General features: G+C 43.1%; 2 protein-coding genes across 2 annotated transcripts; both read right to left on the bottom strand.

The window, feature by feature from the left end:
* Window positions 1–66696: 66696 nt before the first annotated feature.
* LOC148526468 (olfactory receptor 6F1-like) lies at window positions 66697–67674 on the bottom strand. Its single transcript, XM_088470128.1, has one exon. It carries the CDS (start codon window positions 67672–67674, stop codon window positions 66697–66699), a length of 978 nt encoding a protein of 325 aa, XP_088326254.1.
* A 3266-nt stretch (window positions 67675–70940) lies between these two features.
* PLA2G4C (phospholipase A2 group IVC) lies at window positions 70941–139986 on the bottom strand. The gene is made up of 15 exons (XM_088469893.1): window positions 139784–139986; window positions 118489–118552; window positions 116769–116809; window positions 106466–106580; window positions 100735–100880; window positions 97259–97457; window positions 95493–95601; window positions 92578–92718; window positions 91007–91060; window positions 88658–88705; window positions 80794–80913; window positions 79291–79398; window positions 77894–78045; window positions 75262–75436; window positions 70941–71208 (listed from the first exon to the last, which is right to left on the bottom strand). Exons 2-15 carry the CDS (start codon window positions 118501–118503, stop codon window positions 71054–71056), a joined length of 1578 nt encoding a protein of 525 aa, XP_088326019.1. The 5' UTR covers window positions 118504–118552; window positions 139784–139986; the 3' UTR covers window positions 70941–71053.
* Window positions 139987–144179: the final 4193 nt, after the last annotated feature.

Genomic DNA, 144179 nt, shown 5'->3' with positions numbered 1-144179 from the left:
ATAGTGATCACAGTGGATTAGCATATGATCGCAGTGAAACTGTGTGCGTAATCGCTATTGCAATCGCAGTTGCGATCCTTGCTGAATCAAGCCCTATATTCTCTGTCTCTTCCGAATCCTTGCCCCCTCCATTCCAGGCAACGATGAAGGACATTACAAAAATCCTGAGCGACAACAGCATCTGATACAGATGGGGTTTCCCTTTTAGTCTTTAGGTCCACTCAAATAGCAAGGTCTGCTAAGGCACCAGACGAAACCTTCCACCAGCTCCCTCATCTGAATATCTCTGGTCCTCAGGCCTTCTCCCATGGATTTTCCACCCCCTTTCTCTCCAGAGCTCCAACTGCTTCCTGGACCACTGTTACCTCTGGATCCCAATCTCCATCAGGCACCTTATTTTCTATGTCTTACTTAGGTATGTTTAGCTGCCGGATCAAATACTGATAGCAGCAGCCTGATGGGTCGCACTCCCGACTGCATCAGGTAAGTAGTCTAACCCTTCCCCTAACCCTAGCTCTCCCTTAGGAGTGCCTAATCCTAACCTCCCCCCCTTAGTGCCTAACCCTCACCTCCCCCCATTAGTGCATAAACCTAACCCCCCCTCCCCGCACCCTAAATCTAACCCTCCCTGGGGGGTGCCTAATCCTAACCCCCCTAGTGGTGTCTAACCCCTCCTTTCCCTTCCCTAACCCCCCCAGGGGGGTGCCTAACCCTAAGTCCCCCCAGGGGTCCCTAACACTACCCCCCATCTATCATGTCTCGATGTGGCTGTCATGATATCGGCAGGGGGATAGCTTTATGTGAATAAAGGTATATGCAAGGCACTCTTTAAAGTAAAAAGTATGTTAGTTTTGGAAATATCCCTTTTGTTGTATATAAGAGCACCCTGCTCTAAGTGGTCTAGAGGACTGCCATTTAAAAAAATCAAACATTACTGATTTTGGTTTGGTGCATAAGTATCTACTATGGTGCAAGTTTAATAATTTAGTTTGCCAATTAAGATTAAATATCATCCTTCTTTGTCTAAGTGCTATTCAGCTAAGTCAAGAGTGAAGTGGCAGACACACATGGTCACCATCCATGTTTTCAATGGTTTATTGCAGGCATTAAATTCCTTCCTATTGGTTCTAGACCAGTGGTTCACAAACTTGGTCCTCGGGACCCAAAACGGTTCACGTTTTCCAGGTGACCCAGCAGGTGTATTCATTACTCACTGACACATTTTGAAAGATTCACAGGTGAGGCTAATTATCTCACTTGTGATTCTGTGAGGAGACCTGTTTGGGGTCCTGAGGATCGAGTTTGAGAACCGGTGCTCTAGACCATAATTCATGATCAAGGCTATGTATAAAATGGATTCCATGAAATGAAAATAAGATCTTCTCTATGCAAAAAGCCTACTAGTTTCATACTGAATGATAGGATGCTAAGGGCCAAGATCTAGGAGGAAGTGGTTCTTCAGAGCCATTGGGGAGATTTGTTTGAACAATTGTTTCATATACAGTTATAAGTGGCTAACACACTAAACAGATATATCTGCAGATTGAGTGATCTGCAGATATATCTGCAAATGATGGTTGTTCATACACACTGACCAACCATCATCTGTGTTCTGTGTGTTGGAAAGGGATGGGTCCCGCTGGCCGGAGGCATGTCACTCCCCCCTCCCCGTGACAGCCGCTGCAAGTAAACGGGCGGTCGGCTGACCGCCTGTGCACACAGCACGATGCTCCAATATATCTGCAGATATATTGGGCATTGGCTGTGCAGCACAGCTGATGCGATATGTCTGTGAAAGACGTCATTCACATACATATCGCTGTTAAACATTGGCTGACAGGCACCCGATATATTGGCCGATCAATTGATTGGCCAATATATCTGCCAGTGTGTACCCATCTTAACTCCTCCATGATCCCTTTTATTTGTAGATTGTGTCTCTTTGCCCTATTATCGTGATCCTCCCCACCTTTCTGCAACTGAACCATGACAGTTTGACTCTTTTGTTCGCTTGCAAGTGATTATCTCTTCTGAACATTGTTTCAGTTTGTCTGCTTATTGTCCCAATCTGGAAATTGCAGTTCTTGGAGATTGAAAGACTTTTGACCTCATTCCCATATTGTTATGGGAATGAGGTCATCCTCATCTATGTTAAAGTCTGATTGGATTAAGTCAGGGTTATTGTTTGCTTGTTTGTTTTTTCTTGGCATCATTGGTTTATTAAAATGTCAGGCAAATCACTTCCTGAGGATGTCTGTCTCTTATTAATAAAATAGTAGAATCAGAGAAAGGACTTCATTGGAGAAATACTAGGAATTATTCCTGTTATACAACATTAGCTTTACAGATATAAATAGTGTAGCATTCTTTCAAGATAGGCTTTTATAAATTAGAAGAACATGATGTGTTGAAAAAACATACTCCTGTCTGACTGCTGATTGTAATAACAGAAGAGGGAAGACTCATCAGCTACAGAGTATGTTACCTGGATGGAAACCAAGTATGAACGACTTCTGCTTTCACTGCTGGAAAATAAGACAGCATCTGGTCTAAAATGTGGCTGCTGTCTAATGAATATAGCCTGCCAACCAGATGCATTAGGTTTATCATATCCAAATTAATAGAATTAAGAGAAGAGGTGGATTTACTGTGTAACTAAAGAAGCTTAAGCTACAGGGCCCCTGTCATCCTCTCATGCCAACAGCAAAGCATCCTGAGACTATTCATGCGTGGCAGTGGCAAACGCAGGATTTTGAAAGGGGGGTTTCCAAATAATCGCCCGTCCACCCCCCCCCCCCAGCAGTAGAATAATATGGCACCTGGCTGCATTAAAAAAAAAAATACAGGGACTCCCAGCCCCCATCACCTTACCTACCCCCCCCAGCAGTAGAATAATATGGCACCTGGCTGCAGTCACAAAAATAAAAAAATACTGGGACTCCCAGCCCACCCCTCACACCCGCACAGCAGCAGAATAGCAGTAGCAGTAGAATATAAGTAGAATATAATAAGAGGGGGGGGTGGGCGGGCGGCAGGGTCAGGGAGTCTGAGTATTTTTTTTTTTTGAATGGTGCCGCACCATTCAAAAAAAAAAAATACTGGGACTCCCAGCCCCCATCACCTTACCTACCCCCCCCCCAGCAGTAGAATAATATGGCACCTGGCTGCAGTCACAAAAAAAACAAATACTGGGACTCCCAGCCCACCCCCCACACCCCTCCCACAGCAGCAGAATAGCAGTAGCAGCAGAATATAAGTAGAATATAATAAGAGGGGGGGGTGGGCGGGCGGTTGGGGCAGGGAGTCTGAGTATTTTTTTTTTTTTGAATGGTGCCACACCATTCAAAAAAATAAAATACTCGGACTCCCAGCCCCCGCCGCCGGCCCGCCTGCAAGATCCCCGGCGCTCCCCCGACACTTACTGGCAGCTTCAACAATTCAGCGGCCACTTACATCTTGCGGCCGCCCGGCGCCGAACTCAACAGCTCCGGAGACGCGGCAGTCCACAGAGCGCCGCTGACAGCTGAGAGGCACTGATGTCACGGTGCCTACCTGGGAACTGGCTGGGAGGGGCTTGCGCGCTGCAGCTCCCCCTACAGCCAGCCCAGGCAGTGTCACAGTATTTCTTAAAAAAATTAATAAATTATTAAGCAGCGCTGCTCGCCGGGTCGAACAGGGGGGGTTTCCAGGGACTCGGAAACCCCCCCTGCGTGCGCGGGTGCGTGGGGTTGCTTCTCAGCCAAGGGAGTGGGCTTACTCACAATTTTACCTAAGAACACAGCCATGAATAAAGAATGGAATCAAAACATCCTCCAAGAGCAACTTCTCCAAACCATGCAAGAACAGTTTGGTGATGAACAATGACTTTTCCAGCATGATGGAGCACCTTGCCATAAGTCAGAAGTTATAATTAAGTGGCTCGGGGAACAAAACATTGAAATTTTGGGTCCATGGCCAGGAAACTCCCCAGGCCTTAATCCCATTGAAAACTTGTGGTTAATCCTCAAGAGGCAGGTGGACAAACAAAAACCCACAAATTTTGACAAAATCCAAGCATTGATTAGGCAAGAATGAGTGGCTATCAGTCAGTATGTGGCCAAGAAGTTGATTGACAGCATGCCAGGGCAAATTGCAGAGGTCTTGAAAAAGAAGTTTCAACACTGCAAATATTGACTCTTTGCATAAATTTAATGTAATTGTCAATAAAAGAGCTTTGACACTTATGAAATGTTTGTAATTTTACTTCAGTATACCATAGTGACATCTGGCAAAAAGGTCTAAAACCACTGAAGCAGCAAACTTTGTGAAAACTAATATTTTTGTCAATCTCAAAACTTTTGGCCATGGCTGTACATCTATTTACTGTATCTACAGTGTCTCACTCTCTGCTGGGTTTCTACATCTATCTATCTATCTATCTATCTATCTATCTATATATCTATCATCTATCTATCTACAGTGTCTAACTCTCTGAGGGATTTACTGTATACATCTATATATATACAGTCTCACTCTCTGGGGGGTTTCTACATCTATCTATCTATCTATCTTTCTATCTATCTACAGTATCTACAGTGTCTCACTCTCTGGGGGGGTCTCTACATTTATCTATCAATCTACAGAGTCTCATTCTCTGGGGGGTTTCTACGTCAATCTATCAACAGTCTAACTTTCTGGGGGGGGGTTTCTACATCTCCACAATTTGGGCCTCAATGTCCTTGTAAGAACAGCAGGGGCCCCCATAATAGTTCAAGCTTCAAGGCCCCAAAAGTGTAGATCTGCCACTGCTTAAGAGTGCTGTGTAAGTCACAGCTAGTGAGCCCCTTGTGCTGTGATTTGTGGCACTTATGTGTAGCAGCTCCATCAATGTAACTATACAAAACAAGAACACTGTTATTGTCAGCACTTTTCCTCACTTTTGATCAAAATATGTAAGCTTGCATCCTACAGTATGTCACAGGTTCTCAAATTCTTGCAAGTCCTACACTAACATCATGCTTTGAGTAACAAGGAATTACACTTAAATTCAAGTGGATGAACAGGTATTGTCATGCCCCTCTCAAGATGTAGCTAATGGTCACAGTGATCACTTCTCATCATGACACAATAACAAGGATGGGGGCTTCAAAATACTCAGTAGAACCTGTTGCTGCATGACTGGTTAATGTATTCCTCATAGTAGTGCTTTAGATCACATTATGCCACACAGTGCCCCAGTTCATAGTATATCACAATGTAGTTCACCCAGTTCACATTATTCCACATTGTAGTGACCCGCATTCACATTATGCCATATTATAATGTCCCCAGTTCACATTATGCCACAGTGCCTGCAGTTCACATTATATCACAGTGACATAATTCCTTTAATGCAACATTGTTGTGCCCCAGATCAAGCTACTCCACATTACAGTGCACCTGGTCACATTGTGATCCACAGTTTCCATGTTCATTACATTGTAGTTCCTCCAGTTCACATTATTAAACAGTGCCTCAGTTCATATTAACCACATGACAGCATCCTTAATTCACATCATGCTACACAGTACCCCAGGTTTATTTTGTTCGACACAGTGCCCACAGTGCACAGTTATGCCACATTGTAAATCCTCAGTTCATATTATGCCACACATTGTCCCCAGTTCACATTATGCCATAGAGCACCAAAGGTCTGCAGAGGAAACATTTACAGGGAGCATTCCCTGATTTCTCCATGCAAAAACCACCTCTAAGGTGGTTTTTGCCTGGATAAAATATATTTTCTAGTCTGATTTTTCAGTCTATCCAAAGTTTAATAATTTACTATGAATTTTTTAAACTTTTAAATGGTTTGTCCAAACAATTTGAAGCAATTTTTAGCTCTCCTTTCCAAGCAAGTTTAACTTCATTGCAGTGAATATTTTTCATTATTGCTAACAGTGTACTGAATTTAAAATGCAATCAATATACATACAGGTTGAGTCTCCCATATCCAAATATTCCGAAATACAGAATATTCCGAATTACGGAATAATTTTGGCATGACTGAGATAATAAAACCTTTGATTTTTGATGGTTCAATGTACACAAACTTTGTCTAAGGCACAAATTATTAAAAATATGGTATAAAATTACCTTCAGGCTGTGTGTATAGGGTGTAAATGAAACATAAATTTATTTCATGTATGTACACAAACTTTGCTTGAGCCACAAAATTATTGAAAATATTGTATAAAATGAGCTGCAGGCTATGTGTATAAGGTGCATATAACACATATATGCATTCTGTGTGTATATTGGGGTCCCATTCCCAAGATATTTCATTATGATATGCAATTATTCCAAAATCCGGAATATTCCATTATCCAAAATACCCCTGGTCCCAAGCATTTTGGATATGGGAGACTCAACCTGTATTATAGTGTTATTATGATTAACATTTTATTTATATATTTCATAACTATTCTTTATTGTGACACTTCTTGTCACATTTACCTAAATTACTTTTTTTGCTTCTTAGAAAAAGAATATTGGTTTTCTTAAAAGCAAATACAGTGTACATTCCTAGGTGTGGTTCAATTATTAAAAGTTGATTAGGGGCTTATTGTAAATAATGTTGGTTTTTTTTCAGAAGTGATCTCATTATAAACTGAAATCATAATTTCAATACAAAGGAACAGGGCTCAAGGGTAATTATAGCTATATAATTAAATGTTTGCAACAGAATGCATTTTATGCCTTTAGTTGAAAAGCACAATCCTTGGTACATTGTAAGCAATGTTATAAAATGTTACACACACACACACGTGACACAGAAGGCAAAAAAATCAGATTCTACTCACTCTTTGTGCAGGTAACTCAGAAACGAACCACTGTACTTTAGTACAAACAGCATTCATTTTTATATGCTTGCACTTTAATGTTCTTGTTAATGAGTGTGCTATTTCTGCTCTTATATCAATGAGGGTCTAAAGCTAGGTACACACTATACAATTATTGGGCCGATTTGTCAATAATCAGGTGATCGGCCTCATTTATTGTATAGTGTGTATGAACGATCATTTTAGCGTTTTTACCAATAAAACTGTTAGAAAACATCCAGAAACGCATTCTTTCAATTATCCTATCTGTCCATCAATACCGAAAATCTTGGCCTCAATTTTGCAATATCATGCAGTGTGTGTGCATTCTCAATAATCTCATATATGCAAATATGGTAAACAATCAGAGAGAATCTGTCATATGAATGTAAACAAACACAATTATCAATCACAATTTATTGAAACCTGATAAATTAAGATATTCAATGATATAACAGTAATATGATAAAAGTATAAAATATAATAAATAATTAATGATAGCAATTAGCAATACAATAGTATGATTTTAGGCACATATGTGTTAATCAGAATAGATAGGGAAAAGGATGGGTCACAAGAGGGTAGGAAGTGGAAGGGTGAGGGTAAGCATTAAATTCTTGGAAATTCCAATATAGCATTGTCTATTGATGGCAAAAATGAGTGATTTGCATAAAAAATTAATTCTTATGCTGTTAATTCATGGCTGTACTGTACTGCTGGCCCCATTACTTATCACGGCTACTGCAGAGCTGTGAATTAACAGCATAAGTACAACCTTAGTGTGAGAAGGACTTACCTGGCTTGACTACACAAGAATTTATTTTTTCATGCAAACCACTCGTTTTTTTACCTTTAATAGATATTGCTATTTTGAAGTTTGCAAGTGAGCCTTCACATAGCACCTTCTCAAAGCTCTGCCTACCGGAAGTACTTCTGTCAGCACAATTAAAGGTGAACAATGGTACTCATAAAGCTTAGAGATAAAGGGCCATGGCATGATGGGGAAGGGTCAGGGAAGAGATAGGGCTACTCCTGGGGTAGCCAGGAGATGCTGGGGATAAAAGAAGAGGAAGCTACAAGTGAGAATCATAATAAACAGGAAAATTGACAGGCCCAAACAGCTCCCTCTGCCCTGCCGTGCCCTGTGCCATGGCACAGGTGAGACTACCCTAGTTACGGCCCTGGCATTTATATTGCTTTCCCATACCATTAAACCGTTTTTCATAAATATTTTTTGCAGAATTTACAAACTATTTCTACATTTCCTACCTATATTGCTTAAGTTTGGGTTTATAGTATGTTATTTTTAAGGCTTTACAGAAAAAGTGCATAGCTTACAGTGCATCCAGGTGAACATGCATGTAGATTCAGCAAACTTTGATTGCTTATAGTGGATTATTGGAATATAGGATACATAATTTCTGTTATCATACACAGGGCCACCATCAGGGGGGGACTGTGGGGACTGGAGTCCCAAGCCCGAACACTCGGGAGGCCTGCTCGACATCTGCTGCTGCCCGCGTGCCCGCCTGCCACTATCCCCCTGCAGTGAAAGGCCCGGAGGGGGAGATCCAGGCCACTCCTACCAGTTCCAGTACCCACCGCTATCCCCCGGCTGGGCCTCTCCACTGCTGCACAATACAGCTAGTGATTAAGTGACTCATTGTGAGTCACTTCTCACCCAGCCGCGCCGCCCTCTCGCATTGGCCGCTATGCCCACTACCTTGCCCCAATAAAGTTTTTTTTATTTTACAGTGAAGCAAGAGCGGCGTGAAATCATGCCGCACTGCTAAATGAGAGAGAGGAGCTGCGATGGGTGGGTAGTATGAGGAGCCAGCGTCCGGTGCATAGAGGCTGAGACAAAAGAAGGAGCGAGATATGTAAGTTAAGTGTATGGGTGTGTGTCTGTGTCCTTTCTCCCAGACCCAGGCCAGGCCATTTTGATGGATGTGTAGTCCATTTCAGACAATGGATACAGTTGATGGGACTGAGGGAGAAGGGGTGGGGGCCCTGCCTTTTTTGTCAGTCTCGGGCCCCATCATTTCTGATGGCAGCCCTGTCATACATTCAAAATTCTCCTTTTGGTACATAACTGTACCAACTTGAATATAGAGAATATGGAAAAAAATGTCTTCAATTTAATATCAACAATGTATTTGCAGGGGCAGAGGACTACTGAAATAGTCCAACCAGGTTATGGGGTCTGAGGATTAATTTACTTTTATATTTAATGATAAAAAAGTGATTACTGTATAAAAAAAGTTAAACTGGTTGCTTTTAGGAAAACCTTTATTAAAATCAATAAATAGCTGGGTACATGTTATACTCAACAAATCCATAAATCGCTAATGAAAAGTGTTACAAATCAAAAAAATCTTTTAAATTGGTTGATTTTTATTTGAAATGCTTTGTGAATGTCCTCATTTTTCAAAGTATATATTATGGGACTAATCAATGGAATAATAAAAAAATTCATTAATGAAAAACCTTTGTTGACTTCAGGTGTAGTTGCTCTGCTAGGTAGCATGTACACACTGAGAATTAGGCCATATGCAATAGTAACCACAAAGAGATGAGAGCTGCAAGTGGAGAAGGCTTTCCTTCGGCCTGAAACTGTTGGTATTTTAAGAGTAGCATATATGATGAAAATATAGCTAAACAAGACAAAAAGGAGAGATACTAAAAGTATTACACTGCTGAACAATGCTGTGACTAGGAGAAGAAGTCTTGTGTCAGAGGAAGCAAGTTCCACCATAGGATTTAAGTCACAATGTAAATGATCAATTGCATTACCATCACAAAATACCAACTGACTCAGAAAGAAAGAGATTATAATTGCAAATGTAAAAGATGTCACCCAAAATGAAACAACCCAGCGAAAGCAAAACCTTATGTTAATGACTGAAGAATAACGCAGTGGGTTAGAAATTGCTGTATATCTGTCATAAGACATTAGTGCGTAGTGCAACGATATTGTGTATCCTGTCGTGGAATATATTTGTAGCTGTATAATGCATCCAAGAATAGAGATAGTGGCCTGTTTTGATATAAGGTCATGCAGCATTTTGGGAACCAAATTTGTGACATAGATTAGATCACATGCGGACAGACTCTTGAGCATAAAGTACATGGGTGTTTGGAGGCAAGTGCTGATGGACACCAACAAAATAATCAGTATGTTCTCGAAGCAAATAATAATATAGATGAACAAGAGAAGAATAAATAATATAATTTTGAAGTCTTGATGATTGTTAAATCCAAGGATGTGGAAATTGGAGGAAGCTGTGCAATTCTCAAAATGTTTCATCTATAGATTAAGGGGTAAAATTATTTTCTATTCTATTACATAGGCTGCTAAACATCACCACATACCAGGAAACTTATGTTTACAATTGAAAATTACCTACAGTATATTCCAGTTACTTCATTGAATGAGAACACAGGCATAGTGTAAACAGTATGCACATACACTATGGATTTATCTATGTGTTTAAACTGAGTTTAGTATAATATGCATTTATAAAGAATCTACATTAATCTGTGATAGTAAATCACAAAAAGTAATAATTAACACATAAAATACACATTACACTCACCACCATTACGCTCACTAAACCAGAAAAACAGGCTACTGTACAGTAAGTATCAGTTAATTAAACAATTTGCTCCATTTGTCATGCTCGGATTTTTATTCATGTGTTAACATATTAATGATCATTTCCATTTATATAGTGTTTATGTTACCATGTTCTATAAATATGATATCCCTATGGCCTTGTTTATGTCTCAAAACAGATCATTAATATTACTGTGACCAGCTAATTGGGAAAAAGATTTCTTCTGAGCACACTATGTATGTATCCTTAAACATTTAATATATGGAATATTTTATAATGATTGTATATTGATGACAATTAGCAAAATGACAGTATGAGTTAACATTCACTGACATTACTACCTGAATATTATACTAGATGGGATACCCGTTGAAAACTGGACCTTGAAGTACACCTGCAGCCTTTATTTGTTTACATTGTCTTTGCTTATCACATTCCATTGAACCTGAAAAGGACCCCACTGTTTGCTAACATGCATGCAGACAGTGGTTTAACTGCCGTAGGTGCAAGGGGTGTGGCTTCTATGGTGCCCGAGCTGCCTCTGTGATCCACCACCCCCCCTGCAACCAGTCATGCACACAAGGTGGGCCGTTCCAGTCAGGGCCGCTGATGGGGGCCCAGGTGGAAGCGGTGATGATTTGGTGCCGGCTTGCCAGCTGATTACAGCTGATGCACTGGCAGGCATATATGGAGGTTGCAAGACAATTAGAATTCATGGACTGGCAGCCAATCAGCAGTGGTTGCTCCTAACTGGCTGCCAGTCCACGAGCTTGGTTCATGACTGGCGCCAGATTCAAATTGCACAGGCACTGTCTGTCCTGTCTACCACTGCCTGCCGATGCCCAGCTGTAATTATCTGGCAGCCCAACTCCAAATCCACACCTGCTGGCTGCTGATGGTACACAGGGGGAGGCGAGAAGCTGCCGGAGGGACACGGGGAGATGATCTGCTGTGGGTGGGCATAATGTGTAAGGGGCATTACTGTGTGGCATAATGTTATAAGGGGCATTACTGTGTGGCATAATATGTAAGGGCCACTACTATTGTGTGAAATAATATGTTATAGGGGGCAATACTACTATTTTGCATAATCTGTAAGGGGCATTACTGTGTGTTAGAATGTGTAAGGGGCATTACTGTGGAGTGGAAGGGGCATTACTGTGTGGCATAATGTATAATGGGCACTACTAGTGCATGGCATAATGTGTATAAGGGATACTACTTTGTGGCATAATCTGAATGGGCTCTGAGTAGCATAACATGAATTGGCTCTGTGTGGGGACAAATGTATGTGTTTTTTTACCTCTGGGGGGCCCTTTTAAGATCTTGCTATGTGGCTCCCAAAGTTCTAGTTATGTCCTTGCATGCAAACTAGAGGGCTGACTAATATATATGGTTAAACAATATAAACAAAATGGTAGAGGGTTTAAGCTGCGCACACAAGCGGCAGCAGTTGCGGAGTACTAAAATAGGAGATCATCCACCTCCAGATTATAGAATACCACACAAAGATTAAAGTACTCCTGTACCTGTGCACAGCTGGAAAACTAATCAATAAAAATGCAGTATAAAACACAATATAAAACACAGTGTCATAAATCAAAAATAGGAATAAAAAATGTCACTTATTTTAGTTCAATCCCAGTAGAAATTCAATCCTATGGGTGGTCTTGATTTTTGAATACCGGTTTACATATAAAGTTGTCCTCAGGAAAAGGAAAAAAGAAAAACAAAGAAAAAAACAATAGTGTAGTATGTCTGAGTAATCCTCTAAGAAATTGTCATCTCCTTTAAATCCTCATTATACAATTGACATACCATACTCACGTATAAAACGGAGTATGTAACACCAAAAAAGGTTTCTTTATCCTCTATGTGACTGATTATAGAAGTGGAATTCTTAATACAGTGGTTCTCAAACTCGGTCCTCAGGACCCCACACAGGTCACGTTTTCCAGGTCACCCAGCAGGTGCACAGGTGTGTTCATTACTCACTGACACATTTTAAAAGATCCACAGGTGGAGCTAATTTCACTTGTGATTCTGTCAGGAGACCTGCAAAACATGCACCGTTTGGGGTCCCGAGGACCGAGTTTGAGAACCTGTGTCTTAATATATCCAGAAATGTTGTCAATAACAAAGGAAAAGATGGTGGGCATACCCAAACTCACAGTCAGGCAAGTTAAGATTGACGTATCAGGGTTTCTTTATAGAACCAATACGTGCGCAGGTACGGGAGTACTTTAATCTTTTTGTAATATATATGGTTATTTTAAAAAGGACTAACTCTGGATTTAATATGACTTGCATGAGTCATAAAGTGTGACACTTGCTCAGACTGTGGGGTTCAAAGGATACTTTTGTAGCTATCACACAGGTTTTTGGCAGACTGCCAATTTCCACTTGAGCCAGCCCCGGAACCTGTGTAATTTAAGAGTGTTCGTATTTTTAGGGATTGTGTGACAGTGTGTGGTCCTGACAAAGCTCAACCCTAAGCAAAAATCTAATCCTGGTCAAACTACACCACCCTGCCAAATTTGGTGAAGCTAGGTCCATAACTCTGGCCATGCATAAACAGACAAACACATTTTCTCGCTTATTATTTAGATTAAGATAAATTTGAAATGTTCATTGTCAAAACCTGACATAAATGCATAAATTGTCATTGCCATCCCTTACCAACAAAATATAATTGTTGTATATCCTCCACAGAACAATATGTGAAATGATACACAACAGGGGAACATTTTTACTAATGTTTTCAAACAGGAGACCTTTGGTATACCTTTAATTGAATTGGGCTAACTAGGTGGAAGAGGCAAATAAATAATAATGTCTGCATATTTAGATTATTTAACTACTTTGCACATCTATATATAAAAAAGTACCAAGCTACTTTACACACCTATATTATATAAAAAAGTACCAAGCTACTTTACACACCTATATATAAACAAGCTCTCATGTATGTATACATATATGGACAGCACAGTGGTACAGTCATGGTAGCACATTGGTTAGCATTGCTTCCTCCCAGAGTACTGGGATAATCTATTTGATTTCAACCAGACTCTCCATGTGTGCAGTTTGTATGTCCTCACAATTCAATGACATACTAGTAGGTTTATTAGCATCTGATTAAATTAATCCTAGTATGTGTGTCTATGTGAAAGGGAATATAGGACCTGATTCAGAGCCGAACGCTCTGACCAGAGCGCTCGCTCTGAATCAGGGCCCTCCTACCTGAAAATGGAGCGGCCTCCTGGCCGCTCGTACAGCTGTGGGTGACCACCCACAGCTATAGCGAGCGGCTATGATGATGGTCGCGATGGTCAAGACCATCGCGACCATCGGGCTTGCGACGAGACCCTGCGGTAGGGTCTCGCTGCCGCAAGCCCAGGAGTGATTTTGGCTCTATCAGAGCCAAAATCACTCCCACTGACATCATTCATGATGTCAGTGGGGCAGGACTCAAGCAGCCAAGCCCCCGGCACGCCCACCAAAGGGGGCATGCTGTCAGTCACCATCGACAGCACGCCCCCTTTGGTGCGAGACCCACAACGACGGCTTTGCCGTCGTTATTCGGGTCTCGCGCATGCGCCCAACATCGACCCGCTTGCGAGCGTCCTTCACTCGCGAGCGGGTCTGAATGACCCCCATAGATTTAACATGCTTGCTACTTTAAAAATAGGGGAATACTCACATGTATTCCCGCAGTAGTGCCAATTCGCACTCTATATCATTTAGCCCCATCTGTGTGGTGTTAGCAAAAGATATTAAGTTGCTTGTACAAATTGCAACTGAGTTTCCCTTATAAAGTGTACATGTACAATAATTGCAAGAGCCAACTCTTAGCAATACAATCAGAGTAATTCTATCATCATCCTCCAAATTTACATCAGCACCTATTATCACATATCTCTGCATATATCTAATGCCTAATCTGTCTTCAAATATATTTAAGTGTATCAAGACAGGCAATAATAATTGACATTATACTCAGTTGCCTATGCCTGAGATATTTAACCCTGGAACACTAACCATGGGTCTGTCACACCTAAACATTTTTCACCTTTGTAAATAGAACAATTCTTTTTAAAAATCTGATATCTTCAGTACCTGACTATAATCTAATACCTATATAATAATACCTGACTATGATCTATATCAGCCATAATACGATGCTGGTAATTTTGCTGTTTAGAGAATTCAGGTCTCTCAGACCCATTGTTAGCGACAGTGTGGTAACATTTTAAATGCAAAAACCTATTACCTTGTGAATGGCGACCCATACATGTGTAAAGGGACAGATACATCAGGAATTCCTTATGGCAAATTCTATGTCAAGACACTGATGACACCTTTCCATGGAAGCAATCGCAATGTGATGATGGACAATTGGTTCACTTTGATTCCATTGGCAAAAACCCTACTTCAGGACCCATACAACCTAACAGTGGTCGGCACAGTAAAGAAAAACAAGCCTGAAATCCCACTCACATTGCTACAGAAGAAAAACAGACCAGATGGTACGTCTGTATTCTGCTCTGACAACAAACTAACCCAGTTTCTTGCTATCCAAAGCGACCAAAGTTTGTTGTTTTGCTATCTACAGTACAATGCACTCTGGAAAAGACATCACTCCTTCAACTGAGATACCCAATATAACAACAACAACATATAACAACACCAAAGGTGAAGTGGACACATTTACCAGTTGTGCTCTATTGCCTCTTGCAGCCAAAAAACCGAACGATGGCCCTTATGTATATTTTACGTACTCAATGCTGTGGGAATAAATGCCTGCATGATCTCCAGTGAGAAAAACATCAAACAAAATAAAACTTTATTGGCAAGGCGTCTGTTTCTTCAACAGCTGGCTTACAGTCTGATGGCTCGGTGGTTGGAGCACCATTTGGAGCGACAAACTTTACCTCGTGAAACCCGGGCATTATTGCAGAATGTCCTTCAAATAAACTCGGTTCCAGGACAATCCACCCAAAGACTGCAATCTCGCCAAAGATGTGTTTTTTGTCCCTCGTCAAAGGACCTGAAGACATCGTTCAAGTGTACAGGCTGTGAAACGCCTATGTGCCTGGCTCGCCGTGCAATGTTGTGTTCCGACTATCTGCAATTTTTTTACTATTGCCTCTTGAGTTCTATAACATGTATACGTTATTAGTATAAATATTCATTGATTAGTGTCTGAACAGTTATTTTTTTTTTAGGTTAGTGTTCCAGGGTTAAATGATAATCTAAATGAAAACTCAGACTGCGCTAATTATGATCCTATTGTGAAATAGCAGAATCCACTCATATGTCAAAATCAGTCATGGCTCCAACAGTAATTATATAATATATAAAAAATTATTTTCTTTATTCTATAGAAAATTCATATATCAAGTAAAAAACATTTTACCCACAATTGCAAAGTAAATGAATAAATAAATGAAATAAATTGGAAAATAGGTAAACAATTGTGTAATACTCTTGAAAACAATAATATCCTAGTGTGTATTGTTATCTACATTGAAACAATGTTCATAGATTAGACACATTCGAATATAGTTAACGAATAGAGTCAATTAGAAACCCTTTTACACCCAGTCCTAGGTGTCGTTCCAATTAGGATTCCCAGTTAATATCCAGACAGGTAATGTCACGTCTATATTATACGGCCAGATATATGGCTGTTTGTGATAGAGAGTACCTGTCCTTAGCCGTGTGTAGCGGTGATGAATCGGCTTAATTGAAACCAACTTTCCAAATGTGACAAACGGTCGTCGGAGCTGGGCTGTCTGTGACTGTGGGAAGCAGCGCACACTGGGGCGTCCAGTCAGTGATGGCTTCCCAGGTAAGTAAGACGGCTGCTGGGACTGGACTGATGTTACTCCAGCAAGCACATATGTCTCCCATTGATGTCCACTAGTCTGCCGTCCACACTACACTCCAGCGTATGGATAGCCACCTCCGTGATTACCGCTATGCAATCGAGCGGTCAATTTGTATAGGAATGATGGTATCCAATTTTGAATTGTCCATATGAATGGTGCCGTACAGTTTGGCTTAGTCCTCTAATGCGTTTCGCCCCTCAAAATCGGGGCTTCTCAAAGAAAATTGACCACTCCATTGCATAGTGGTAATATAGACGTGACATTACCTGTCTGGATATTAACTGGGAATCCTAATTGGAACGACACCCAGGACTGGGTGTAAAAGGGTTTCTAATTGACTCTGGGGGTCATTCAGACTCGCTCGCGAGCAAAGGATGCTCGCAAGCGGGTCGATGTTTGCCTAATGCGTATGCGCACGACGGAGGGAGCTCTGTCGTGCGCATGCGTGAGACCCGGTTGAGCGACAAGGAATACGTCGCTCTGGGTCTCGCACCAAAGGGGGCGTGCTGTCGATGGTGAGTGACAGGGACCGCCTACCGTCTGAGTCCGGCCCCTGTCTCTGATTGAGCCAAAATCACTCCTGGGCTTGCGGCAGCGAGACCCTATGGCAGGATCTCGTCTCAAGCCCGATGGTCGCGATGGTCAAAGACCATCGCGACCATCATCATGGCCGCTCGCTATAGCTGTGGGTGGTCACCCACAGCTATACGAGCGGCCAGGAGGCCGCTCCATTTTTAGGGAGGAGGGCCCTAATTCAGAGCGAGCGCTCTGGTCAGAGCGTTCAGCTCTGAATCAGGCCCTCTATTCGTTCACTATATTCGAATGTGTCTAATCTATGAACACTGGGCCTGATTCAGAGCCGCTCATAAGCGGGCGTTCGCTCGTTCGGAGCGATGTTTTCACATCTGCGCATGCGTACAGATTTTAATACGCATGCGCGAACCAGTCAGTGCGGCCAGAAATCATTTGTTCACTATATAGCGAGTGCCTGCTATTTTGAGTGACAGGATGAGGCGTTAGTGGGTGGTAACAGGGGAAGGTGCTTGAAAACGGGGAGAGGAGAGCAGTTCATACGCTGTTCGATGTACTAGATTCATCTATTAAATAGCGGACATGACGTATGATGCGAGCGGCCAGGGGGCGTTTTTACAAAATAGCGGCCGCAGGTTTTGTTCTCTCGTTCAGACATGGAGGCGTCAACAGACCGCAAAGAGCGAACGGTTCATTTGTATAGCCACACCCTTTTCCTGAACGAACGTCCGCAAATTGCGAACGGCTCTGAATCAGGCCCATTGTTTCAATGTAGATAACAATACACACTAGGATATTATTGTTTTCAAGAGTATTATACAATTTTTTACCTATTTTCCAATTTATTTCATTTATTTATTCATTTACTTTGCAATTGTGGGTAAAATGTTTTTTACTTGATATATGAATTTTCTATAGAATAAAGAATTTTTTTTTATATATATTATATAATTACTATTGGAGCCATGACTGATTTTTACATATGAGTGGATTCTGCTATTTCACAATAGGAGCATAATTAGCGCAGTCTGAGTTTTCATTTATTATTGTTCGTTTATGGGTATTCACAAATCCCAATTTTAAAGACTTGCTGCTCTATACTAATTAGCTGAAGGGAATTGCACATTCTATTTTAATTCATGGTAAATTAGCGCCAGGATCATTATTTAATCTGTTAAATGATAATCTGACTAAACACTAACTGACAATATCATTTTCAATTACATACATCTGCAGGATGTGCCATTACATGGTGTGCTGACAAAGATTTTCAATTGTACTGTATCTAATGTCAATAGCTACAATTAATCTTACTTGTAACAAGAAATGTATCAATTTGAACATTAAAGTTGCTAGTTCCAGACTATGGATCTGATTCAGACCTGCTCGCTAGCAAGCGGCCCCTCGTTGCAGACTATGTTCGCTAATGTGCGCATGCGTGTAGTTCGCAGTGCGCGTGCACAAACTAGTACGAGCGATCGGAATGTGCTCACTCGCACTGCAAAGACAGTCCAGTGGAATGAGTGACGGGAGAAGCTATTTGTGGGTGGTAACAGGGGCAGGGCAGTAGTAACGGGGGAGTGGAGTTGCGGATGCAGGTGTGCCAGAGTGTTTTCCCGCCGTTTCTGAGCCGTGCATAATTTACCGGCAGTGTCATAGAACACGTCACCTGGTTGAATTTTACACTGAAAGTGCTGGAAGTACTTGCGGCAGGGTACAGTCAACCACAAGCGCTGCGGTCAGATCCGATGTGACCCGATGTACCGATGGTTGTATATACTTCCTGGAGATGACGTACGCAAGTGGGCCGCTGAAGACAGGCTGGTGGGCGTCTGTAAGCACAAAGTGATCATTCGCCAAGACATAGTGGGCGTGCTTATGCCTTACCGTGTGAGCACCTGCCCTGACGTCACTTAGCTGAATTTTCATACACTTGGAGCGAGTGGCCGCATCTAGCGAGCGGGTCTGAATTAGGCCCCATGTGTGTAGGGCCTGCAAAAGATTTTAAGTCGCATTTAGAACAGACAACTGTATCTGTGTCCTAATCAGGGCTGGTGCTATGTTTCTAGGCACCCTAGGCAAAGCTTCACTCAACTGCCCCTGCTTTCCTGAGCGCATGTACTGTAGTCGCGTGCCCCCCACAAACATAAATCATATTTTTCATGTTTTTTTATTTATTACATACTTACACATACATATATATTTATAACTACATACGTACACAAATACAGATACACATTTACATACAGTAGGTATAGATATATACGTACACACATGCAAATACCAGATACATAAGTACATATATACGCACCCATGTACAGATACCAGACACACATTTATAAAGGTACATACATGATACATACAGTACACGCATACAAATTCTAGATACTTAAGTACATACATACACACTGATATACAGATACTAGATGCACATATACATAGGTACATACATGCATTCACACACATATACAGATACTAGATGCACATATACATAGGTACATACATACATACACACTGATATACAGATACTAGATACACATATACATAGGTACATACATACATACACACTGATATACAGATACTAGATACACATAGGTACATACCACAGCTGCACAATGCATACTTTTAACTCTCAGCCCAGGCCTGATAGCTGTCTCTTCATCAGATAGGTTTCCCCTAAGGAAGAGGGGAGGAAGAGAGAGAAGGGGAGGAGCAGGACACAGGCGCATGCCCTGGTATCACAGCGGACATCAGTGCTGTGACTGGCAGGCTGTCAAAGAAAAAGACTGACCTGGAACAGTCAGTGTTGGTCGGGTGATGTTTCATAGTGGGGCCATGGATAGTGCTAGCTGAGAGGATGGCGGCTGTTGCGGAAGACCCGGAGAAGGACGTTTGGGCTGATTTCACAGCGGAAGTCAGCAGATGACATCAGCACTGTTAGGGCGCACATCCACTTGCCGATTTCTATGAGCAATTGAACGATATCGTTATCGTTCAATCACTCATGAATCGTGCATGAATAGGGCACATTAATGTCGGAAACGACCAGCGATGCACGCTCCCGCTGGTCGTTTCCAACATCAATCATTGCCCGAACGTGCTGTACAACCTGACGATACCGTCAGGTTGAGCATGTTAGGGGATGATTTATGTGCCTACACTGAACAACTGAACGTTCAGTGTAGGCACAGCACAGACTGTCAAACGACTGCATGATTACAATGTCATAATCGTGCAGTTGTTTTTTGGTCTTACAGCCCAGCCGTGAGTATGGACAGACCAGTATGGCTTACAGTGGAGTCCGGCATAGTGGCGGCTGTGGGCAGCTGATAGGACCTGCAGCCGCTGTCAATGAAATTAAAATAATATTATTTTTTTTTGCTGAGGGGATTATACAGTGCCCCCTGGTCCTAATTAGTATGTCCACTGATGCTCATTATTTTCTACATGTCAAGGATTTACCAATATACTGTATTGTAGGATAAGCCTGTAATTAATCTCTGATTTTCATACTAGTGTCTACTGTGGATAACCTTATTCAGGTTGGTACGCATGGCAGCATTCGCACGCAGCCGGTCGATGTTTGTGCTCTGTGCATGCATATGCATCGCAGTGTGAGAACAGGCTGCTGCAATTGGAAAGCGATCACAGCGAGCACGCTGTCCCATCTCATAGTGATTGACATGAAGTGACCATTGGGGGGTGGAGAGGGGTGGTAGTCGGCGGAACGCAGGCGTGCCTGTGCTTTCGAATGCCGTTAGAGGGGTATGCAATTTTAAGCCCCTGCAATTGCATACGCTGGCAAAGGTCTAGATGGCGACAGGAAGTTTGGCAGTTTGTGATGTAGAGTTAGGTCAACCACAACTGTGCGAATGGTTCTGATGTTACTGATGTTTTCACTGACTTGCAGATGCATGTCATGGGAAGTGAGCGGCTGTATACAGTGATGGGCGTCTTGGTATAGTGCTGCGGTTGCCATGCGAATGCATTCATTAGCATATTTTTGCAGCTAGCGGCTGCATGCAAATGCAGCCTTGCGAACCAACCTGAATAAGACCTATAATCAACTACCTACCTCCACACTATCATTTACCTGATCCATTAAGCAAGCATTTTAGCTGTAAATATTAGCAGTTTCTTTATACAACTACAGCATTCTGCCAAGCCAATATTATGGTCCATTGGTAAACTCTATCAGTGTGTCTCTCTCAACTATTTTAGTATCTTTTTTTTCTTTATCCTACACCTTTTTAATATGTAGCTTTTTTAGTGTGTGCCAATATTATTTTAATATTATTTTAAACATAATTTCTCAAGTCTGATAAACCCTTCAAGGTAACCACTGTTTTCTTCCTTTGCATCTCTACAACAGAGATGAGAAAAAACAAGACCAAGGAGTGATTGTTAATGTGGCCTCTCTCAATGGCCTTTGCATTGGGAGAGGTCAAATGAGGAGGAGTGTGAGAGAAGCTTGGGAGTAGCAGGGTTGGAGAGAGATTTAATCTGGATGTTAATGTCCCCAAGGATGAAGGCGGAAAGTTCAAAGAAGAGAAACTGGGGGAGCCAGATGGAGAAGTTATCTAGAATTGGGAGAATGGACTAAGGGGATTATAAATGGTGGCAATGCAAAGGTGGGTTGGACGTAAGAGTTAAGTGAAGTGGCCATCATGGAGGAGAATGAGAGAGATGCTTTCAAGGAGTGACACAGATGGTGTTATTGGTGGATAGGAGGGCCCCGACATCTCCACCATGCCTATTAGATCTAGAGGTGAGAGAGAAGGAGAAGCCCACACAGAATTGGGCAGCTAGAGAGGTGTTGTCAGTAGGAGATAACCATGTTTTTGCAACAATGAGGATTTTGTGCAGTGATATTTGATCAGATGAGGCAGGTGAGGCATAGCCTTTCCAGTTATACTTCGGTAAACTCCATTGTTTTAACTATACAAAATATAAGTAAAATGTAAAGAAAGTATTATAAATATCTTCTTTGTATTATTCTAATCATTTTTATAGTCAAACCTCTGGAGTACAAAGTGTATGGCAGGTGAGGCATTGCCTCCCCTGTCTACCGGTTTTCCACACATCCCTAATTAAAACACACCAAATACCCAGCATAATATACTGCTACACCTTTGTATAATGCCCACATGAACCCTCTGGTTCCTATATGTATCTGTAAATCTGACTCTGATACTAGCCAGTGCCTCCCCAGCCATTTACCTCACCGCATGTCACTGATTTTGAGGTAGATAGATATGAAGTGGTCATGGTTGGGGTCAGCTTGTTGTGAGAGAGAGAGGTCTAGTCAAGAGAGGGCAAGTCATGGTAAGACAGTAAAAGCACCATCAGGTAGTACCTTGGCAGCATTACACAGTAGATATGATGGAATAGATATGTCAGTTCCAGAATTATTATGTTTACAATCAGGAGAAAGGCAGAACTATGTTGGTGGCACTATGCAAACAGGTTAAAATGCAAATTTAAAATATTTAATAGTTTCAGCAGAAGTAACTGTAAACATTGTAAATCAGATTATTTACATTTATACTGCAGACACCATTAAAATACACTAACTTGCATTTTAACCTTGTCAGCATAGTGCCACAGGCATAATTCCGACTTTATACTGATAATCCACATAATGATTGTCAGATGCAGAACGCCTCCAGTTATCACAGTAATTGTAGAAAGACTAAAAGAATCAATAGATAACATAGTATGTGATTGATGTAGAGATAAGAAGGGTAGCAGCATTGAGAGACAGAAGCATGAATTGAACAATAGAAAGTGCAGTAGATGTGAGGGAATTATGGAGTATGGAGTGATAGGCTAGTGACAATAAAGAAATGAGTAGGGGGGAGACAGTGAGTGAGCAGATATGTGGGGGGAGATACAAGAGAGATAGGGAATCCTAACCAGTAGTGGTGCCTACTGTACAATATTGTATTGTATAGAATTGTCAGTAATAACAGTAGAAACACTGAGGGTGGAAGATATAGAAATCATTATATTCACAATATATTGATGAAAAGAAAAATCAGTGTTTAAGTGCAGAAAGCAAAATGCTAATTACAGATGTGTCCTCATACACTGAGCATTGTTATGCCATACAACGTAAGATGCCTGGTGTGACTGAGGTTCTCAGAGACGAGTAATGTTCCTTATTTTTTTCTTGCATCTCAGTCGTATCACAGATGCATGGAAAAGCCACTGGCAGTGCACTACAGATGCTAAGCTGTGACTTTAACTAGAGGAACTGGTATAACACACAGAGAGATGCAGATGGAGCAGAACGGAGCTTGGAGTGAGGAAAAGCCGCGGCCGCTCGCATCGGAGCACATTTTACACAGACTCAGTCACACACATATGCATATGTACAAATACCGCAAGCCTCAGTGGTCAGTGTATGCTAACATTGTCATTTTTCGTTTCTCATTGTTTTAATTATGCTAATAAGTTGCATATATTGAGTGGAAAAAGAGGCTCGACGTGACTGCGTCGCAGGTGACCTGGAACGTCGATAATGGGCTACTTGAAGCAACTTGAGCCACAGTGTAAAAGGACACATCTGTAGATGAGAGTAGCAGTACTGCAATATCTGAGCAAGGAGTTCAGTAAGGAGTGTCCAGGCTGTGTACAAAGCAGCTGCTTGAGGTGGAGGGTAACCGAACTCACAGAAGTGTGTTGAATTTAGTTCTCCATTAGCCGTGATTTCATGTAGAATATTCTTCTTCTGTTCACCTCCTGTATAACTCTGAGTTATGCCATATAATAACAACAATAACACACTTGTAGTAGACTGCACTTAGAGCAGGCAATAACAGCTAAGCAGCCACACTGACTATGCAGTTATTACACACTGATTAAATATGATATCAGAAACATGTGACCAGTGACATGAATTAACCCCCGAAAACCTCCCACAACAGGCTAGCAATAAAATCCAAAACACAGTGCTGAAGCGGCATACTATATATTATTTAATAGAATTTTCTCAATGCAGCTCAGATTATTGAACTGGTACATACAAGGTAGTAGATAAGTACCTTGTAATAATTAAAATGCAAGATGCATGAGTGAAACAAAATAAACAAGCAAATATCATAAGAAATATTAAATGCATTTACTATAATTAATTAGTATACAAATGGCATGGAAATGACTGCATAGTTGAGTAACATGAATATTGTTATTTAATAGGCGATCTATTTCAAGTTAAAAAACATTCTTACTTCATTAACCTTTGATTCAAAAGACTTCTGGAATACCTGATTTCTCAAGGTGTATATTATGGGGTTCATCAGTGGAATAAACATGAAATGGATGAAGGACAGACCTTTATTGAGATTAGGAAGCTGTTTGGTTGGTAATACATATATGATTATAAGAGCCCCGTAATTAATGGTCACAACAAGCAGGTGAGAACTACAGGTTGAAAAGGATTTGCTTCTACCTGTAGTTGTAGGTATTTTCAGAATGATAATTATAATGAATACATAAGTGCCAATATCGAACAGAAAAGGTAACATCAAGGCTAAACCACTGATTAAACCACCAACTCCTAGAACCAAATGTGAGTCAGAACAAGAAAGTTCTACCAATGGTGACAAGTCACAGTGAAAATTGTCAATGATATTTGAGCTACAAAAGTGCAGTTGACTTAATAAAATAGATATTGTAGTGCTGCATGCAAAGGATACTATCCAATACCCAACAACCACCCAAAGACAGATCCAGTTGTTTATAATAGTAGAATATCGCAATGGGTTAGAGATGGCCAGGTATCTGTCATAAGACATCAATGCGTAGAGTGCACATATCGTTATTCCAGTCGTTGCAAGTATGTTTACTTGTACAATACAGTTAATGATTGCGATGGTTGGCTTTTCAGACAAAATATCAAACAGCATCCTAGGAACTAAGTTTGTGATGTGCAGCATATAACAGAAGGACAAATTGCTGACTATGAAGAACATAGGTGAATGGAGACATGGACTTGTATATACCAATGCAATGATCACAATGTTCTCTAAGCATGATACAATGTAAATTAGCAGGAAAAGAATAAAGAGTGGAATTCTGAAGTGCTGAACATGATGGAATCCAGTTATCAACAATTTAGTCACAGTTGTGGCATTTGCATTCATTTCCTGCTTACAAAGTAACCAAACATATTATAGTTATAGTATATTACATATTGAACAATATAAAAAAGCATATCAATAATTCAGAAGACATGAACTAAAGTAAGCAAACAATAACATTTATCATCAAGATATAGTGTTGAAACAAAATATAAATGACCTACCTAGTAATTTAATTATAGGGTACAAATTAGAAATCTAAAGAATATACTGTATGCAGGAAACAAATGGTCCACTTTGGTTGAAGATAACTTGTAACTTAACTGGCCAGCATTAACCTGTCAAGATATTTGAAATACACATTTCAAAATAAGTCTATATGTATCTTTTATACATTAGTCTGTATTAAAAATGTAATCAAAATTAACAATACTGAGCTAACAATATAACATTGACTAATTACATTTAAGTTTTTTATGTAATAAATTTTATATACTTTTATGCTAGTTCTTGATACTGTCTTGTTTTATTAGAGTGCTTCACTGTGCAGTGCTGTCTTATTTGTTCTGTTATTTATATTTAGTTTTATATAACATTTAAAAACTAATGTTGATAATATTTCAGTAGAAGTGGTAGATAGACTTGGAAGGTACAGTTATAGGAAAGGTGCTTACTGGCATTTTAATACTATAGTAGAAGTACGGTATTGTTGAAAATTATACCACGCTAGATGTTATTTTTTTTTCTTTCTTTTTACTATTGATTACTATTTGGCAAATAACGTTCAAGCTTCCATATTTTTTATAAGCACAGTGAAATCAATTGTACAGTACTTCATGCTTTCACTTCTTATCTGATCCCTAAAATGTTCTACACTTTCTGAGTTCCTTTTGTATTAATACTGACCATGCTTATCTTATAACCAACTCACCATATTTACCTTATAACCACACTGCAGCACTTACTGCTCAATCTGAATGCGCTGCACTGCTACTGACTAGGGTGGGTATGGGGATCATGGGCCTTATTCAGAGTTGGACGTAACCGTGATTTTTTTTGCCACAACTTGCACTTTATTATGTGCATGCGCCGCTTTTCCCTTTGAGCCATAAACGTATCTTGCAACTGTGTACAATTGGGGGCAGGCAGTGCAATGGAATTATAGTAAGGGAGTGGTGTTGGCGTGTTGTCGTCAATTGTAACTAAAATGGTCACCAAACAGAAGCGATTGCTTTTACCTGCAGATGTCTGACTTGTGAGTGCTGAAACACAAGTTACACGCTGATGATGCCTATAATATGCATTTCCATATTGTGCATGTGCATATGAGATACTTGAACTTGAATCCATAATCAGATTACAACTCCTTACACTTAGAATGCATATTCAAGTAAATGCAACAACTTATACCTGGACAGACACCGATCTGCCTGCCAGGAGGTGAATCTGTTGCAGGTGCTCAACCACAGGTACAAAATACCCCCTGGTGATGATCAGCAATAGCTTCTGATTGGCTCATTGCATCTGTACTCCTCCCACTAATAGTATGTAAATAATTAGTGTGACTGCTCTGTTACATGAAGTCGCAGCCATACTGTATATTTGCATTAATTAATATGATTTTTTTTAAGATAACCAATATTTTAATCTTGTTGAATTTAATTTCTCATTTTATTTGGAATTTGTGCCTATATTTATTTGTATTTTATATAACTTTCACATTTATTATTAACACTTTCTACACACTATTCTATCTTATGTATATGACATTTTATTGGAGTATTATCATGTGTAGAAATTAGGTAATGTGAATTTAGTATTAATTACTAACACTGCCACATCTCTACACTTATATCAAGCATATACATGCTACAGTATATCAAGAATGTAGATGCTACAGGTTCCTTCTGGCATCAAGCTCCTGGGGCATACTGTACAGTATGTCAATTGTTTTCTCTTGCTGTAAATCAAGCACTTATGCTACTGTTCTTTCCTAGTGTAAACCTGGCACATTTGTCATTGTAGCAGAGCTGGACACATCTTGGGATGCTACAGGCTCAAAAAAGTCACGTAATTGATTATTTGTTTTGGCTGCATTTTACAGCTGCATCTGTATCATAAAATCTGTCCAACTCTACCTGAGCCTCAATGTTTTGACTTTTGCCTACATTCATATCACCGAATGCACAAATTCTAAAGAGCATCTACCCAGATAATTATCAAAAGCATAATGGCATAACTTCAGGGAAAGGGAAATAACTAGCATTTTCCTTGAGAAGAAAAGCCAGGGTGCTGCAAGGTAGATTTGTCCTACTGTCTTCATTGCTTATTAAACCTATTGGATAAAGAGCAGAATTCCATTGTTTCCAGCCCCCATCACGCCCGACGGAGGTATTCAATTGTTGCTCCTGTTGGGCGCGATCAGCTGCCAGCGCTCCATTTCAGCTTGCAGCCCCAGAGGGGTGCGAGCTGAAATCGTCCAAAAGTGACCTGTTTGGGCGCCCAAATGGCACTGTTCGCAATCGCGCCCAGCACTTTGGTCGGGGGTTAGCCGATTTACGCGGCTAAACCCTACCATTTTGGGCGCGATCAGCGCGAAAAGCTGGAACAATTGAATAGCGGCCCGCAATCTCTTGTCACTTTAGACGGGAGATCTGGGCCGCGAAAACAATTGAATTCCGTCCAAAGTGTCATCTGGATATAAAAGTGGCTGACAGGACACTTGCTGTTACAGTAGATTCAGGTTACACTGTATCGACCAAGGCTAACTACAAGGAAGAACTAAACAAGCTTATAAAATAAAATAAACATTTCAAAAATAATTTTAAAACTTTTTGTTTATTGACCATATAATTATGTTTTTACTTGCACACAGCAGGGACGTAACTTGGATAGTCCGACCAGGGCACCGCAGAGCAGGGGGCACTGTTTGGGCCTGTCAATTTTCATGTTTATTATCATTCTCACTTGTAGCTTCCTCTTCTTTTATCCCCAGTATCTCCTGGCTGCCCCAGGAGTACCCCTATCTCTTCCCTAGCCCTTCCCCATGAAGCCATGGCCCTTTTTCAGGTGCACTATGTCCCTATTTAAAAATTGGGGGGGGGTGCCAATGCTCTCTCTGGCACAGGGCACCAAAAAGTCTAGTTATCGCTCTGGCACACAGTATAAATAATTGATAAGTTTTTATTATTAAAGGGGTTAATTGTTAAAGCTGACCTAATTGATTTAAAGAAACTATGGAAAGAATTCTGAAAGGTATATATTTTTTTAACGATAACCCGTTTTTCCTGTACCATGATTTATGAATAAAATTATTTTACTTTGCTAGTCTACAAATGATCAAAAATGTATGTTTGGTTTAACCACCACATTGTAAAATTGAAATGTGTTCTGTTCACAAAGGTATAAATTACATCACGTTAAAAAGGTATTTTAAACTGGAATGATTCTAAAGTGTAATTATTTAGAACTTGGCACACTCTGTTAATAATAACATTTCTAAAATCTAGAAGTGCATGCTGAAAATTAGTAAACATTCTATCACAAAAAAGTTTATAGTAACATATATATTATTTTTTACAGTAATAAATTAAGCATTCTTTACTCACCTTTAGTCCATTATGTAATAAGCTTGCAGGATTTCAGCAAAAATAGAAATAATATGTCAGACCCATTTTCCTGCATATATTATTCAACTGTATTTACTGTATCAGTAGTTAAACCTTTTATATTGTAAGGTTTAGTATAATGTAACAATTGCATCATCCTCCTGTCTCATCAAGTCCCAAACCAACTTTAATAATTACTTTGCAAGTACTTGGAAATGTGTAATTAAAATGCAATTACTGTATGTGCTATATTTTAATAATTAGATTATATCTTGTTAATTACTTTATAGTTTAGGCTTACAGGTAAATGTACTACAAAACTGTATGTGATTGGTTTGTTGTATCTATTATATACTGCAAAACTGTATGTGATTGGTTTGTTGTATCTATTAATTCCTTTTAATAATTCCATATCTACTGTACAGTATTTCAAGCTTCATTCTTAAACAACTAGTGAGTCTATGAAATCTTAGTTATATCCTCATTGGGCATCTGCTATCAAAATTACTTGAAATAAAAGCAAACAATATAGACACTAATAATGTTTCTTTTTCTACAAATGTGAAAGCCATTCACAGTCTTCGGGGAATTTTCCACCTGCAAAAATAAGTCTGAGTGTTATGGGATACTAAAAGTTATTCCTTTTTAAATATAAATCTATATTTTAATCGGTCAAAAGCAACAGGTATAACAGTGTTAGTAAATTAACGATGGAAATAACGTACGTTTTTTAAACAAATAAATCTTGGATTTAATTACTTTGGAAGTTTCATGCTTAAAGAAGATTTACATCCGATTGAACTATAAGAGGATGTCACCTTTGTAAAGATACGTGTATGAAGATCTACCTTTTGGGAGTTCTTTTTATCATCTGTGTAAAGATTTACAAACACAAAGATACCTCGATGTGATTCCTATCGATCCTGGCAGTGTGAGTGTGGCACGCCTATTAAGACTACAATTGTTAAAGATACCTCTATGTGTATTATCTCTTTCTTTTCTTGTGAGTAATGGTACTCCTCCTTTAATTGTCCTGAGTGTGGATATCACAGGGTGTTGATGTGGCTCCCCTACAAAATATACCTTTATATGAAATACACAGGTGTGCACTCTGTAAGTAGGGTACGCACCTACTGGTTATCGAAGGATTTCTAATTCACACACTATTGAAGTTATCAATGAACAATTTCTACAAAATATATTTTCTTCTCCTTTTCTTATATACATTTCTTCATGAATCACAATGAGGACTGGGAAAACAGATTACATACCAGGGATATATTGTACTTATTGATGTTGAATTTGTTATTATCTTAGCGCATGTGTCAAAACCACTCCTACACTTATATTTATTTCAATCTGTGCTCTTATGAATAAGGAGACATTCATTTAGTAGTAGCGTGTTTAGACACAGCAGCTTTAGAGCAAATGGGTGATACATACCACATATTTCCTTTTTTTACTTCTATAACATAAGTTTAGGGACTAATAAAAAATAGAAAGAGTGATTCATGTGGTGGTTGTGGAGTTGGAAGATGATGCGGTGGGAAAGGTAGTGGATATTCCAGGCGTACATACTAGGCTACTAAGAGAAAAAAGTATTGTTTAGCTTTAGGTACTCAAGGGCAGCATGGTGATACAATGATTAGATCTGCTACGGTTCAATTCCAACATGCATAGGTTTCATCCAAATACTTCTGTTTCCTCCCAGAATCCATAAACATACTGTAGCCATAAGCAGTCTGTAGCTTAGAACATAATTGTGTGGTGTTTTCCTGATATCACAAATCATATCTTTAGGTTATGCTAAACTCCAAATATTCTATATAAATATTTGCCAGTTAAAATTATAGTTCAGAGTCAAGCATCCTGTGTCCTGAAGAGAAATGCATGGACACATGACCACAGACTTTGAGTAATTAATCTTGTAACTGGTAATTTCACTACTGTATATCTTCTCATGATTTTGTAGAGGTTGGACAGGGAGACTCTTTGATGGTTTTGTGTATTAAAATATTATCTGCAAATAATAAGAGCTTTCAGATAGATTCCACAGTCTGCACTTCATGTAAATCAGGGTTTAATCTTCAAGTTCTAAGAGATACTAGTTGTTCTATAAGTAAAGCAAAAACCCTGAATCCTGTTCTGGTGCAATTTTGAATGGGGGCACAATCATAAAGAACACCATTTATCAGAACCATGGCTGAAGTATTGGGATAGAGGGCCATTACCATTCAATAAGTTTCTGTAATAGCCACTGTCTCAAGAGTACGAGCCATGAACTCCAGGAGATACTATAAAATGCTTTTTCAGCATAAAGACAGATGATGATAGTTGGAGATCTCCTGGAGTTCACAACATGAATCATATCAATATCTCATCTCATATTGTCCTTTGTGTGATGAGCAAGCATGACGATAACTTGATCATAGTGAATCAAGGATGGAAGGATACTTAGGTAGAATTATTGATTTGTTGTATTAAAGATGAATGGAGATTGGTTTATAACTAGTATAGTTATGTCTTTTCAATCTTTGTAGATCACTACTATACATGCTTTCATGGAAGCAAATGTAGTAGATTAATAAAAAATTGTGTGCATGGGGTGTTGCTTTCCAGCTAAGATGGTGGATATGTTTTGGCTGAGGCTCCCAGAGACCTGAACAGATCATCACCCCACTGGCATTGCTGGGGCTTGGTTTTGCCATCTTGATGTCCCTGGCATGTTGCTGAACTGTTTATCAGTCTCCCATGGATCTGGACCTGCCCCATCCCCCAGGAGCACTGGCCTGCCATGCTGCTTTGGAGCTGATGGCAGTTTTAACTGCCACTGTGGCATCCAGATCCCTCCTACCTTTCCCATGCTGTCTGGGTATATGGAGGTGTTGGCACTGTTTGAACAGTGCATAGCATGTAACGAGATACATGTATGTGCTGGCACTGTGGGATGAGAGGCACAGATGTGTTGGCACTGTAGGAACAGCATGTAGCATGCAATGAGAAACACTGCAGCTGGAAATGCAGGTATGGATGTGCTACTGTCAAAGAAACCGAACACCGGTGTTAAAACAACACTGGCAGAAAACTATACTGAAGAGTATAGTTCTGGAGCAGGAGCAACTACGTAGAACGCAATTGATGTTCAGGCACTGGAGGAGTGCACTGTGCAAGCTCTTATATGGTTGGTTAATGTGTGATTCTCCAGATGAGTCATGAGTTCTGGAGATTAGTGGTAATACCTGAGAGAGGAGTTAAGTCATCTCTAGCCTGTGTCTGAGCCCAGCTGTGTTCTGTTAAAGATTCTAATAGGGAAGACCACCAATCAATGAGCTGCTGAGTGTTGGAGGCAGGCCAGTGGTATCCATGACTGCAGGCACTGACAGTGGTACTCCCTCACAGATTATACCTTTGGTTCTACTGTTTTACCTGCTAGCTTAGGGGCCTGCATTGCCCATACCCATGTGCACAGAGTTGCCATTTCTTAATGACTGCCTGTATGTGAGACTTGAGCCTCTCTACCTTATCGGAAGCATCACATATCACCCAGTTGCTCTTTCCCCACCTTAACATTTTACTACAGAAGATTCTATGATTCTTGTTTCCTATATTTTTCTTGACAGACTCCCTGCTTCTACAGTGATGTAATGTAATGCCATGTTGAGTGCTTATCCCTATGTAGGGGACACCTGCCGCAGGAGCCTTTCCCTTCTCTAACTGGTGTTGATGGCCAAGAATCTGCCAGTGGAGGATGCTACAAACAGAGATTTGTATGAGGATATTTCTTTTCACTTGTGAGGCTATTGTAGCTATCCTCTCAAACAAACTAAATATTATGAGAGCGGTATGGGAGGCGTACCATGAAGTGCTCTCCAGCCATAAGATTGAAATTGCTAAAATGGGCACTATAACTGATGCTCTGGAATAAAAGCAGGAAGACCTCATCACATTCCAACAAATATCTGAACAAGAAGTCACCCAAATCTGCAACAATGTCTTCCTATTGGTTGATAAACACAAGGATTGTTTTGACAATAGGGGCAGGTGTAACAACCTTCAGACTTGCAACTACTAGAGTCTGTAAAATTTGCCCATCTTGCAGACTATGGGCCTGATTCAGCAAGGATCGCAATTACTATTACGCACCCAGGAGCTCATTCAGACCCATTCACTATGCTGCGCTCCTTCGCAGCCGTTAGGGGGCAGATATGCAAATTCCGCAATCGCACATTAAGACATCAGGATGCCCCTTATGTCTTAACGTGCGATCGCCAGGTGAAGTTAGTATGATGTGTATGCTGACGCTGCGTCTTAATTATGCATGCCATTAGAATGGCTTAAAAATGCACTGACACCTGTATTCGCACGTCCACACCCCCGTTTCCTTTGTCCTTCCCCTGTCACCACCCACAAATGTCCCGTTCTGTCACTCAAACTAGCGGGCTGGCTGTATGCTGAAAGCATTCGTCTCCCGATCACTGTGACTGGTACGGACACTGCATCTTTTACGCATGCGCAGTTTGCAACAATCGGACGGTAACAAAGGAACGCAGCCCAGCGAGGGGGTCTGAATCGCCCCCACAATCTGCTGATTGTTGCTTACTGTGCATGCGTCACAGTGTGCGTGCGCGAACCATTTACTGCGAACGGGACTGCGATCACAGTGGCTATGCAGACCCATCGGAGAGTGATTGACAGGAAGTGCTGATGGGGAGGTGGTCGAAGAAACACAAGTAAGCCAGTACGTTTGAACACCAATGCATAAATTATCCACTGCGATGCCATACGCAGCCTGAGCTCTCTCTGCGTACCGGAAGGTTAGCAATTTATGAGTAAGGTCTGATCTTGTGCAAGTGTCCCCGAAGCTGTAATGTTACTCGATGTTACCGATGGTTTTACAGATGTGTGTAAGGTAAGGTGGGCATTCTTATGTTGAGCTGTGGTGGCATAGTGGATTAGCATATGATCGCAGTGGGACTGTGTGCGTAATCGCTATTGCAATCGCAGTTGCAATCCTTGCTGAATCAAGCCCTATATTCTCTGTCTCTTCCGAATCCTTGCCCCCTCCATTCCAGGCAACGATGAAGGACATTACAAAAATCCTGAGCGACAACAGCATCTGATACAGATGGGGTTTCCCTTTTAGACTTTAGGTCCACTCAAATAGCAAGGTCGGCTAAGGCACCAGATGAAACCTTCCACCAGCTCCCTCATCTGAATATCTCTGGTCCTCAGGCCTTCTCCCATGGATTTTCAACCCCCTTTCTCTCCAGAGCTCCAACTGCTTCCTGGACCACTGTTACCTCTGGATCCCAATCTCCATCAGGCACCTTATTTTCTATGTCTTACTTAGGTATGTTTAGCTGCCGGATCAAATACTGATAGCAGCAGCCTGATGGGTCGCACTCCCGACTGCATCAGGTAAGTAGTCTAACCCTTCCCCTAACCCTAACTCTCCCTTAGGGGTGCCTAATCCTAACCTCCCCCCCTTAGTGCCTAACCATAACCTCCCCCCATTAGTGCATAAACCTAACCCCCCCTCCCCGCACCCTAAATCTAACCCTCCCTGGGGGGTGCCTAATCCTAACCCCCCTAGTGGTGTCTAACCCCTCCTTTCCCTATCCTAACCCCCCCAGGGGGGTGCTTAACCTTAAGTCCCCCCAGGGGTCCCTAACACTACCCCCCCATCCTATGACTACACGCTAAGACACCCGGCTTACCTTCATTCGGTAAGCCGTGTGTCATGATTTAGTAGTGGGGCTAATGATAGGCGTCAGGATTTCGATGCCTATCATGTCTCAATGTGGCTGTCGGGATATCGGCGGGGGGATAGCTTTATGTGAATAAAGGTATATGCAAGGCACTCTTTAAAGTAAAAAGTATGTTAGTTTTGGAAATATCCCTTTTGTTGTATATAAGAGCACCCTGCTCTAAGTGGCCTAGAGGACTGCCAATTAAAAAAATCAAACATTATTGGTTTTGTTTTGAGGCATAAATATCTACTATGGTGCAAGTTTAATAATTTAGTTTGCCAATTAAGATTAAATATCATCCTTCTTTGTCTAAGTGCTATTCAGCTATGTCAAAAGTGAAGTGGCAGACACACATGGTCACCATCCATGTTTTCAATGGTTTATTGCAGGCATTAAACTCCTTCCATTTGGCTCTAGACCAGTGGTTCTCAAGCTTGGTCCTCGGGACCACAAACGGTTCACATTTTCCAGGTGACCCAGCAGGTGTATTCATTACTCACTGACACATTTTAAAAGATTCACAGGTGAGGCGAATTATCTCACTTGTTTTTCTGTGAGGAGACCTGGAAAACATGCACTGTTTGGGGTACTGAGGATCAAGTTTGAGAACCTGTGCTCTAGACCATAATTCATGATCAAGGCTATGTATTAAATGGATTCCATGAAATGAAAATAAGATCTTCTCTATGCAAAAAGCCTACTAGTTTCATACTGAATGATAGGATGCTAAGGGCCAAGACAAGGTAATGTAAAGAATGTTATTTATCTAGGAGGAAGTGGTTCTTCAGAGAAATTGGGGAGATTTGTTTGAACAATTGTTTCATATACAGTTATAAGTGGCTAATCTATAAAGCTGGGTACACACTAAACAGATATATCTGCAGATTGAGTGATCTGCAGCTATATCTGCAATGATGGTTGTTCATACACACTGACCAACCATCATCTGTGTTCTGTGTGTTGGAAAGGGATGGGTCCCGCTGGCCGGAGGCATGTCACTCCCCCCCCCCCCCCGTGACAGCCGCTGCAAGTAAATGGGCAGTCAGCTGACTGCCTATGCACACAGCACGATGCTCCAATATATCTGCAGATATATTGGGCATCGGCTGTGCAGCACAGACGACGCGATATGTCTGTGAAAGACGTCATTCACATACATATCGCTGGTAAACATTGGCTGACGGGCACCCGATATATTGGCCGATCAATTGATTGGCCAATATATCTGCCAGTGTGTACCCAGCTTAACTCCTCCATGATCCCTTTTATTTGTAGATTGTGTCTCTTTGCCCTATTATCGTGATCCTCCCCACCTTTCTGCAACTGAACCATGATAGTTCGCTGGCAAGTGATTATCTCTTCTGAACATTGTTTCAGTTTGTCTGCTTATTGTCCCAATCTGGAAATTGCAGTTCTTGGAGATTGAAAGACTTTTGACCTCATTCCCATATTGTTATGGGAATGAGGTCATCCTCATCTATGTTAAAGTCTGATTGGATTAAGTCAGGGTTATTGTTTGCTTGTTTGTTTTTTCTTGGCATCATTGGTTTATTAAAATGTCAGGCAAATCACTTCCTGAGGATGTCTGTCTCTTATTAATAAAATAGTAGAATCAGAGAAAGGACTTCATTGGAGAAATACTAGGAATTATTCCTGTTATACAACATTAGCTTTACAGATATAAATAGTGTAGCATTCTTTCAAGATAGGCTTTTATAAATTAGAAGAACATGATGTGTTGAAAAAACATACTCCTGTCTGACTGCTGATTATAATAACAGAAGAGGGAAGACTCACCAGCTACAGAGTATGTTACCTTGATGGAAACCAAGTACAGGTTGAGTCTCCCATATCCAAAATGCTTGGGACCAGGGGTATTTTGGATATCGGAATATTCCTTATTTTGGAATATTTGCATATTATAATGAAATGTCTTGGGAATGGGACCCAATATACACACAGAATGCATTTAAGTGTTATATACACCTTTTACACACAGCCTGTAGGTCATTTTATACAATATTTTTTAGAATTTTGTGCATTAAAAAAAGTTTGTGTACATACATGAAATTCATTTATGTTTCATATACACCCTATACACACAGCCTGAAGGTTATTTTATACAATATTTTTATTAATTTGTGCCTTAGACAAAGTTTATGTACATTAAACCATCAAAAATCAAAGGTTTCATTATCTCAGTCATGCTGAAAATATTCCGTATTTCGGAATATTCCGTATTTCGGAATATTTGGATATGGGAGACTCAACCTGTATGAACAACTTCTGCTTTCACTGCTGGAAAATAAGACAGGATCTGGTCTAAAATGTGGCTGCTGTCTAATGAATATAGCCTGCCAACCAGATGCATTAGGTTTATCATATCTAAATTAATATAATTAAGAGAAGAGGTAGATTTACTGTGTAACTAATGAAGCTTAAGCTACAGGGCCCCTGTCATCCTCTCATGCCAACAGTAAAGCATCCTGAGACTATTCATGCGTGGGGTTGCTTCTCAGCGAAGGGAGTGGGCTTACTCACAATTTTACCTAAGAACATAGCCATGAATAAAGAATGGAATCAAAACATCCTCCAAGAGCAACTTCTCCCAACCATCCAAGAACAGTTTGGTGACGAACAATTACTTTTCCAGCATGATGGAGCACCTTGCCATAAGTCAGAAGTTATAACTAAGTGGCTCGGGGAACAAAACATTGAAATTTTGGGTCCATGGCCAGGAAACTCCCCAGACCTTAATCCCATTGAAAACTTGTGGTCAATCCTCAAGAGGCAGGTGGACAAACAAAAACCCACACATTTTTACAAAATCCAAGCATTGATTAGGCAAGAATGAGTGGCCATCAGTCAGTATGTGGCCAAGAAGTTGATTGACAGCATGCCAGGGCAAATTGCAGAGGACTTGAAAAAGAAGTTTCACTGCAAATATTGACTCTTTGCATAAACTTAATGTAATTGTCAATAAAAGACCTTTGACACTTATGAAATGTTTGTAATTTTACTTCAGTATACCATAGTAACATCTGACAAAAAGGTCTAAAAACACTGAAGCAGCAAACTTTGTGAAAACTAATATTTGTGTCAATCTCAAAACTTTTGGCCATGGCTGTACATCTATATACTGTATCTACAGTGTCTCACTCTCTGCTGGGTTTCTACATCTATCTATCTATCTATCTATCTATCATCTATCTATCTATCTACAGTGTCTAACTCTCTGAGGGATTTATACATCTATATATATACAGTCTCACTCTCTGGGGGATTTGTACATCTATCTATCTATCTATCTATCTACAGTATCTACAGTGTCCCACTCTCTGGGGGGTTTCTACATTTATCTATCAATCTACAGAGTCTCACTCTCTGGGGGGATTCTTCATCTATCTATCAATCTACAGAGTCTCACTCTCTGGGGGGTTTCTACGTCAATCTATCAACAGTCTAACTTTCTGGGGGGGTTTCTACATCTCCACAATTTGGGCCTCAATGTCCTTGTAAGAATAGCAGGGCCTTTTGGACCTTGTTGGATGTTGCCCTATTGTTGCTGTTTGCAAAGGTGCCCCCATAATAGTTCAAGCTTCAAGGCCCCAAAAGTGTAGATCTGCCACTGCTTAAGAGTGCTGTGAGCCCCTTGTGCTGTCATTTGTGGCACTTATGTGTAGCAGCTCCATCAAGGTAACTATACCAAACAAGAACACTGTTATTGTCAGCACTTTTCCTCACTTTTGATCAAAATATGTAAGCTTGCATCCTACAGTATGTCACAGGTTCTCAAATTCCTGCAAGTCCTACACTAACATCATGCTTTGAGTAACAAGGAATTACACTTAAATTCAAGTGGATGAACAGGTATTGTCGTGCCCATCTCAAGATGTAGCTAAAGGTCACAGTGATCACTTCTCATCATGACACAATAACAAGGATGGGGGCTTCAAAATACTCAGTAGAACCTGTTGCTGCATGACTGGTTAATGTATTCCTCATAGTAGTGCTTTAGATCACATTATGCCACACAGTGCCCCAGTTCATAGTATATCACAATGTAGTTCACCCAGTTCACATTATTCCACATTGTAGTGACCCGCATTCACATTATGCCATATTATAATTTCCCCAGTTCACATTATGCCAATGTGCCTGCAGTTCACATTATGTCACAGTGACCTAATTCCTTTAATGCAACATTGTTGTGCCCCAGATCAAGCTACTCCACATTACAGTGCACCTGGTCACATTGTGATCCAAAGTTTCCATGTTCATTACATTGTAGTTCCTCCAGTTCACATTATTAAACAGTGCCTCAGTTCATATTAACCACATGACAGCATCCTTAATTCACATCATGCTACACAGTACCCCAGGTTTATTTTGTTCGACACAGTGCCCACAGTGCACAGTTATGCCACATTGTAATGCCTCAGTTCATATTTTGCCACACATTGTCCCCAGTTCACATTATGCCATAGAGCACCAAAGGTTGCAGAGGAAACATTTACAGGGAGCATTCCCTGATTTCTCCATGCAAAAACCACCTCTAAGGTGGTTTTTGCCTGGATAAAATATATTTTCTAGTCTGATTTTTCAGTCTATCCAAAGTTTAATAATTTACTATGAATTTTTTAAACTTTTAAATGGTTTGTCCAAACAATTTGAAGCAATTTTTAGCTCCCTTTTCCAAGCAAGTTTAACTTCATTGCAGTGAATATTTTTCATTATTTCTAACAGTGTACTGAATTTAAAATGCAATCAATATACATATTATAGTGTTATTATGATTAACATTTTATTTATATATTTCATAACTATTCTTTATTGTGACACTTCTTGTCACATTTACCTAAATTACTTTTTTTGCTTCTTAGAAAAAGAATATTGGTTTTCTTAAAAGCAAATACAGTGTACATTCCTAGGTGTGGTTCAATAATTAAAAGTTGATTAGGGGCTTATTGTAAATAATGTTGTTTTTTTTTCAGAAGTGATCTCATTATAAACTGAAATCATAATTTCAATACAAAGGAACAGGGCTCAAGGGTAATTATAGCTATATAATTAATTGTTTGCAACAGAATGCATTTTATGCCTTTAGTTGAAAAGCACAATCCTTGGTACATTGTAAGCAATGTAATAAAATGTTACACACACACACACATGTGACACATTCTACTTACTCTTTGTGCAGGTAACTCAGAAACGAACCACTGTACTTTAGTACAAACAGCATTAATTTTTATATGCTTGCACTTTAATGTTCTTGTTAATGAGTGTGCTATTTCTGCTTTTATATCAATGAGGGTCTAAAGCTAGGTACACACTATACAATTATTGGGCCGATTTGTCAATAATCAGGTGATCGGCCTCATTTATTGTATAGTGTGTATGAACGATCATTTTAGCGTTTTTACCAATAAAACTGTTAGAAAACATCCAGAGACGCATTCTTTCAATTATCCTATCTGTCCATCAATACCGAAAATCTTGGCCTCAATTTTGCAATATCATGCAGTGTGTGTGCATTCTCAATAATCTCATATATGCAAATATGGTAAACAATCAGAGAGAATCTGTCATATGAATGTAAACAAACATAATTATCAATCACAATTTATTGAAACCTGATAAATTAAGATATTCAATGATATAACAGTAATATGATAAAAGTATAAAATATAATAAATAATTAATGATAGCAATACAATAGTATGATTTTAGGCACATATGTGTTAATCAGAATAGATAGGGAAAAGGATGGGTCACAAGAGGGTAGGAAGTGGAAGGGTGAGGGTAAGCATTAAATTCTTGGAAATTCCAATATAGCATTGTCTATTGATGGCAAAAATGAGTGGTTTGCATAAAAAATAAATTCTTATGCTGTTAATTCATGGCTGTACTGTACTGCTGGCCCCATTACTTATCACGACTACTGCAGAGCTGTGAATTAACAGCATAAGTACAACCTTAGTGTGAGAAGGACTTACCTGGCTTGACTACACAAGAATTTATTTTTTCATGCAAACCACTCGTTTTTTTTACCTTTAATAGACATTGCTATTTTGAAGTTTGCAAGTGAGCCTTCACATAGCACCTTCTCAAAGCTCTGCCTACCGGAAGTACTTCTGTCAGCACAATTAAAGGTGAACAATGGTACTCATAAAGCTTAGGGATAGTCCCACACAGTAATTAATATTGTATATTTAATTTTATATCAGCCTGTTAACAAAATAAGAACAAAAATGTTAATCCTTAATTAAAGTTGTGACCTTTGTTGAATTATATAATTGGAATGAAAGTATATTTTTGCAGAGATATAATCAAAATTAATCTTCAATATATAATTTTATGAATCATTTCCTTGCTTTGTTAATTTGCATTGCATTAGAATTTGTGTGCCCATTAATGTCATTTCTCCTATGGATGGTTTGGCACTGCCAATAACATCTAATAAACAAGTAATTTGGTGGGGGAGGGGGGTGTAAAAGGAATTTGAAACATCCTCAATGAGCTCTCATCTTGGAGTTTAATTAAAACAGTAGCCCTCCCCCCAGCAGTAGCACCTGAAATCTGAAGACAAGAGCTGCACTTGGCAGAACATTCAAAGTTTATAATAGAGGTATAACAAATTATACAGTGGATTAAGAAAGGGATGACCAAAAATGTAAATCCTCATCCATTTATTATCACACATTACAACATGAGATTTTATTTCTGCATGTGGGTTCAATACTAAAGTAAAAAGAAAAATGCATTCACCAGAGCCGTAACTAGACTTTTTAGGGAGAGCATTGGCGCCCCCCCATGTTTTAAATAGGGACATAAGAAAGTGTACCTGAAAAAGGGCCATGGCATGATGGGGAAGGGCCAGGGAAGAGATAGGGGCAACCAGGAGATGCTGGGGATAAAAGAAGAGGAAGCTACAAGTGAGAATCATAATAAACATGAACATTGACAGGCCCAAACAGCTCCCTCTGTCCTGCAGTGCCCTGTGCCATGGCACAGGAGAGGCTACCCTAGTTACGGCCCTGGCATTTATATTGCTGTCCCATACGATTAAACCGTTTTTCATAAATATTTTTTGCAGAATTTACAAACTATTTCTACATTTCCTACCTATATTGCTTAAGTTTGGGTTTATAGTATGTTATTTTTAAGGCTTTACAGAAAAAGTGCATAGCTTACAGTGCATCCAGGTGAACATGCATGTAGATTCAGCAAACTTTGATTGCTTATAGTGGATTATTGGAATATAGGATACATAATTTCTGTTATCATACACAGGGCCACCATCAGGGGGGACTGTGGGGACTGGAGTCCCAAGCCCGAACACTCGGGAGGCCTGCTCGACATCTGCTGCTGCCCGCGTGCCCGCCTGCCACTATCCCCCTGCAGTGAAAGGCCAAGAGGGGGGGATCCAGGCCACTCCTACCAGTTCCAGTACCCACCGCTATCCCCCCGGCTGGGCCTCCCCCCCCCACTGCACAATACAGCTAGTGAGTAAGTGACTCATTGTGAGTCACTTCTCACCCAGCCGCGCCGCCCTCCTGCATTGGCCGCTCTGCCCACTACCATACCCCCAATAAAAAAAAATTATTTTACACTGAACTAAGTGCGGTGTGACATCATGCCGCGCTGCTAAATGAGAGAGAGGAGCTGCGATGGGCGGGTAGTATGAGGAACCAGTGTCCGGTGCATAGAGGCTGAGACAGAAGAAGGAGCGAGATATGTAAGTTAAGTGTATGGGTGTGTGTCTGTGTCCTTTCTCCCAGATCCAGGCCAGGCCATTTTGATGGATATGTAGTCCATTTCAGACAATGGATACAGTTGATGGGACTGAGGGAGAATGGGTGGGGGCCCTGCCTTTTTTGTCAGTCCCGGGCCCCATCATTTCTGATGGCAGCCCTGGTCATACATTCAAAATTCTCCTTATGGTACATACTGTACCAACTTGATTATATAGAGAATATGGAAAAAAATGTCTTCAATTTAATATCAACAATGTATTTGCAGGGGCAGAGGACTACTGAAATAGTCCAACCAGGTTATGGGGGCTGAGGATTAATTTACTTTTATATTTAATGATAAAAAAGTTATTACTGTATAAAAAAAGTTAAACTGGTTGCTTTTAGGAAAACCTTTATTAAAATCAATAAATAGCTGGGTACATGTTATACTCAACAAATCCATAAATCGCTAATGAAAACTGTTACAAATCAAAAAAATCTTTTAATCTGGTTGATTTTTATTTGAAATGCTTTGTGAATGTCCTCATTTTTCAAAGTATATATTATGGGATTAATCAATGGAATAATAAAAAAATACATTAATGAAAAATCTTTGTTGACTTCAGGTGTAGTTGCTCTGCTAGGTAGCATGTACACACTGAGAATTAGGCCATATGCAATAGTAACCACAAAGAGATGAGAGCTGCAAGTGGAGAAGGCTTTCCTTCGGCCTGAAACTGTTGGTATTTTAAGAATAGTGTATATGATGAAAATATAGCTAAACAAGACAAAAAGGAGAGTTACTAAAAGTATTACACTGCTGAACAATGCTGTGACTAGGAGAAGAAGTCTTGTGTCAGAGGAAGCAAGTTCCACCATAGGATTTAAGTCACAATGTAAATGATCAATTGCATTACCATCACAAAATACCAACTGACTCAGAAAGAAAGAGATTATAATTGCAAATGTAAAAGATGTCACCCAAAATGAAACAACCCAGCGAAAACAAAACCTTATGTCAATGACTGAAGAATAACGCAGTGGGTTAGAAATTGCTGTATATCTGTCATAAGACATTAGTGCGTAGTGCAACGATATTGTGTTCCCTGTCGTGGAATATATTTGTAGCTGGATAATACATCCAAGAATAGAGATAGTGGCCTGTTTTGATATAAGGTCATGCAGCATTTTGGGAACCAAATTTGTGACATAGATTAGATCACATGCGGACAGACTCTTGAGCATAAAGTACATGGGTGTTTGGAGGCAAGTACTGATGGACACCAATGAAATAATCAGTATGTTCTCGAAGCAAATAATAATATAGATGAACAAGAGAAGAATAAATAATATAATTTTGAAGTCTTGATGATTGTTAAATCCAAGGATGTGGAAATTGGTGGAAGCTGTGCAATTCTCAAAATGTTTCATCTATAGATTAAGGGGTAAAATTATTTTCTATTCTATTACATAGGCTGCTAAACATCACCACATACCAGGAAACTTATGTTTACAATTGAAAATTACCTACAGTATATTCCAGTTACTTAATTGAATGAGAACACAGGCATAGTGTAAACAGTATGCACATACACTATGGATTTATCTATGTGTTTAAACTGAGTTTAGTATAATATGCATTTATAAAGAATCTACATTAATCTGTGATAGTAAATCACAAAAAGTAATAAGTAACACATAAAATACACATTACACTCACCACCATTACGCTCACTAAACCAGAAAAACAGGCTACTGTACAGTAAGTATCAGTTAATTAAACAATTTGCTCCATTTGTCATGCTCGGATTTTTATTCATGTGTTAACATATTAATGATCATTTCCATTTATATAGTGTTTATGTTACCATGTTCTATAAATATGATATCCCTATGGCCTTGTTTATGTCTCAAAACAGATCATTAATATTACTGTGACCAGCTAATTGGGAAAAAGATTTCTTCTGAGCACAGTATGTATGTATCCTTAAACATTTAATATATGGAATATTTTATAATGATTGTATATTGATGACAATTAGCAAAATGATAGTATGAGTTAACATTCACTGACATTACTACCTGAATATTATACTAGATGGGATACCCGTTGAAAACTGGACCCTGAAGTACACCTGCAGCCTTTATTTGTTTACATTGTCCTTGCTTATCACATTCCATTGAACCTGAAAAGGACCCCACTGTTTGCTAACATGCATGCAGACAGTGGTGTAACTTCCGTAGGTGCAAGGGGTGTGGCTTCTATGGTGCCCGAGTTGCCTCTGTGATCCACCACCCCCCCTGCACCCAGTCATGCACACAAGGTGTGCCGGTCCAGTCAGGGCCGCTGATGGGGGCCCAGGTGGAAGCGGTGATGATTTGGTGCCGGCCTGCCAGCTGATTACAGCTGATTCACTGGCAGGCATATATGGAGGTTGCACGGCAATTAGAATTCATGGACTGGCAGCCAATCAGCAGTGGTTGTTCCTAACTGGCTGCCAGTCCATGAGCTTGGTTCATGACTGGCGCCAGATTCAAATTGCACAGGCACTGTCTGTCCTGTCTGCCACTGCCTGCCGATGCCTAGCTGTAATTAGCTGGTAGCCCAACTCCAAATCCACACCTGCTGGCTGCTGATGGTACACAGGGGGTGGCGAGAAGCTGCCGGAGGTACACGGGGAGATGATCTGCTGTGGGTGGGCATAATGTGTAAGGGGCATTACTGTGTGGCATAATGTTATAAGGGGCATTACTGTGTGGTATAATATGTAAGGGCTACTACTATTGTGTGAAATAATGTTATAGGGGGCAATACTACTATTTTTCATAATCTGTAAGGGGCATTACTGTGTGGAAGAATGTGTAAGGGGCATTACTGTGGAGTGGAAGGGGCATTACTGTGTGGCATAATGTATAATGGGCACTACTAGTGCTTGGCATAATGTGTATTAGGGATACTACTTTGTGGCATAATCTGAATGGGCTCTGAGTAGCATAACATGAATTGGCTCTGTGTGGGGACAAATGTATGTGTTTTTTTACCTCTGGGGGGCCCTTTTAAGATCTTGCTATGTGGCTCCCAAAGTTCAAGTTATGTCCTTGCATGCAAACTAGGGGGCTGACTAATATATATGGTTAAACAATATAAACAAAATGGTAGAGGGTTTAAGCTGCGCACACAAGCAGCAGCAGTTGCGGAGTACTAAAATAGGAGATCATCCACCTCCAGATTACAGAATACCACACAAAGATTAAAGTACTCCCGAACCTGTGCACAGCTGGAAAACTAATCAATAAAAATGCAGTATAAAACACAATATAAAACACAGTGTCATAAATCAAAAATAGGAATAAAAAATGTCACTTATTTTAGTTCAATCCCAGTAGAAATTCAATCCTATGGGTGGTCTTGATTTTCGAATACCGGTTTACATATAAAGTTGTCCTCAGGAAAAGGAAAAAAGAAAAACAAAGAAAAAACCAATGGTGTAGTATGTCTGAGTAATCCTCTAAGAAATTGTCTTCTCCTTTAAATCCTCATTATACAATTGACATACCATACTCACGTATAAAACGGAGTATGTAACACCAAAAAAGGTTTCTTTATCCTCTATGTGACTGATTATAGAAGTGGAATTCTTAATATATCCAGAAATGTTGTCAATAGCAAAGGAAAAGGTGGTGGGCATACCCAAACTCACAGTCAGGCAAGTTAAGATGGACGTATCAGGGTTTCTTTATAGAACCAATACGTGCGCAGGTACGGGAGTACTTTAATCTTTTTGTAATATATATGGTTATTTTAAAAATATTATGGTGCATACACACTACACGATATGCTCCCTGAGCGATATCGTGTAGTGTGTCCCCAGCAGGCTGTGCTCAATGTCGTTCATGACATTGAGCACAGCCGCTGAACGATATCATTAACGATATCGTTCAGCGCCGAGCTCTCTCCCCCATTCCCTGACATGCAGCAACCTGACGAGATCGTCAGGTTGGCCTGCATGTCAGCCCGATGAACGATGATGACGAACAACCCGCGGGAACGCGCGTCGTCGTCATCGTTCATCTTTTTGGGCTTAAAAATGGACGATAAAGTGGACGACTGAACGATAACATCGTTCAGTCGTCCACTTTATCGCCCAGTGTATACGCACCTTAACTCTGGATTTAATATGACTTGCATGAGTCATAAAGTGTGACACTTGCTCAGACTGTGGGGTTCAAAGAATACTTTTGTAGCTATAACACAGGTTTTTGGCAGACTGCCAATTTCCACTTGAGCCAGCCCCGGAACCTGTGTAATTTAAGAGTGTTCCTATTTTTAGGGATTGTGTGACAGTGTGTGGTCCTGCCAAATTTGGTGGAGCTAGGTCCATAACTCTGGCCATGCATAAACAGACAAACACACTTTCTCGCTTATTATTTAGATTAAGATAAATTTGAAATGTTCATTGTCAAAACCTGACATAAATGTATAAATTGTCATTGCCATCCCTTACCAACAAAATATAATTGCTGTATATCCTCCACAGAACAATATGTGAAATGATACACAACAGGGGAACATTTTTACTAATGTTTTCAAACAGGAGACCTTTGGTATACCTTTAACTGAATTGGGCTAACTAGGTGGAAGAGGCAAATAAATAATAATGTCTGCATATTTAGATTATTTAACTACTTTGCACACCTATATATAAAAAAGTACCAAGCTACTTTACACACCTATATTATATAAAAAAGTACCAAGCTACTTTACACACCTATATATAAACAAGCTCTCATTTATGTATACATATATGGACAGCACAGTGGTACAGTCATGGTAGCACATTGGTTAGCATTGCTGCCTCCCAAAGTACTGGGATAATCTATTTGATTTCAACCAGACTCTCCATGTGTGCAGTTTGTATGTCCTCACAATTCAATGACATACTAGTAGGTTTATTAGCATCTGATTAAATTAATCCTAGTATGTGTGTCTATGTGAAAGGGAATATAGATTTAATCCAGAGGAAAAAGGGGAAGAGATAGTCAATGAGCACTGGGATTCATTGGGTGGAGGTGCTCCCTGAGAGTAGGAGGCAAGTTTGAGTTTAAAAAGGAGGAAGGTATTTTCTGATCAGGGGCACTCTGCCTATGTTAAAATATAACTTTTAATAAGTATATGTTAAAAACAGGTAGTTATAATCAACAACAAAACACAAATATATATATATATATATATATATATATATATATACCTCTGGGGGGCCCTTTTAAGATCTTGCTATATATATATATTAATATACAGTGTATATATTTTTTTTCTGAGTGAAAATAAACATATATATATATATATATATATTTATATATATATTAATATTTTTATTATTTTTATAGAGTCAGTGAAGTCAGTGAAGAACTCGCTCACAAAAGGAAATTCTGGGATCTCGCATGATTTAATTTGTCCCGCTTCAATTATGCCTGTTTATGTCAATGTTAAACCATTCCAAGTCTTGCTAGATAGTGTTTCCCAACGGTATACAATTGGGAAAGCCGGCTGCCTTAATACCGGCAGCCGGCTTCCCGACTGTCATATACTGGTGAGGGATGAAATGCCAGGCGTCTAGATGTAGACGCCTGACATTTCGGCGACGCCGGGAGACCTGCGCCCGGCATCCCGATCGAAGGGATGCCGGGCGCTGCTGCGGGGAGGAGGGTTAGGTTTAGGGCACCCGGAGGGGACTTAGGGTTAGGCACCCCACCCCCCGGGAGGGTTAGGGTTAGGCTAGGGGGAGGGAGGGTTAGGCACCCCCGGGGGGGACTTAGAGTTAGGCACCACCCCGGGGGACTTAGGTTTAGGCAGCGGGGAAAGGGGGGTTAGGGTTAGGCACTTAGAGGGGTGATTAGGGTTAGGCACTTGGGGGGGAGGTTAGGGTTATGCACCCCTAAGGAGAGTTAGGGTTAGGGGGTTATGTTAGTTAGTACTTACCTATCCACGATTGGGATTTCCAGTGCTGTCGGGCTTCCGCTGCCGGGAACTCTGCTGTTGTCGGCCAGGCGCTGCCGGGAATCGAACCGCTGGCCATGCAGCCGGTGGTATTTCATACCGATTCCTTCCCAACTGTTCATAGTGCTTGAGAAATGGTACAAGAAACATTTGGCCAATGTGACTATCCTTACACTGTCTGATATAATGCTGTGGAACTTGACTGGCCAAAGCTGTCACCTGCCACTCTAGGGGACTGCGGGGGTCCGGGACTTGCCTGTCCAGGCACTCTAGCGGGGTCCGTCTGGCAGGAGTGCAGCCTGCTGGTTGTTATCGCACTCTGCTGAAGGTCCCTGAGAAGCAGCGCTGGGTCTCTGGCATGTTGGATCTGCTGTGGCTGGGAGTCTGTGCAAACACTGCCGGGTGCTGGGCGTCGCCATCTTAGATTTGGTCACATGTCAGGAAGGAGCCAATCCAATCTGAATGATTCACATGGGCTCTGACAGCCTATCCAGCTCTAGCATTGTGTACTTAAGGGCCTCCTGGGAGTTTTACACAGCTAATCTGTGTGCTAGTTCTCTGTGCTCCTTGTCTCGTTTACCTCCAGTGTCCCAGTTGCAGTGTTTAGTTGGTGAATTCGTTTGCTGCCAGCTTCAGTTCATAGTGCCACTGCCAGTGCTCTGCTCTTCTCAGTTACAGTGTCTGCCACTACCTGATCTACATTACAGAGCTTCCTCCACCAGCATTCCAAGTCAGCATGGTACCAGGTTCCCATACCTCAGCATCTCCATAGCCACACTCTGCATACCCGGTGCAGTTTAGTTCCCTTTTTCCTGTGTTCTCCATCCTCCGCATCACCCAGCAAAGGCAGAGACATTAATGAACAAGTACCCCCTGCGAGCAGCCTCGTTCCTATATCAGGAAACTGCTCACAAGGACTTACCTGCACCCAGTCCAGGTCCATTTCCCAATTTGGATTTTACAAAAGCTATCCATATTTGGAGCACATCCCTATTAACCCCTTTGGTTTTACAAGAAAATAACCAGAGTCAAGTTTGAAGTAACTACGATGGTGCTAATGTGCCTCAAAATGAAAAGGGAGGCCAAAGATGAGCCAGTCATCATTGCTACTCTTGTTCAACATGTTCTGTACACTTGGTCAGTGATGTCAAGAGTATGGGAGAGAAAACTCACTCACTATCAGCAAAGCCCAAACCTTCATTCAGGGGTGACTGGCAAAGAATTGTGCCCCGTTAGCCTTTGGAGAAGCACTGCTAAACAAGTACAAAATGAATAGGATCCAGAACATCACTGTATATTGTAATAGTTCTGCAGCCTGGGGGCAAGGTTCTTATTCATTGTTTAAGAATTCCAGGGAAGCATAAACTGATAGGAAGAAGCCCCACATGCAATTGTGAGCAAGCTACCAGGTTCACCCATTACAGCCCCAGGTGCCTCTGTAATTTTTGGATGTAATTGGCAATAAATGTCTTCCTCGTGAAATTTGTAGTTCATTTTGATCCACCATCTTTTCCACATTTTGAGGAAGTAGCCTCCTATGCCTATCGCTGACAAGATTCCCGACTGTGCTGAAAACTCTTTCTGAGTACACTCTTTCTGAGATTTTGCAAAGCCAGCTTGTGCAAAAGCCTCCAAGTTGCCTTTTTTTCCTGCCAGTAGTGAAACAGACTGTCTGACATGCCAATTTGGATGCTATCATTAAAATAGTCCTCAACCATTATTTGAATGGTGACCATATCAGATGGAGTTACGGTAGAGGTTTCATTAATTGTAGGCAATTCTTTTAGACCAATTCTTTTAGTTTCGTTTTTCCTGGCAGCCGCACTTGCTGGAAAAACTGAAGGAGGAGCCATCGCTGCATCACGTGCCCCTTGAGCTGACAATTTCCTTATCAACAGCTCTTTGCATCTCTTCAGATCTGTGTCCACTGGGAAGAAAGACACAATATATGACTTAAGCCTAGGATCCAGCATGGTCACCAAAATGTATTGATCCAATTGTAAGATCTTGACAACCCTTGGATCCTGACATAGCAAATAAAGGACTTGATCTATAAGTCCGACATACTTAGCGAAATCGCTTCATTTCAGCTCCTCCTTCATTTTTTCATGCTGCTTTTCCAACAGTCTAATTAGGGGAATTACTTGACTCAAGCTGGCAGTGTCTGAACTCACATAACAGTTGACTACTTCAAAGGGTTTTGGCACTTTGCACAACATGGAAAGTATTTTCCACTGAGCTTAAGTAAGGTATATTACCCCTCCTGCTCCTATGTCATAGTTTGTTGTGTAGCTTTGGATGAGTTTTTGCTGTTCCTTCATCCGCTTAAGCATATGAAGGGTGGAGTTCCACCTAATAACTACAGTACCTCTTACTTCAGCTGGTGACAGGGCAAATTCAACATTTCTTGCAGGTGCTGCAATCTTCTACATGCACCTACTGAATGGTGAAAATGTCCAGAAATTTTGTGGGTCAAAGAGAGCATCTCCTGCACAGCCCTGTCATTTTTAAAAAAAAATTGCACCACCAAGTTGATTGTGTGAGCAAAACATGGGACGTGTTGGAATTCACCCTGCTGTAATGCTCTCACAATGTTGGTGGCATTATCAGAAATCACAAATCCCGAGGAGAGTCCAAGCGGGGTAAGCCATTTTGAAATTATTTCCCTGAGTTTTTCTAAGAGGTTGTCAGCAATATCAGTGGCATAACTATAAAGTTTGCTTCCCCATGCCAAAAAGTTTCAGGTGCCCCCCCGCCCAAAAAACAAACACATCCAAAGACGACATTTAAGGTGTGTGGTTTCATGTTCATGATACTGTAATGTGCCTTACACATTATGACACACTAAGTAATGCCACTTATAACACATTATGCCACACTGGAATGCCCCTATGATACATTATGCCACAACATAATGCCCTTATAACAAGTTATGCCATGCCATAATGCCCCTATTTCACATTATGCCACACAGTAATGCCCATTACATCCCACCCTGACATATCTACTTCACCAACCCTCCAATCCACTCCTGCCAGTCTGTCACCTCAGCTCAAGACATGTTGCAGCTTTTATGTCTGTGTAAAACCAGATTATTGGGAACATAGTTTTTAACCTGTAAACTGTGTGTATCAAGTTAGTGCCCGTTATACAGTGCCCCCTGCAATTGTGCCCTGTATGCAATGTCCCCTGTACTATTGCCCCTTATGCAATGCCCCTGTAATAGTGCCCCTTATGCAATGCCCCCTGTAGTAGTGCCCATTATGCAGTGCCCTTTAGTTGTGCCCCTTATGCAATGCCCCCTTTAGTAGTGCCTCTTAAAGTAGTGCCTCCAGTAGTTGTGCCCATAAGCAGTGCCCCCTGTAGCTGTGCCCATATCCAGTGCCACCTTAGTTGTGCCCCTTAAAGTAGTGCCCCTGTAGTTGTGCCCCTTCAAGTAGTGCCCCCTGTGCCCTCTTCTGTAGTCATGCCCCCACCAAACCCCTCCCCCCCATACTTACCTGACTCCGTGCGGCTATCATCTGGGCTGTCTCTCCCGCTGCTGTGCTGACTGGATCTAAATCGATCCAGCAGACACAGCTGCTCAGGTTCCTCATGTGGCCGGTAACATCATGACATCACCCATGCACTGCATTGCTAGGAACCCAGGCCTCTGAAGTAAACGGAGGCTTCCTTAGCCTCCGATCACTTCAGAGGCCAGCGCTCACAGTTGCAGTGGCAAAATTATGGCCCCTGTCACCCCCAAGCCACCGCGGGGGCTGTGGGGGCAGTAGTTACGCCACTGAGTAGTCCGCCTTTGAATGAGCTTCTGTTTCTTAGATACTGCTGTAGGTGGCGCTGAAGGCAATACACCCACCCAGTTGGATGTTACAGTCATGTAATCTTGCATTTGCCTTGTTCGACTTGTCTACATATCTGTGGTTAATTGGACTGTGGGTACAATGGCATTTTGGAGGACACTAATTAAGGTTTTTATAACATCCCTGTACAGGCTGGGAATTGCTTTTCTAGTGAAGTGGAATCTAGATGGGATTTGGTAGCGGGGACACCTCAATTAACTGTCTAAAACCCACTGCACTAATGGCGGATATTGGATGCACATCTAATACTAGCATAGATGTTATGGTGTCAGTGATGCGCTGTGCAACAGGCTGACTGCTGTCATACTTGCTCCCCCTTGCAAAGGTTTGTTTAACAAATTGTTTTTTTGAACTACTACTAGTAGTCTTTCGGGTCCCTTTCTGGGATGAAGATCCACTCCCAGCAGCAGCAGGCATAGTGCTCAAGGATTCTTCTGAGGAATCCAGGATAGGGAAGGACTGAGTAAGCCTTATCAAATTGGATGCAGGATTACTTCCGATCATGATTGTGGATATTGTTGATGAAGGTGTTGGTGGTGAAGATGCAAGGTTCTTTAATCTATTATTATTAATTATTATTATTATTATTATTATTATTATTATTATTATTATTATTATTTATTACCAGTTATTTATTTTAAATTATATATATGTAAATATTTTCATATTGAATAATAATGCTGTAGTACGACTGCCGGTCCATCAGCAGACCGATCGTGCTGTCACTGTCAGCATTCATGCGGTCCCCGCAGACCACACGATATGCCGGCTCCCCCCTCCACCATTTGAATGGGATCGTACATCGCATCCAAGGTCAGATGGTTTTGCAGGAAAACCTGGGGATACGATGTAAGACCCCACGGGAGCGTGCAGCACGATATCAGGTACGATATCGTGCCCATACACGGCACGATATAGCACCTATATCGTGCCGATCCGTCCGATTGGCACGTATATCGTGCCGTGTATGGCCACCTTAAGGGTCAACTGTTAATCTAACTTAATAATATTATTAGTTTTTTCTGGCCAATATCCTTATAGGAATTAATGTATGTATACAATATTTTTCAATATAGTACTAATAGATGGATTTATATTATATTCTTCTGATCTGTTTCTGTTAATAATGAAATGAACGAAAGAAGCAAAGTATTCCTATGTTGGGGCACTCACGGATTAATCATGATGAACTCCAGTGACCATACAATTAATAAAACATAGCTTTTATTACGTCCTTAAATTAAAAAAACAATGGCGAAATATAATACTAAATATAAAATAAGTGTTCTCTAGTATTATGTGGTAATCTTATAAATATACTATGTAACCACTATGGGCATATTCATTCCACACAATATAGTTCAATGCTGAATGTCTCACCAGTAAACGTCTCGTATCATGATTAAACCCTATATGAGATAGATATTGGTGGTTTATTGAAGAGACTGGTGCCAGACAGCACTCAATCAATTCACTAAAATCCAAATACCTCAATGTAATCTATTGGACTATAGTACAAATGGGTGGACACTGACACCTACAATATTACAGTTCGATAGGGGGTGATTCAAAACCACCCAACTGGTAAATGGGTATTCAGACCATGTGTGGTAGCTAAGCTGATGACAGTATGTCACTATCCTGCCAACTATAACATTAAATAATAACTGCTCTCTATTTACTGAGCTGAGAGTCTGTTTCTGTTAATAATCATGAATGGACCTGTCATTTTAATAAAACTCACCAGGATAGACTTATCCCCCCTAATTATATATATATATATTGTAATAATAGATACAGTTTTATACTTTATTGACAAATATACAATTTAGTTCACCCTCATTTTATGATATACAGCAAAGAGGAAATGACTAAAGCATTTTTTATAAGACTGTTTTAATATGGATTAACATCTGATTGGCTTTACAAATTATGAGGTGGATATAAACATTTATCAAGGGATGTAATAATATATATGTGGTATTATTCTGTGCCCATTAGGATGACAACATACATATAAATTATATGCGGAGGTCCCGATTGGCTAATTTTGAAATACCTATATCAGAGAATTACCGGGAACAGCATAAACGGCTAGCAAACTGGATCTGCAATACAATTGGTTAAATGAAACATGTGACCCAGGTAATGAGGATTTGTCTTCTCACAGAATATTAGGCTGTAGAATGAGACAATCTGGTCAGCCTTGACAAAGCAAGTTCATAGCGAAATACGCGTCAGCAGCGGTCCCACTGTTTTATTTGAAATATTTATACCTAGAATACAAATCTAATGTGTGAAATCTGAGCTGTCCTTCCTAATTATATAGGCGGGGATTATTTTTTATAACACTACACTCACATGCTAAGCTGCTTGTATGTTCATGTCTTGCAGAGTAACATTTACGATACAAATATAACAATCTGCAATTGTAACCATTCTGGAGATTGTGATTATGTTGCTAGTAGCAGGCAGATGATAACTCGTGAATTTATATGAAGATACAATGGGTTCATTCTATGCCTGCTGAGCTAAACAGACACTGACAACTTATATACGTAGAGACAAAACATTAAATGTTAAAGCATATTGATCTTGATTATTTTTGGATGCTATGTCATTAACACTATCTAAACATTTGGTTACTAACGGAAGATAATATAACCAGATATCAATTTCCATCTGAAATGCATAAAGTGTAAGCTTTATATAATATATTCGTAATCATATAGTTTGTATCCACCAGCACAAAGGGGTCCCCAGCCGTAGTCTGGAGCTGCTGGGCACAGAGTTGTCCAAACTCAGAGACTAAGTGGTATAGATAAATAAATAAAAGTTGTGTCCAGCGCTAGCCTTATGAATCTGTAATATTAAAAGTAAGTGATGTATATGTAATATGGAAGTAAAAAGTAGGTTATATTAAAACAATAATGGTTTATTAGAATAGTTGGATTAGTAGATAAAAATTAGGAAGTCACAATGCTGTCATGAGAAATGTCAAAATGTCCAGTGTCTACAAAGGTAGAACAGTAGGAGAACAATGCCTCTATCCGTGGGTCACCAATGGGTGCCTCTGTGACCCTGCGGTCAAAATGGGTATCGCTCCTGTGTTCTGGGGAATGTCTCTGGGTCAGGATGATGTCCTTTGCTTGGTATACGGGTTTATAGGTTATATAAGGAAACCCTTTTAGGGGGTCCCTTTCCGTACGGCACTAGGTGCCTACGTCTTCCTCTGGTCACTAGTGTGACAGCACATGATGGTAAGTATGTCGCCAGTTGGTGCATAGTGCAGAGTATGTGTGGATTGCAGGTAAAATAAGGAGACCTTTTTAGGGGGTCCCTTTCCGTATAGTACTGTGGTGCCTACGTCTCCATCTTAACACTAAGTGACAACCCGTGTGTCCGTGATACCTAATCCCCAGTAGGTATGTATTGGGAAAAAGTGCCGTCCTGAGAAAATATAGTGAAGGGTGTGGGTATACCCTTGATTAGGGCGTACCTAACGTATGAGGGTATCGTACGTCCCCTTACTAATAGGTATAGGCACTGTCAGATGTTAGTATGTAGGTAACAGTTTGAGACAGGGGCGTCGTCCCGCACTCCTGTCCTTACAGTAGATGGTTTTCTTCCGTTGATGCATGCGGCTTATGGTCACGTCCCCTTGCCCGGAGTGCCTGTTGCCGGGATGGATGGTCACTTCCACAATGTGTGTACACACGCTGGCGCTCTGTAGCATCTGTCCAGGAGCTAGTGCATGTGCTGGATGGCTGTAATGAATAGTGTGTGTGAACAAAGCATTTCAGCCTGTCGGCCTTTTCAAGTTCACAGCTGATGTGTTAGGTCGGATATTTCTACGCTGATCCACCAATCAGGTCATTGATAGGTGTGTTCCTCTGCTCCTCCTCCTTGTGATGTTTTAGTGAACATGGTGCTGTTGATACACATAACTTTATCTATTGTCATTATATAGTGTGATGTGCAACTTCAAATGACTCCTGTATATCAGTGATGGAGGTCACATAATCTGGTCTGCATAGTGCATATGTTTGTATAGTTATATATTTCATAATTGAATAAATGCATGTTATTGTATATAATAAAGAGATATCTATATTATATGTTATATAATAAATAGAAAAAATTTTAAATAAAAAAATAAAAAGAAAGGGGGGGGACAATAACATACAATGGCATAGGAAAGGGAAAGGGCAAAAGGGAAGAGGTGGGGGGTTAAAGGGGAAACAAAAAATGGCTAGAAGGAAGGGAAAATATTGGACAGAGGAAAGAAAGGGAAAAGTGATGAAAGAAAGAGTGGGGAGAGATATGAGGAATCTCAATGTTAAGGGAAGGGGGGGTTGGTGAGGGGGGGGATTATATATTGTGCCAGTGCACACCCTAATATATATCTCTATTCATTATCTTATGTCGCGATTTGCTGCATTCACAGGATTTGTATAGCTAAATTTAAAATTTTGGATTATCTATATCCACTATATGATGTATGGAGATCTCCCAATTCATCTAAATCGTTATATAATATATTATTAACTAGAGACATCAATAGCATACACAAGTGATATGCGAGTAAATTAGCAGCACTGTGAGAATCTTACTAGGTGGATGAACCCCACAATTTGTTGCAAACAATAATTATATATTCTCTGGGATTACATTTTGTATTTTTAATACATAAAGGGAATATCTCTGTATAACAGCAAACCGCATTACATCACCGGTATACTCTTTTTAGCTAAGTCTCATTTAAAGGGGAGACAATGAATGCATGATTGTAGATAATTATGTAGTAAACAGAATAACTGACTGGTACCTCTGAATTATGAGAACGCTTCCCCCTCAAAGGGATCGTTAGAAGGTATTAGACTTGGATTTCATTGTTAATTACATATGTTCCCATATGAGTTAAAAGGAATCTAGTTTAATGTATGAGTGTTTTTTAGTACTAACACTCTAAATTAACAATCTTCTATCCACAATCTGTCCACTGATCCATGCACGATTTTATCAAGATATAGATACAATGAGACACATATAACTGTCTTTTTTATCACCACAGTGTGAGTGGATCCAATCAGTGGACACAATAAACTTCAAATCTCATCTGAATATACTGCTAGACGAGTATACTTTAAATTAGGATATACAGAATTGGAATAAATTCACAGTGGGACCTTTAGTTTTTTATTATCACTTTTTTCTTTATTATTTCTTATGCTTATTCATGAATATATGTTTGTTTGTGGAAAGTTTTAAATATTTTGCTGTAAACATTAAAATTTTTATTGAACCATAATAAAAGTTATTTTTTAACCAATACATAATCAATTAGCTTCGCACCCGCTGTACTTTTTCGCATGCCAGACTTTTCGCCAACATCGCGTGTTTTGTCCGCAAAAACTTTTTGTGCGCGTCCCTCTTTTCGCCATATTCAATTCCAAAGGATGCGAAAACACAACCCAGCGAAACTCAAACAGGCGAAAAGTGATGTCAAAAATGGGAAAATCAGCCAGACACCCCCCAAAAATGCACTAAAATTGGAGATCAATGTACATGCCCCAGAATAGCCCTAATAAAGCTATTTGGGGTACTTAAGGTGTGTCATTGTCTTCTAAATAGCGTCTTTGCACAAGTGGTGAAGAATAGCATGAAGCAGTTGTCACGGCCAGGGTTTCTCGGCATGGTGGTCGTCGGGTATTACCTGTGAGGTCACTATGACGGGGGGTGTCTGGCAGTGGCGCTGGTGTTTGGCGAGGGGCATTGGCTGCACGTGTTTCTGTGCGGGCACATTGTCACTCAGGGCTGGTAGGGCCTGGCTGTGTTTCCGTTCCGTTTGGCATGGGTGCCGCCATCTTACCTTCTGACCATGTGATTCAACTGCCCAATCTTGGTGAGTCATGTGCTCCCTTCAGCCAGTCATAGCGTGGCATGGGGTATTTAGGAAAGTTCAGAGCCTTCCTTCATTGCCAGTGCAACGTGTGTCTCTGCCTAGCTGAGAGGGAGTTCTCTGTGCTCACCTCTTGTTACCTGTGAAAACGCTACCTGCCAGCCTGCTTGTCAGCTCCAAAAACCCGCTGGACTATCCTGCATCCTCCACTACCTTTTCCCATGAGTGCCTGAGCCTGCTGACACCCTGCACCTTGCCTCCATTTCACTCCCAGCTGGACTCATCACCTCTGCCTGTGTTTTTTCAGCTCACTAACCTGTATACTGGACTGTTCTTATCTGCCACTATCTGGACATTCTCCCATTATCCTCACTACAATTTTCAAGTGCACTTTAGTGCTAAACCTGGACTTTTGCTTTTGCCATTCCCATGTCTGCTAAATCACTCATTAAAGATTCTACCTTTTTTATTTAAATCCGCTTCTGTATCTGCTCCTGTCACCACCCCGGGTCCACAACTAAACCAGAACATTACAGCAGTGCTTTTTGATGAAAATAAATAGTCCAGTCAAATTTGGGGTATTTAAAAATGGGGGCAAACATGGTTTTAAGTCGCTAAAGTAAATTTTTAAATAACATAAAAAACACACCTGTAGCAAGCACCTGCAATCAAAAAACACCTCACCCCTACTTGCAGATACCCCAAAAGGCTATTTCGCTTGTTTTTGGTTTGTACCCCCACTTTGCACTTGTTTGACCCCTTTTTCTAAGTAATTTTTTGGGGAGTTTTTTTTAGGGCTTTTTTGATGCAGATATGCTTTGGGAGGCTGCCCCAAGGGTGCAGAGTGGTCTCCCCACCTTTGCACCCCTAAATAGCGAATTTGCACTTTATGTCGACACCTATTCATAGGCAAATCTTTTTCGCCTATTACATTGCATTGCATTTTCGGACACGAAAACTAGTTGGAATTGAATATGGCGAATAGTTTCCGGCATGCAAAATTACATCATCCACGATACTTTTCGCGGATTCCGACTTTTTGACGCTAATTGAATATGGGCCATAGTGCGCCATCCAAAACAACCTCTATCTACTCTCTTTTTGAATCACAAATTTTCCTGAAATATACCGCCGACCATGAGGATTAAAAAATAAATGTCAAAAACCTGTTTTTTATGTGAATAAGGTGAGTGCATTTCGATTCATTAACCTTTAAATCAGTGTGCACTATTTCTTTGTTTTATATTCCTTTTCTGATACAATTTATTAGAAACTGTAACCTCTATGCACCAAAATTCCACCACTTTTCCATGAACTGGCCTTAATTATGAGCTTAATCATTATTTATTGATTAGCAATTAATATTTATCTTAAGGGAGCAAAATTATTTGTGAATATATTAGGGGGAATAAATACATATATGATTATATTAAAAGGACAATATGATTGTATAATTAATATTAAGGGGACAGTCATTTAATTTACTAATTAATGGGGACAAGAGTTATTATTTATTGTCACTATTAATGATGCTCATATCATGTAATAATATTAATATACTGTAATAAGTGTTGCCCCGTCATAAAAAATAATGTATTGCCTTCAAAATTAATTATTATTATGAACTGTTACTGCTATAGCGCCAACATCTTCCGTTGACTCTCACCTCTTTATGGCTCCATATTTTCTTCTTCCCATACCTTCTCTTTATAAATCAAATGTTGTGCGATTGCATTGGGGTGGGGGGCTTACTCAGAGTGAAGAGCATGAGGTTAGATGAACAGATCAGCACAGGAATAAGGTCACTGCTGGTGGCTGACCTCTGAGGAGGGGATAAAAATATGAAACTGGCATGATAGGCTATGGTCAGCCAAGTTCCCCGAAGAGGTGGGATGGGCACAAAATGAGGTTATTTGCCAAACTGGAAGTTGGAACTTAGAAGCAGTAGTTGTGCTCACACAGTGTAAGGAACTCTGGATTGCTAAGAGTCTGTGCATGTTTTGTATGCAGCTGGCTTGCTTTGAGGCATATACAGTACATGCAGTGTGAGGATCAGGCAGTCAACATGCCAGCCGCAAAGGATAAAAACTGTGTACACATATTCTGCCCTGGCACCCAGGGCACGTGCCCCACATTTGTTACACCACTGGGCATGACCCACTTCCAGGATGCAGCAGACAAACAGGTGCAGTTAGAAAGAGGGGTCAGATGAAGAGGGGAGGGAGTAGGAGTAAATGGTTGGTGGAGAGGAACATGCCCATAAGTGAGACTGCCCAGTAGTAGAGAGCAGGCTGCAAAACAGAAACATTTCAGTTGGGTAAGGGATACCATGTGAATACAGTACATGTATATTTTTGACTTGCTGCATCTATCTGGGACAAATAGTTTAAACTTGATCTTTATAATGCAAAACGCAAACCAGGAGAGAGTACATCAAGGCAGTGCCATAACGAGTGGTGTGTGAGCTGTGCCAACCCCCAGTTCTACTTTTTCTACTGTTTGTAGAAATATATTTATGGTCGTATATATGCTTGATGCTACATTATTCCTTTTTATAGTGTAAAATATTGCATTTTTCATGCAGACCTTAATATTTTTTTTATCATTCTCAAAATTGGAGAATTAGCAGTGGTGAGTGGGTATCATACTCACCAATTACTTAAATACTAGCATTGTACCCACATGGTGGTTATTCTCAAAAATACAATATTCATCTCCAGGAATACAACTTTTTGAGGAGATGCCATCAAATTCTGGACAACTGTACCATTGATTTGATAAATATGATTATTGAAGATAGAAAAGAGTAATTAGACACACTTACAGTATTATATATGAATAAAAATGATAAAATAGAAGAAGACATAGTATAATGTAAAAATAAATTATCTTATAGAGACATGGAGGTTTATAAACTTAACTATAGAAATGTGAATGGAATTCACATTTCGTACATAAAACCAAAGCAAATTGGAAAAGATTAAATAATCTCAAAATAATAGGAACGTCCATGTTTCTAAAACACAAACACAATAATCATGGTAACTACATAAAAATAAGAAAAAAGTAACTTGTACAATAAAAAAATTCCAACATTGCAATCAACATAAAGATGATACAAACCATACAATAAATATATTTTCAGGAAATATTTTAAGAGGGTCTCCTGATGCAAAAACAAATGCACAACATGTCTTAGATCTAATAGCCAAATGACCAGAGAATACGAATTTATATTTTAAACATATTGTAAAAACTTAAACTTCAAACCTTAAACTTCAATCCCAGTCTATTGTGCTGAAGCTGCGGATGTGAGTTCAGGATATAATCCTTCCATACCATATCCCAAAAAATCCATAAGGATTTAAACTACTCCTAATTACCATCCAATACTGTCTATGATAAATTCACTTACATCTAATTTATCACAATACATATATATATATGTATATATATATATATATATATATATATATATATATATATATCGCCAAACCTCCCTTAGAAAGAAGCAGGCGGTACTCCATCGGTCTTATTCAAACAATTTTAGTGCATAAAGGAACAGGGGCTGTTCCTTTATGCACTAAAATTGTTTGAATAAGACCGATGGCGATGGTGTGCCGCCTGCTTCTTTCTAAGGTAGGTTTGGTGAAGTACATGCTGTTATAGGATGGCACCCCGGCAGTGAATCCTTGATATATATATATATTTACAATGACTCATCGTCACCCAGAAAGGTAATTTAAAAGACACCATTCACATTTTGAAAAGTATTACAGAACATAAAATGGAATGAATGGTATATATATATGGCACCTGTTACATCAAGTCTTTATATAGTTGCATAGACCATATAGAGTGATGTAACCACATGCATTATTTTCTTTGTGAACAACACATCCTATAAATGTAACAGATGAATGTAATAATAAAAACAGAATTATTCTTCTCCAAATTATATTTGGTATGAGGGAGAATTTTACAAGTGAAAGGGACAATGATGGGAGCACATTTTGCAAACAGTTACTCAAATTTATAATTTACAGAATGTGAAGATCAAAGGTAGAATAATAATCAGTCTTTGGTAATTGTAGTATGCTTATATGGTTAAATTGATGATGTTTTTTTATAAGATAAAATAAAATAAACTACAGTTTAAACTACAATGATAAATACTAGAATTCATTATAAATGTAAGTAAATAATTGGATTATTTTGGACTTTGAAAGGTGATGAAAAATGGCATATTACAAGCCCAGACACACAAAATCAGTATATTCTAATAACTTCCTACTAGCAACCAGAAATTATCCATCTAACTGTATCTAATATAACCCAGGAGAACAATTTAAACATGAAAACAAGTTGCACAAATTCATCAATTGGATGAATATTTACTCTTCACTGTTCACTTTAAGTCTGTCTGTCTGACAGGTCACTATACAAATGAATGGCATTATGTTCTATCTGTGTTCCACCATAACTCTGTGACTGTAATAGAAGCAGCTAGAAAAAGGTAAAGAACCATAGGAGCATTGGATCTCAGCAGATTGAAAAACACACGATGAAATTAGGAAAAAAAGTTAGGATGAGCTGACCTTTGGCTGTATATGTATATAGCATATGCAAATCTGCAAAAGACTCCATACACTTTCATCCTAGATTTTAAACAAATGCAAGATGCATCTTTTTTCATTGTTTTGTTGGTTTATGCCAAGGTGCTTCATACCCTGAACAAGATTGATGTACTTTACAGTATATTCCACTTTTTGCAATCAACTACACTTTGCTCAAGAGACAAGCAATTCACACTTTTTTCGTTTATATCAGAAATGTTAAGCTATGGGAATTCTTGTTTTGACCTTTTGTATTTATTGTTTAAGGTCCAATGTTATCTGTCCAGAGCTTTGAATAAAAACTTGAAACACATAAATAATAATTAAACTATGCTAAATCTTGAAATATTTTTCACAAAGATAATGTACTCATAATGTACCTTGACAAAACAAGTTGGATATACAGTATGAGCTTTGTCTCATTCCAAGGTGCATTTCATACCACAATGTTCCTGCATGAGTTTGTCCGGAATCTTAGGTCTCAGTAATTTATACCATTGGCTGGACCTTCTCCTACCACTAACACGCAGTGGTAAATTTACTAAGAATCAATGTATATAGTTTGTGATAAAAACAGCGTGACAAGCTGCAGCCTATGGTGGGTAAAACTTGGGTCACCCTTGGACCCAAAAAGAACAATAGTGGCAAATAAATGGTAAACCCAACTACCGGCACAGCAATAGTGAGGTGATCAATCAAAAGTTATAATTATTATACTTTCCTTTCGATGTAGGTGGCCTTGTATGACTCCAGTTGGTAGTTCATATGAAAAATAAGAAATAGATATACATAGTATAATACCGTAAAAAATAGCAATTTAATAAAATTCACAAAGATAAACAATGGTTACATAAAAACCATATCACAAATAGCACACCATGAAGAAAATCACCGGTGGCAGAACAAAGATGGATAAAACAATAAAAACTGTACAAGTTAAAGCACTAATGGATAATAGTGCAATGGAGGGGTATAGGTACTTATTACTATAAAGTCTCCCACGATGGTGTAAGATGCAAGCTGAGGGATCCCAGTTCCACTCTGCGTGTCTGACTGGCATAAATCAAAACTGTCCAGGTACTTCGATATAGCAGGGATTAGTAGGTCCAATGCATTTCGAGCTCCTAGCTCTTGCTCGGGGAATTTTATTAAATTGCAATTTTTTTACGATATTAGACTATGTATACCTATTTCTTATTTTTCATATGAACTACCAACCAGAGTCATGCAAGGCCATCTACATCGAAAGGAAAGTATAATAATTATACCTTTTGATTGATCACCTCACTATTGCTGCGCTGGTAGTTGGGTTTACCATTTATCTGCCATTACTAAGAATCAAGTCTGATCGAGTTTGTTTTTTTTCTTTAAACTCGAGTGATTTGATGCTTCTGAAACTCTGAAATTTACTAAGTGAGTTTAGCTGTGATCGAGTTGTGCGACGGTGAACAGATTGAGATTTTTCACCCGAGTAACAAGTTTAGATAGAGATTTCTCACCCAAATTTGCAGTGCCTTCTCTCTGCCAAACTCTCCCGAACAAGCAGCCTTCACATATCAGTGAAATATGTGAAGGCTGCTTGTGTGTTCTACCTGTAAAAAAAGGGATAACATAAAAAAAAATGATGTAGGGTCCCCCCCAAAAAGACATATTTAGCCCAGGGCTGCTCAGCCAGTCCTGGTTCCTAAAAATATGGGGAAAATATGAGTGGGGTTCCTCTGTATTTTAGGAACCAACACTGGGCTGCTGAGCCTGTCCTGGTTTTAAAAATAGGAGGAAAAAATTGCGTAGGGTTCCCCCTATTTGTAAAACCAGCACTGGTCTCAAATCCATCCGGGGTGTAATGCCGCAGCTAGGGGACCCTATCACCGTGTCTTCCCAACCAAAGTATTATCACTCCTAGCAGGTTAGTCCAACCCAGGGATCAGGAGAGGCAGGGACCCTCCGCAATAAAGGGGTCCCCTCTCTCCCAGCACCCCAGGCTTAGGCTGAAGTGGGGCTCTTCCCCGCACCCCTGGGCTGTGGGTATGGGGGTAATAGTAGTGAAAATAGTGATAAACTATTTTTTATAGTGGAACTACAGGTGCCAGCATGCCTGCCTTTGGCACTTGAGGAACTAGTGCCAGCAGGTGGCTGGCACCTGTACCGCCACTGTAAAAAAAATTGTAAAAAAAACACAAGACACACCGTAGTAAGTACAATTTTAATACATACACCTACCACACACACATGCATCGCTACAATCCGTTGTTATTTTGCCAAGACCCAGGGATGCTACGGAGACCAGCGCAAGGAGTTAGGTGAGTGTAGGTTTTTTTAACAGGTAACCCATTGGATATCTACTTGGAGAAGTGGACCGACCAGCTGGAAGCAGGTAAGTATGTGTGAGTGTGGTAGGTGTATGTATTAAAATTGTACTTACTACAGTGTGTTTGTCTTGTGTTTTTGCACAAATTTTTTTACAGTGGTAGAGCGGATGCCGGCCGCCTGCTGGCACTTGTAGTTCCACAAGTGCCAAAGGGAAGGCATGCTAGCACCTGTAGTTTCACTGTAAAAATAGTTTATCACTATTTTCACTGCTAGCACCCCCGTATCCACAGCCCAGGGTTACGGGGAAGAGCCCCAGGCTTCAGCTTAAGCCTGGAGTGCCTGGGAGAGGAGGGACCCCTTTATTGGGGAGACCCCACCTCCCCTGAAAACCCCAGCTTGGATTTACCGGCTTGGGGTGATAATGTTTTGGCCAGGGAGACCTGGTGATAGGGTCCCATGGCTGCAGCATTACACCCCAGCCGGATTTGAGCCCAGTGCTGGTTTTAAAAATAGGGGGACCCCTATGTATTTTGTCCCCCTATTTTTAAAACCAGGACAGATCGGCAGCCCAGTGCTGGTTCCTAAAATATAGGGGATCCCTAATCGTTTTTCCCCCCCATATTTGTAGGAACCAGGACTGGCTGAGCAGTCTGGGACTGGTTATGCTTTTTTGGGGGGGACCCTTTGTAATTTTTTTTATATATATTAACCATTCAGATAGTGTTTACATGAAGAAACATACACAAATCACACTAATCTGTGTATGTTTCTGCCAAACTTGCAGCTCAGGAGGTGGTCAATTTGAAACTTCAATTTAGCTGCGAGTTTTCTACAATTACACTCGAGATTGTAATCTCGAAGCTTGGTAAATTCCCGAGTTGTATCTTTTTTATGAAAAGTACTTCTGAGTTTTGCCTATGGTGAGTTTATTTGAGTTTGTAATCTCACCCAAGTTTTTCAGTGAAAAGAGAGAAATCTCACCAGAGTTTGGGTTTGGTAAATTTGCGAGGTGAAAAAAATGCATGAACTCAACCGAGATTGCAATCTCGACCAAGCTTGAATCGTATGCTGTGTACACACTGGCCAATCAATTGATCGGCCAATATATTTTTGCTGCCCACCAGCCAGTAATAGTTCACAGAAATACAACATAGTTCTCAGAAATACCGCATTGGCTGCAGACATATCTGTCCATCGGCAAGTGTGTACTGGGGATGTGTGAACGGACCTGCCCCCCGGTCAGCAGGGCCCTCTGACTGCCTGATAGATGAAGGTCATTCAGTGTGTATGAACAACCATCATCTACAGATATATTTTCAGATCACTCGATCTGCAGATATACAGTATCTGTCAGGTGTGTACCCACCTTTAGTCAATTTACCCCTCAGTCTTTGACTGCTTGTGTTCATTTTCTTCCTAACATCACAACCCTTCACCTTTAACCTGCATCCCTATTCACTAACATAATCACACAAGCGGACATATCAAATTATCACAATCATGTCCTGAAATAATCTGTGCTGCTGCTCTATCTGATTGACTACAGCTTGTTTTATCTCCAACATTTTCAAAATTGGAGATGTGCTGGAGTATTTCCAAAATATGCAAGGACTTCCTAATGACATATCAAAATATGTATCGGGTGTCTCTGGAAAAGGAATAATTTATGGAAAATAATTTAAACTTGCTTATGTTTCATATATGCATGGGTGCAGTAACTCAGGTCAGTGCAATATATGCCTTGCATTTAGTATAACAGTATTAAACATGCTGTCAGGGTGGGATATAAAAAGGTCATGACTTCTATTAGTAATCTCGTCTGCTTCTGCTTCCTAAACTGTCTTTTGATATTACAAACTGGCTGTCTGTGCAGTAAAAATTTGTGTCAAAAAGGGGAATTGCAATATATTTACTATGGCCATAAATGTGATCAAAAAAATTCTAAAGTAGCCTAAACATTGTAAATTGATTTATAGAGTTTTTCTTGTAACTTTTTCATAGCCTTTTTGAATTCTCTGTTTCTAAGACTATAGATAAGAGGATTTAAAAGTGGTGTTATAACAGAATAAAACAGAGATATGACTTTATCTTTGTCAGAAAAGTAGGAGGCCCTTGGGCGTACATACATGAAGATGACAGTTCCATAGAATATTATTACCACAATTAAGTGAGCAGCACAGGTTGAGAAGGCCTTCTGCCGACCGAGACTGGATGGAATTCGAAGGATGGTCTTAATTATGTAAGAATAAGAGACAGATGTAAAACAAAGAGAGCTAAGCACAACTACCCAAGCAAATGAGAAGAAAACTGTCTCACTAGTGGCAGTGTCAGAACAGGACAGTTTTACCAGTGGAATATAATCACAGAAAAAATGATCAATTAGATTGGGTCCACAAAAGTTAAGCAAAGCAGTTGGAATAGTCAGTGTCCAGCCAGTGAAAAACCCACTCATCCAGGAACCAATAGCTAAATAAAGGCAGATCTGGCTATTCATCAATGTTGCATATTTTAAAGGAAAACAGATTGCAAGATACCGGTCATAAGCCATAACTGTGAGTAAAAAAAATTCAGTAGGGCCCACCGAGTGTACGAAGCAGAGTTGTGTAAGGCAGCCAGAATGAGAAATGAGCTTGTTCTGTGTGATCAGATAGCTGAGTGTTTTGGGAATGACAGCAGTTGAACACCAGGTGTCCAGTACAGCAAAGTTACTGAGGAAGAAATACATAGGGATGTGCAGATGAGAGTTTAGACTAACTACTGTGATTATAAGGAGATTGGCCACCAAGGTTAGGGTGTAAATGATCAGAAAGATAAGAAAGTAGAACAGCTGCATCTGAGGATTTCCAGGGAAGCCAAGCAGAATGAAGAATACGACTTTTGTTTCATTCCCATGCAAGTCGGTTTTTTCAAGGGAGCCCACTGACTGCATTGCGGTATGGCGTCATGAAAGGAAATGTTAGACGATACCTATCAGAGAAACAGTTTACACAAGATGTATTTTTAGAGATTTTGGCAATCAACACACTGGCTTCAATTCCCTTTCTATTTTTATGGGAGCTTTTTATCCGTAAAAACACAGTTAATGAAATATCACTACATTCAAACTGTACATAACTCAGAACTTTTCTGGCGATAACAATTACTGAACATAAGTGATACATTTCCAACAGGTTATTATTTTCATTTGTTAAGTAATTACAGGAACCATTAATCCTTAAATAATGGAAACGTCCTATAGGGCAACATTTGGATTTTTATTTTCTTCTTAGAAATTTTTTTTTTCTTGTCTCACATTTCAATGTTTATATCAACATTATATGGGGAAAAACAAGACTTAAACTTTAAAATGAAGGCTATTCATATTATTATTATTATTATTATTATTATTGTTTGGGGATTATGTAATTATTTCATTATTTCATGTGATTTCTGTATCAGTTTGCTTATGTGGAATACTTATGTAAGTCATCATGGCTAGTAATGTAGGAAGCTTCCTAAAAATCAGTAACTGCCTGTGACATCTGTGAGGTCCTATATATTAACAATGTCAATGTAAGTTTTTTTGGCTGTTTCTGTAATTCTGCCAGTTGGATGTCATTATCATTATGTCATGGTCTTAAAGTTAATATATATTGAATGAGATTAAATACACAAATTTACACTGTTACTATGAATGTGATAATTGTATTAATCCAAATCTATCCAGGTGACACCTTGGGGTATATTTACAAAGCAGCTACTTTTGCAAATCAAGGCTTCTCAGAGGGTTTGACCTCAAAATTTAGAGCGACAAACAAAATGAAATAGACAATGATAATTGAATGGCCTGTCTTCTCCTTACCTCCTGGCCAATGGCTCTCACTACCGTGACAAAGAGCAGACAGACCACCAGAGGAGACAGGGTGGGGTAAGTCTGAGGTAACCTGGCATATGCTGGGTCCATTTTACTAGTAGATTATAACAAAGATCAGTTATCATATAATAGACACTAGGGGGTAAATTTACTAAAGTGAGAGTTTTTAGAAGTGAGTTTTAAAAGTGATGTTGCCCATAGCAACCAATCAGATTCTAGCTATTATCTTCTAGGAGGTGCAAGTTAAATGTTAAGTAGAATCTGATTGGTTGCTATGAGCAACATCACTTCTAAAGTTCACTTCTAAAAACTCTCACTTTAGTCAATTTACCCCTAGAGCTGTAAAACCATACTAAAGCGTTGGTTCTCAATCTGTGGTATGTGCACACCAATTGGTGCTTCATAATCATTTTAAATAATATAACAGCCATTAGTAGATAACGCAATATGCAGAATATGTATTTAGAAGGGGTATTTTCAAACATGAAAATACATAAAATTGCCTTCATATACATTGACACAGATTAGAGGGTAATTTTGATAAATGTACACATATTAGAGCAGTGGGGCACCCGTTGCACCCGGCGTCAGTGACCTCCAGCCCGCCGCAGGGAGGTTCTAAGTCGGATGCCCGCTGAGATGTTATTACCAGTGGGCGACCGGCTCCTTCCCTGCAGCGCCGCGTTAGCCAGAGGCTGGAGTTCTCTTCTGAACTCCAGCTTCCGGCTCTCTCCATGAGCATTATATTAGAGACGTCATGACGTCTCTCCCATAGTTCGAGGAGCAGCCGGGCGACAGGATGGCGGCGGATGCAGGAACGGGGATTAAGGTAAGTGTTGTTTTTTTTTTTTTTAACAAGCGGCACTACAGGGGCATAACTATGGGGACACAGCTACAGGGGCATAACTATGGGGGCACTGCTACAGGAACATAACTATGAGGGCACTGCTACAGGGGCATAACTATGAGGGCACTTCTACAGGGGCATAACTATGAGCACTGCTACAGGGGCATAACTATGGGGGCACTACTACAGGGGCATAACTATGGGGGCACTGCTACAGGGGCATAACTATGAGGGCACTGCTACAGGGGCATAACTATGGGGGCACTGCTACAGGGGCATAACTATGGGAGCACTACTACAGGGGCATTATATAGGGACACTACTATAGGATTTCCTTCCTTTCAAATCAAGGGGGTAACATCGGCGTATTTAAATATATTTTGGGGTAAATGGTAAAAAAGTTCCCTGACCCCTGTATTAGAGGGTACTTAGTATTTCCAAACAGGCCTTAGCGGGACACGGGAAAACATTTATCATTACACAGTACATGTTACACATGTTATAACACACACACACACTAAAGTAATATTACCCGCTCAGCAGTAGAGTCCCTGGAAAATATTTTACAATGTTTTATAAAAAATGTTACCAGATGCTGCAGACCATGGGTCATGTTGTAGAGACTGAAAATATGATAGTGGAATTGTCAAAGTAGAATCACCTCATCCTCCACAAATGTCCTGTCTTAAAGCAGCCATAAATGTATTCATGTAATGTGTTTTTGACCCCCTTACACACACATTTTGTACATTTAAAACAAAGATACTGATAATTAATTGATTATACTCACTGACAATTTTGGTTTCACATCCCATGAAATAAATTACCTTGGCATTATAGCAACGCAGTGCTGGAACTACTCAGTACACCCTCTACCTAATGTTTCTTCAATCATTAATATATTGTAAAAATGTAGATATTGTATAACAACTGGATTAGTAGAGTCATCTGTAGAGGATGTTATCCAGGTAATCACACCTCAGTAATAAATATGAAAGATCAAGCTTGAATTTAAAGGTTTCCAGTGAAATTTCAGAGGGACCTGCTTTAATTGCAAGTCAAAAATCTAATAATAGTTTGCAGGACCAATTAGTAATGAAAGGCTGATCTTAGGGATAGAACAGTAATCCCATGTGTTTACGGACTCTCTGGAGGAAATACAGTATATGAGTTTGTGTCTATAGTTAGAGCTTATTCATGCCATATGTCTGAATTGTAACAACAGTATTATGGATATATAGATCTGGGATAAACCTTTTATAAATATTTCTCAATTTAAATACTGTATAACATCTTAAATGGAAGATGAAAAGGGAAATTTGTTTATAGAGCCAATAGCACAGGATATATTCTGACCATTAGTATACCCATGCCATATAGCAATGTTGCCTTTTTGGCCCTAGCATTCTGTGGCTGTATTTTTCAGTTTTCTTTTGAAACCCTACAAATACATTATAGATGATCAATTTGGATATACAAAATGAACAATTAGAAACAAGTACAACTATTTGAAAGCAAATTTAATCAACACCTTTATGTTGCAAGGTAAAGAGGAAGAATGGAGCAGTCACATATAAGAACTAAGAAGGAAGTCTTCAGGAGATTGGCTCAGTTACAATCAATACGCTGGAGAAGTTTCTGTAATATCTGTTTTTTGCTCAGCTCCACATTTAATTTTGACACTTGCAGAAGCTCTTTCAGCTCAGATGCATCGTATGAAAGATTGCGGGTAGCATACTTTTCCCTTAGTTCATGTACTTTACCTGTAAATAAAGGAAAGTGTGTTCAATAATTTGACCATGCTGCAACATTTTGCACACTCATAGATGCCACAAATTTACCTGTGGCTGTGCAATACTGTACAACCTTAAATCAGAGCCATAGTTTCATACCATCAATGGTACCTTCCATTTTTACCATCGATGGAAATGTCACCGATGGCCATCCCTAATTTATAACTGCTTCACAGTGTCCTGGGGCAGCAGAGGGCTAAGATTTAGTCAGAGCCCTCTGTGTCCAAGATTGATGATTGGTGACAGCAGCAAGCACCTCCTATGTGAGGGTGGTTTTACCCCAGCCTCAGGCTGCCATATCCCTGGAGCGCTGTCCAGGTGCTGAATTGCAGTGGAATAAAAAGAGTTATATTGGGGGACACAATTAGATGTACCTCAGTTGAAAGAACCATTTCACTGCACATATGTAACAAATAGACTATTGATTAACAGAATCAAAGGAAGAAAAATTAAATGCAGTCCCGGTTACCAGGTCCTACTATAAGTTTAACTAGACCCAAACAGGAAGAACAGGTAATGCACTCATCCCTCTAAAACTAGACTTACATTTTGTCTGTACTGCTAAAAAGAAAAAGAAAGGATGTTGATTGTTATAGTGGTAGTATCACTGTGACACTATTATTGTATCGAGGGATTACCTCATATAACAGCGCAAAAAAATCATATAAGGGATAACTACTATTGCTAGATAAAAATTTAGATCATCCACCATCTTTTGTGGACACTCTTGCTTTCTGCCCACAATTCTTGTTGTATATATGGTAATACCTCTATTTTATTTTCAAATTAATTTCACACGTAAGAGAGCCATATGGATATGTACCTGTGCAGTGGTCCGTACCACTTCTATTGGAAGGCATAATAAAAACCCAAACTAGAATTTGCATTGTTCTTTTTAATGTACCTATGTGAACTTAACCAAAAATGTTCTATTTATGTAAAAGGAATAAATACAGCCTCTTTAATTAACCATTTATCCATTTCTGTGCTGTGTATACATTTTTTTTTACAACAAAGACTGAATTAAGCTGCCCATACACTAGATGATTTTGACAGGCGATTGCACGATAACGACGTCGTTATCGTGCAATCGCTTGCAAATCGTCCGCAAATCGGGCACTTCAAAGTCGGAAATGACCAGCAATGCAGAAATGACCAGCAATGCACACGCCCACTGGTCATTTCCGACATCAATCATCGGACAAACATGCTGGTCAACCTGACGATAACGTCAGGTTCAGCATGTTGCCAGATGATTGATGAGCCTGCACTGAACGTCTGTTCGTTCAGTGTAGGCTTATCACAGACATAGAAACGACAGCACGATTACAATGTCGTAATCGTGCTGTCGTTTCTATGGTCTGCTAGTGGATGGGCAGCATTAATCTTAATGTAATATATATACAGTCAGGTCCATAAATATTGGGACATTGACAGAATTTTCAGATTTTGGCCTGTATTCACCACCACAATGGTTTTGAAATGAAACAAACAAGATGTGCTTTAACTGCACTTTCAGATTTAATTTGAGGGTAATTACATCCAAATCGGGTGAACGGTGTAGGAATCACAACATCTTCAATATGTGCCTCCCACTTTTTAAGGGGCCAAAAGTAATGGGGACTATCAACTCAAAAGCTATTTCATGGACAGGTGTGGGCTATTCCCTCATTATTTCATTATCAATTAAGCAGGTAAAAGGTCTGGAGTTGATTCTAGGTGTGACATTTGCATTTGGAATCAGTTGCTGTCAACTCTCAATATGAGATCTAAAGAGCTGTCACTATCAGTGAAGCAAGCCATCATTAGGCTGAAAAATCAAAACAAACCCATCAGAGAGATAGCAAAAACATTAGGTGTGGCCAAATCAACTGTTTGGAACATTCTTAAAAAGAAAGAACGCACCGGAGAGCTCAGCAACACCAAAAGACCCGGAAGACCACGGAAAACAACTGTGGTGGATGACAAAAGAATTATTTCCCTGGTGAAGAAAAACCCCTTCACAACAGTTGGCCAAATCAAGAACACTCTCCAGGAGGTAGATGTATATGTGTCAAAGTCAATAATCAAGAGAAGACTTCACAAGAGTGAATATAGAGGGTTCACCACAAGATGCAAACCATTGGTGAGCCACAAAAAACAGGAAGACCAGATTAGAGTTTGCTAAACAACATCTAAAAAAAACCATTACAGTTCTGGAACAACATCCTATTGACAGATGAGACAAAGATCAACTTGTACCAGTGTAATGGGAAGAGAAGAGAAGGAAAGGAACTGCTCATGATCCAAAACATACCACCTCATCAGTGAAGCATGGTTGTGGTAGTGTCATGGCGTGGGCATGTATGGCTGCCAATGGAACTGGTTCCCTTGTATTTATTGATGATGTGACTGCTGACAAAAGCAGCAGAATGAATTCTGAAGTGTTTCGGGCAATATTATATGCTCATATTCAGTCAAATGCTTCAGAACTCATTGGACAGTGCTTCACAGTGCAGATGGACAATGACCCGAAGCATACTGCAAAAGCAACCAAAGAGTTTTTTAAGGCTAAAAAGTGGAATGTTATGCAATGGCCAAGTCAATCCCCTGACCTGAATCCGATTGAGCATGCATTTCACTTGATGAAGACAAAACTGAAGGGAAAATGCCCCAAGAACAAGCAGGAACTGAAGACATTTGCAGTAGAGGCCTGGCAGAGCATCACCAGGGATGAAACCCAGCGTCTGGTGATGTCTATGCGTTCCAGACTTCAGGCTGTAATTGCCTGCAAAGGATTTGCAACAAAGTATTAAAAAGTGAAAGTTAGATTTAGGATTGTTTAGTTTGTCCCATTACTTTTGGCCCCTTAAAAAGTGGGAGGTACATATAGAAACCGTTGTAATTCCTACACCGTTCACCTGATTTGGATGTAATTACCCTCAAATTAAATCTGAAAGTCTGCAGTTAAATCACATCTTGTTTGTTTGTTGATAGCCTGAGAGAGGACATTGACATACTTACCGTTCCCAGGGCTGGTTCTCTCTCAGGGATTCCAGCCTTGGGCTGACCAGTTTGGAGCATGTTGCTGTTATGGCAGTGGGACCCCACGTTGTATCTCTCTCTGCTATAGTATCATCCCCCCGGCTAGTTCAGTCTAGTGCTGGTTATTGGAAAATAGTGGAAATCCCATGCCATTTCTTCCCTTGTAAGGCCACGCTCCCATTTCTGTGAACGGTGGTCAGCCATGACCTCGCTCTGCCACCCAAATGTTGCAGCATGTCAATCATCAGGTAAGCGCACATCTCCAATGTTTTGGGGGTCTGCACATGTGCAGTAAACCCTCAAGTCCAGTATACAAATAGTTGTCCAATATATTGTGTGATTTTTGTGATAGTGTAATAATTTGATACATATTAATTCAGCAGCATATCAGCGCCCTTATTTTGCCCTTATTTTGTTTGTCTTTGTCTTTCCAAAATGATATAGGACCTCGGATCCTGTTTCTGTAGGGACAGCAGGTGGTTGCTGTAATTATAATTTATATATATTGAAAAATCTTGTTATGTATAACTTATAGAGCCCACCTATCTATTCATAGATATATTTGTGTGGCTCTTTAATGCTCTGCCTGTCTGCAATATCATTTAGCAGGTCTGACAAAGTCAAACATAGATAGCTCTATAAGTCTCTGCAGGCTGTCATGGCTGCCATGTTCTATTCTTACAGAACACTACACTCCCTTTCCTTGCATTAAAGGGAATGTCACCACCAATTATAAGCATTGTCACAGTCAGCGATATGTATGGCACTACCTGAGTGCTTATTCAATACTTATATATACAAATATGACCTTCAGAGATTCCATAGTATTTTCCATAGGCCAAGATGGGTTTCCAGCTTTCGGCAGTACCAAATCATGTATCCAAATCAAGAGTTACTAAATAGGTCTGGCTTGGGAAACATGTATCAGAATGTGTTTAAAAGCCCTAAGCAATATATAAAGAAGCATTTGACCTAGAGTTTTCTAATCTATATACTAACCTTCAGCGTTCTGGTTGTTGAAGAGTGGGAAGTGCATCACATCAGGAGTCCCTTCGTCATCTCCTTCAAATACATAGCAACATTTTGAGGGGGTTTCAATTTCTTTATCTTCTATGTTTACTTTGGGAAAAGGAATTCCATTTGCCTTGCAGTATTCAGCTGTGTTTGTCAGTGTCTGGATATATGAACAAATTGTCATATTGTAGGATTTAAACACATTACATGAAACTGATATCTAGCTATGCACTTCCTAGGTGAGCAGTTATTATGTTTATATGTCACAACATTAGCCTGTAATCCTTTGCGCACTGATATATTAATCTTTGCAATATGTATCCTGCTTGTCTGTCTTACTTCATTCATTTGTGTTTTTCCAAGTCTCTGATTTGTAGTTTTCCTCTGGTCCAGGGAGTTAAATACAGTAGTCGCATTTGCACAGAAATACAGTAGAGACAGCCAAAACGGGATCCGGTCTAAAAATCTACAGTAAAAATGTCGACAATGTCTAGATAGACACCAGGGGGTATATTTACTAAAGATCGATTTTAATCAAAATCGATCAACATCGATGTTTTTTTTCTGGGGCTAAATCACACATTTACTACTACTTAAAAAAACTAAATAAAAAAATTGTGTTAGTAAATGTGTTATTTAGCCCCAGAAACACAACATTGATGTAAAATCGATTTTGGTCAATTTTAAGTTGATTAAAATCGACCTTTAGTAAATATACCCCCATATGTTACACAGTCAATAGGTTGACAGTGACAAAAGGTCGACACACGAAATGTCGATGTGTAAGAAGGTCGACAGTTATGAATGGTCGACATAGCCAAAAGTTCGGTACTTACCGGCACTTAGTTAGGCACTTACCCCGACGGTTAGGGTTAGGCACCAGGAGGGAGGGTTAGGGTTAGGCTCTAGAGGGAACAGTTAGGGTGTGGCAACTACGGCGACAGTCAGGGTTAGGCACCAGGAGGGAGGGTCGGGCACCAAGATGAGGGTTAGAGTAAAGATTAGAGCTAGAAAAAAAGTCGACCATTTTGTGCCAACCATTTCCATGTTGACCTTTTGACCCTGTCGACCATTTGTACCCGTCGACCTTCTTACATATTGATCTTCAGTGTGTTGAGCTTTTGTCCCTGTCGACCTATTGACTGTCTAACATCTGGGGCCAAATGTAATAGGATGAGAGTTTCGAAAATGTGAGAGTTTAGCAGTAAACTCTAACATTGGTGAGTTATATCTTCAAAATGGGAAAACATCTGGATGAGAGTTTAAATCGTGAGAGTTTTTTGAGTCTAAAAACATACGAGTTTGCATGTTCTCGAACTCTAGTACATTGGCCAAGTTTTAAAAGTGTGAAAGTTACTGCTAAACTCTCACCCTATTACATTTGGCCCCTGGCGTCTATCTAGACATTGTTTACCTTTTTGCTTTATATCTTATCTACTTAGTATTCAGAACTGCACAATTTTCTCACTTTTTAAATATATAATTTAACAATTTATACTGTTAATTAAATTGTTTAGCAGACTAAGTTGAATTTGGTCAAATATGATTCGTACAATCTGTGGATCCTATTTATGAAGCCCAAAAATGCAGTTAACCCTTCAAAAACAGCTATTTTAGTAGGATTGCTGGATTTTTGGGCTTTGGAGCTGTTTAACAATGAGATACTGAAGCAGATAACGGAGATATATGCTGTGATCCCCTCTTTATGCTCACAAATCCAGACCACATAGGTTTCCATGGGGACTGTGATAAAGCCCGATTTACCAAGCTCCGAAAAGCTTAGCCAACGCCATATTTTCATGGCATAAGCCCATTTTAGCCTTTGGACTATAGACCTGATTCAGAGTTGGATGGAATTGCACAGCCGCAATAACGTCCAACAAAATCGATAGGAAATAGACACCTCCTGCATTGCATTTGCGATTCAAGTGCAGCTTCCGCAGATGCTACCTCAGATCACCAGCGCGACCATGGCAGCCGGCCAGGCTAAGTAAGCTGAGACTTACTCAGCCTGGCTGTTGGGACATGGACAGCTGGGTCCAGATAGTCTGCTTCCACTGACACACACCTAGGGACAGCACTAAGGACACAGCATGCCACCAAACTGGGGCGGCACGCCCTGGTTTTGGAGAGCGGTTCCTGTCTTCGCCCCACTCTGCCCCTTAAACACTGCAGCATGTCATTTATGCTTTGGCTAAGGGGAGTCTGCACTTTCGTAGAACGGGTCCTGCGCCATCAGGTTAGCCTACATGTCTATGTTCCCACAATTGTTTTCTAAGAGGGATCTGGTAATTACCACAAACTGAGCCCGGTCCAAACTCAAAAGTAACATAACCACATTAGTGATCACTTTGCTTTTTAGCATTCGCCAGCCTGAGCTCTTTTTAAGCCCATGTCCTGACATGGCAATGAAGAATGCAAATTTTGGGTGCTTTAAAGGGAAATTGTGAGTCTTGAAGATAAACTGGATTGTTCATCTCTGCGAGTCAGTGATTGTAGAAGTGGTCCACCTCAAGCACAGAAGGTATACAAGACAGCATCGTTTAGGGTTAATATTTTTGTGATGCAGTATCTCTGAGTTATGAGTGGCTTTGATATGAGATTAGAGAACACTTACTAGAAATGGATTTCCTTCACTGTAATCAAAAGACAAAATGAGATCTACTTTGCGATTTGGTGGCAACATTAATGGGTATGCAGAGTTTATTGCCAGTCCAGCATCGACTAAGCATATCAACTCTTGATTGCAGAGGCCTTCAGGGACATTACCTGAAAAATGATCAGAATATTAATATATATTTAGATCAAATACATTTATATTTGTTAGTTTGTAGATATCTGGTTTATTAACAGTGAAATATAAATGTCAAATTCTTCTCTTAAACACACATACCTACACAGTGCTTCTGCAAACCCAACAATCTCACACTTTTATTATTTCTATTTCATTTAAGATGATCTAAAATTTTCTTTTGATCTATTTTAGCATATTTTCTACCCAAGTTGAAAATTTTCAACAGTTTTATTACAACCATTACTGTACATAGATTTTTTTCCTTGCACTGACCCTAAAACAGTGGCGTCATGACGGGGGTATGAGGGTTGCGGACTGCACCCGGGTGTCACCCTCGGAGGGGGTGACACTAAAATGCCGCCTCCTCTGCAGTGAGAGGAGCTGAGTGCTGCAGTGTGACATTCTCCTGCAACACCCAGCTCTTGTCATAGACGAGGAGCCAACAGTGCAGACTGCCCAGTGTTTGGGGGTATCCCAGCATCTCCAGTGCTGCTGGGCTGCCCCCAGAGTGATGTTATCGGGATCTACCACTAGGGCAACTCCCTTTATTTAGATCACGCCCCTTTTGTCTGGTGACACCTGCTGGGTGTCACCAGACCCGGTGAGGCCTCTGCCCTAAAAAGCACTAAATGGATAAAGACATCCCCAATATTCCAGTAGATTATACATTCTAAATATCCAATTTTGATTGTTTCTGATAAAAGTTTGAGAGCCCGAAAGATTCCTTTACCTTAAATTATATTTAAATTTGTCTATTAGTAATTATGTAATTAGATTTGCTTGATTTCACTTGATTTAACAGCTTTTCTAGTGTCCTAATACTTGTAGTCTTACTGTAGTTCATCATTATGTGATCAGGATTAACATTTTTTATGATGTGTTTCTGTTATTACTTTTTGTAGTTTGTATGGTTTAACTTTCAAAAGCTTAGTCAAATATGTAAGAAATTTCAAAAGCTCAGTAAAATATGTAAGAACTTTTAAACCTTAGTAAAATATGTTAAAAATTTCAAAAGCTTAGTAAAATATGTAAGAGCTTTCAAACCTTAGTAAATAAGAACTTTCAAAAGCTTAATCAAATATGAATGGAAAGAAACCTAACCTGCAAGAGGTATAATGACAGAATCGCTTTACAAAACCCTTTCATAACTACTGCAGTTTGAAGTTTGTATATATTCTTTGGACACAACTCATATAAGGCAACATAAATAAAACACTCACTTTCCCATTCATAGAGGAAGTTGTTCATTGTCCCCCATTTCCATTCCATAAAAGTCTGCAAAATGTGGAACACGACTTTCACCTGTTCACAAGATCCTTCATAAGAACCTGAGGAAGTGAAATAATCATTAGGAACTGAGGCTCAACTTCTATCTATTTATTTGATCTTTTTAATCAAGGTCAATGTAAACCCTGTGAGCCTTGTAAGCAAATACACAATAGAGTTATATTTGTTTCTCAAGTTCAAAGGCAGACACATCCTGTGATTATCAGCAGACCGACCATACGCCGAAAAAAATGTACAGCGCCTTAACGGAGGATACAAATTGCGTACTGGATTTTCTCTAATTTACGTCTGCTGCTGCTTTTAAAGTTTGATCATGATATTTTTTCCCCATTGTACAGTATCTGGATAATTTGATCATATCAGTATCATTCCCAAGAACAGTCATAGACGTGCACAGAAGCCAGCACAGGCACAGAGCACCCCCTATGCAGGGTCAGGGACAACCACTTCCCTCCCATACCACCGAGACTTAGACTACTCACCTGGACGGACAGGTGAGTAGTGTATGTTCTGGAGGGAAGGGGGGTGTCAAGGTAGTCCATGACCCAGGGGAGGGGGAAGTGCCAAAGCGGCACCCCCTGTGCTGGTTTCTACGCATGCCTATGTGTACAGTACACATATAATACAATAGACTATGTTGAAGGAAACAAATTTTTACAGAACAGCAAATGTAAGGTACAGTACTGTATGGTGTCATTAACGTGGGCTTTTTAAATATGTTGTATAAAATGAATACCTTTTTTACACTGGCCAAATAACCGGGTTATTGGCATGTCTGCCTGAGTCACAGCTCTGTGTAAATGGATTCCCAAAAAATAACCCGGGTCCAGTGACCCAGCCATCCTCCCAGGGTAGCGAGCAGGGTTGGACCTGGAAAGGATCCGGGTTACAGAGCAGTGTAAATGATTACAGCATAGGAACAGTCGGCTCACCGTCTCCAAGCACCGATGTCACTTCCAAGAGCCGGCAGAAAAGTTAGCACTGCACCCGTGTGAAGGGTAACGGCCCAACCAGGGAGTAACCCGGGTCGGAGTCGCAATGTGATTGGGGATTTTAGTTTAATTGAATTGCAAAGTATTTCATTGCAATATACTGCAAACATTTAATTATTTATATGTTGTAATTTTATACTATCCAAGTGTCATTGTTGCAAATACAATAGAATAGTTGTTAGATAGCACTTGGCAAACATCAATTTCCCTCCACATACAGCAGTCAATAAACAATTACAGTATTTTACAAATTAGCAGAAAAGTTTTGGATGCGTTACAGGGATTTAGGACGATTACTGTATTTAGTGGGCATAGCCTAAAAAAACATTTCAATGCATTCAAATGAGCGATACATCCAATTTTTGTTAAAAAAAATATTACTGTCATTAAAGAAAGATTAACAAAGTAAAATATCCACAAAAGAAGTACAAATAAATGATTTACCCTCTAAGGCTGTGGCAATATCATTACTGAACTGCTTTATCTTCTTATCCGTCTCCTCAGCCAGATTATGAGAGAGAAGGGTCATCACTTTTTGACATCCACTACATGAGCAGAAAAGCTCTAATTGGAAAAGCATAGAAGTTGGTTTACATTGATGGAAATACTCAACCATTTACATGAATGTTTAACTATGGATATAGTCAATACTCCATATTGTCTCTATATAGTTACTACAGACTTTTTTTGTAACTGCTTTCTTTCATTGATTTAGAGGCATGCCCTGAAAAACACTTTACATCCATCAATGTAGTCAAAATTTAGACAGCCAAACTTAGACAATCAAAAGGTCGAAACCAAAATGTCGACTGTCATAATGTCAACATGATCAAAATGTTGACAACCAATAGGTTGACATGGTCATAAGGTCAACAGGGTCAAAATGTTAACACATTTAAAATATAGACAAATCATAAGTTCGGCAAACACAATTTAGACACAGTGAAAATGTCCACATTTAAAATATAGATATATCATAAGGTTGACAACCAAAATGTAGACACAGTTAAAATTTCAACAGACGTAATGTCGATATAGCTAAAATAGTAATTAGTGGTGACCAGTAAACTGTAAACCTGTCATGTGATACTGATTGCAATTAGCAACTCAGATGATACTACCTTCATATACAGTACTAATTGCAATCAGTCTGATTGTAATTAGCATAACGCTATGATTCCAATAGATATTGTCCCACTGAGATCTGCGGTGGAACCACACAGGCCAGCATGCCCTGCCACAGATTTGCTGTTATGTCCGAAAACTGTGGCAGTGCATGCTGGCATGTGTATTTCCAAAGCAGTATATATTAATTGCCTTGGCTATAATTGCCACGGCCTTGACATTTTGACTCTCTATATTTTGATTTGGTCAAAATGCCGACATGCAAATTGTCGACATGCTTATATTTTGAATGCAGGGTAAACCACTGTTTGTGCAGTTAACTATATTGTTACTGACACCTATTAACTACAATACTAACTTGATATTAATTTAAAATATGTTTCTAAATTCCATTCTGTGTGTTTAACCACATGTCCGTTAATAATGAAAGTCGCTATATTTTGTTTTCTCGTGACAAAATGCAATAGGCGGTAAATAGTATAGGCATTGTCCTAAATGTAAAATGCTATGGTCAGATTGTTTTTTCATCTTAATAAAATAAATTAAACATTGTCTTAATGTTCCTGCAACCTAACAATATTAGCTAAATCAACACACTGATAAAGCACATTTTAACTGTGTCTTTATTTTGGTTGTCAACCTTATGATTTGTATATATATTAACCATCGACATTTAACTGTGTCTACATTTTAACTGTCAACATTTTGACTCTGTCAGCATTTCAAACTGTCTATATTTTTAATGTCTAAATTATGTCCATGTCTAAATTATGTACCTTTCAACATTTCTACTGTCTATATATTGAATGAAGACATATAGTCCATGTTGACATTTTGGTTGTCTAAATATTGTACCTAAAAGCAGTCCATACATGCAAATATTTATGTTTTGCGTGTAAAAAGTTTTCGTCAGCCTAATATCAATGATACTTGTGTGTATTTATTATACAATGGTTTTAATGTGCAACTCTTCTATAAAAAGCAACACTGAGAGGCTAAGGGGCTGATTATCAGTGGGGACCAAAGCAAAAAAAGTAAGTAACTTTGCACATTGGTAAAACCATGTAGCACTGCAGGTGGACTGGGCGGGTTGGGCCGGGGGGTAGGGTGCCATGTGCCCCCGGGCTGGTACAATTGAAGCCCTGGGGGGCCGCACGCTGCAGCCTGCATGAACATGCAGGGCCTGCCCTGGGCATAATTGACCTCCTAAATGTCCAGCATCAGCGTGCCTAACACTGCTGCCGGGGACTGGAGAGGCTGTGCAGTGAGGTGGGGACGGGGCTGCTGCCTGATGAGCATAGACTTCTCAGATCACTGGCTGAGAGTTCCGAGGAGACATCTGTCATCAGACAGCAGCCCCCGCCCCCTCCCCAGTGTTCACTGCTGCTTATCCTCTCAGACTCATCTCCCACCCAGCAGCAAGCTCAGCAGTAGCTGCCTACAGTGAAGAAGAGTGACACAGGCAGCAGCACCGCCCGCAGCGCTGTCAGAGCCAGACTCAGAGGAGCCAGCTAAACTTGTAAAAAAGACAGAAGGTGGTCCTGGGCTTTCCCTTTCCAGTTGTGTGTGTGTGGGGGTGTGGGGGGAGAGGGTTACAAAATGTGGAATATGGTTGGGGTTCAGCCTCAGGAGCACAGAGTGGGCTAGCGTAGGGTTGGGGAGCATAGTGTGGGATAGGGTGCTCAGTGTGGTGTTGGGATTAGGGAGCACAGTGTGGGATAGGGAGCACAGTGTGGGGTTGGAGTTGGGGAGCACAGTGTAGGGTTGGGGTGCATAGTGTGGGATAGGGAGCACAGTATAGGGTTGGGTTAGGGAGCACTGTGTGGGGTTGGGGAGCATAGTGTGGGATAGGGAGCACAGTATGGGGTTGGGGTTAGGGAGCACTATGTGGGGTTGGGGAGCATAGTGTGGGATAGGGAGCACAGTATGGGGTTGGGGTTAGGGAGCACAGTGTGGGTTAGGGAGCATAGTGTGGGATAGGGAGCACAGTATGGGGTTGGGGTTAGGGAGCACAGTGTGGGTTAGGGAGCATAGTGTGGGATAGGGTGCACAGTGTGGGGTTGGGATTAGGGAACACAGTGTGGGATAGGGAGCACAGTGTGGGGTTGGAGTTAGGGAGCACAGTGTGGGGATGGGGAGCATAGTGTGGGATAGGGTGCACAGTATGGGGGTGGGGTTAGGGAGCACAGTGTGTGGTTGTAGAGCATAGTGTGGGGTTGGAGAGCACAGTGTGGGGTTGGGGTTAGGGATATATATATATATATATATACACATATATATATATATATGTGTGTGTGTGTGTGTACGTGTGTGTGTGTGCAAAATAAGTAATATGAGCCCCTTGCTTTTCAGGTTAGGTCCTTTGTCAATCATACAGCCGATGGAGTCAAGTTAGCACAATAGGCAAGAGAGAATCCAGCGCTTGGCAAGCTGAGGAGCGGCGATGACCTTTGTGGGGTAAGGGCCGACGCAGAGGGTACTCTTCTGTGCTCACCAAGGTCAGCACAGCAGGTGAGGTTCCAGTGGGACACCCTGTCCTCATATATCTTATCTATCATATTTTTCTTCACAGTTTTTTTTTCGGAGAAAAGCCGGGGCCGCTTGATTGTGTTTGCCCCCCAGCCTGAAAGTTGCCAGCCAGCCCCTGCAGGTGGGGCAGATGTAAAATGTGCAGAGAGATTATGAACTGAGAGGGGCGTGTCATGTCTAAACTCAAATCTAAATTGCAGTGTAAAACTAAAGATGTAAAGCACAAGTAGGCTACATGGAAAAGCAGTCAGTATTTACACTGCATAACAAATGTATTTGCATCACTTGCATTGTTACATGGCTTATCGAGGTGCAAAGTTACTTGCTAATTTTACTTTGCTCTTAACACATAATCAGCCCTTAATTGAACCTACCAAATCTCCATTCCATGCCTGCATGCTGAGCAGGACGTACCCTCTACAAAATGTGAAAGTGTGTCACGCGCTAGGGTCAGTGGCGTAACTTCATCCCAGGTGCCCCCCGGAGGCAAGATAAATGTTGGTGCCCCCCCCCACAATTAAGGTTAACCAACCCCCCAGCACCTATGCCAGCCCCAGCTGCCACCACCCCCTATGCAGCTCCCCCAGTAGTGGTCCCCCTGTGCAGTGCCCTCTGTAGAGGTCCCCCTATGCAGTGCCCGCCTATGTAGTGCCCCCCAGTAATGGTCCCCCTATGCGGTACCCCCAGTTGTAATGCCCTTGTAGTGCCCCAGTAGTAATGTCCCTTGAAGTGCCCCCATTAGTAAGGGCTCCTGTAGTGCCCCCAGTTGTAGTACTCCCAATAGTGCCCCCAGTAGTAAGCCCCCTGTAATGCCCCCAGTAGTAAGCCCCCATAATGCCCCCAGTAGTAAGCCCCCTGTAGTGAGCACCCCCCAGTAATGTCCCCTGTAGTAAGCCCATGTAGTGAGCACCCCCCCAGTAATGCCCCCTGTAGTAAGCCCCTGTAGTGAGCACCTGCCCTCACCCCCGCCGCACGCATACACACGAACACACACAAAAAAAAAAGTAACACTCCTGAGCTCCTTGGACCTTAATCCCCGTTCCAGTGCTGCTGCCTTCCGTCCCTGGCACCTGCTCCTCGGAACTATGGAAGTAATGTCATGATGTCATTCTCATGGTGCACTGCGGGACTCAGAGCTCAGGAGTGAGCTCCGGCTGCCGCTGGCGCCGGGGGAGGGGGAGAGAAGGAGCCGGGCGCCCGCTGGTAACACACTCAGCGGGCCCTCGGCAAATGGAGGGTGCAGGGCGGCGCTCCTTCTCCATGTAGCTGCTCAGCAGTGTCCAGCCTGGATGACAATGAAGCCAGGTGCCCCTTCAGGGCTGGCGCCCGGCGGCAAATGACTCCATTGTCTCCGGGAGTTCCGCCACTGGCTAGGGTTTTAAACCCCGATTCTCACCTTTGTGCTGCCTCTCCCGGTTCATCCTAAGGTCTTGTGGTGTCCTCTAAACTCTGTTGCCTCCTGCAGTGACCAGCTCTGACAGTCAGCATGCTTGAACTCTCACCGACTCCAGTGCGTGGGTGCCGCCATGTTGGAAAAGGTCAGCTGACCACGACTCCACCAATCAGAGTGTTCCTTTGTTTCAGCTGACTCCAGCAACTGGCAGTCCCTATTTAAGCTTTTCCTGAAGAGCTGGCCAGTTGCCAGCACAGCATCATATTCCAGATGCCTTCCTGGTCCAGCAATGCTTGCAGGGTGTCCTTTATTCCTGCTATTGCTATACTGGTTCCAGCCCGGTTATCAGTTGCTACACCTGTCCCAGCGCAGTTACCTATTGCTATACCAGTTCCAGCCTGTTATCAGTTGCTATACCAGTCTAAGCCCTGTGACCTATTGCTATACTGATCCAGCCCGGTAGCGCTTTGCTATACCGGTCATAGCCCATTTACCTATTGCTATATTGGTCCAGTCTGGTTATTAGTTTTTATACCGGTCCCAGCCTGGTTACCTATTGCTATACCGGTTCCAGTCCAGTTACCAGTTGCCATATGGGTCCCAGTTGCTATACCACTTTCAGTTAGGTGACCAGTTGCCTTTCCTGTCCCACCAAAGTTACCTTTTCCATATGAGTCCCAGCCCGGTTACCAGTTCCTACACCACCATATTGGTCCCAGCCTAGTTACCAGTCGATATACCGGTGCCAGTCCGGGTACCTTATTCTAGTATTTGTCTAGTTTATATCTTAGGTTGCACTCTTGTCATGTCAGTCCTTTCTCCATGCGAAGGAACTTAATCAAGCGTCCTAGTTTTCTTCATGTAGCCTCCAAACCAGCTACTATGGTAAGCTCCAGTTTGGGTCAAAAGAATACTTAGTTCTGACCAAGTGTATGTAGGTACTGTATCTATAGGTCTGATTATGTTTATGTGGTCATTTGAATATCTTGCAAACAAAGCAATGACAAGAAAATGTTGTCATGTACAACCACAAGTCTTTGGTTTGAATGTAATTAAGAACACTTTGACTTACTTATGGAATGGAAGGTTAGAGGCACAATCAGCATTTTGTTGCTGCCATGGGTTTGCTAAATGGACTGTTCCACAAAATAAAATTTGCATCAAATTGCACCTTGTGTTATACTCAGTGGCGTAACTAAGGGGGGTCGAGCAGGGCGTGTGCCCTGGGTGCCGTAGGACCAGCGGCACGGGGGAGGGGGGGCGGCGCCGCCGGCCACGGTACCGACCCGCCCTAGTTAGGATGTGTAGCGCCGACCGCAGTGTGTGCGGTCAGCGCTACACATTTACAAAGGACCGGCGCTAGGCTTCCCTGTGCCCAGCGCCGGTCCTTTGCTGCACAGCCGAGACCTTCCCTCCCCCTGAGCGCTTACCCAATAGTGCCAGGACAAGGGTGGGTGGCGGGCGGTCTCAGGCTGTGCAGTAACACACACATCGCAGCCAGTGAGGCAGCGATGTGTGTGTTAACCAGCAGCCAATGAGAGTCAGACAGACTCTCATTGACTGCTGAGCTCCCACTGCAAGAGCCGGCTCCCTTCCGGCTCCTGCAGTAGGTAATGGGAGAGACGTCATGATGTCATGACGTCTCTCCCATAATGCAGAGCGCGCCAGCCCGGGAGGATTGACGTGCGGCGCCGGGAGCAGTGGCTGGAGCCAGAGCATGGATTCAGGTAAGTGTATTTTTTTTATTTTATTTACTTGTGTTGTGTGTCTGCACATCAGGGGGGGTACCATTACAGGGGGGGACCACTACTGGGGACACCATTACAGGGGGGGACCAGTACTGGGGGCACCATTACAGGGGGGGACCACTACTGGGGTACCGAATAAGGGGAACTAATGAGGGGCTGCATAAGGGGTGTCACGAACAGCGTTTCTTGGCATGGTGGTCGGCGGGTGATACCTGTGAGGATGCTGTGGCAGGGGGGCGTCTGGCGGTGGTGCTGGTGCCTGGCGGGGGTGCGTAGTCCTGTTTGGGCATATTGTCACTCTGTGCTGATTAGGCCTGGCAGTGCTTCCGTTCCGTTCTGGCATGGGCGCCGTCATCTTGCCTCCGGTCATGTGACTTAGTTGCCCTATCCTGGTGGGTCACATGCTCTCTCTGGCCTCTCACAGTGTGGCACTGGGTATTTAAGGAAGTGCCGAGCTTCCTCTCATTGCCAGTGCAACGTGAGCTGAGAGAGAGAGTTCCTGAGCTAGTCTGCCTGCCTGCCTGTTGGATTCTGCCAAGTCTGCTATACCTGAACCTGCTCCTAAACCCTGCTGGTTGCCTCCTCCTATTGCTTCTCCCACTGCCTGAGTACCTGTGTCAGTCATTTACCTTGCACCCTGCCTCCACTTGCATTTCCTCTGGACATTATTGTTTCTGCCAGCAATCACTTCAAGTCTGCTAATTCACTTCAGCCTGCCACTCACCTCAATCAGCAATTCACTCCAACCTGCAGTTCTTTTCAGCCTCACAAACCCCGGAATACTTGATTACCTTCTTTTGTCACTACCTGGACTTTTTCCCATTTGCATCACTACAGTTCCCAAGTGCACTTAGTGCTAAACCCAGACTTTATGTTTTGCCACTTTCATGTCTGTCAAACCACTTATTAAAAATTCCACATTTATTTTTAAATCAGCTCCAGTGTCTGCTCCTTATACCACCCCGGGTCCACAACAAAACCAGAACCTCACAAGGGGGACCACTACTGGGGGCATTGCATACTGAGGGTACTGTATAAGGGAAACTGATAGGGGGCTGCATAAGAGGGACCACAACTGGGGACATTGCCTACTGGGGGTACTGTATAAGGGACACTACTGGGGTTAAGGTGCATATGGAAAGGAATGTTCAGAGTGATGATAAAGGGGTGTGTCATGTTGACACGCCCCATTTTTAAGTGGCCACACCCATTTTTTGGACACGCGTGCCTTCGGCGCACGCACATAGCGCGGGGGGGGTGGCCTCCATTTTTACATTTGCCCTGGGCTCCAAATACCCTAGTTACGCCACTGGTTATACTAGGACATTTTTGGCCAGTGGAAAACTGAACTGACCTGCAAAACCTGGAACTTTTGGTATGTCATCATTAAGAAAATACTAGATACAAGTTGTTGTACAGTATATACTGTACAGTGCATTAGAAAGAGTTCTAGAAGAAAGTTATCTGAGTTTTGACAGTTTATTCTTACTCAAAAAGGAATTGCATGTCTCACCTTCACTACTGCTTACAAGACTGTTAGGGAATATATTTTGAATCATATCTGTAAAACAAGACCCAAATTGTAAACAAGGCATGAGTTCAAGTATGTATGCAAGCTAGATGCAGGCCTGCTAATTACATGCTGATAGGCCAATTTTGAGGCGTATAACATAAGATGAACCAAACATCATTACATCAACATATTTTCCAGCTCTCTCAATTTAGCAGAATTTATCGGAATTGAGGGCACTGTGCTACTGTTCCACTATCCAGACTGTCAACACTTTCATCCCAACTGCAAGGAAGCTGTGAAGCATGTTCCTGACTCCTATGGTGTGCTTATCTGCAACTGATGTGCTCAGAAATGCAATATAGATGGCCAGTGCTTTGGAAACAATAGTCATTCCTACTGGGATGTTGCACGCCCATGTTGCGTGACCATGCCTGTTTTTTGTTTGTACACCACTGTTTTGCACATGTTTTGCCAATTTGGACTGAGGCCAATGTTGGAAGGTGTGATACTACATCTATTGCTGGGCATACACTACCAGATAAAATGTCTGTCAGACCGACAGACATTTTATCTGGCCGGCTGCCAGCCGCAGAAGTCGCCGGCATACACTGTGAGATTTCCCTCACAGTGTATTCGGCAGACATCTGCGCTCCGCCCCCGGGGGAGGAGACATTTCCCTGTTCCTTCCTTAGGAAGGAACACAGGAAATATCTGTCTGTCGGCTGCGCTGGGCATACACTGCCCGATGCGGCCGACAGTTTACCGGGAAATATCGCATCGGACGGGCATGCTGGACAATCCAGCATGCCCGACCGAGCAATATTTAACCCTCAGTAGCTCCCCCACACGCTACAATTATCGCGGCGATACGCCAATATCGGGCGGATCGTCCCGATAATTGTAGCGTGTATGGCCAGCATATGCAGCAAGACAATGAAATTTAAAGGCATGTTGACAGTCTGAGATGTAAACTTGGGACAATCACTATTATTTCTCCTTACAAAAGACATTTAAAATTTTATCTTTCCAATCCAATAGGATCCCTCCCATCACCCCCCATGGCCAGCGTCCTTCTGCGCATGCGCAGAAGGGCACCAGAGGGACTTCTGGGTATAAAACCCAGAAGTCCCTTTGTCTAGAGCCATTGCAAAGGACAGCTCTTATCGGGAGAGCTGTCCTTTGTGATATTTTTGGTACATGCCCTGGTAATGCGCATGTGCAGAACGGGTCCTGTGATCTCGCAGGACCTCCAAGCCGCAGCATGATTGGCATGCTGAGAAGTTTGGGGGGCGGAGTGGGGGCGTGCCTGGTCACCGTTCCTGGAAACAGAGGCGTGTCGTCTTCGTATTTTAAGGAGGGATGAGGCCAGGGTCTGCGTTAGCGGACGCAGATCCCTGGCTTCTTGCATGATCAAGCACCAGCCAGGCTTCGGGAAGCTTCAGCTAACTCAGCCTGACCAATGGAGCAGAGATGGTGGTCCCAGCCTGCTACGTCTGGCGCAGTGCTGGGAGATCGCAAATGCAGCAAGGAAGTGTCACATATGATTACAGGAGATCACCATAATTTTACTATGTACCTCGTATCTATAATGGGTGCAGGGTGTGCAGAGTACACGGGTGCCTGGGTCCAGGGGGGCCCACACCGCTCACCCTGCACCCATATTTTTTATACTTACCTCTCAGGAGTCCCATGTTGGCGTGTATCAGGGCTGTGAAAATCGCCTGGAAAATGGCCACCTTTTGCATTTTGCAAAAGCGCAGTAGGAAAATCACCAGGAATATGGCTGTCGCGAGATTTTCACGGTGATCTGCTCAGTATACCTTGGGCACAGACTAGTGCCCAGAGTCTACTGCTGTGGCGCTGCGCCCAGAGAGAGAGGAGGAGGCCGGGATGGAGAAACACACGGGCCCCCTTCTCTATTGATATGCCCCTGGTGCACCTCTACTGAAGTGCGAGGTAAGATAATATACTTTCACAGACACGATGTGCCACCCTTCTCATGCCTTTCGTATGCATCTCACATAAATTAATCAGCCCCATAGATGTTTTACTACATGAATGAAGTGATTAAATCATTTAAAACTACAGCTCTTTAAGACAAATATACATACTTCAGTTGGTAAAATAAAACTAAAGTATCAATTTACAGCCTAATGCTATAAGCTATAGCATGCACTCAATAAAAGCTATACTAGGCAACTAGCTTTCAGCAGGATACAAGTAAGTACTGTAGAATCTGATTGGCAAGAGGTTGGTAATGATGACTATAGCTCAAGTTATTTAGAACCTGATTAGTGTCTTATAAAACTCTTTACATATATGTAGCAGTGCCATTATGCATACACTTACTTTTGATTACTTCCTGAATAAAATCATCACTTGAAAGTGCACTGCCCCATAATCCTAAAGACAGAAGACAAATTCAATTACACTTGATATATGGATAACTGGCTGGCTCATTCTCAGCTATAATAATGTAACATACTGTATATACAGATATACAAGTATCTCATGATCTTACCTCATAATCAATACTATAAAAAGTAAGGGGTTGCTGGTCTGCTCTCACTGGGATTATAATACATGATTACCTGGTGAGCTGCATTCTGTTCTGTTCAATTTACATTGAATGCAACTCCATTCAGGTACTGAAATGGGGAAACACAAGCTGACAAGTTCTGCGCAAGCACCCAATTGTAAGTCTGAGTTCTAGTTGGTTAGCTTTTCATTCTTTACGTTATGGATCACCAAGATATCAGCATTGTTCCTTCGGTGATCCATATTAGTGGTCTGAAATTGTGGCTGAAATTATATGGTAGATTACTGTAGGTGGTTATTTTAAAACTAGTATTTTAGAGCCATCACTCACTGGGTCGCTAGTTACAGTTCTCCCTCTATCACTCTTTCCCCTGGTCTGTATCTCTTCCCCACCTCTGTTTTTTCTCTCTGTCTTCCCCATTCGCTCTCTTCCATCCTGTTATTTCTCTCTTCCATCCTGTTCTTTCCCTCTTCCCCCATTCTCTCTGTCACGTCCTTCTCATTTCTGTCTCTCTCTTCCTCCCCGCTCTCTCACTCTCTTCCGCACCAGTCGCTATTTTTTGCCCCTATCTCTCTCTCTGTTGCCAACTGTTCTCTCTCTCTCTTTCTCTCTCTCTCTCTCTTCTCCCCCACCTATTCTCTCTCTTTCATACTCTCAAAATGATCCAGCCCGGCAGTCCGGTCTCTCACCAAAGGGCCGCCACACATCGCCTATGAGTTTACAAATTACCTGGGTTTCCCCCATCTCTCCCTTCCGCTCTGATCAGAATTGGCACTTCAGCTGATTCCTGGCTCTTTGTGGCTGCCCCAGCATCTGCCCGGCTTGCTGTTACTCCCTTTAACTGCCATCAACAATAGAACTGTCACCACCTGGTGTGGACCGTGCGTATAATAATGTCCAGCTTACCTGTGCTAGACGGTCACCATAAGGATATTATGCAGTAGACAATACTGTAACTCACTCTAATGTACTTTTTTATTCTCTGTGCGCAGTGCTATGCACGTTACATTTAGTACACTTTTTAAGTGGCAGTGTGATGCATTTAACTCTATCTACTAGTGCCAAGTGTAATGAAAAACAGTTAAGATGGCAGGCCTGGAGTTGAATGTAAGTAACTACTAAAAATATTGAGTTGAGACATTTAGCTATGACCCAAAAACACAACACAAAATAGTACCAATGGCAACTGGTAGTCTATGGAGGTTATTTGCTAATGAAATGCAAATATACAGTTATCCCACAGTAAAAAGTCATACATTTGTTTTTATTGTATAACGTGCTAGGTAGATCAAATCTGTGTGCTTTGTTGGTATAGATCATTATGCATTAGCATATTTGAACTTAGTTATTAAACAGCCCTTTATACAGTATGTCAGCTTACCTTGTAGGTAGCAGAGGTCCTTCTCAGGGTGATTCTTCAATAACTCCCCTCCTTTGAACTGGCTGCCGAGGAGCTCAGTTTCCACAAATAATTTGTATGCAGGAAATCCAGCCAGGTGTGGTGTGAATTCAAACCAGGCTCCTGTAATAAGAACATTCCGCACATTCTGACAGAACAATTTGCTGTACAACACGTTTTCTTTCAAAAATTAACCACAGTGACAGTATTTATTCATTACAAATAAATCAAATTAAACAGCCTGTTGTGGGTGTGCAGTCGCACTCGGATATACGCACACCTTTGAGTGGTTAAACTCTCTTGGCCTTTGGCCTTGGGCATCACAATGCACACCAAAGAGTGGTGTATATATATATATATATATATCCAAAACTGACCAGGCACTCACCAGTCCTCTCAGCCAAGAAATAGCTCAGGTGCCTTCCAAAGGGATGTAATTTCCCCTAATGCATATGCAGATGTATAATGAATGAAGGTGGTACTCAGAGACTTCAATATGCGTTGAAACAAGCACCCACAGCGGGGATAGCTTTAATGTGACTTCATATCGACGTTTCGGGGATCGAGTCCCCTTTCTCAAGACAACATGAACATAGGGACGCCAGTAGAGAGAAACCTTCACGTGGTCTGGCGCTTAACCATGTATTTGCAAATATATGCAACAAATATCTCTGCATTTCTATTATCATGTAGTATTCAAGTCTTTTTGCTGTGTATTTTTTTTGCAATGTGCTGGAGGGAAAATGTTTTTCTTTTAATTACCGGAATGATCAATCCAAATTCTCCTCTGGAGACGATTATTATTGCAGTAGCTTTCACAGCAGCCCGCTGCCTGGTACGGAGGGGTGAAAGTGATTTGTACCTCCTATTGAGGAAATGCTCCAGGTCCCATCCACTCTCTTTGGTAGCAGCGCTTTTTATATATATATATATATATATATATATATATATAATTATATAGATACCACTATAGACTGACTCTGGAGGAGGGGGAGGTATGGAGTTTGATGGCTTTGATACTATTGGCAATGTTATGTTGTCTTGACAAAGGTCCTAGGGTAGAGATAGATCCCCTTCCATAGATGTACGATGATGTCATCTGCCAGTGTCCAACGTCATTCCCTACCATCCAAGTGGGTATAGAGGGGGAACATATGTTCGCTCGCCACCATGCCCGCAGTGTGGCGAGCGAAGCGAGTCCGCAAGGGCCAAGTTTCTTATTTTTGTAGAAAGTGTGGACAGAAATCTCCAATTCCCCCCTCACTCACGTCACTTCCAGGTACAGCTACTAAAGGGGTTTTATGCGCTTCCAAAGGTCCTATGGGAACGAAATGTCGACTATTTGATGTTTTGTAAGTAAATGAAAATCTTTGTTGGCCTTTAGGATGAAGACAGGTGAGTGCCCTTTCTTTCTGGCTTGTATGTAATGGACTTTTGGTTTTCGTCTCTAAAGGTGCACCCTCACTGAATGATATTGGAACAGCGAGTGCAGACATACTTTGTATGTAAATATGTATATATATAATATACACAATCAACAAGTCTCCGGCACTCTTAATCAAATGAATATTTGCGTCTGTGCCCTCCTTGAGAGATGATCCCTTAGACGATTGCAGTATTGGCGGCACTCAGATGGCTTGTTATATGCAAAAGAAGTTTAAAGTTTAATCCAACATATCGGCCAGATGCCTGTCATCAGGGATCCTTGATGATGGGCATCTGCCCCAAATGTTGGATTAAAGTGCGCATAGTCAGCAACATTGAGTGTACACACTAGATGATGTTGCCGACATGTCGTCCGAGCTGGCCAGTTCACACGACATATTGTCTAGTTGCACAGGCCTTAAAACTCAATACCCTTTTCCCTGAGTCCCCAATTACCTTACGTAACCCATGAGTACAATATAAATCCATATTACCTAAACCCCAGTATCTGTCACACTACCTTTCAAATTCACTTCACACACTCACAGTCTAATAAGTCAAATTTACTAATACAGTAGTTATACATTAAATAACATTAGATTAACAATAGCCCTAACAAAAATTGTCCTTTTTTTTGTTGGAGCACTTTCGGGAATTGTTCGACCTGGATCTTTAGGTAAAGAATAATGAACACATTACCTTCTTGGAAATTTATCACTGTAACACATGCTATAAAGTCTCCCTGGTATGATCCAAATGCAGCATATACTTATAACAAATTTCTTTGTTTTATACTTGCTCTTGCCGAGTGGAGTGTTTACTTGAATAAGTCCCTTAGGTGTGACTATACTGTGGCACACACTATGAGTCTATAGATTAAAGTACACATGGGGTTGCACAGTGGAGATTCTCTCAGGTGTGACTATACTTATATTTCATCCTGTCACTAATCCCGTCTTTCTCCCACTCACCCCACGAGCCAGCTATGGATAATTCTAGCAATCACAATACTTGCACATGCCTCAAACAACTAGTAGCAATTTTCCATGAATATTCTATCACTGGTATTAACACTTCAACTGCCTGTGGCTGGCCATGACAAGCCCAGGGGGATCACATTACCATCAGGTTTTTTTTTCCCTGACAGGTGCATATACATCTGTTTTGTGGTCTGGCTAAATCACAATTATAAGAACACTCCCTCTCTGGTCTTGGCTTATATTTGCAAGCCCCTTCTCTCATCCGCTCCACCTCTATAAGTAGGAGTCGTAAGCACAAGATACAACCTAATCTGCATACTGGGATAGGTATAAGACTATTTTGTGCCATTGCGCAGTTAAACATATTTTACACAAAAAGTGTATGTACAACTTTACATTAGGTCTCAATGTTGTTCACTGTAACAAGAATGATTTTACACTTTATCGCTTCTCTCTATTGCCAAATTCAGCCACCAATTTTTTTAACCTCACCTGGATCATTTGTATTTAAATGCCCCTTTTCCACGGCAGAGTAGACTGGATAAGGATTTTCCCCACTTTCACAGGCTGCACGGTGATCTGATAGAGTTTTTTCACTAATCTGGAGAAGGTAAAATGAGAGTTTAGCAGCATGTACTAGGTAGACTGTACAGTAGTTGCTTTGAATGCTGAGTATTTTACACACATATATTCCTGAAAAATAGCAGTTTTCATAAGGATGTCAAGTTTTAAATTATGTTTGACTCCATTTCCTTCACTGACAACTGTAAGTTGGATGTGGGTCTTTGCTAGTAATAACGATGGTGAAGGTAGTCAAAAGTAATATTAAAGTGGACAGCTGCTTTAATACTAAAGATAAGATATTTTGCATATTATGGGTCTGATGCCGAGATTTATTGTAGCATTTTATATACAGATTCAGACTCAGTCGCACACAGATATACGAGCGTCACATATCACATTAATCAGCACAGTCTTCTGGTGTGTCCTAGTTACATCGCATTGCAGGGAACCTTGTACGCCAAGAGGGGCTTTTTGGCGCAACTGCAGCAACAGTGTACGAGGACCTACTGTAAATTGTAGTTACTGACACCAAATAGTCTTGTTTAATTCAGTTGCTTTCGGTGCACCAAAAGAGTGAATTTAAATAAATATGCTTCCTGAGTTATAAATGGCTAAAGTAAAAACAGTACTGGCCTGGGGAAACCAAAAGCCCTAATTAAAGGGGATGTGCTGTAAACAGAACTATGACCTTCTGGTTGGTGCTGTGTATGCTGAATTCTTTCTGCAACCCATGGTACATATAAGTCCACTCCAGTAATAAAATACTTACTTAACCCCTGCACCCACAGCCCAGGGGTGCAGGGAAGAGCCCCCGGCTTCAGCGTAAGCCTGGGATGCTCGGGAGAGGGGGGACTCCATTATTGGGGGGCTCCCCACCTCCCCTGAGATCCCCGGGTTGGGCTGACCTGCTTGGTGCTATAATGCTTTGGCCAGGGTGACCTGATGAAAGGGTCCCCTGGCTGTGGCAGTACACCCCTGCCGGATTTGAGCCCAGTGTTGGTTTTAAAAATAGGGGGACCCCTACACATTTTTCCCCCCTATTTTTAAAACCAGGACAGGCTCAGCAGCCCAGTGCTGGTTCCTAAAGTATGGGGGAACCCTATTAATTTTTTTTCCCCATATTTTTAGGAACCAGGACTGGCAGAGCAGCCCGTCGCTGGCTATGCTTTTTTCTGGGGGGTACCCTACGTAATTTAAAAACAAAATTAACACTTCAAACTATCTGTAGATGCAGAAAAATACACAACTCACACTGATCTGTATATTTTTCCTCAAAACACGTACCTCAGGAGGTGGTCTATTTAAAACTACTAATCAGGTCCGAGTTTGCCACAATTACACGCGTGATAGTAATCATGATTTTTGGTAAATTCCTGAGTTGTATACTTTTCAGTGAAAGTACTTTCGAGTTTGGCCTATGGTGAGTTTAATCGTGTTTGCAATCTCACACAAATTTTTCAGTGGAAATATAGAAAACTCTCCCAAACTCCCCGAGTTTGTTTTAGTAAATTTACAAGTTGAAAAAAATGCCTAAACTCACCCGAGATTGCAATCCCAACCAAACACAATTCTTAGTAAATGTACTCACTAGAGTAAACTTACAAAACGCACTAGTTACATATTAATAGTGTAAATGTGTCATTGTGTATTAATATGAACGATCATTGTGCCTGAGTGGTGCTCCCATTACTTACTTCATTAGTGATTTTATGGACAACCACATAAGCCCAAAAATAAGTCAGTGAGTATATTTCATTAGACGAGGTCTCTTGTAGCTTCTCCCATGCCTTGCTCCTGTCCCATGCAGAATTGGCTAGACGATCACATATCTGAGACTCCATCTCTGTCATGCATGATGACCACTTGTCATTATCATACAGGGGAGCCATACACCTGGAAGGATAAGGTAACAGACACATGGGTGTTGGCTTATGTGTATTTTTTTTTCTTGACAAATCGTCTGGAGAGATGGTATGGAGGAGGGAAAGGGCAGACATATATGGGCCAGGTACAGTAAGCACTTGTTCACATTAATGCAACTTCATTTAGTTGTGGACAATGATACTGTTAGGAGACTATGGGGTCTATTTACTAAGCAGTGTTAAGAGACAGAGTGAAAAGTGATAAGGTGCCAGCCAATCAGCTCCCAAACACAGCCTGTGACATGGCAGTTCACAGCTGATTGGCTGGTACCTTATCACTTTTCAATCTGTCTCCTAACACTGCTTAGCAAATAGACCCATTAGGCCCTAAGGCTGTTGCTAATGTATGCAATGATGATGATGACTTTCGGCAGCAATATCTAGGTTTTTCTGATTGGCTGTTCACAGATTGATCTCCAGCTAATAGAACTTCATTCATTAGTGTTGGGACCCCAATAGGTATCCCTGATTTGACTCAGACTAGGTCAGAGCCAATAGCTATGTCACCCTGACTGGTGCTACATTAACATCAGGACTGTGATTGCGCAGATATCCAAGTCCTGATGTAGTGGGAACAGAGCCTAACATAAAACTCACAATAATTAGTTTATCACTTTGCACATATACCATGCACGTCACTTTACTGCCACCAATCATGTAAAATACAAAGGGGCCACAGGTTCCCAAACACTCTATCACAACTTATGCAGTATCTAGGACAAAAAGTAGCCCTCATTTAGTTGTCGTCCCCATGCTTCTTGTAATCAATACTAGTTATAGCGTAACCTTAAAAAAGGTTACAGATTACATTGCATTAGATTACAATTTCAAAAGAAAAAAGAAAAACTTACACAGAATTACACTCATCTTACTCTGGGCTGGGGAAGTGGGGGGAAGACACAGCGGGAAATGCAGGTCTAGGCTTCAACTTTTTTTGATCAGCCAAGTCTGCGGCGCAGGGCTGACAGGCTGGGTTAGGTTGGCTGGAGGTGGCGGAACTGGTTCCATCACCAAATAGAACTGGCCCACTTTAACCCCTGCTACAGTACTTAGCATTATTTATTAGCATGTAAGTGGGTGAGAGAATGTGAAATTTAGTAGAGTAGGGTGGGTGGAATTTCTGTCCTGTTAATAAAAGTTTAGAGTTGTTTCAGGGAATAGGTAAGATAATTGGGGATTCGGGGCATAGGTGATATTGGGTTTTAGTGTTACAATTTATCAGGAATTTAGAGACTATTGGGCCTTTATATCAAGCAGTGGAAATAGTGGAGAAGCGGACCAGTGGAAAAGTTGCCCATAGCAACCATTCAGCTCCTAACTATTATTTTATAGACTGTACTTGATAAATGCTACTTCAATGCTGATTGGTTGCTATGGGTAACTTCTCCACTGGCACCACTTCTTCACGCTTTTCATTGCTTGGGAACCGTTATTAAGGGTGGTGATTGGTAAGTGTTGCAATCGTAGATTGTCAGTGACATTGTTTGGGGGATAGTGAGGTTGTTATACTGTATATCTTTTTTGTATGTTGCATACATTGAAACAAGTGAGTTTTAGTTGTTGATCTTTTGGGATTACTAGTTAGGTTGTCAGGATCTTGGTATTTATTGCATTCCTATTTTTATTAAAATCAACCCTAACCTTATAGGGTTAATTATTTTTCTAAACCATGTAATTGTGTGTTACCTTATAGGGTGGAGAAGTGTACAAGTGTATCTGCCCCATACTTTATTCCTATTTGGTGTGATGTGCTATTGCTTAATACTTGGTTTATCTATTAACATACATAACTATTAATGCCCTGGGGGTGGCATGGCTGCTGAGGCACTGCCCTGACCCATAATCTTAATGGTGCCCACCCGCCAGGGACATGTGCCGTCTGGAGAAATGGATGATATGCATCCAACACTTTTTCCTCTCTTAGCAATGCTGCCTCTATTGGAAATTTATAGAAATAAACAGTTGGTTTACTGAGGATTCGAGCCCTGCTGTTCTACAATTTGTGTATGTATATCTATACATTTCTCATATACAAAACAAGAGGATAAATAGGAGGATTTTGAAATTCATGGTTAAATGCAACTAATGTAATTAATTCATAGTCTATGTACACCCATAGCATGTATTGAACTTATATCCCCCTATTATCTGGAAAACCCTGTGAAACATTCAGGGGTCTATTTACTAAGCAGTGTTAGGAGACAGAGTGAAAAGTGATAAGTCTGTGATAAGGTGCCAGCCAATCAGCTCCCAACTGTCATTTTTCAAACACAGCCTGTGAGATGACAGTTGGGAGCTGATTGGCTGGCACCTTATCACTTTCTTATCACTTTTCACTCTGTCTCCTAACACTGCTTAGTAAATAAACCCCTGAGCCTGGTATCAAGGGGTCCTGGAATACAGGTTGGGAATCACAGTTATTCAACTATAAATAGATTGATATTTTTGCTAAGTCAAATAAGAAATTTCCTTGAAAAATCCTCATCTGAAACATGAGGTGCCTGATTCTGAGTTGGATGCAGTGACAATGGTGGACACACTGGCAATAGCAGATGCAATAGAACAGTGTTTTTCTAAACATGCATCCAGAGCCCATGCACACACAGTCACAGTTGTGATTAAGGCACACCGGAGAGGCATGGTCACAGGGAGGTAGCTAAGCGGATACTTGGAGATGGTCCGCCTTATGGGCGTCTTATGGGAGTGTCGTGGGTGTGTCGCGGGCACTGGTTGGGTACAGAGGGCCTGATTCACTACCGTATGCAAATGCGATTAAGCACGCAATTGGGCGATTGTTTCATTCTGCGCATGCATATGCATCGCAGTGCACGTGAGCGAACCGGTCACTGAGATCGGGACTGATATATATTATACAGCAATATGTGGAGAAAGGCGGCACTCAGAGTCTTTTCAATCAAAAAGTGAATCCTATGCCAGGGTGATTTATTTGGTCAACATTTCGGGGACCATATCCCCTTCCTCAGGACAACATCAATGAGTGCCGCATTTCTACATATATTGCTGTACTGTGAGGGCGCCGACTCTCTAGGAGGGCACCAGAGCAGGATACTACACATTGGATTTGGAGTGTTAGGGCTCAGCCGATGGAGATATATAGATATATAGTTATAGTGGGGTGGAGGACGGAATAACACTAATATCAAGATGGGTGGGGGGGGGGAGAACAGTGCTATCTCTCACTCATGTCTTGTTAGGACTCTATGGCTACTACAATGATATATACATACCAGGTTGATCCAGAGGTGCCACAGACGTATGTTATGACATTTAAGAGATCTTCTTTGGCTAGTTCACCAAGAGTACCCAGAAGACTAACCATTGCACGAAGTCCACCACCAGATCCCAGAACTGCAATTATGGGAGGTTCTTTATCCTGCAGCAACAAAAAAAGAATTATGCTGTAGTAGCACATGAAAGAAAAGAAAGCAAGAAATGAAAAATAATTATGTGGTAATTTTATTACTGACCATCGGGCTTGCGACGAGACCCTGCGGTATCAGAGCCAAAAGCACTCCCACTGACATCACTAGTGATGTCAGTGGGGCCGGCCCCAGACAGGAGGCGTTCCCATGGGAACGCCTTCATCTGGGCAGCCACGTCCCCAGCATGCCCACCAAAGGGGGCGTGCTGTCAATCACCATCGACAGCAGGCCCCTTTTGGTGCGAGACCCATAACAAAGGCTTGGCCGTCGTTATTCGGGTCTCGCGCATGTGCACGACAGACACTTGGGCAACATCGACCCGCTTGCGAGTGCTCAGCGCTCGCGAGCGGGTCTGAATCAGGCCCACTGTGTCTATGTAATTACTGTGTGGACACAGAAAACTCCCATTTAATCTTCAATTGAATGTCACACACCTGTTAAATTTTCAATTGAATATAATTAATGGTGTAAGATTATTTTTATGTGATGGTTTGCATTAATAACTTATAATTATGTATATGAACAATTAACACTGCCCACATGAGTGTTATGAGTGCCTGCCGTGAGCTTACAGCACCCACTTGCCAAGTGCTTTGCCTGTAACAGCCCCTTTTCCAAGAACTATTATTGTTTACTGGTACTCTGTGGTTGCATGGCTTTAAGTACAGATGTGTCCACATACATCTTACTTCCTTGAGCATTAAACAACCCTTCTAGTCGCACCCTGTCGTGGCGTGACTTGGCAGCACCAAGTGTCTTTTTGTGCAACTACGAATAGGACGCACACGCAGCTTCTGTTTACTAAAATAACACATGGCATGTTTATAATCTGTGGGTGTATCTTGTGAAATGCTACATTACAGTGTCAGCGACACTGTTGAAAAGAAAAAAAAAGTACTTTTTGTACTTACAGTATCTGCCCTGCATTTAGCACTTACAAGGGTAACTCTATTACAGTCAGGGGCTGGCTGGAAACTTTTAGCCTGGGGGGCAAATGCATGCAGGCGGCCCTGGCAGAGGAGTAGCGTGTAGCCAGGGTGCCCGAAAAATATGCGTGCTACGGCGCCACCCCCCCTCAAGTGTTCCAGGGAGGAGACGGGTCCATATGGGATTAATGTAAGGTAAAAAATAAAGATTAGGGCAGCCCCCTGTCGTAGTGCCCATATGCAGTGCCCCCGTGTGCCACAGGAGAGAACACCCTTATGCAGGCCTCCAGTAGTGCCCCCAGTAGTGATCCCCCCTATGCAGTGCCCCTTGTGCCCTAGTAGTAAGCCCTTATATAGTGCCCCTAATAGTGGTACCCCCCCATGCAGTGCCCCTTATATAGTGCCCCCAGTAGCAGTCCACCCCCCCATGCAGTGCCCCCAATAGTGGTAACCCTTATTCAATGCCCCCTTAAATAGTGGCCCCAGTTGTAGTCTCCCCCCTATGCAGTACCCCCAGTATTGCCCTTTATATAGAGCCCCTAGCAGTGGTCCCTCGATGAAGTGCCCCCAGTGGTAGTCCCCTCCCCCTATGTAGTGCCCCTAGTAGTAGTCCCCTCCCCCCTATGCAGTGCCCCTAGTAGTAGTCCCCTCCCCTTGAAGTGCCCCTAGTAGTAGTCCCCCCCTTTGTAGCGCCCTCAGTAGTAGTACCCCCCTTGTAGTGCCCCAAGTAGTAGTAGCCCCCCCTTGTAGTGCCCCCAGTAGTTGTAGTCCCCCCCTTGTAGTGCCCCCAGTAGTAGTAGTCCCCCCCTTGTAGTGCCCCCAGTAGTAGTCCCCCCCTTGTGGTGCCCCCAGTAGTAGTAGTCTCCCCCTTTGTAGTGCCCCCAGTAGTAGTAGTCCCCCCCTTTGTAGTGCCCCCATTAGTAGTAGTCCCCTCCTTGTAGTGCCTCCAGTAGTAGTAGTCCCCCCCTGTAGTGCCCCCAGTAGTAGTCCCCCCTTGTAGTGTCCCCAGTAGTAGTAGTCCCCCCTTGTAGTGTCCCCAGTAGTAGTAGTCCCCCCCTTTGTAGTGTCCCCAGTAGTAGTAGTCCCCCCCTTTGTAGTGCCCCCATTAGTAGTAGTCCCCCCCTTGTAGTGCCCCCAGTAGTAGTAGTCCCCCCCTGTACTGCCCCCAGTAGTAGTCCCACACTTGTAGTGTGCCCAGTAGTAGTAGTCCCCCCCTTGTAGTGTCCCCAGTAGTAGTAGTCCCCAGTAGTAGTAGTCCCCCACCCCCCTTGTAGTGCCCCCAGTAGTAGTAGTAGTAGTCCCCTTATAGTGCCCCCAGTAGTAGTAGTCCCCAGTAGTAGTAGTCCCCTCCCCCTTGTAGTGCCCCCAGCAGTAGTAGTAGTAGTCCCCTTATAGTGCCCCCAGTAGTAGTAGTCCCCAGTAGTAGTAGTCCCCTCCCCCTTGTATTGCCCCCAGTAGTAGTAGTCCCCCCCTTGTAGTGCCCCCAGTAGTAGTCCCCCCCTTGTAGTGCCCCCAGTAGTAGTAGTCCCCCCCTTGTAGTGCCCCCAGTAGTTGTAGTACCCCCACCCCCCTTGTAATGCCCCCAGTTGTAGTAGTCCCCCCCTTTGTAGTGCCCCCAGTAGTAGTAGCCCCCCCCTTGTAGTGTCCCCAGTAGTAGTAGTCCCCCACCCCCCTTGTAGTGCCCCCAGTAGTAGTAGCAGTAGTCCCCTTATAGTGCCCCCAGTAGTAGTAGTCCCCAGTAGTAGTAGTCCCCTCCCCCTTGTAGTGCCCCCAGTAGTAGTAGTCTCCCCCCCTTGTAGTGCCCCCAGTAGTTGTAGTCCCCCCACCCCACTTGTAGTGCCCCCAGTAGTAGTAGTCCTCCCCCGCCCCCCCCAATATAAAAAACAAAATAAAAAAAAACACTTACCTGAATCTGTCCTCCCGGGCCGGGCCACTCTGCATTATGGGAGAAACGTCATATGACGTCATGACGCCTCTCCCATTACCCACTGCGGGAGCCGGAAGATGGGTGCAGCAGCAGCTAATGAGAGTCTGACAGACTCTCATTGGCTGCTCATCTAAACAAACACACAGCTGCCGGAGCCGGCGGCTGTGTGTTTGTCAGTGTAGCACTGACCGAACTCCGTCCGGTCAGCGCTACACACGAGGTGCAGTCTGTGTCACAGTGACACAGACTGCCCGCGGCCCACGGCCCTCATAACGCTGCGGCCCGAGGGGCACATGGCGCCCTGCCCCCCGGCCCAGCCCGCCACTGACTACAGTGCTAGTGAATCAGCAGGAATCATGCCTAAAACTTACCCACAGACTAGGAGGTCTTGAATGCATGAGGGACTGTTTATACTACAGGAACAGGGTTTGTCCACAGAATCCAATGACCATCCACAGCAGAAAAGAAAACAATATGTGCACCACCCCAAGTCTGGTACCGAACTGATTAAACTTGTAAATGTACATGTGTACTTGTATGGTTACACTAGTTAGACTCTTGAAGAGAATCAAATCTTATTTATGAATTAGATATTAACTTATAACATTTATAGGCATTTATTGATCAGAATAGTGTATACTCTAGCTGTAGTATATTGATTGCTTTCTTAAGCATGTCGATTTTAGTACTGCGCATGCAGCACAGTAACACTGCACATATGCTATCATTGATTACTGACAGTGATCACAGTGAGGATTTGAGTGTTTGGTAGTCAGTGACCACTTGTAAGAGGTCATGGGGGGAGGAATACCGAGTCAAATGCAGGCGTGTCACGACCATTGCGACTGCGTCGCAATGGTAGTTGCAGAGACTCTGGTGGGTGACTTCCACAGGGTTGCTCAGAAGATCAATGGTGTGACTGATGTGTGAACAATAGTCTATATTTCTATGCAAGCGGCAGATCAGAGACGCCACTGATGGGTGTCTCTGTACAAATCCCCACAGCTGTGACATTATCATATTTTCTAATAACTGTTTTGTATGACGCAGCCACAATGGGATTAGTGTCCACCTCTGAATAAAGCCCTGTGTAAAGGGTTATTTCTGTATGTTTAAATTTTTTCTTGTGGCTGCTCTCTACCTACAGTATGAGTTTGCAAAGTTTATTTAAAAAAGACCTGGCAGACCTTTTTAGCAGAAGAACAAAGGGCAGGAGTTTATTATAAAGGAACAAAATTTGATATTCAATAGTGTCCCCAATTTCTGTGTGGCATTACTGTCTGCATATTGTTTGCAGGTATTTGTCTCTCTGCTTGGGGTGTGTCCTACTCCCTACAGGACCTTCGTGTCAAGAGTAGTTGAGTAAAGATCGGGGATTTTGTGGCACCACAATTTACTAAACCCAGTTTATAATTCCACTACATGGGTTCTAAATGTGGAACTTTGGACAATTGTTGTGTATAATAATTAGAACTTTCTAGCCTCTGATTCCAGCCTCAGCAGGAATATCACTGGGATCTCCAAACTTCTGCAGTTTATCATTTCCGCTTCTTTTTCTCACTTAGGTTCTCTATCAAATTGTGACAGCTGTCTCTCTCTCTCACTAGGAGTTCTCAGCCTGAAGCCACCAGTTTATTCTCAGCTGCTGTCCTCAAGATACAGGCCTAAACTCTGATATTGCCTGCCGTTTCAGACAACTGCCACTTTAGGATAAGGGAGCTTCTCCTCCGCCTACTGACAGTTACTGACACTCATCTCTCCTCTCTCCAACTGTCAGTTCTTTGCTCCCCAGAGGATGTGAGGGCTGCAGTCTCCTGCACCAGCACAGTTCCCAGACACAAGAAAGTGATACCTCGCGATTGCAGGATATCACACAGAATTGTACCCATAATGAGCTTTCCAATATGAAAACCATAGAACACCTGCAAATGTGCCTTCTGCTTCTATTTAAAAATCTAACAGTTTATTTGCACTAAAATCTGATGCTGGATTTTTATTCTGGCTTGAGGTTTGGTTAATGAGTGTGTTTTTTGGGAATTCAGTGTCATGTACCTGGAACCATTACAGGACCTTTCCTAGTCATTTTACTGGGGAACAAAAAATAAAACAAACAAACTAAAAAAGGAAAAAGAAACATTGGAAATTGGTATACTGCTGCCATGAAAGCATCCATCTTATTTACGAGGATCTTCAAAAACCCTGTGACATTCAAATATTGCTTTATCCAGTGCTTGCCAGATAAACACATCATGCCATACAACTGCCACTAACAGTGGCCTTTATTAAACTGGACATGGTGGAGTAATTGACTCATGCAGTTATCAGTATTTACTGTGAAAAAAAACATTATTTCTCATGTCAGTAGTAAACGCACTGTAAAACATAGATAAGTAAACCTCTTTCTCTCACAACACTGACATATTTACCCCCTAATTTTTCTGATTTTTGTCACATATTACTGGTTTTCATTACTGTGCGCTAGGCCCCCCTATATTTCCACCTGTAACTGTCTGATATCTGCATTAAATGCAAGTGCATATATCATTTATTTGTGATTACAATTTTGTTGGAGGTTGGAATGGATGTTCCCACACATAAATATTCTATTGCAGTGATTTATTTTCTGTTCTGCACAATGAAAACTGCTAACAGCAATTGAAAGATAACAACTCAAGACATTTACCTTTGTAGCATTAATACCCAGTTTCTGAAGAGCTGTTGACACTTTTTTCTGCCTTGCTTTAATAGCTAATGTCTCCCCATCTGATATGTTGAGTGCATAAGGAGCTAGGGGATTCCTTAAAAGAAAAAAAGATATAACGATGTAAACAAAATAATAACTAAAATAGATAGTCGCTACTTAGTTACATGTAATGCTACAGTGTAGATCAGTGGTTCCCAAACTGTGCACCGTGGCACCCTGGGGTGCCTCAGGACACTTGCAGGGGTGCATCAGGTTGGTGGTCCAGCACCAAATCAAATTCTATATGGTCAATGTAATTTAAATATCTGCACAAAAAGGAGCACAAACCTGTACACCACTATATAACCAAACCTAAGGATGACAGATAAGCACAATTTACTACTTCACAAAATTTTCTCTGAATTTCTAAATAACAAACTTTTGGCTTAGGTGTGCCATGAAGGCAATGCTGATGCACTAGGGTGCCGTGATTCAAAAAAGTTTGGGAGCCACTGTTCTAGATAGATAATCAGAATTGTGTTTTAAAAATTTTCTTTGCTTCCAGTCTATGTACTATATTTTTATAACTCATTGTGCAGCGTCAGAAAATATTCTCTTTAATTTAACAAGAAGAGGCTGCTGTGGTAGCTGAGCAAGAAGCAGCTCCATGAAATTACTGGCTGGTAACTGTACGAGAACTTTTACGTTTTCATCAGCCATTCTTGGGGGGGTTCTGCACAATGGTGATGGAAGCCAGGACTTCAGCTTCCAGTTCCATGTTAATGGAAAATTATTTAATAGTGTAAAACATATCAAAATAATTGTTAAAATATATTTCAAAATATGTTTTTTATTTAGTTATTTCATTAAATAAACTTTTTTTTTTATTCATAGCCCTATGCTATCATCATGGTGAAAGCGATAAGAGGATTGCGGTGTCACAGCTGCAATTATTTTTTAATGAGTTCCTATGTGGCTTTATTGTAGCCCTTAGCTTCCATGAAAGCTCCATAGACTCAACTCACAAGCACAGTTATGACAGGGATGTAACCCTCTAAGTGGACAGAGTCGGACTGGCCACTAGGGGAACAGAGGAAATCCCCGGTGGGCCCCACTGGCTCCTCTAGAAGGTGAGCTTTCTAGGGATCAGGTTCAGGGGCTGGCTGGCAACTTTTAGCCTGGGGGGCAAATGCATGCAGGCGGCCCTGGCAGAGGAGTAGCGTGTAGCCAGGGTTCCCGAAAGAACGTGCGTGCTACGGCGCCCCCCCCTCAAGTGTTCTAGGGAGGAGGTGGGTCCATATGGGATTAATGTAAGGTAAAAATAAAGATTAGGGGCAGCCCCTTGTCGTAGTGCCCATATGCAGTGCCACCCTGTGCCACAGGAGGACACCATTATGCAGGCCTCGAGTAGTGTCCCCAGTAGTGATCCCCCGTATGCAGTGCCCCTTGTGCCCCCAGTAGTAAGCCCCTTATATAGTGCCCCCAGTAGTGGTAACCCTTATGCAGTGCCCCTTAAATAGTGGCCCCAGTTGTAGTCTTCCCCCTATGCAGTACCCCCACTATTGCCCTTTATATAGAGCCCCCAGCAGTGGTCCCTTGATGCAGTGCCCCCAGTGGTAGTCCCCTCCCCCCTACGTAGTGCCCCTAGTAGTAGTCCCCTCCCCTCTATGCAATGCCCCTAGTAGTAGTCCCCTCCCCTTGTAGTGCACCTAGTAGTAGTCCCCCCCTTGTAGTGCCCCCTGTAGTAGTCCCCCCCTTGTAGTGCCCCTAGTAGTAGTATTCCCCCCTGTAGTGCTCCCAGTAGTGCCCCCCTTGTAGTGCTCCCAGGAGTCCCCCCCTTGTAGTGCCCCCAGTAGTATTCCCCCCCTGTAGTGCTCCCAGTAGTCCCCCCCTTGTAGTGCTCCCAGGAGTCCCCCCCTTGTAGTGCCCCCAGTAGTATTCCCCCCCTGTAGTGCTCCCAGTAGTCCCACCCCTTGTAGTGCTCCCAGGAGTCCCCCCCTTGTAGTGCCCCCAGTAGTATTCCCCCCCTGTAGTGATCCCAGTAGTCCCCCCTTGTAGTGCTCCCAGTAGTCCCCCCCTTGTAGTGCTCCCAGTAGACCCCCCCTTGTAGTGCTCCCAGTAGTCCCAGTCCCACCCCCCCCCCCACAGCAGAGACATAATAAAAAAAATAAAAAAAATATGAGATATGGTAAGAACTGTTATCTCTATTTCTACGAAGTCCATAGGGTTCCACAGGATACCTTGGGGGTATAGGAGTGACGTCAGTCGCAGGGCACCAAAGAGTTAAGCTTTCAGCCTCCCAGGATGCACTAGGTCCCCCTCCTATACCCCGCCCCCGGGCCAAGGCACCTCAGTTAGTTACCAAGCCATAGGCCGGAGGAGGAGAAGGAAGAGAGAGAACAAAGATCTGGACACATACAAGAATCACATTCTCACCAGAGGGAGACGGAAAACCGGTGACCAGAGCAAAGCCCATCTGCAGCACAGGTGCGACAGGGCGGGAGTCCTGTGGAACCCTATGGACTTCGTAGAAATAGAGATAACAAGGGTAAGTTCTTACCATATCTCATATTTTCTACTTCAGGGTCCATAGGGTATCCACAGGATACCTTGGGGATGTCCCAAAGCAGTATCCTTTAAGGGTGGGGACGCTCCTGTGCAGAAAGGAGAATCCGCCGCCCGAAGGAAGCATCCTGAGAGGCGAAGGTGTCAAACCTGTAATACCTCACGAAGGTATGGACAGAAGACCACGTAGCAGCCTTGCAGATCTGAACTGCCGAGGCACCACGTCGAGCTGCCCACGAAGGACCCACAGACCTAGTGGAATGAGCCTTCAGAGAAGGAGGGACCGGTAGGCCTTCATGAAGATAAGCTTCAGAAATAGCCATACGGATCCAGGCTGCCAAAGTTTGCTTTGAAGCAGGCCAACCCTTTTTACAGAAGCCATAGAGGACAACAAAGCGTCAGACTTCCTAAACGAAGAAGTGCGGTCAACATAAGTCCTTAAGGCCCGCACAACATCCAAAGAGGCCTCACCCACGGAAAGACCCGGTGAGTTAAAGGCCGGAACAACTATTTCCTCGTTAACATGAAACTGGGAAACAACTTTGGGAAGAAACTCGGGCCGAGTGCGGAGCACTGCCCTGTTCCCATGAAAAACCAAGAAAGGGGGTCTACAAGAAAGAGCCCCTAACTCAGAAACACGTCTGGCCGAAGCAACGGCCAGAAGGAAAACAGTCTTAGCTGTTAGCCATTTAATATCCACTGAGCCCAGTGGTTCAAACGGCGGTCCTTGGAGAGCCCTCAGGACCACAGCCAAATCCCAAGGCGCCACAGGTGGAACAAAGGGCGGCTGAATACGGAGAACACCTTGCATAAAGGTGCGCACATCCGGGATTGTAGCAATCCTACGGTGAAACCAGACAGATAGGACCGAAACCTGTACCTTCAAAGAAGCAAGGCGAAGCCCATGATCTAGTCCCGCTTGCAGGAAGGCGAGAATCCGAGACAGACGAAACTCCCGCGGTGCATAACCTCTCGGTCGACACCACTGGAAGAACGTATGCCACACGCGATGGTATATCCTCGCGGAAGACGGTTTCCGAGCTCGTAACATGGTACGCACCACAGAGCTGGAAAACCCCCGGGACCTCAGCATGGCCGTCTCAACAGCCACGCCGCCAAAGACAGCCGAGTCAGGTCCGGGTGAAGACAAGGACCCTGAGACAGAAGGTCCGGTCATAGCGGCAACCGCAGAGGACTGTCCACGGACAGACCCTGAAGGTCTGAGAACCAGTGCCGTCTGGGCCACGCGGGAGCTATAAACAGGAGCGTCCCTCCTTCCTGTTTGAATTTCCGGATTACCCGTGGAAGAAGGGAGACCGGAGGGAACAGGTATGCGAACCTGAACGTCCACCAGACGGACAGAGCATCCACCAGAGACGCCCCTTCGTCTCTTGTGCGAGACCCGTACACCGGCAACTTGTTGTTGTGCCGGGATGCCATGAGGTCGATTTCTGGAAGACCCCACCTGTCCACCAGTAGTTGAAAAACGTCCGGGTGCAGGGACCATTCCCCTGGATGAATGTCCTGGCGACTTAGAAAGTCCGCCTCCCAATTTAGCACTCCCGGGATGAAGACCGCTGATATGGCCGGAAGATTGCGCTCCGCCCAAACCAGGATCTGAGAGACCTCTACGAGAGCCGCCCGACTGCGAGTTCCTCCTTGCCTGTTTATGTAGGCCACGGTGGTAGCATTGTCCGACTGGACCTGCACCGGGTGACCCTGGAGAAACCGCTGTGCCTGCAGGAGAGCATTGAAGACCGCACGGAGTTCCAAGATATTTATTGGAAGCTCCGCTTCTGTCGGCGTCCACCTGCCCTGGAACAAGTGTGGACCCAAAACTGCTCCCCAGCCCCGAAGACTGGCGTCCGTTGTCAACAAGACCCAATTTGGAACCCAGAACGGACGTCCCTTGTTGAGGTGGGTCGTCTTTAACCACCACGCAAGGGACAGGCGAACCTCCGGGGTGAGCACAATCGTCTGGAACTTCAGAGACTGAGGCAGCCCGTTCCACTTGGACAGGATCAGGTGCTGCAGAGGTCTGGAGTGAAACTGGGCGTATTCCACCATGTCGAACACTGACACCATGGAGCCCAGTAACCTCATCGCCGAGTGTAAGGACACCCGGCGGCTGTGCAGACAACTGCGCACCCTTGACTGTAAAGCAGAGATCTTGTCCTCCGTCACGAAGATCCTTTGCTGTCCCGAGTCCAATAAGGCTCCAAGATGCAGAATCCTCCGAGACGGGATTAGAGTGGACTTCTGCCAGTTGATTAGCCAGCCGTGCCGTTGCAGCAGTGCAATGGTCAGGTCCAAGTGGTGTAACAGGAGCTCTGGAGATCCTGCCACCAATAACAGGTCGTCCAAGTACGGCAACATGCGGACTCCTTGCAGCCGCAGAGAAGCCGCCATGACCGCCATCACCTTGGTGAAAACACGTGGTGCTGTCGCCAGGCCAAAAGGTAACGCCCGAAACTGGAAGTGGTCACTGCGGATTGCAAACCGAAGGAACTCTTGATGGTGCAAAAGAATAGGGACATGCAGGTAAGCGTCCTGTATGTCCAATGACACCATGTAGTCCCCAGGTTCCAGCGCCAGAATGATGGACTGTAGGGTCTCCATCCGAAACTTCGGGACCCGCAAAGACTTGTTGAGTGCTTTGAGGTTGAGAATCGGACGATATGACCCATTGGGTTTCTGTACCAAAAATAGATTTGAATAGAAACCCTGGCCCCTCTGGGAGAATGGAACAGGCACTATAACTCCAGCCTGGAGCATAGTGTGCAATACCTTCCGCAGCTCCGTAGCCTTGTTCCGGTCTGATGGTAGACCCGTGGTGAAGAATCGAGCCGGGGGTCTGTGCCGGAAGGAGAGGGCGTACCCGTGGGAGACCACCTCCAGAACCCAAGTGTCTGTCGTAGTGAACGACCAACACCGGGAGAACTGCAGCAGGCGGCCTCCCACCCTGGGATCCCCCAAGGGGAGACCCGGACCGTCAGGCCGCAGGCTTGTCATCTGGCTTGGGGGCCGGACGTCTGGTACTCCATGCCTGTTTCCGGGGCTTGACCGATTTCTTAGGGCCAGCCTGTCGAGGAAATGACTGTGGTTTGGGCCTGCCCTGGGCCCTAGATGACCAAAAGGACAATGGTCCAGAACCAGAAGGAGCAGCGGCTGACGGGAGACAAGCAGATTTGGCTGCCGCCAGCGTGGCCACAATCTTATCCAGATCCGGACCGAAGAGAACTTCTCCGGTAAACGGCAACGCTTCCAGACCTTTCTTGGAATCTGCGTCCGCCTTCCAGGATCGCAGCCACAAGGTGCGACGAGCAGCTACCGCTGCTGAAGAAGTTCTAGACACCAGAGTACTAATGTCTAGAGCCGCCTCGTTGATGTAGGTGGCCGAATCACGGAGATTGCCAATCAACTCCGCCTGTTCGGCCGGACAGTCGGATTCAAAAGAAGCCTCTAATGAATCCGCCCAGCGCTCCATCGCTCTGGCAACCCAGCAAATGGCCATAGCCGGCCGTGCTGCCCCCCCTGCAAGGGAATAAGCGGACTTCAGGCAGATTTCTACCTTGCGGTCCGTAGCATCCTTAAGGGAGGACATGGATGGCATCGGCAATGTGGCACTACGGACAAGACGGGTCACGTGAGAATCCACCTGTGGAGGGGATTCCCACTTAGCAAAATAATTATCCGCGAACGGATAAGCCACCGCCAGGCGTCTCTGCGGCTGGTATCTTTTGCCAGGTTGTTTCTACGCCTCCTCTAAATGGTCCACCAACTGACCCGAAAGAGGAAAGACTGTGGCATCGCCCTTCACATCTTTGAAAAAGGCATACTTAGATTTAGCCGCTGGGGGAACTTCGTCCTCAATCACCAAGGCTGTGCGGACCGCCCGAATATGTCCAGGAATATATACTTTGGACTTAGCATCAGCGTCCTTAGTATGGAGAGGTTCCTGATCGTAAGGATCCAGAATCTCCCCATCATCAGACGTCCCTTCGTCATCCTCATAAGGAGCGGACAGAGACGCCACCGGCCTTTTATGAGGCCGCATCACAGACTCCCCTTGCAACACATCCGACAAGTGCTGTACAGAACTCGTCAGGGAGTTAACCCACGCTGGCTCCTGAGAACCCGGGAGCGGGGAAATAGGGAGACTGTGGGGTACCACCAATTGTCGTGGGAACCCCTGCATGGGTGACGACACCACAGACTGCTGGGACAAACCCATCGGAGTAAACGCGGGCTGCGGAGCTAACTGGCCCACTAAAGCTGTTAACGCCTGAGCGAAACAAGCCCAGGGCGGCTCCTGTACCGGTGCTGTAACCGTAATAGGCCGCGCCATGGACAAACACTGCCGGCAAAGGCCCTCCGCGCTACCCTCCCCCTCCGCTAACGGTACTTTGCACGTGGTACACTGTAGCCGGAGGGGAAAATCACTTTCAGACATGATGGCACCACGTATGTGACCTCTCTCACCAATTAAGTATTAAATAGGCGAGAGACCACCCTGCAGCACCGCACCGCAAGGGCTTTAGCAGAAAGAACAGGGACAGTAATAAAGCTGACAGTTTAGAGAAGAAAAGTTACAGGCAGCGCTAGCACAGTCACATACAATGCAGAGAAATAACAATTCCTGCACTAACAGCGCTGATCACTCAACTACACAGACACAGGGCCTGGTAGGACACAGCGCTGCATACACAGACCTGAGCCACAGCGGAGGAGAGGTATGCGGGGGGACCCAGACCACGATGCTTCCTTCCAGACTTCCAGCAGCGTTCACCATGCGTTGCAGAGAAGATGGCCGCCGAGGAGCAGAGAGGAGGCTGGCCTGGGGGAGGAGCGCTGCCACAGGACCAGTCGGCAGCATGCAGAGAGGGCTGTGTGCAGCGGGGGAGGCGCCGGCTGTGAGACAGGGAAGGCGCGCTCCCCTGGCATGCATTTAACCCCTGGGACGCCGCAGCGCTACCGCTCTGCTGCGGTCCGCTGTCCCAGGGGGTAGTGGAAGCGCAGGTTGGTCGCCTGGCTCCACGCTGCAGCCAGTCCCCAGGGAGCCCCCTGCCTGGGAACTTAGGACCATGTGATCAGCGGGGACCCACCGCGGGACCCCGCTGCTTACCTCTGTCCCCCTTGAATCCGGCCATGGTCCGGAGCATCTGGGGTCACCGCTAGCTGTGACCCCAGACGCCCACCAGCATCCCCGGATCAGTACCGGCGTTCTGGTACCGGCGGGGTGTAGGGAAGACAGCATGGACGTCAGGACTGACTGTCCATGCTGTTCATCCAGATGTGCAGCCACAGCTGCATGAAGAAAAAGCTTCAGGGGCTCTTCTAGCCCCCACTCCAACAGGTGCACCCGACTCCGGCCGGGCACCAAACTAAACTGAGGTGCCTTGGCCCGGGGGCGGGGTATAGGAGGGGGACCTAGTGCATCCTGGGAGGCTGAAAGCTTAACTCTTTGGTGCCCTGCGACTGACGTCACACCTATACCCCCAAGGTATCCTGTGGATACCCTATGGACCCTGAAGTAGAAAAACACTTACCTGACACCCGCTTCTGCTCCTGGTCCCGCCGCCGAGATCAGCTCCTCCGTCCGCCGCTTTGCATTATGGGAGTGGCGCGTCATGGGAGTGACGCGTCACTCCCATTACCCACTGCGGGAGCCGGAAGATGTCCGGCTCTGGCAGTGGGAGCAGCAGCCGATGAGAGTCTGTCTGACTCATCAGCTGCTAAAGCAAACACACAGCTGCCGGCTCTGGCGGCTGTGTGTTTGTGCTGTGTAGCGCTGACCGAACTCCGTCCGGTCAGCGCTACACACGCGGTGCAGTCTGTGTCACAGTGACACAGTCTGCACCGCGGCCCGCATGACGCTGCGGCCCGGGGGCACATGGCACCCTGCCCCCAGGCCCAGCCCGCCACTGGTCAGGTTCCAGACTGAACACTAGAAATATACGTTGTTACTCTATTAGGGGTTCAGTTACCTGGTGGAGCAGTGTCACTAAGTATAAAATCTATACGAGTGCTCCTATATGGTTTGAACAGCTTCCTATACAAACTGCAAACATCGAAAAGCAGTAGAGCTTGAGCATGTTAGACTTAATTCTCAGGACTATGGTATATTTACTACAGTATATTTCTGCTATCAATCTGGTACATTATCATGCATGCACTATCAGTATTTACTATATAAACAGGCTATTGGCACCAAAGTTTTTCTTATAACTATTAAAGTAATTGACATAATTTAGTGAAATGTGACACAGACATACCTTGGTCTATGAGTAACATGAGGAAGTCATAGCAAGTATTGAAACTGTTCGCCATTAGCATCCAGGCCAGCTTGAATGCATCGCTCCATGTTATGGAAGATTTACCCAACATATTGGGAGTTACAGTCTCAATTTCCTGCTGATTGTTTTCTCTTTCAGGGCTCCATTTATCAACGAAGGAAAACACCAGTAAAAAATTTACTGGTATTTACCAATACTTACCCCTCCGGCGAGGTCCAGCAAACTCCTCCTCATCTGCGAGGTCCTCCGCTGCGCTGCTGGCAGCGATGGAGGTCTTGTTTTATGTTCATGACACGGGACTTGGCAGTGCCTGGAAGGCTTCACTGAAGTAGGAAAGGCAGCGCTGGCTCCCCATTGCCATCAATGGGGACCGCATCACTGTCGCCACCTAAAGTTGTCGAGAATAATGATGGGACAAACATCGGTAATCTCAGATTACCACTACTGGTTAAAGCCAGAAAGGATGACATAGCCCCTTTGGCGAACGCTAAAGATGTTATGCTTCATGGCTTATTGTGGTAGGACTTCTGCGGGAAGGCCAGTAGTCTGTTTTTCACTTTCTGCACTGTTGCTTATGGCATTTTCAGACAGCCTCCTCCATGGACATCCAGAGGTGGGGCTGCAGCGCAGTCCAAAATTCAAATAGGGGCACCACACCAATTGGCATCCTCACTGGTAGTTGGTGTGGCTCCCCTATTTGAATTTTGGACGGCGCTGCTGACTAGGGTGGTGAACATCTGGCCTTCACTACGCGCATGCGTGAACAGCTGGCCTGGATGCTTTAAAAGTTCTAAGGAAAACTATGGGGCCATTAGCAAGTGAAACACCTTGTATTTATAATGGAACCCATGCCATGCACTATAGTAGCTAATATGTTCTCTATGTCCTCTCTACTGATTAGCCAAGCTTCTGAAGTGGCTGTCCACACACCCTCCAGTGGCTGGCCACACCCCTTAAGCATGGTATAGGCCATTGCATTCCCCCAGTAGGTCCTTCATGCCCCAGTCCGACACTGTTCGTGGATATACTTGGATAGCTCAGGCCTACGATTTATATTACAGTGATGTTTAGCAGTTTACCTAGAGCTGGTCTTGTTTTGTTTGAATATTGACTGTTTTGTAGTGCATAAATATCACTTTGCCCTTATGGTGTATGTTACATAATGTTTTTTTACTAGCCCTCAGTTATCTCCTGGTTTATTGTTAGCACCAGTCATTCACTGTTACTATCATGCTGGAAGGAATATCCGTACTTGTAACATTTGTCAAATAGATACACATAAAAAAAAAAGAAATACTTCTATTAGAAGAAAAATCATAGCCAAGAGAATGCTTGTTAAAGTCCAGCAAAAATAAACTAAAACATTACACCCACCCACCTCCCCCCCCAAAAAAAATCATAACCTTAGTGTTTCTTTTTGCATGTCAGCAGGCCATACTTACTCTGAAGGATCACATGTCTTATACACAATGTTGATTTTTTTCTGTTGGAAAATAAATGACAGTATTTACAAGTACAAGGTAAGTAGCACATACTATAATTATGAGAGAACAGCAAAGTTTTCCAAACATAAGCTCCTCGATCTGCATTTGAACTAGAATTTCCCATTTTTCTCTGGCATCATTTGAATTTAAGTGGTAAATTTACTAAGCGCAAGACTGATATTAAAAACGGCAATGATATTGTTAGCAATGAATTTACATCATTGTCTGCCCAGACATGTAAAATTACAGATATAGGGTCTGAATTAGGGTTTGTCTGTGACATAAGGGCTAATTTTGGATGCAAAAATGCAATTTGATTTGCTGTGTAGATGCAATAACAACAAAGTGTGATTTTGAGTTAAGCATAACTTGCACTTGTGGTCCCCAACGCCTTTGGATGCAGACCTGGGGCACGCAAACACAAGTTGTTTACAGTCAGAGCATCTACACATAAATCAGGTGGTGTACAGATGGGGTATAGTCGATATCTCAGCTATCGCGATGCCGGCGCTGATATTATCTGAGCCGAAATCCCAACGCATATCACAATAAGAACACCGGCATCCTGACGGCTGGGTTCCTAAAGGTAAGTAACGGGGTGAGGGGAGGGTTAGGTTTAGTGGCTAGGGTTAGGCACTAGGGGGAGGGTTAGGATTAGGCACTAAGGAGGGTGGTTTAAGGTGCGGGGAGGGGGAGGATAGGTTCAGGTACTAGGGGGAAGTTGGGGTTAGGCACCAAAGAGGGAGGGTTAGGGTAGGGAGAGGGTTACCATACTGAACAACAAGTGTCGGTATGCTAGCCCTGTTGGGATGCCTGTGTCGGGATTATGACAGCTGGGATTTTGACTTCCGGCACCCAATACCCAACCCGTACAGACTGCTGCTCCGAAAGATGTTGTCTAAAACATGATGATCATCAGCACGTATATTATTAACTATTGTAAATAATAAAACTAAAAGTGCCTCATCAAACCAAAAACCTGTACCAGTGCTTATAGCGCTGAGCTAGCAGCAAGCATTCCCTGAAAGATACAGTATATTGCTAGGATGGCTTTGTTTTGTTAAGCCTCTATCAGCCAATAGGTGGTTAATAGTTGCTGGAACTTAGCTTGAGAGAATGGAAATGGAATTTGCAATGGTTCTTTGAACATCACGGCTTCATTAATGGATGATAGCAGTGCACGCTTAATGGTTCTGAGATGTCAGCTTATAATTAGTTAAATGTATTTTTATGCTGCACTATTAAATGTAATAATGTATGAGTCCATTTAGAACTTTGCTAAGATGCTTTCAATAGATTTATTGCCTTATACTGTACTTAGCAAGACACTGAGAAGACAGGATGCCCAGTTGCAATGATGAAACATCATATGATTGGAAGACAAGAATAAGTTAAAAAAATATATGCATATAATACCTGTACAATTATAGCACATTTTCTATACATTAAGGAACAATCAAGCAGATAGAGGGAGTTATTTATGTAATAGGTTAATAATGGTGCAATGTGTGTTATCAGCTATATCAACTAATTTGATTAAAGATGTCTTTTCAAGCACAGAAATGATAATAAAAGCTAACAACTGTTGCATTTGTTGATCACTGTACAATATAATTATTTAAGAACCAATGTGTAATGCTCTGTATTCTTAATTTACTTTAAATAAAAAGACACTCACCTCTCTGGTCTCCATCGGAAATACTGATCTGCTACTGTTTCGCTGAGGTATAGATTTAACTTAACTGTAATGACAAAAAATAACCAAAATGTTAAAAGGGAATGAAATCCAGTAACAGTACTGCTCATCACAATAGAGCAGCTGTACATAAAGGTCTTGGAACAGGTAGTTGAGAACTTTACAAGCTTTGGATGAATAATTGTGTTCAGGTTTTAAAAGCTAATGCTTATACTGTACTTGTTTTTATTATAAAGAAGATCAGTAATCCTTGTCTCCACCCAAGTTTTATAAGCTTTATTTTTCCAAGTCACTTTTTAGACATATAAAGTTAGTCGGGCTGTACTATGAACTGTAATAAAACGAATCTATTTTGAAAAACTGAAAGATGCTATTTCATAAAAGGGATTACACACCTGCACATAAAATTACATTTCATGTTGATCATATGGGATTGCTAAACACTGCTATTAAGGTTTTTAATCCAGCAGTTAGTAGAGGAACCATTGTACTACATCTGTGATTTTTAACTGACACTGTCCACGAGCATTATCAGCATGGACATACAATGGCCCAGTCCGAACACACACTGGCCTAAATGGGCAAGGCAGCGAAGAAAACATGTGTGTGTCTGGGGCCCTGGCCCCAGACACACACTGCCCAGGTCAGACACAGAAAAGACACATCCTCCGCAGGAGCAAACACCACTCACTCAGAGGGAGATGTACTAAGCTCTGAAAAGAGATAAAGTGCAGAGTGATACACTGCCAGCCACTCAGCTTCTAGCTGTCATCTTACAGGCTGTGTTTGAAAAATGACAGTTGGGAGCTGATTGGCTGATAGCTTTATTTTATCACTCTTTATTTTATCACTTTCCAGAGCTTAGTACATCTGGCCCTCAGTGTGAACGAGTGGTGTGACTGTGTGAAGAAGCTACTGCAGGAGCCCGCTAAAGAATTTTGAGTCTAATTGAGGAAAGCGGACCAGGTGAGTGTGGCACTGAACTTGGGGCACTTTGTGACATAAAGTGAGCTAAGGGGCAGTACAAAGTGGCATAATGTGAAGGGCTTGTAAAAAAATTAATTCAGAGTATAGACACCAGAAGAGCCCCAAAACACTAGAAATATACTGGCTGCCAAAGCTCCACAAAAATATTTAAAAACCCACCTGGAAGACCTATCATATCAGATATTGGCTCCTTAATCGCAAAAAATCTCCAAATACATTGAGGTATTATTATGGTTCCGCAGCACCTCACAAAGTAAATAAACAAATGAGCAAACAGAAACACAGCAACTTACAGTACAAACCAATGCAGGACAAGAATATAGTTTATATTAGGGGTGTGCACCGGCCACTTTTCGTGTTTTGTGTTTTGGTTTTGGATCTGGATCTTTCTTCGTGTTTTGGATCTGGATTGGTTTTGCCAAAACCACCCTTCCGTGTTTTGGGTTCTGGGTTTTGTGTTTTGGATCTGTATTTTTTTTTTAAAAAGCATAAAAACAGCTAAAATCACAGAATTTGTGGGTTTTTCTGCTCCTATGCTATTATTAACCTCAATAGCCTTAATTTCCACTCATTTCCAGTCTATTCTGAACACCTCACACCTCACAATAGTGTTTTTATGTCCAAAAGGTTGCACCGAGGTAGCTGGATGACTATGCTAAGCGACACGAGTGGGCGGCACAAACACGTGGCCCATCTAGGAGTGATACTGCAGTGGCAGACAGGATGGCAGTTTGAAAAACTAGGCCCCAAACAGTACATAATGCAAAGAAAAAAAAGAGGTGCAAGATGGAATTGTCCTCCCACCCACCCTTATGTTGTATAAACAGGACATGCACACTAACAAACCAAACATTTCAGCGCCAGGGTCTGCCACACGACTGTGGCTGAAATGATTGGTTCGTTTGGGCCCCCACAAAACAAGCTGGCAATTAATCTGTCCCTGCACAAACTGGCTCTACGGAGGCAAGATGTCGTCCTCATCCTCCGATTCCTCACCCTCTTCAGTGTTGTGTACATCCTCATCCTCACAGAGTATTAATTCGTCCCTGCTGGAATCCACAACCACAGGTCCCTCTGTACGTTCTGGAGGCTGGTCTCCCTGGAAGAGTTGATAATTCATTTTATGAACATCATCTTCTCCACATTTTGTGGAAGCAACCTCCTACGCCTTTTGCTGACAAGGTTCCCGGCTGCACTAAACACTCTTTCGGAGTACACACTGGAGGGGGGCAACTCAGGTAAAATAGAGCCAGTTTGTACAGGGACCTCCAAATTGCTTCTTTTTCCTGCCAGTACAGGTACGGACTGTCTGACATGCCTACTTGGATGCTGTCACCGATGTAATCCTTTAACAGACAGACGCACACTTGTCGCTGCTGCTTTAAGGATGCAGGTGCGGCTACAGCCCACACATTTCACAAAGACAGAAAAAAAAAGAAGAATATTTTTATTGTTTGTGGAGCGCACTTTGTGGGCTACACCACCCTTTAACAGACAGACGCACGCTTGCCGCTGCTGCTTTAAGGATGCAGGTGCGGCTACAGCCCACACATTTCACAAAGACAGAAAAAAAAATAAGAATTTTTTTATTGTTTGTGGAGCGCACTTTGTGGGTTACACCACCCTTTAACAGACAGACGCACGCTTGTCGCTGCTGCTTTAAGGATGCAGGTGCGGCTACAGCCCACACATTTCACAAAGACAGAAAAAAAAAGAAGAATATTTTTATTGTTTGTGGAGCGCACTTTGAGGGTTACACCACCCTTTAACAGACAGACGCACGCTTGTCGCTGCTGCTTTAAGGATGCAGGTGCGGCTACAGCCCACACATTTCACAAAGACAGAAAAAAAAATACGAATTTTTTAATTGTTTGTGGAGCGCACTTTGAGGGTTACACCACCCTTTAACAGACAGACGCACGCTTGTCGCTGCTGCTTTGAGGACAGTATCATATGCAGTGACAGTAGACTTGTCAGAAATTGTTGGCACGTCCTTCAGTCCGGACCAGATGTCCAAACCGGCCCTTGACTTATGACACAGGCGCACGCTTGGCGCTGCTAGTGTGTTGCTGCACGTGCGACTACATCGCACACAAGTCACAAACACATAAAAAAAATATTTGTTATTTTTTGGAGCACTTTGAAGGTTACACCACCCTTTAACAGACAGACGCACGCTTGTCGCTGCTGCTTTGAGGATGCAAGTGCGGCTACAGCCCACACAATTCACAAAGATAGAAAAAAAAAGAATATTTTTATTGTTTGTGGAGCACACTTTGAGGGTTACACCACCCTTTAACAGACAGACGCACGCTTGTCGCTGCTGCTTTGAGGATGCAGGTGGAATCTAGACGGGATTTGGAACCAGGGACACACTACCTCCATCAATTGTCTAAATCCCACTGCACTAATGGCGGATACCGGACCCACGTATAACACCAACATAGCAGTCAAGGCCTCAGTTATACTTTTGCTTCAGGATGACTGCTGTCGTACTTCATCCTCATCACTAGGGACTGTTGGAGGGTCAATTGTTTAGTAAAAGTGGTGGTGTTCCTACTTCCTCTCTGGGATGATGAACAACTCCCAGCAGCAGCAACAGCACTAGGAGGAAGTGGTTCTTGAACTTTCCATATTTTATTTTTATCTGAGAAAGTTTGGTCCTCCATTTATGTTATATTGATATATACGTGCGGCTAAAGCGCACACAAACACAGAAAATATTTTTTTATTTTTGCTGGAGAGTAGTGAGCTTTGTGGGTTACACCACCCTTTAAGAAATGAGCCAGCCGGCTCTTTACTTATGGGACACAGGCGCACGCTTGGCGCTGCTCCTTTGTTGATGCACGTGCAGCCACAGTGCACACAATTCACAAACACAGAAAATATATTTTTTTTGGGTTTGGACTGGAGTGTACTTTGGGGGTTACAGCACCCGTTAACGGTCAAGCCAGCCGGCCCTTTACTTATGACACAGGCGCACGCTTGGCACTACTTTGTTGATGCACGTGCGGCTACTGCGCACACAATTCACAAACACAGAAAATATTTTTTTATTTGGTATGGAGTGTACTTTGGGGGTTACAGCACCCTTTAACGGTCAAGCCAGCTGGCCCTTTACTTATGACACAGGCGCACGCTTGGCACTACTTTGTTGATGCACGTGCGGCTACTGCGCACACAATTCACAAACACAGAAAAAATATTTTGTTATTTGGTTTGGAGTGTACTTTGGGGGTTACAGCACCCTTTAACGGTCAAGCCAGCCGGCCCTTTACTTATGACACAGGCTCACGCTTGGCACTACTTTGTTGATGCACGTGCGGCTACTGCGCACACAATTCACAAACACAGAAAAAATATTTTGTTATTTGGTTTGGAGTGTACTTTGGGGGTTACAGCACCCTTTAACGGTCAAACCAGCCGGCCCTTTACTTATGACACAGGCGCACGCTTGGCACTACTTTGTTGATGCACGTGCGGCTACTGCGCACACAATTCACAAACACAGAAAAAATATTTTGTTTTTTGGTTTGGACTGGAGTGTACTTTGGGGGTTACAGCACCCGTTAACGGTCAAGCCAGCCGGCCCTTTACTTATGACACAGGCGCACGCTTGGCACTACTTTGTTGATGCACGTGCGGCTACTGCGCACACAATTCACAAACACAGAAAAAATATTTTGTTATTTGGTTTGGAGTGTACTTTGGGGGTTACAGCACCCTTTAACGGTCAAGCCAGCCGGCCCTTTATTTATGACACAGGCGCACGCTTGGCACTACTTTGTTGATGCACGTGCGGCTACTGCGCACACAATTCACAAACACAGAAAAAATATTTTGTTATTTGGTTTGGAGTGTACTTTGGGGGTTACAGCACCCTTTAACGGTCAAGCCAGCTGGCCCTTTACTTATGACACAGGCGCACGCTTGGCACTACTTTGTTGATGCACGTGCGGCTACTGCGCACACAATTCACAAACACAGAAAAAATATTTTGTTATTTGGTTTGGAGTGTACTTTGGGGGTTACAGCACCCTTTAACGGTCAAGCCAGCTGGCCCTTTACTTATGACACAGGCGCACGCTTGGCACTACTTTGTTGATGCACGTGCGGCTACAGCGCACACAATTCACAAACACAGAAAAAATATTTTGTTTTTTGGTTTGGACTGGAGTGTACTTTGGGGGTTACAGCAACCTTTAATGGTCAAGCCAGCCGGCCCTTTACTTATGACACAGGCGCACGCTTGGCACTACTTTTTTGATGCACGTGCGGCCACTGCGCACACAATTCACAAACACAGAAAAAATATTTTGTTATTTGGTTTGGAGTGTACTTTGGGGGTTACAGCACCCTTTAACGGTCAAGCCAGCCGGCCCTTTACTTATGACACAGGCGCACGCTTGGCACTACTTTGTTGATGCACGTGCGGCTACTGCGCACACAATTCACAAACACAGAAAAAATATTTTGTTATTTGGTTTGGAGTGTACTTTGGGGGTTACAGCACCCTTTAATGGTCAAGCCAGCCGGCCCTTTACTTATGACACAGGCGCACGCTTGGCACTACTTTGTTGATGCACGTGCGGCTACTGCGCACACAATTCACAAACACAGAAAAAATATTTTATTATTTGGTTTGGAGTGTACTTTGGGGGTTACCGCACCCTTTAACGGTCAAGCCAGCCGGCCCTTTACTTATGACACAGGCGCACGCTTGGCACTACTTTGTTGATGCACGTGCGGCTACTGCGCACACAATTCACAAACAGAAAAAATATTTTGTTTTTTGGTTTGGACTGGAGTGTACTTTGGGGGTTACAGCACCCTTTACCGGTCAAGCCAGCCGGCCCTTTACTTATGACACAGGCGCACGCTTGGCACTACTTTGTTGATGCACGTGCGGCTACTGCGCACACAATTCACAAACACAGAAAAAATATTTTGTTATTTGGTTTGGAGTGTACTTTGGGGGTTACAGCACCCTTTAACGGTCAAGCCAGCCGGCCCTTTACTTATGACACAGGCGCACGCTTGGCACTTCTTTGTTGATGCACGTGCGGCTACTGCGCACACAATTCACAAACACAGAAAAAATATTTGGTATTTGGTTTGGAGTGTACTTTGGGGGTTACAGCACCCTTTAACGGTCAAGCCAGCCGGCCCTTTACTTATGACACAGGCGCATGCTTGGCACTACTTTGTTGATGCACGTGCGGCTACTGCGCACACAATTCACAAACACAGAAAATTTTTTATTTTTTTTGGTTTGGACTGGAGTGTACTTTGGGGGTTACAGCACCCTTTAACGGTCAAGCCAGCCGGCCCTTTACTTATAACACAGGCGCCCGCTTGGCACTACTTTGTTGATGCACGTGCGGCTCTGCGCACACAATTCACAAACACAGAAAAAATATATTTTTTTTAGCACTTGGGGGGAGCACCCCTGATGGACAGAGCACCCCCTGGACAACACTACAGCACCCCTTTAGGACTGGGACACTGCACAGGACTTTGGAGTGGACACAGCCCCTATGGAGAACTAACTGCACAACACAGTCCAGCCAGCCCCTATGGACTTTGAAGTAGTGGACACAGCCCCTATTAACAACAGCAGCACAGCACAACACAGCCAGCCCCTATGGACTTTGAAGTAGTGGACAACAGCAGCACAGCGCAGCACAGCACAGCACAACACTACTCTGCACTACACTACACTACACAGCCCAGCCAACCCAAACTCCCACCCTCCCTCTTCACTGTCCACAGCCGAGTGAGAAAATGGCACCAATGCGGGTACCTTATATAGGATCCAAAACCCGCGAGACCCGGAAGGCGGGATGATGACGTTTTGCCTCGATTTCAGATCCGAGTCAGGCGGGAAAAGTCGAGCCTGACTCGGATCTGACTCGGATCGGGTGGCTCGGGGGGGTTCGGATTTCAGAAATCCGAACCCGCTCACCCCTAGTTTATATACATTGCTGCAATAGTAGTCATAACATTAAAAAATAAGCAGCCGGGCATTAGCTACCAAATGTTAGGTGCCCTTGTGTGGAGTTCATCCAACTACTGGTGAAGAAACAAAGGAGTCATGTAAGAGACTCCATGGATATACTGAAGATTTTTAAAGAAACAGAATGGAAGGATGGACATAATTTGGTAACCAGTGACATAACATCAGTCTACACCATCATCGACCATTGAACATAAGCTAAGAACAGAATCCAACATCCTCCTAAAACAAGTGGAGTTTAGCATGGAGTGTATCAATTTCATAGTGGAGCACAATTACTGCTGATGTGAGGGGCCATGCAATATACAGGTTCGCAGGACAGCGATGGAGATCAATGTCGCATCAAGTCCAACATCCCATATTAAGACCTGGGGGACTGGTTCAGGTATATAGATGAAGTACTGTGTATTTGAAAAGAATATGTGGATACCTTGACTGAACTTGAAATAGAATTTCTAGAATACATTAGCAAGAATTACCTGAACTTGAAATTTACCTCTACTAAAAACCTGGAAAAAGTAGAATTTCTGGATTTGTAGAGTATAGATATGCACCATATTTATTTTCCCTTTTTTTTAGGGGGGGCACCAAATTATAACTTTCCTTCGGGCGTCTGAGCTGTGAAACATGTTGCAAGATTCTAAATAAGTTAGACTCATTCTGGTTTTATTATTTTATGTATTCTTTTTACTTTTAATTGATTCACATTTTTAAGTGTTTGCATTTATTATATGACTTTTTAGTGCCAACAGCCTAGTTAAAAATATTTTATTTTGTTTTAATAAATTCATCATTGTCTGTTATAGGACCTGAGTTCCAAGACATATTTATAGTATATATTAGATACTGTATAATTTTAAATAAAATACATTTCTTTCACACCTAAACTATTGTAGTGGACAAATCAGAACTTCAGGATGGAGCACACCAAACACAACAGCCACTCCAACAGCGAGTGCGTCTATGGCCCCGCCCATAAAAGCACCAGAGTCAATTAAGCCTTGGCTACAAGACAGTCAAGGCTTACTTTGACATTTCATTTGAATAGGCATGATGGGCCTGATCAACCCAATATCGATTTTCTTTAATGAAGAAATTAATCTAAACATACTCATAAGCGTTACACAATTAGTAAAAATTTAATTGATTTTTTTTTCATTGCAATGATATTAACAGCAGATCCTATATTTAACACATTTTTACTGAATTCAGCATGATGCAATACTTCTAACGACATTTATTTAAGGATTTTCTGTTTGTCTTGATGGCTATAAACCACATAAACATTGATGGACAAAGAATTAATGACTATTCTATTTTTGTTTTTTTGTAACAGTACAACTCAGGAGTATAAAAATCTAAGCATTTATATTTGCTTACTTATGTAAAAGGTACTGCTATAAACACAATTGCATAATTTTATGCAAAGCTTATTTATAAATGTGTGTACGGGTGGTCTGCAGACCGCCTGTACACACAGTGGCAGCCGCGGGGAGGGGTGGCCCGCCCCGCCTCCCTGCCAGTGGGACCCGCGGCTGCTGGATAGATGATGGCCGTTCAGTGTGTATGAAAGAACATCATCTAAAGATATATCTGCAGATCACTCGATCTGCAGATATATCTTAGGTGTGTACCCACGGTATACAATCGGGAAGCCGGCTGCCTTAATACAGGCAGCCGGCTTCACGACTGTCATATCCCAGCGAGGGTGTAATACCGAGCGTCTAGATGTAGAAGCCTGACATTTCCCCGACGCCGGGAGACCGACGCCTGCCATCCCGATCGAAGGCACCCCCCGGTTGACTTTGCTTTAGGCAATGGGGAAGTGGGGGGTTAGGGTTAGGCACTTAGAGGGGGGATTAGGGTTAGGCACTTGGGGGGGGAGGCTAGGGTTAGGCACCCCTAAGGAGGGTTAGGGGGTTAGGTTAGTCAATACTTACCTATCGACGATCAGGATTTCCAGTGCTGTCGGGCTTCCGCTGCCGAGAACTCTGCTTTGGTCGGCCAGGCGCTGCCGGGAATCGTACTGCCTGTCATGCGGCCGGTGGTATTTCATACCGATTCCGTACCCACTTTAAGTTTACTTCATACAAATGCCAAAGGTAAGAGCTTTATAAAATGGTCTAACAAGATTTATTTAATGATTTATTTAGAAGCTTCAGAGATATTAGTATTTGTAGCAGAGAAAAAATTATTAAGATTTTTAGATATGGTACCTCACAGATGATAGGAAGTGATATTGGGAATTATTTCATAAGGAAAGGGCTGATACTTAATTTCAAGGAGAAATTTTAGAAAGCAATTAGAAGCAAGTTTTGTAAGGTTTTTTCACAGCCAAGAATTGACTAGATTCACTGCTAATGGTTTTATATAGTTTTTATGTCACTTTTCAACTCTCCTTAATTTTTTTCATAAAGAAGACTGCTAAATGTAATTGTAAGCTCATCTATAGACTTTTCATGATTTGACAATGGACTATGGGCCTGATTCAGACCCGCTCATGAGCGCACAGAGCTCACAAGCGGGTCGATGTTCTCCCACTGCGCATGCGCCGCCTCTGGCGTGCGCATGCGCGAGCCCCAGCGAGCGATCGGCAGCTTTGTTGCTCCGGGGCCCACTACAAGACGGGGCGGCTGTCGATGGTGAGTGACAGCTCACCCCGTTTTGTAGGCGGGGAGGGGGGATGGACAGGACATCACGATTAGAGCAGGAAGTCCACTCGGGCTTGCGGGAGCTGAGACCCTCCCGCAGGGTCTCGACGCAAGCCCGATGGTTGCAATAATCGCAACCATCGCCAGGCTGCTCGCACTAGCTGTGGGTCAACCACAGCTTTGTGAGCAGGCTGGAGGCCGAAACAAAATAAAACCGCCATAATTCAGAGCGAGCGCTCACAAACAGCGAGCGCCTCTGAATCATGCCCTAAGTCTTAAAAGATTTCTCAGCATTTAAAGGACTTACATAGCTAAACAAGGAAGACTATTCAAATACTATGCAACATGTTACACAGTCCCACCTGGAAACTATGCCATCATAAGGAACTCTTTAATTGCCTTGTAGATCGATGGACAAGACAAAGACAGGTGTTACTGACAACTTACACCTACAGTATCTCTCAAAAGTCGCAGAGAAAAGCAACTGCATGCAAGCTTCATACTGCAAGAAGTTGCATGACAGACTAGTGTTTGGGCAAGATTAAACTTGAATAGGTTCCCACAAACAGGTGTGAGTTTTCCCAGACCAAACTTGCAAATTTACCAAGAATTGAGTTTTGCAAACTTGTGTTTTTCGATGGTGAATGCAAATGTCTTTTGTCATGCGAGTTTTAGGCAAAACACATGTGAGAACGGATGTGTTTATAAAACACGTGTGAGAATGATGTGTTTATAAAACACACAGGAGAATGAATGTGTTTATAAAACACACAGGAGAATGCATGCATCATCCAAGAAACATATTCTGATTGAAGTAGTCACATCATGTACACACTGCCTAAGCATATAAAAACACCACAAACAGCCCAACCTTTGAAGGTTTTGTTGGTTGGAGGATACAGAGGGAAAGTGAGGAGTGTGTTTAGTGGTGTAGGAGAGTTTTTGGCTATGGGAATAGATTGTTGCTTGGTATTTGGAAATTGTTTTGTGCTTATTTATTGTCTTGTCATATATCTGTCTCATTTTTCTGTCTTTCTTCATTGTTTTTTTCTTTTGTCCTATCAGAGTTTGCTGTGTGGGTGGCATGTGTGTGGGTGGTAGAAGAGGAGGTTTGTGTTAGTTTGTCTTTTTTTGTCTGTGTGTTTTGTGTTTGTATAGGGAGGTGGTTAGGAATATGTCCAGGGCAGAGGAGAGGCAGGGGTAGAGTGAGGTGGAGGAGGTTGCATCTCAAGAGGCCCTACAGAGCAGTACAGGCAGCAGTGATGAGGCACCTAGGCAGAGGGACAAGACCAAGATGGGGAGCAATGTGAATTTTTCTGTGGAAGAGTACATGGTCATTGTGCAGGAGGTCATGAAATCCCACCACAGGCTGTTTGGATGAAAAGGCTGCCAGCATATTGACACGCCATATCACTCAGGACATTAGGCATGTCCACAATGCTAAAAACAATCTACCCTGACTGCATGCCACTGTGACTCCTGGCTAGGGAAGCAGATGCAGGTATCCATCAGTGGCTGAAATGCCACCATTACCAGAGTTACTGTATGTACCGGGAGAATGTTGACTGGGATATCACGAGAACTCTACTGGTCACAGACTGAAAATTACTAGTAGCCAGAAAGTGAAACACAGCCAAAAGCTTATGCAGGCCTGAGACAGAGTGGGAACGTGCAGTGTCAGTGTCTAGGTCCAGTTTGACTAGGTCATGCAAATGGAATATGTTGTTACAGTTCATTGGGAACATCTGTTTGACTTTGTCATCGGCCAATTCGTTCAGGTTCAAACACATCCCAAAAAATGTGGCCTGAGCAGCCTTTGTGATATCTGCATTACCTCATTTTCTGCTTAGTTACTTGCTCCTGGGTCCTTCCAGCCTGGTGGTAGAGCCTCTGAAATCCCAGCCACATGCAATGAATACCAATGGTAGTATATATTGCCATTTTTGCTTCACACAAATCAATGCAGCTGATTTAGCACCTTTAAATAGCATCAGTATTGTTTTCCCACTAATTGCAACTTAAAACACCTGTGATCACATCCAAACTCACGCAAAAACTCACCTCAGGAGGTCGTCTATTTGAAAAGTCTATTTTGTTGAGAGTTTGGTAATCTCTCATGCGAGTTCCAAAACTCAATTCTTGGTAAATTTGCGTGTAGTATGGTTTCGTATGGCAAGTGCTTGTGAGTTTGGCCGATGGTGTATTTGGACGTGTTTTGGAAACTCAAGTGAGTTTTGATGTCTGTTTCCTGCAAGTTCACACGTTTGCCCTTGGTAAATTTGCGGGTCGGAAAAGCAGCCAAAACTCGCATGAGATTGCAATCTCGCCCAAACACAATTCTTAGTCAATTTACCTCTAAGACTCAATTAAAGACATTGATTTGATAGACAAACCTATTCTCTTCACAGAAAGGCCTAAAACCAAGCTGTAAATATTTGGTCACTAATGAAGAAAAGGACAAGGATAAAACTGGAAGAACTGAGGGCCTGATTCTGACCCGGTTGCAAGCGATGTGCGCTCGCAACCGGGTCGATGGTGGGCCAGTGCGCATGCGCACTATGGAGCCGGCTCCATCGTGCGCATGTGCGAGACCTGGATAGCTCCGGGTCTCGTACCAAAGGGGGTGTGCTGTCGATGTTGAGTGACAGCACGCCCCCTTTGGTGGGTGGGCCGGGGGAGTGGCTGCCCAAATGGAGGCATTCCCATGTGAATGCCTCCATTTGGGGGCGGCCCCACTGACATCACGAGTGATGTAATTGGGAGAGATTTCGGCTATGTTAGAGCCGATATCTCTCTGGGGCTTGCAGCAACAAGACCCTACCACAAGGGTCTCATCGCAAGCCCAATGGTCTTGACCATCGCGACCATCTTCCTGGCCGCTCGCTATAGCCGTGGGTGGTCACCCGCAGCTATGCGAGCAGCCAGGAGGCCGTTCTAAAAAAAAATAGCCCAGCCCTGATTCAGAGCGAGCACTCTGTCAGAGCGTCCGGCTCTGAATCAGGGCCTGAGTCAGAATTTTTTAAATGTTTTCCTTATGTGCATAAGCAATGTGCATGGCAGCAATACTTGACTTTATTGTTTTTTGTGACAAGAGAATGGAGTGTAACTTGAAAGTTTGAGGTGATGTACTTGGTATAATAGGTAAAATTCCACTGACTGCGGGCCTGATTCAGACCCGCTCGCGAGCGCTGAGCGCTCGCAAGCGGGTCGATGTTGCCCAAGTGTGCATGCGCATGACGGAGGCGGCTCCGTCGTGTGTATGCGCGAGACCCAAATAACGACGGCCAAGCCGTCGTTATGGGTCTCGGACCAAAGGGGGCGTGCTGTCGATGGTGATTGACAACACGCCCCCTTTGATGGGCGTGCCGGGGGCGTGGCTGCCCAGACGGAGGCGTTCCCATGGGAACGCCTACCATCTGGGGCCGGCCCCACTGACATCACTAGTGATGTCAGTGGGAGTGCTTTTGGCTCTGGTCACCCACAGCTATGCGAATGGCTAGGAGGCCGCTCCAACACAGGGCCTGTGTTCTTACCTTACCTGTAACCATGATAGGATTAACACAGGAGAATTCATAGAAATAGAATGATTCAAAGATAAATGTTTGTTCAATAAGTATTCAGGGATTAAGGACTACAGAGAGAGATCAGATAAGTCACCCATAGTTTTATTATTTTAAACAACACTCTTAAGCTTTAACTTAACTAATAAATAAGACACAGACAACTGTATAGTATTGGTTAAAGAGGTCACAGCCAAATTTATTTCTATCAAATTAGAATTGTTAATTAGTCCTGGTGGCGAAAAAGCAGTGCTACCTCGGTCTACAGCTCGCGCTTTACCAAAATGGGGTTGAGTTTCCCCCCCATGCGCAAGCTATCCTGGGTAGTACCACCTCCCCTTAACTAGCATAGTGCTGGCCCCTCCCTAGGATGAAGACCTGGTTCTCCCCTAAAGTAGCAACCGACTTGCCTTTCTTAAAGGGGGGATGCTAGCCAAGCTCTGCTGCACTAAATTCTGCCGATGAGGAGCACTGCTTTCTGCCAACAACATGGACAAAAAGATGGCCACGTAATGCCACCAAAAAAAAAAACAATCTCTTACTAACTATTCCAATGAGGCCAGGATATCCGAGATAAAAAACCCTAAACCTTCCTCAGTGCGGTGCACTTCATCCGGACCGGCCTATATAAATGCGCCTCCTCATATCGAAGACGAGGGAGCTTGATAGCACGCCCGCCTAAGCCAACCACAAACCTAGACACTGTGTACCACGCCAGAGCCTCCTTGGAATCATCTCAGACCAACAAAGTTTAACCTGTGGCCAGCGCTCTGCTACCAATTTCAAATCTCGCTTAATGGCGATGGTCAGCTCCACTCCTTTACATGTGCCAAGGTCATTATCACCCAAGTGCATGACCAGACTTGCTCTCAGACTGCCATAGAAGGTCCAAAAGGCCACTCCACCTAAAACCTCTTAACCCAATCCAACAGACCTTAAAAGGGGCTAAGCTGGCCCAATTATGCCTGCTTGCCCAGTAAACAAAAAAATGCCCAACAATCCACACCCGGCAATCTTTCTTCAAAACACCTGTGATGTGAAAAAACTGTATAACATAACATTAGTAAATTTGTAATAACAATATTAAACAAAAACTTGAACCTGGAACGAAAAAACAGGGAGGGGGAAAACTGAGTTGTTTAGGTTACCCAGATGGACAACACCAAACCTCTTTCTGTGCAAGCAAAGGTGAAAAGAACTCCAATCCCCCCTAGTGGCAGGTAGCATAAGGCACTGGGTTTCCTAAATAACAATGAAGATGGGCGGTAGAACTGCGCTCTCGTTGACCAGGGGGTGGTGTGTTGTGGTTTCGGGGTGCTGCACCTTTGTGTGGGAGTACCTTTTCCGCACTGAAAACGTATGGAGGTAGGGGAGGTAAGGTGCGCTCTTCCTGCTAGTAATGGTGATGGTGATGACTTGTGTGTGTTTGTTAGTGGTGTTAATTAGAATATTTCTTCTGGTGGTGGTGATGTTTTGGGAGTGAGGAGGGTGTGATTGGGTATGGAGTGTAGTTTGGAGTAATGTGAAAAGGGGAATGGAATAGGATCAAAATGAGGCCAGCGAGACAGTAATTTTGGGCAAAATCTTTTATTGAGTAGTCACAATGCTGTTCTGTTAAGATCCCGGGCAGGTGGGTGGGGTTCAGTGATGAGACTGGGGAGGTAGGTGGACCCTTTTAGGGGGCTCCTTCCCGTGCGGTTCAGTGATCTTGCACGTCACCCCTGCTGGACCTATGGTCGACAGTCTAGGAAGTTTCGGGGGGGTGGGGGGATTTGCAGAGTGGGTTGGAACACCTGTGCGGCATCCCACGTGTTGGTGTGAGTCTTGACAGTACTTACCTACCGGTATTTTTTTTGTTATGGTGATGTAGGTCGACGTTGCGGCCGTTGCAGATGGGTTGGAAGATGCAGGTTTGTTGGTGAGCTGGATCAGCGTGTTGCTGGTGTGCTGCAAGTGCACGGCTGTTCTGATTGGTCTGCGGAGGTCAGCGACCGGAGTATGCAAGCTGAAATTGGCTCTTGGTCGTGCCGCTGGTGGTGCGGAGCCAGAGGTGTGGATGAGTGAGCTGCTGGGAGGCTGGGTTGCAGCGTGTGTGCTGGGACCACCCCTGGGGGGTGGTCTGCCTGGGATACTGATTCAAAAAAAGCCAGGGAGGAGGGGGGATGTGGAAAGTGTGACCTGGATGGAGCTGGTCACTGGCGATGTTGGCTGGGTGGACTTGCGGCCGGATGTGCGGGATGCTCTTATCACTGACGGTCCCTTGTGGAAATGGGGATTGACGGTGGAGACACCCCTTGCCAGGAGTGAGTTGCTGAGCACGCCTGGGAGCAGGGGGGGAGAGGGGCTGGTCCGGGGTGGAGCCAGTCACTGGAGGTGTGAGCGGTGCGGACCAGCAGGCAGGTGGGCTGAGAGCTTTCTGCACTGGTGGTCCCTGGTGGGGATGGGGATCTTTAGTGGAGGTCAGCCTGGATCGGTGTCGGGTTAGATGTGAGGGTCACCAACGCGTTTCGGCACAGGCGCCTTCTTCAAGGAGGTGAATAACAAACTCGCCAGGGGCGCCACTACTTCTGTAACATATAGCCCCTTATATAAACCTTGTAAGCTGAAGACTTCCATCTACCTAAGTGTTTGATTGCCTCTGCGGAAGAACCTGATGCTGCAGCGCAAGGTGCCGCCCCAAACCTAAACGAATGGGTGCCGTACTCTTCAGAACTCTTGGAACTGAGACAAGGCATCAGCTATCTCATTCTCCACACCAGGAACGTGCCTGGCCGTAAAATCAATATTTTTCAACAGACAGACAAAAACTAAATGCCTAAGCAGTGACAGCACTTGGGGGCAGACCGACCTCTTATTGTTAATGGCTTAGACCACCCCCAACTTATTGCACCAAAATATGATTTTCCGATTTCTAAACCTTGAAGCCCAGAGCTCCATTGCTACCACAATTGGAAATAGCTCCAACAGGAGTAAATTACGTGTCAAACCCTCCAAATGCCACGAATCGGGCCAAGCCTCAGCGCTCCATTCACCGCCAAAAAATGCTCCAAAACCTAATGCCCCTGATGCGTCTGTGAACAACTGAAGTTCGTAATTGGCTACAGACGAAGCGAGCCAAATGCGAACCCCATTAAACTCCCGTAGGAATCTTAACCAGACCTTAAAATCTTCCTTCATGTCCGCCGAAAGGCGGACCATATGGTAAGCTTTCTTGACGCCTGAGGAGGCACGCTCCAGCCTGTAACAAAATACCCTACCAATGGGAATGACTGCAGTTGCTTAAAAGTTATTCTCTTAACGGATGTAAATTGCAATAACAACTCGCTAATCTTCTGCACCTTTTCACAGGGGAGCCTACATAAACCCAAATCAAAGTCGATTTCAATACCCAGGTAAGACAAACTAGTTACAGGTCTTTCCATTATTTTGTACGCAATGGGAATCCCCATTGAACTAAAAAGCGCCTTGACCGAAAAAAGCAGGTCACTACAGACTGCGCTATTGGCCGGCCCTACTAAAAGAAAATCGTCAAGATAATGAGTGATGCCTGAATGGCTAGTGCCTGCTTGAAGACACCACTGTAAAAAGGTGCTAAAATACTCAAAAAAGGAACAAGAAATAGAACAGCCCATAGGTAGACACTTATCTATGTAAATTGAATCACCTATCCAAAAACCCATGTACTTGAATGATTCGGGATGCAAAGGGAGCAACCTGAAAGCCGATTCAACATTGATCTTTGCCAACAATGCCCCTTTTCCAAAATCCCACACGATACCAAGTGCATCCTCAAATGACTGGTATGTGACACTACAATCGACCGGATCTAAAGTGTCATTAACTGACCCTCCTTCCGGATAAGACAGGTGTTGTATTAACCTGAACTTTCCTTGTTCCTTTCTTGGTATCACGCCCTGTGGGGAAATGCAAAGATTTTCCACAGGCGGTGAGGCAAAAGGGTCACGCATAAACCCCAAACTCAGCTCCACCTAATTTTTTCCGCCACAACCTCTGGAAAATCCCTAGCTGACTTAAGATTCCTTTTAGCTACAGCTATAACTGTACGAACCAACCTAAAACCCTCCTTAAAACCTTGTAATAGGAAGGCCACTTCCTCCTTAAGAGGATAACGCCTCAACCAGCACTCTAATATCTCCATCCTAATTGGAGACTCAGCTTTATTTAGTACCTGTACGCTGATCCCCTTTTCCTGCTATGGAACCCCTGGGGCGATTGCTTTCTTTTGCTGGGGGACTTCCCCCACAAAGCATGCACACGTGCTGGTAGCGGCAACTAGCCCCTCTGCTACACTGGGCATTATTAAATGCGTAGCACTTCCCCTTGCCTCCAGTATTAAATCTGGGGCGGGCCAGAAAGGGATGTTTATGTCCCACAGTAGGTTCGACAACTGATCGGGCCTGCTGCGTAACTTCCAGCCACACCTCCACATCCTTAAACCCAAAACTAAAAATGTTATGGCCATCCTGCTTTTTTCTGAAAAGTTCATCATACTGACTCCAAACATTATGCCTAACTGACACCTGCATACCCTGCAATAAATGTAAGTACGTCAGCACATTCATACATTGAGCTGGGCGTGTCTCAATATAACAGGCAGCAAACACATAAATACCAGTCAGCCAATTCTGATAGCTCCTCCTGGCCTCCTCAGCTGCCACTGCCCCTTTTTTTGCTGTGTCTAACGCCTTCTTAGCGTCATGAGTGATAGCGAACATGTCGACATAACAACCTTTTCGAATTCGCTCTCTGATTTTGGACCTAACCCCCCTTAATATTGCCATCTTAGAGAAATGGACCACATCCCCTGAAGCATCTGGAACCGAGCTGGCCACTAGACTACCTTCTCTTTTGGGACTCTTGCTCTTACCCTTCAACTGCTGCATGAAGTATTTCATGAGCTTGCCCGGCCTCTCCCCTGAACTAGAGGAGTCCAAAGACTCATCAGAGTGTGATAGCTGAGAAATTGAAGGTACTGCAATACTCATCTCACCTGATCCAGATGCCGACGGAACCTCGGGCGCATCCCTGGAGGTGGAGGCTTGTCCCTCATTGTGAGAAACCAAACAGAGGAGTGGGGGCGGGGCCAGGCCCATAATTCAAAAACTTCTGTCCTGCATTTGCGTAGGTGGCAGCAGGTGGGGGGGTTGACACTGGAGCTAGCAACCTGGGCCAAGAGCCCCCATAAGGGGTTGCTCTATCCTGCTGCGCAAACAACCTAGTGAAGTGGATTAAAGGGGGTTGGAGCATTGTACCTGGGGGCCCGCTATCTTGGCTCCTATGGTAGGCCTGCGCCCTAGGCGCTGTGGCAATCCCCAGACCTCCAGTCCCTAGGACAGAGAGGGGGGAGTGTGAGGAGGTTAAAACCTCCTCAGCATCAAAAATGGCCACCGGAGGCGAGGGGGCATGGCTAGCGGCCGGGGAAGTGCGGCACACAGCCCCTCTAACCACTTGTCCCAAATTAGCTGTGGGGGTACTCGGTGCACCCGCCGGTCCTGGAAGGTTGATTAAGGAGGGGCTGCCTGCCACTACAGCTACCGCGGCGGGTGGGGGCTGGGGCCCCGCGTGGTCCAAAATGGCCACCTGAGTTAATTGGGCGTAGCGAGCGGCCGGGGAAGCTGGACGGGCAGCCCCGCTAGTACCCGGCAGAATAAAATGGTGGGGGGTGCTGGGTGCGCTCTCTGCACCCCTCACCAACCAAGAGGGAGGCAGGAAGAGGGTGAAAAGAGAATAGAAGGACAGAGAGAAAAGCTGTGTGAAAGGGCACAGAATATAAGGAGAGTAAGAGAGATGAAGGTTTTATAATTGAAGAGCAATAAACAGCACAATACAGCTACTGGGTACTTATCACTCTGGATCTCAAAAATGGAAAGAGGCAGTTGACTCCTCTTCCAGCCTTAATATACAAGTGCTAAGCCCCGCCTTGACGGGGCAGCTAATAAGCTACCCGGATAATGATTGGCAATTGACCTCAACCAGTTATACACTATCAACAAAACCAGCTCTAACTAGTACTGTACCAAATAAAAAACAGGGTGCTTATATCTTCTCAAGCTTATTCAAGTATTCAAATATTTATCACATTAAAACAGAACATACCAAGATAGGAGAATTTGTAAGAATTGTGGGAAAACTATATGGGATACTACAGTATACAATTTGGAAAAGGACACCTGCAAAGTACAGAAGGGAGTCATGTATGTTCTACACAAGAGATTTATTTATTACCAGTTATTTATGTAGTACACACATACGCAGGCACAGGGAGAATAGGCAGACTCCACACAGTTAGGGTTGTAGTGGCAATTGAATCCACCACCTCAGTACTGTAAGGCAGTAATGCTAACCATTACACACTCTGTGCTGCCGAGATACCCATAAGTCAGTGGCTCCCAAACTTTTTTGAATCATGGCGCTCTAGTGTATCAGTATTTTTTTCAGCTGATTGCCCGTACACAGGGGCGCCGAGAAGGGGGGGAGCCGCGAGCGGGTACTAATTACCTGGGTCCGGCACTGCTCCCCATCCCTCTTAGGTCACAGCAGCCCAGCACATACTGCTGTGTGCTGGGCTGCACCGGGAGACTGTCCGAGGCTGCTAAAGCAGCAGCCAGAGAGTCTCCTATGCCAAAGGGGGGAGCGTTCATGCTGATCGTGCCCCCATTGGCTGTGTGGCGGGCTAAGGGGCACATGGCGCCGCCCTCCTCAGCGCGCAGCGCTGCACCGCAAATGTGTTTTTTTTAAGGGGGCGTGACCACAAGTTCCGCTATTAGGCCACACCCCCTACCCACCCCCAGGCCGGCCCGATCCACTGCAACATGCAGATGATGGTCGTTCAGTTTGTATGAAAGTCCATCATCTGCAGATATATCGCTATAGTGTGTACACACCTTTAGGTTCAGTTATATAGTGGTAGACAGGTGTGTGCTTTTGTTTGTCCACATGTTTACATTACATTGACCATAAATAATTTGACTTGTTACTGGACCACCAGCCTGAGGCACCCCTGCAAGTATCCCGAGGCACCCCAGGGTGCCACGGCGCACAGTTTGGGAACCACTGCCATAAGTAGTAAAAGTGTTGTTAACGGGGAAGGTTAGGGTGTGGGGTGGGGAGGGTTAGGGTTAGGCTACAAGGAGGGAGGGTTAGGGGGGAAGGCAGGAGGGTAAGTATACTTATCCAACCCCTGTCGGGAAACCAACCATCGGGATGGCGCTGTCGGTATTCTGACAGGAGGCATCCCGACAGCTGGCATGACATACCGATCTAATGGCACAATGCAGGAGCTTTCACAGAAATCTCTGGCAAAATGCTAATTATTATCAATGTGGACTACGATCTGACCCCTATGAACTAAACAAGCTAAGCTTTGCAGAGTTTAGTCCCGTAGTTTACACCTTCTTCAGATGGTGTAAACTAAACCTATGGAGGCTTCATAGTTCACTCTTGCAGCCCCCAATCAGCAATGGAAGCTGATACTGTGTGCATGCGCAGTGTCAGCTTCCCCCAAAGAAGTCTTTCACTTCTGTGACAGACTTCTACAGTTTGCTGGGGATTTAACTTGCAGGGACATCCCCTGTCCCTGCACGTTCCCATTTGTACATAATGTCTATATTTTCTTTAAAAAATTACCATATCCCCGGGTTGTGGATAGATAATAATCGCGGCTGGTCTGCGACTATTAGTACATAGAAACCTAAGTAACAAATTAAGCAAATGAATGTGTTGTCCAGTCTTAAAAAAATAAAATTAAACAAATATTAAAACTATTCTTATGATTTAGCAGTTACACCATATAAATTTACAGGGTGCAGTAAATATGACATTTTAAAGTAAATAAGCAGGAGAAAAAAGATGGTTTCTGCCAGATGTTATTCCTGTTATGTTATGTGCTGCAGTTATTATAGACAGTCATTTCTACAGTTGGAAACCAAAGGCAAAGAAATAATAATCTGTTTATAAATAAAGCAAATCCTAAAACAAGAGTGATCAACACATTCATAACATGACATTGCATATTTCTACAGTATACAGTATGTAATGCTTACCTTACAATTTCTGTAGGGATTAGTTATTCACACACCCGGGTTGCACTGTGAAACACTCCAGCGTTGCCTTTGATGTCCGTGGATTGTTTCCAGGCAAGAGCTTCTGTGGAATTTACTGGCAGGCAGATAAACTTGCTTGCAGTGCAGTGCATGCTGGTCCTGACAGCAGCAACTCAGCTATATGAAGTAACATCCCTGTTTGTTACAGTTGGTTCTTCTCCTGTGCTTGAAATCTATGCAAAATCCATATACAATAGAAAATCAACAGCTTGTGACCCACTTGTCTCCCCCCTGCAGCTTGGTCACGCAGAAGCACAAAAGTCTACTTTATTTTTTATCCTTACACTGTTTCCACCCACTTGATGAATAAGGAGGTAATTTCATTCCTGCACGGAAGGCTGGTGGGTGAGAGCATGTGTATAATAGCGCTGATTGATGGTGCAACATATCTGGAATGCCATTATGTGGTTTCTTATTTTATCCTGGTCATTAGAAGCTTTCAATGCAAACATAATGGTGTACATGAGGACAGTATGCTCTGCTGGGGCAGCAATATTACAGACTAACATTCTTCAATCTCCTTCAAGCTGGGACAGCTGCACGGGCATCTCCAATATCTGCTGCAGACCCTATAAACAGATATGAGGAGCCATAAATGATGCGATAATACCTATTTCTACTTCAGGGTCCATAGGGGGTCCACAGGGTTGACCTTGGGGTATAGCTGGATCTGGATCCACGGGCACCACGCAGTTAAAGCTTTGCTGCTCCCAGGATGCACTTGGGTCCGTCCTCCTCTATACCCCGCCCCCGAGCCACAGCACCTCAGTTTTAGTTGGTGCCCGGCCGGAGTCGGGTCACCCTGGGCAGTGGGGCTGCATAAGCTTTTTAATAAGTTTTTTTTATTTTATTTTTTACTATCTTCAGAGCGGCAGCATCAGACTGTCCATCTGGACGTCCACGCTGCCGCTCCAACAGCCCCACTGGCGCTGCGACGCCAGTACTGATCTGGGGATAGCAGCGGGGAGATCAAATGCAGTCTTTAGCTGCCGGTCTCTGGGGACAGACCGGCGGCGCTAGTAGCGGCGGCGGGCTCCCCCCTCTGTGGCATACCCCGCGTGTCCGCTGGACCACCAGGATATAAGTACCGGCGGGGAACCGGCTTCCCTGGGGGGTTTATTACTAGCAGGGGAGGCAGCCTTCCCTGCTTTAGCGGCTCCTCCCCTCAGCCCAGCGTGCCTTCTCTCATGCGTGCTGGCGTCGCTGGGCTGTTATCTCCTGGCCACTCCTCCTCAGAGCTCTCCGGCGGCCATCTTCTCCAGGCAGCATCGCAGAGCTCCCAGGCGGTATACAGTGGACCAGTCCCCCTGCGTACCTCTCCCCCTACAGAGGACAGTGTTTGCAGTGCTATAGCCCTCCCAGACACTGAATCTAGGAGGTTGATTGTAACGAAAGGTGCAGTGAGTATAACTTGTCTGCATGGTATGTGACTTTTGCTTGTGCTGCCTGTCTGTGCTTATTTCTAATGTCAGCTTATACCTATCCCTTTCCTTCTCCTACAGCCCGCAGGTGCGTGGGGGAGGGGTGTTCTTTCTGTGTACCTCGCTTATATAGATCTACGTATTTGTGAGGTCCGTCACATACAGCGGTGTGCTACTCAGTACTATATTGTGGGCTGTTTGTGTTGCATACTTGGGAGTGCGCAGGTGTTATACGCCTTACCTCGTTTTGGTGATACATTGTTATTGCGAAAGTTTTGTGTCATGTCTGATGAGGAGAATGAGCGCTCCGTGGCTCCTGTGTTGTTTTCCTGCCGATGCTGTTCGGCATTGGTTGACGGGGTGGATTTGTCTCAGGACGGTCTGTGCTGGCGGTGCCAGCTGGTACCTGGTCCCTCTAAAGCCCCGGTGGCGCAGGATCCTCCCTGGGCGATGTTTACGCAAGTGCTGGCGTCAATCGCAGACCGGCTTGCGGTCCCGACTGGGGTCCCTTCTAGGGCGTTGCCCCAGCCTACCATCCCCCGTTCCCCGGGTGTGACGCATCTGGTGCAGTCTCCTACCGAGTCTCAGACTGTGGGTCCTTATGCGGGATTGCCTGTATACGTGCAATCTCCCACGGTGCCGCAGCAGTCGATGGTACTCTTTCAGGGGTATCCTCAAACGGTACCCCCTCCCTGGGTGGATGTCCTCTCCAGCTCTGTTCAGAGCTTGGCGGCTTCATCATCGGCTTTTCAGTTTATGTTGCACAGTGATTTGCCCCCAAAGGCGTCCAAGCGACCCGTTTTGGCTTCACTGGCTTCGCAATTCACGGACACGGACGTGTCTTCGGATGATGGGGAGATCCATGATGACTCTGACTCGGATCCCGGGGCCCAGGAGGTGGAGGCTAAGTCCTCCATTAATGTGCCGGCATTGGTTAGGGCGGTGCGGGCCATCCTTCATATAGAGGAGGATGCGCCGGCTCCCAGGTCGAAGTACCCTAATTTTAAAAAGGTCAAAGTAGCTTTGACTGTTTTTCCCCTGTCTGACCAGTTGACGGATCATATGGCAGGGGCCTGGCAGTTGCCCAGCAAGAGATTCCAACCGCAGAAACAGTTGGCTTCAAACTATCCTTTTCCTGAGGCTTATTGCAGGAAATGGAAAACTCCGCCTGAGGTGGATTCCCATGTCACCCGCTTAATTAAAAGCACTACGCTGCCTTTGCCGTCGATCTCCTCCCTGAAAGATCCCACGGACAGGAAAGTGGAGACTTGTTTAAAGTCTATCTATTCTCTCTCGGGGGCCTGTCCGTCCTTGGCCATCTCTTGGGTGGCTAAGGCCATAGAGAGCTGGGCCAATGCTTTGGAAGATACCTTTCCGGATGATGCTCCGGAGATCCAGAGAGCGTTGATAGGACAAATGAGGGATGCGGCTTCCTACATTGGGGAAGCATCGTTGGATGCAAGCCTGCTGACCTCTAGGGTGTCGGCCGCAGCTGTGTCGGCGCGTCGGTCCTTGTGGCTGAGGTCTTGGAGAGCTGACACTGACTCCAAAAAGGGCCTGGAGGCCTTACCTTTTAATGGAGAGTTGCTTTTTGGTCCGGACTTGGACAAAATAGTGGATACTCTGGCTAAGTCTAAATCAGCCTTCCTCCCTTCGGCTTCTGCACCTACCAAGGTACGGAGCTCTGCCTTTCGGTCCTTTCGGGTTCAGGGCAAGGCCAAAGGTCAGTCCTTCCCAAGGCAGTCGGTGACCAAGGCCGCTTCTAAGCCCAAGAAGCAGGCCTGGAGTGCCAGGCGCCCTTCTTCCAAACAGGAAGATAAACCTTCTGCCTGATGGGACGGGCCTCCCTCTGGGGGACCCCAGAGTGGGAGGCCGACTTCTTCTATTTGCCTAGTGCTGGCACAATACCACCATGGATGCCTGGGTTCGAGAAGTGGTCTCCCAGGGGTACGCCCTGTCTTTTCGGCACAGACCGCCCCACCAGTTTTTCTGCACGAGTCCTTCTCAGGACAGGACCAAGACTTTACAGATTAAGGAAGCTATAAAGTCCTTGCTGAAAGCAGGGGTCATTGTTCCCATTCCTCAATTACAACGAGGGACGGGGTACTATTCTTCTCTGTTTCTGGTGCAGAAACCCAATGGTTCTCATCGCCCTATCCTCAACTTGAAGTCTGAACAAATTCCTCAGGGTTCCCAAGTTCAGGATGGAAACGTTACGTTCCATCATTCTGGCGATGGAACCTGGGGATTACATGGTGTCCCTGGATATCCAGGACGCCTACCTCCATGTTCCGATAGCACCTTCGCACCAGCGGTATCTGAGGTTTGCTATCCTTCAACATCATTATCAGTTCCGGGCGCTACCCTTTGGCCTCTCCACGGCACCGAGGGTATTCACAAAGATTATGGTGGTCATTACCCTGCACATCTTCGGAACCAGAATGCATGGCTTCTGCCGTATCTGGACGACCTCCTGTTGCTGGCAAGCTCCCCGGAGGTACTGCTTCAACATCTCCACCTGACGATCGCTTGCCTGCAAGCGCACGGGTGGCTGATAAATTGGAAAAAGTCCTCCCTGATTCCATCACAGCGAATGGTTCATTTGGGAGCCCTGCTGGATTCTCGTCAGCAAACGATCTTCCTGACCCCGGAGAAGGTCTCCTCCCTACAGCTGCGGGTACACAGTTGCCTGAGCAGTTGCCGCCTGTCGGTCCATTCGGCTATGAGAGTTCTGGGGTCCATGGTGTCCACATTCGACATGGTGGAATTTGCCCAGTTCCATTCCTGGCCCCTGCAGGGGCTGATTCTATCGGAATGGAACAGGTTACCTCACCGGATCCGCTCTCAGATGCTGGTGTTGTCCCCGGAGGTTTGGCAGTCTTTGGCTTGGTGGCTTCAGACAGCTCATCTGGTCA

This window comes from Taudactylus pleione, unplaced genomic scaffold (assembly GCF_031769625.1).
Source record: "Taudactylus pleione unplaced genomic scaffold, aTauple2 ptg000095l, whole genome shotgun sequence".
Lineage (NCBI taxonomy): Eukaryota > Metazoa > Chordata > Amphibia > Anura > Myobatrachidae > Taudactylus > Taudactylus pleione.
The sequence above is the reverse complement of the archived record's forward strand: the minus strand, read 5'-3'. Positions and strand labels throughout refer to the sequence as shown.

Coding starts and splice junctions, on each gene's coding strand:
- PLA2G4C (XM_088469893.1), bottom strand. Junction 88,706..91,006: donor TATTCAGGAAGTAATCAAAA/GTAAGTGTATGC, acceptor CTTGTTTTACAG/ATATGATTCAAAATATATTC. Junction 75,437..77,893: donor GTGAAGGAAATCCATTTCTA/GTAAGTGTTCTC, acceptor TCATATATCCAG/ACACTGACAAACACAGCTGA.
- LOC148526468 (XM_088470128.1), bottom strand. CDS start 67,674: ATGCAGTCAGTGGGCTCCCTTGAAAAAACCGACTTGCATGGGAATGAA.